Source organism: Macaca mulatta, chromosome 6, assembly GCF_049350105.2.
Source record: "Macaca mulatta isolate MMU2019108-1 chromosome 6, T2T-MMU8v2.0, whole genome shotgun sequence".
NCBI classification, from domain to species: domain Eukaryota; kingdom Metazoa; phylum Chordata; class Mammalia; order Primates; family Cercopithecidae; genus Macaca; species Macaca mulatta.
Genome location: NC_133411.1, coordinates 106,622,976 through 106,767,154, shown reverse-complemented (window position 1 = coordinate 106,767,154; position 144,179 = coordinate 106,622,976). Strand labels below are relative to the sequence as shown.

General features: G+C 36.0%; 1 long non-coding RNA gene across 1 annotated transcript; it reads right to left on the bottom strand.

Annotated features, from left to right (window-relative positions):
* Positions 1-39,131: 39,131 nt before the first annotated feature.
* On the bottom strand, positions 39,132-121,119 carry LOC114678700 (uncharacterized). Its single transcript, XR_003730162.2, has 3 exons — positions 120,877-121,119; positions 80,331-80,468; positions 39,132-40,483 (listed from the first exon to the last, which is right to left on the bottom strand). It is a non-coding gene; the product is annotated as an uncharacterized LOC114678700 (long non-coding RNA).
* Positions 121,120-144,179: the final 23,060 nt, after the last annotated feature.

The window sequence follows — 144,179 nt, the reverse complement described above, 5'->3', positions numbered from 1 at the left end:
ATTATAATTGGCTGCTCATCATTTTATTAAGCCAAAAAAGAATAGTTAGTATACACGTTTGTTGGCTCTGTTTCAGGAATTTGAAATTTCCACCAATCAGAATATTGAACAGGGATCTTTTTACTGTATGACTGCCTTTGCATATACCATGAACTCATGTGTTCACCTGTATCTGCATCAAATCAGAAATTGCACTTCCAAAAAAAAAAAAGAAAGAAAAGTAAAATAAAAACTACACAGAAAGAAGAAGGAAATTTTAAACTAAATGTGTGGTATCAAATTAAAGTACTTTAAGTAGAATTGGGCAAAGAAAGAGACCTGTTAGAATGCATAATTGAGATTGGATTGTTTTAAATCATTTTCTTCAAGTAAGACAAGAAATACATAAATGCATACATATGCATACATATAAGGATTATGGCCATGTATTTCAGATGTTCTGAATATCAGAGAGCCAAACAATGGAGTTCTATTGCATTTCCATCTCAGGTGAGATGAGCCATAGAGGATAAAGGCTGACATCTGAAACAAAACTAAGAGTCATACCCACTTGGAATGGGTATGGAAGACATACCCACTTACACACCATTCATCTATAGAACTGTGGAGAGATTTTACCAGCACCTAGGTGGGCAGAGAGGGAAAAAGGCAATGTGCAAACTAGCATGTGACAATCTGTAAATTCAGGATAGATTTCACTTGAATGCTTTTTGAGATACTGGAAAACAGGACAGTTCAAGGAAGTTTCTAATTAAACTCAGAAAAAAAATGATCTCTAAAAAGATCTAAAAAGTTTTGGAAAAACAACTTTTATCTTAATACGATGCTAAATGTTATAATCTCTAGGTAACATGAGCAGATATGCCTAATGCATAGGTAGAGATAAAAGACTTTCTTTTAAGATGAAAACAGTGATACTGGAAAAAATTACAGGGAAATTAAAAGCAAAATGCTGCATTGAAAGTCATGAAAACAAAACAGATTGTAGGAGATTGAATCAAATACATGAAAGCCAAGCAAGCTCTCTTTAAAGGTAAGGAGAAAATTATTGACTATCAAATGATTAGATTGAAATAATAGAAATATGGGCTAGATAATTTATGCCAAAATTATAGGTATTTCTGAAAATGAGACTGGAACAATGGAATAGAAACAATAAGATGTTTAATAGAGAAAACTCTTAGTGATAATTAGAGATCTAAATATACAGATTCAAATAATTCATAAAGTTTCAGAAAATATCAAAGGAAAAGCATGCATATCAATATACATCTTGACAATTTTTAAAATATAAGAATAAATTAAAAAGGTAATTTCCAACAAAATAATATTGAAGTTTTTCACAGACTTCTCTGCAACTCTAGATTTTATACAAAAATGGTACCAGATTTACAGTGTTTAAAGTAAAAGGATGAAATTAGATTGGATACTTCAAAATAGCAACACTGAGAAAAAGAATTGAGTGTAAGTAGTTTATTTGGGAGACAATCCCAAAAACAACAACAATAAGTAGTAGAGAATTGAGATGGAAAGGTGGTGTTTGCCTTATCAAGCAAACTTTCTCCGCAGGTTATTATAGGCCAGTCGTTCCAGGGTATACTGAAGTGGTGTAAAACATGCACTTCACAGGTGTACCACTTTATTAGTCCATTCTCACACTGCTATAAAGAACTACTTGAGTCTGGGGAACTTATGAAGAAAAGTGGTATAATTGACTCACAGTTCTGCAAGTTGAACAGGAGGAACAGCCGGGGAGGCCTCTGGAAACTTATAATCATGGTAGAAGGTGAAGGAGAAGCAAGGCACAAATTTACATGGCCAGCAGGAGAGAGAGAGAGAAAGAGAGAGAGAGAGAGCAAAGGGGGAAGTGTTAGTAAAGGGGTTACAGGCCCCATGCAAGTCCAAAATCCCAGCAGGGCAGTCATTAAATTGTAAAGCTCCAAAATAATCTCCTTTGACTCTGTCTTGCATCCAGGTCACATTGATACAAAGGGTGGGCTCCCAAGGCCTTGGGCAGCTCTACCCCTGTGTCTCTGCAGGGTACAGCCCCTTCCCAGCTTCTTTCATGGGCTGGTGTTGAGTGCCTGTGACTCTTATGGGCACATAGTGCAAGCTGTCAGTGGATCCACCATTTTGGGTTCTGGAAGACAGTGGCCCTCTTCTCACAACTCCACTAGGCAGTGCTCCAGTGGGGACTCGTGTGAGGGCTCAAACCCCACATTTCCCCTCTGCATTTCCCTAGTAGATGTTTTCTATTAGGGCTCTGCCCCTGCAGCAGAGGGGATATCCTTGGCATTTCCTGCCTGGATATCCAGGCGTTTCCATACATTCTCTCAAATCTAGGTGGAGGCTTCCAAACCTAAACTCTTGCCTTCTACATACCCATAGGCTGAACACCACATGGAAATGGCCAAGGCTTATGGCTTGCACCGTCTGGAACAGTGGCCTGAGATGTATCCGGGGCCCTTTTAGCCATGACTAGACCTGGAGTGGCTGGGATACAGGGCACCATGTCCTCAGGCTACATAGAGGAGCAGGGCCTTAGGTCAGCCCACAGAACCAATTTTCCCTCCTAGACCTTCAGGCCTATGATGGGAGAGGCTGTTACAAAGATCTCTGAAATGCCTTGGGCAGATTTTCCCCATTAACTTGGCTGTTAACAGTCAGCTCCTCCTTACTTATGCATATTTCCATAGACAGCTCGAATTCCTTCCTAGAAAATGGCTTTTTCTATTCTACCACATCTCTAGTCTGCAAATTTTCTAAATTTTTATGCTACATTTCCCTGTTAAATATAAGTTCTAGTTTCATGTCATTTCTTTGTCTATGTAGGTGAGCATAGGCAGCCAGGCCACATTTTGAATGCTTTGCTGCTTAGAAATTTCTTCTGCCAGATACCTTAAATCATCATGCTCGAGTTCAAAGTTCCACAGATCTCTTGGGCAAGGGCACAATGTGGTTAGTCTCTCAGAGTGACCCTTACTTCAGTTTCCAATAAGTTTCTCATCTCCATCTGAGAACACCTCAGCCTGGACTTCATTGTCCATATCACTATCAGCATTTCGGTGACAACCATTTAAGAAGTCTTTAGGAAGTTTCGAAATTTCCCTCATCCTCCTGTCTTCTGAGCCCTCCAAACTACTCCAACCTCTGCCCTTTACCCAGTTTCAAGGTTGCTTCCACATTTTTCAGGTATCTTTATAGCAATGCTTCACTTATCTGGTACCAATAATTTTCTGTATTAGTTCATTGTCACACTGCTATAAAGGCATAACTGTGACTGGGTAATTTAAGAAGAGAAGAGGTTTAATTGACTCACAGTTCTATAGACTATACAGGAGACATGGCTAGGGAGGCATCGGGAAATTTACAATAATGGCAGCAGTTGAAGGGGAAACAAGGCACATCTTCACCTGGCCAGCAGGAGACACACACAGAGAGAGAGAGAGAGAGAGAGAGAGAGAGAGAGAGAATGAAGGGGAAAGTGCTACAAACTTTCAAACAACCAGATCTTGTGAGAATTCTGTCATGAGACAGCACTACAGGGATGGTGCCTAAGCCATTAGAAACCACCCCATAATCCAATCACCTTCCAACAGGCTCCACTTCCAACACTTGGGATCACAATTCAACATGAGCTTTGGGTGGGGGCACACAGCTAAACCATATCACCTGCCTAAGAGAAAAGGAGACTGAGGTAGATAAAACCAACTCCTAGCACTCATTGGTGGAGGGTTGCTTCTGTGCAGTGTTACTTTCAAAGAACTTCCCACTTGTTACATACACTGGCATAGTGAGCACGGTGAGCTCTCACAACCAGAGAAGTTCCTCATGCAAAGAGCTGCAGATGCTGACAGCTACAATCCTGGTTGATGTGCCAGAAATGTAATTGCTGAAGGGATATGGGTGGGCATCAACAGCAGCTAATGCAAAGTCAAGAATATTAGAGTCACTGAAATTGTCTCTTATATTTAAAGATCGCAGGACATGTCCAAATAGTCAAAAGTTCAGAAAACACATCTTTTAATACAGTACTTGAAGGACTTTGTGGTATAAAGAACCGCAATACTGTCCCTTGAAGCTTTCAACAAGTAGTTCTTCTACCTTATTCACAGAAGGAACATTTCTAAACCTTTCCTGTTTTTCTAAATAATACTAATGAAGTTTCAATAAACTTCAATAAACTTTTGGCCTGTGTTAGACTGTTCTAAGCACTTGACATTTATGATCTCATTTCATTCGCTGAACAACTCTTTGAAGCAAACACTATTATTATCCATATTTCATAGATGATGAAAGCAAAGCAAAGTATAGGTAAGTAAGTTTCCGTGTTCTCTCATTAGTAAATAGTAGAGATAGGGTATACAGTCTTTGTACCTTGAAATGTGCTCGTTTCAAAATAATGGCCTGTTCAATTCTAAGAGCAAATAAATTTCATCAGGATGCAGTGTCATCAAAGCAGGCACCATGTCTCTCGAGTTCACTGTTACTTCCTCAAGGTCTGGCAGAAAGCCTGGCATAGATTAGAACCTTCATATGTATTTGTCAAAAATCGATTTTCATTGTAACCTGTATTTCCCACCAATACAAAGAATACTATTGGAAATAAGAAATTCTTCCAGAAAAGACTTTTGTTTTCAGACGGTATACCACCACATTGCAAGTTCTAATTAATGTTAAAAGACTATACTAAAAGGAAAGTAAAATAAAACTATGTGAGAAAACAAATCTAGAAAAAAAAGAAAAAAAAAAACAACTAAGTCTTAGTGTTGGTGAAATACAGTAACTTTGTAATTTAATTGTGTTTTCCTCAGTGGGTGTCAGAGAGGATTCTGTGCACAATAGAACTGAGAAATTCAGAGGTTCTTTGCAGAGCAATGAAAAAAACTGGTGATCTAACTGTCTTTGATTTAGACTTTTGAATTACAATTAGGTGTACCTGTTGTAGTTTTGGATCCTAGAGGCCGCAGCTCATAACAACAAATCCAGAAAGCCAAAGCAAAGTATAACTGAGTATCTTTGTGTGCACCTGCAGTGGCAAACAAAATCCAAATTTTGGGGGTTTACCATTATTGGGTATCCAGGATATTTGATTTAAATAATCTTGTTTGGGTTTAGTCAGTATTTATTGTTTTTAGAATGTGAATAGTGCCAATACCAAATTTGTTTAAAGGATTTACGTAAGTCTTTCTCAAAGTATCTTTCCTCCTTATATATTGATTCTTAGCTGGCCTGGAACTGAACTTCATTGCACTGAACTGAGGATTGGTTTCACTTGGCCTCCAAGAAGAATGCCAGCATGTAAATCATCTTTTGTATTTAATAAAGTCTATAACTCCCATAATGCTAGAAATTACAATTTTAGCACTAATCCTTAGTTATCAACACTAATATGACTGATACGATATTTTTACATTGTAATGATCCTTTTAGGTGGTATCAGAGAGAAGGTAATTAGACAGTTTCATTCCCATTGCCGACCTCTCCAGGAATCATGATGTTTGTCCTCAAGGTAATGGGTCATCAAAATTACACAAGCTGCAAGTTGTTCTGTGTGTGTTTTTACATCCATCTTTGTAGGGGGGAACTTTTTACCAAATTTAAATGTGAATTAGCATAATTCATGCTGTCTGAGACTATACTAATAAAAATTACCATAAATTGTAAATGTGATCATCCTATGAACTTTACATCACCAAAGAGATATGAACAAATGGAGACAAAACAAAATAATATGATAATTGGAAATGAAACACATGAGAAACAACGGAAAGCAGTATCAATCAGAGACCAGATGTATTATTTCCAGAAGAAAAAAATTTACAGAATGAAAAATTATTCTAACATTTTAATAGTGATAGGACTAAAGGGAAGTCAAAAAGAGTAAATCACTGTAAATATTAAAGAAAGATTTAGACATAAACAGACACTTTTCAAAAGAAAACATATATGTGGCTGACAACGATATTTAAAAAGCTCAATATCACTGATCACTAGAGAAATGCAAATCAAAACCACAATGAGACACCATCTCACACCAGTCAGAGTGACTACTATTAAAAAGTCAAAAAATAACATACTGTTGAAGTTGTGGAGAACAGAGAACCCTTACAAACATTCCCTGTTCATGGGAGTGTAAATTTGTTCAACCATTGTGAAAAACAATGACAATTCCTCCAAAAGCTAAAAACGAAACTACCATTCCACCCAGTATTCCCATTACTGAGTATATATCCAAAATAACATAAATCATTCTACTATAAAGAAACATGCACACCTATGTTCACTGCAGAACTATTCACAATAGGAAAGATGTGATATCAACCTAAATGCCCATCATCAGTAGACTAGATAAAGAAAATGTAGTACTTATACACCATGGAATACTATGCAGTCATAAAAAAGAACAAGATCATGTCCTTTGCAGGAACATGGATGGAGCTGAAGGCCATCTTCATTAGCAAACTGATGCAGGAACAAAAACTAAATAGGACATGTTCTCACTTACAAGTGGGAGCTAAATGATGAGAACACATACACACAATGAGGGAAACAACAAACACTGGGACTTAGCAGAACGTGGAGGGTGGGAGAAGGGAGAGGATCAGAAAAAAATAACTGTTGGTTAACAGGCTTAGTGCTTGGGTGATAAAATAATGTGTACAGCAAATCCCCATGACACAATTTTACCTATGTAGCAAATCTGCACATGTACCCTTGAACCTAATAGAGAAGAGAAGAGGAGAGGAGAGGAGAGGAGAGGAGAGGAGAGGAGAGGAGAGGAGAGGAGAGGAGGGGAGAGAAGGGAAGAGAAGAGAAAAGAAGAGAGCTCTAATTCCTGTCCCTGGTTCTATTACAAACGTGGTGAAACCTTGCCATGGTTCAATTCTTTTTTTTTTTTTTGAAAGGGGTGTGTATATGGTGAGGAGCTTTTGTTTATTACTCTACTAGAAAGTAAAGACTTTCACTACATTTATTAGAAAGTTAATGATCATTGCCTGCAATAGAATTGTCATTTTCTCTCTTAAGTTACATTCCCATCCACCGTTCTGGAGAGCTGAAACAGCGGAGGATCCACTCTCAGCTTTTTGAGGTCCCACCCTTCTTCCCCCAGCACCCCTTCTACACCACCCTGTGGTGATGAGATCAGGTGTTCTGGGACCTGTCAAACTTAGCTCTTTCTCTTAATCTTTCAAGACCCAAACTTCTAAAATTTCTATTTTTTTCCTCACTTTGAATACTTTTTACTATGCAACAAGGCAGGATGAGCATGGAGATGCTTTTCTTAAGAACTTTTACACATTCTTGACAAATATGGAGTGGAAAGCCTACATTAGTTCTGACCTAGATATTTGAACAAGCTTCTTTTTTTCTGTTTTTCTAGTTGGGTGGTATGATAAGATCTTAGGCTTTTCTGTGAGCTTTCCACATAGAAAAGGACAGAATAAGCCATTTGGCCTATATTTGTATTAGGGTTACGGCTGTTTCTAGCAATTTAAAAGATTTTTTGCCTGAGATTAGGCCTCTCTCCTTGGGTTCCACATAATCGTTTGGAAACAAGCCATTGTCCTCTGTACATCTGGTTTTTTTTTTTTTTTCAGCTCTACTACCTTGCTGAATGAACTGGCAACAAAATTGAGGTATTTCTTAGACCTTTACTCAATAGAATCTTTAAAATTTTTTTTTACTTTTTATAGGTACATAGTAGGTGTATATTTCAATAACATCTTAAAGTCATCTTTTTGTTATGTAACAGTATTTCAGCAAATTAAGCAAGAATAATGCACAGAAAGCATTCAAAGACAAAATCCCGAGTGGAAAGCCAATTTCCAACATTGGGAGAAATATCTAGAGTTTCTGTTAACAAATGACAGGCCCAGTGAACCCCATTTACAGTCTATGGGAACAAGCTCTCATTGGCTAAAATAAGGCTATGTTTGGAGATGAGGGCACAAGGAAGATTCAAATAGCAAGAAGGCAAAGCCTACAGAATGGGAGAAAATTTTTGCAATCTACCCATCTGACAAAAGGCTAATATCCAGAATCTACAGAGAACTCAAACAAATTTACAAGAAAAAAACAAAACAACCCCATCAAAATGTGGGCAAAGGATATGAACAGGCACTTCTCAAAAGAAGACATCTATGCGGCCAACAGACACATGAAAAAATGCTCATCATCACTGATCATCAGAGAAATGCAAATCAAAACCACAATGAGATAACATATCATTCCAGTTAGAATGGCAATCATTAAACAGTCAGGAACCAACAGATGCTGGAGAGGATGTGGAGAAATAGGAATGCTTTTACACTGTCCATAGGAGTGTAAATTAGTTCAATCATTGTGGAAGACAGTGTGGCGATTTCTCAAGGATCTACAACTAGAATTACCATTTGATCCAGCAATCCCATTACTGGGTATGTACCCAAAGGATTATAAATCATTCTACTATAAAGACACATGCACACATATGTTTATTGTTGCACTATTCACAACAGCAAAGACTTGGAGCCAACACAAACGTCCATCAATGATAGACTGGATTAAGAAAATGTGGCACATATACACCATGGAACACTATGCAGTCATTAAAAAGGATGAGTTCATGTCCTTTGCAGGGACATGGATGAAGCTGGAAACCATCATTCTCAGAAAACTATCACAAGGACAGAAAATCAAACACCGCATATTCTCACTCACAGGTGAGAACTGAACAACAAGATCACTTGGACACAGGGCAGGGAACATCACACAACAGGGCCTGTCGGGGGGGTTAGGGGGCTAGGGGAGGGATAGCATTAGGAGATACGCCTAATGTAAATGATGAATTGAGTTGATGGGTGCAGCAAATCAACATGGCACATGTACATCGATGTATCCAACTTGCACATTGTGGACATGTACCCTAGCACATGTACTGTAGAACTTACAGTATAATAATAATAATAATAATAATGATAATAATAATAATAAAAGAAAGCAAAGTTTAAATCAAGCAGAGCTTCAGAGGCTTAATTTGATTTTTAGTTTATTGGTGTCAAGCATTGGCAGATGGTACTACATTGGCTGCTCTGATATTCCTCACTGTTAACTTATTTTGAACAACTGCATCTAGGTTAAGAAAGTCCACCAACCTGGGCAGCATATTAGACCCCGTCTCTATAAAAAATTTAAAAATTAATCACGCATTGTGGTGTGTGCCTCTGGTTTCTGTTACTCAGGAAGCTGAGATGAGAGGATCAATTGAGCCTAGAAATTCCAGGCTGAACTGAGCTATGATCATGCCCACTACACTCCAGTCTGGGTGACAGAGTGAGATCTTGTGTCTAAGGAAAAGAAAAGAAAAGAAGAGGGGAGGGGGGAGGGAAGGGAAGGGAAGTGAAGGAAACAAAGGGACGGGGAAGGGGAAGGGAAGAAAAATTCGTGATAGGGTTGTTCTCTGAGGGCTAATATGTTTTGTTTCAAGTCTTTCTGTGGTGTTCCCTCCAGGTGCTCTTAAGTTTGCTGTGAATTCTTCACTGCATGTCTTGGTCTGTGAAAATTTGACCCTTCAAGATTTTCTTATACTTCATTAAAATAGTCTCTACTTTTGAAATACCTGACTCAGTGTACAACATTTCATCAGATGTGTTCATCAGATGGGGGAGGGAGACAGATACTGGGAAATGCACGAGAAATAAAAAGTAAAATCTGTAAGCCTCAAGGACTTGTCTCTGAAGCAGGAAACCTCTGTTCTCCAGGCACTTTCAGTAAAGCTTTCTAATTATCACCAAATAGCAATATTCCTCTATACTTAAAAACGCTACTGTATTATATTTTGAAATTCAGTCTCAGAGTCACTGGGAGAGATAAAAATGTAAGGCTTCCCTGTGGTATGCTCAGGAAATATGGGTCGTGTTCTGCCAGGTGACCATCTCTTTTTTTTTTTTTTAACTCACTCTGTTCTCTGCTCTTGTAGGTGAACAATGTGGTAAAGTAGGAAATAAAAACTAAAAAATATCACTGGATCAATTCTAAGGGATCTAGAATACAATTGAGGCTGCCAGTAAATAGCCATCTAAACTTGGAGCATTTGCAATACCCATAAGCCAAAGTTTGTTTAATCTACAAAACAAGACTAAGTACTTGTAAAAATCGAATCGAAAAACATAATAATTTAAGCATTTGTAAAATATCTGTATATTAAAAGTGATAAAAGAGTCACACAGTTCTTCTGATTTAAGAAATTACAATCAGGTTATTTTAGTGGACATATTTATCCATGACTATAAAATTTTAATCTATTTACTGGTTTGGTTTATAAGGATTGAGAAAATATGGCCATGCTTAGGAAAATAAATGTGTTGATATGTTACAACCCATTTTATCTTGCAGTAATATATTCAAGGTCAGCCAACAGCTATATGCAGGGGGGTTTTGTTTGTTTTACTTATATCAATAAATAAATATCCATGAGGAAAAATATTATCAAATATTAATAAGTATGGATGTTGAATAATATTCAGCATTTTAAAAAAGGTTATAGGCAAAAGAACAATGTCAAGGCTAATTATTTGTGGCTGACACAAAAGGATTAGAGTATAAAAGTAATGCCTGTAAAGAAGCCTAAAATATTCATTCAGTTACTCAAAAGAAACATGATGTTGGAACAGGAAGAGGTTAAATTCATTCATTTAATGAAGTATAAGATTAATGGCTCAAGAATTAAATAAATATAATAATCTAAAAATATGACATTATATTTAAAAGCACATTAAAAATGTAAGATTAACCACATAGTTACTTCTGCTTCCTTCTAAAATCTCACAAAATGACACTAGAATGATTATTTAAAGAGGCAAATTAAAAGAAAAAAGAACAAGCTAGGATGTGACATAAGTAAAAGTTTGAAACCTATAAAGCACAAGGCAAAAGCGGCAACTGACTTGATGAACTGGAGGAAAAACAAAGCTAAGTTCACAGGATTCAGGTATGAAGGTGAAAATCAGCATAGTAGTTACCCCTGTGCAGAGCTGATTGACAAGCAAGGGATGAAAGAACTTTCTAGAGTATGAATATATTCTATATTTTACAGTAATGGTTATATAAATGTTTGGGTTTTTCAAAACTAACTTGACTGTTTAAAATCTATGTATTTTCTTAACTATAAATTTTATTGCAATGAAAAAAAAACTATATCTTGTACTGCTTGCCTTTTTCTCTCATCTCTAAAACAACCTGGAATAAAGCATTGTGCATTCAAAAAAGAGAATTGATAATTACTTTTCTGCAAAATTTTCATCACAATTTTATTGAAAATCTACAAGTAATAGCCTCAGAGAGTCTATTACACATTCGGCATCAAGAATAGGATATTCTAATGCTGTAAAATGTAGCATGCAAAAAGAAAAGGTGTTCTTGAAAACTACATATGATAAAATTAAAAGTAAGCAAATAAATCTTAAGGAGGTAATTTATCAAATAAATAATTAAAGAGTATACAGAAAATAATTAATGGAAAATAAATAGCTTAAACTCAACCTTGAAGTATTGGAAAATATAACTAGTACATACTGTGTACTTTCTACATATCAAAAACATAATTAGGTGTCACCCATGTTATATTATTTAATTATAGCAATGACCCAATAAGAGAAAGAATATAAAAATAGGCCTGCATAAGTCACATTGCAAGTAAGCTGGTAAAGTGAAGAAGGTAGTACAGCTGAATAATTCTACTAAAATTTATCATTCCAAATTCAGCCTTTTACCAATATTAAAAGTTATTTTAGGTGATACCATCTCCTACCCAGAGAAAACCCTGAGCTCTTCTAGATGAGGAAAGGAATCTCAGATGAAAGTTGAGGACACTTTTTTTTTTTTTTTTTTTTTTTTTGATAAGTATAGGAGGGAACACTTGATCTGAAAAACTTCAGCTCTGTCAGTATGACCTTATTTTGGAATCACAAGCTGTTGAGACACTGTGAGCTGTATAGCATATATGGAAAATAAAGTGACCAGATTGTAGAGATGCCTAAATACCAGACTAAGGGAAGCATTATCCTATAGTTACTTTAAAGTTACTTAAATAATCAAATTCTAATGCACACCAAAACTTTTCAAATTACCAAATATTTTGTAAATGTGAATGTTTGAGAACAGATATTTTTTAATGGCTCACCTTTGAAATCAATTGATACAAACGAGTTACTGAATAATGTACAACCAAGTTCTCACAAGAGGTTAAATTTTAAGTAATCAATACAAATTCACTAGGATAGATTTTTAAAATAAAAGCTTTAAAACTACCAAAAGCAAGTGACTCCAATTATCCAGGAATGTAATTTGGTGGTCTTTTCTGAGGATTTTTTGAAAATATGTAGTATATCTTAACATATCATAAGCAATAAGCTAGCAACTTCGAGTGTAGGAAATACTAAACCAAATAAAGATGTATAAATATGTGCACCAATAAACATGTACAAAAATGTTCATAGTGGTATTGTTAATAGTAATGTGATACCAGAACAATCTAAAGGTGAATAATAATAGAAAAAAAAACACATTGTAGTATATTTATATAATGAAATGCTATAAAGTAATGAAAATAATCAAACTAATGCCACATTTTATATGGAAGAGTGTCACTGAAATAATGTTGAATGAAAGAAGCCAGACATAACAGTGAATGCTACGAAATGGAGATTCATTGTAAAAATTCACATTCTATAAAAAGACACCTGGTACTTTGGCCTTTGATTAAAGACAAACAAATATTATAAACAGGCACAAATGAGGTGATATGCCCAACATCTTTCAAATTGTATAATATATTGTGAGCAATTTCCTGTGTGATGTAGTCAAGGCCTAAAAAAATAAATGAGAGAGTCTACAAAATGCAGTGATAGAGCAAATTCTTACAAGCAGTTAGATTCTCTCATAACCTGAAATTGATTAATACAACATAGGCATTATCTTAGGTCATAGTTTGGAAGAAATAGCTTTCCCATTGAGCTCACAAAGTAAAATCTACACATCCATACATTTTATCAAATGAATTACATATCAGTTCAAAATATCTGGTCACCAATAATGTACCTACTTTATGCTACTTTTGGATATCCACAATCTATACCAATATTTTTGGAAGTTTATATTATATCCATTCTAGAAACATATTTTCAAAAAAAATGCTGCTCATAAACAATTCTTCAATTCATCTACCTTTTAGATTAACTATTGCTGAAATAGTCATAACTTAGGAAATAATAAATAATGTGGTCTATGTAGTAAGTAAATATCATAAAGCTTAAAAACTGAATTAATTTGAAAAGAGTAAGAGTAACATCTCCCTTTCCTCTCAGTTACAAGCAAATGCAACTCAGGGGAAAAAAAAAACTCATGAGGTTCTTGAATAGGTAAAAAAAAAAAAAATACTTAATTTTGTTGTGGAAATATTTTCTTTTATCCCTCAACTTTTGGAAAAAATGCAGAACTTATTCATTTTTCAAATTATTGACATTGAACCCAACCTTAAACAAACATTTTAGAGAAACATAAAATGAAAAATAAATATTATTACTTCACCCATGATTTAATCTGAATAAAAGGAAGTAATGAGATATCTTGTCTCTCACATAAATTATCAATAATAAAAAAGCATACAGAAATCCCACCTAGGTCACAGGAGATGGGAACATTAATACACTTATAGTGAGGGTGTAAGTTGGTAACATCTTTTTGAAAAGGATATTGCCAGTATGTATTATTTTCTAAAAAAGTATGTTGTCAGAATCAAGGACTTGGTGATTTTGGTTCTGATAATGTTTCCTGAAGTTATACAATGAATACAATTGTCAGAATACTCATCATGGGTTGCAAATAGAATACAGAAAGGCAATCTATGTATGTACTTAACAGTAGAAATTGGTTATGTTAGCCGTGGAACACTATGTAGCCATTAAGTAATGGGGTAGAAATGTAGAAACTATAGAAAGCTTTAGCACATAATTAAAAGAGAAAAAATAGGAAAGAAATATATGTGATATAATAATACTACAATGTAAAAAAATAAAATTATACATGTATTATCAATTTATTTACTAATTATTGAATAATAGACTACTAGGTATATATGATTTATTTATCAGTCAATTAGAAATAATGTTTATTGACTAACATTGATCATATGAATATAGACAATTTTATCTTCACTTTTTAAATTTATCCTGTTCTTCTATAAATGCAACTATTATATAATAAAAAATAAAATTATATTTCAAAAGAAATTAATCAAAGAATGATGCTTTTTTCATTCATATAGAGGATATGTATTTGTACAATAAAGTGTCTTGAAAGTGTAGATTCATGTATTATGCCAAAATAAATGCATTTCTATAGACATAGAAATAAGAATGTTCCCTATAATAGTCCATTATTTTACTTTTAAATATTGCTCCTTTTCTGCATTCAAAATGTTTTATACATGTTCTCATTAATCATCTTATTATTCCTTTCTGGTAAGTAGGTGGTAAAAGCTATTTAAAATCACTCACTGCAGAATAGGATAATTAGGACATGTATGAACATGAACTATAGATTAGGATAAGGAAATACAAGTGCTACAAAGCACGGTGACCAATTACTGACTTTTTATGAATTGCAAGTCTATTAGTAAAACATTGTTAGCTGCAAATATAAATAAATTTCCTTGTTTTTTTCACCAATATGATCAACTTGAGGGTTTATTAACAGCTGCCTGCAATGTGCAGAAAGTGGGAGGGGAAACTTTAGCCCATTTCTTTTAAAATAATTATACTCCCAATGATTACAATATAATGTTGACTCACTATAATCTAACACACACACTCTGCCTCTCTTACCTTTCAAATCATCCACATAAGACAAAAAGCATCGGCCGGGCGCGGTGGCTCAAGCCTGTAATCCCAGCACTTTGGGAGGCCGAGACGGGCGGATCACGAGGTCAGGAGATCGAGACCATCCTGGCTAACACAGTGAAACCCCGTCTCTACTAAAAATACAAAAACTTAGTCGGGCGAGGTGGCGGGCGCCTGTAGTCCCAGCTACTCGGGAGGCTGAGGCAGGAGAATGGCGTGAACCCGGGAGGCGGAGCTTGCAGTGAGCTGAGATCCGGCCACTGCACTCCAGCCTGGGTGACAGAGCGAGACTCCGTCTCAAAAAAAAAAAAAAAAAAAAAAAAAAAAAGACAAAAAGCATCAAATTAAAGGAAAGTAAAAGGAACTCTGCCCTTTGAATGTAGTTTGCGATAATTTTCTATGGTGGCCTCTCACAAATAAAATAGTATTGAATGTCTATGTCTGTCTCTGTTTTTGTGTCTGTCTCTCTCCCTTTTTTGTTCTACTTCTTTCACTTTCTTGTTTGCAAAAGTAAAAACAAACATATACTGATGATAAATTATAAAATGTTACTTTTAGATGAATACTGGAGTTTCTCAGTGTGCCCAAAAAGAGTGAGAGTTAACATCTTCGTGTAAGTTGTATCTTTAGTCAAGATCTAGGAGAGTGACTTTTTTTAAGTGACAATATTTGCTTCATTTCTCAATAACGTTGTTCTAAATAAAAAGTGCCTAGAATAATTAAAATCTATATTAAGAATTTGATCTTTTAAAAATTAAATTTAAAGAACTTAGAGAAAACGTATACCACAAGTGATACATGGATATTTGCATAAAATCTTTCTGTAGGAAGGGGTGGTGCAGACCTCAGATTTTACGTATTTAGTGTTTAAGTCTGTTTAAATTGAAAAGCTACCATAAATTATATTGCCCTCAGAGTGTTTTTTCCTTTCTTTTCTTTTCTTTCTTTTTTTTTTTTTTTTTTTTTTTTTAGAGGGAGTTTAGCTCTTGTTGCCCAGGCTGGAATGTAATGATGTGACCTCAGCTCATTGCAACCTCAGCCTCCCAAGTTCAAGCGATTTTCCTGCCTCAGCCTCCCGAGTAGCTGGGATTACAGGTGTGCACCACCATGCCCAGCTAATTTTGTACTTTTTAGTAGAGATAGGTTTCTCCATGTTGGTCAGGCTGGTCTCAAACTCCCGACCTCAGGTGATCTACCCTCCTCAGCCTCCCAAAGTGCTGGGATTACAGGCGTAAGCCACCACACCTGGCCATCATGTTTTTAAAGTAGAATAAATTATCCTTCACAAAGCCTTCCAAAAGAGGGAAGAGGAAATACTTTCCTCAGCTCATTATATTATGAGACCAGTGTTACCTGGACACCAAAACCAGCAAAGGAATTACAAGAAAGCTATGCAGATGAAAATATCTTGTGAATATGGATACAAAAATCCTCAACAAAAGCTAACAAACTGAATCCAGCAACATAAAGAATCATTATACAATGGATCAAGGATAGGAATGCAAGGTCGATTTAATATTTAAAAAAATAAATCAATGTAATATACCATATTCATAGAATAAAAGATAAAAACTCATAATTTTTTTTCTCAGCAGATGCAGAAAAAATATTTGACAAAACCTAACATCGCTTCATGATAAAATATACAATAGGAACACAATGAAGCTTCCTCTACCTGATAAAGGACATCCTCAAACAACTACAATTAACATTAAAATTAATAGTGAAAATCTGAAAACTTTACCCTCATATTAGAAATAAGATAATAACGTCTATACTCATCACTTCTATTCAACAATATTGAAGGTTATAGCCAGGGCAATTAGACAAGAAAAAGACAGAAAACACATCCAGATGGGAAAGAAATACGTAAAACTACCTCCATTTTCAGATAACATGATCTTGTATATATAAAAATCATAAGGAATATACAAAAGAAAAACTGCTAAAATGAATAATAAGTTTATCAAAGTTGTGAAATATAAAATTAACATATAGCTGGGTGCAGTGTCTCACACCTGTAATCCCAGCACTTTAGAAGACTGAGGTGGGAGGATAGCCTGAGCCCAGGAATTTGAGACCAGCCTAGGCAACACAGGGAAATTCCTATCTCTACAATAAACTAAGAATGAGCTGGGCAGGGTGGCACATACCTGTGGTCCCAGCTACTCAGGAGGCTGAGGTAGGAAGTTTGCTTGACTCCAGCAGGTCAAGGCTGCAGTGAGCTATGTTTGTGTCACTGCATTCCAGCCTGTGCAACAGAGTGAGACTCTGTCTCAAGAAAAAAAAATAAAAAAAGAAAAGAAAAAATAATTAACATACAAAAGCAATTGTATGTCAATATAGCAATAATGGACAACCCAAAAATGAAATACAGAAGAAAAAAATCAATTTATAATCACAACAAAGAGAACAAAATATTTAGACAGAAGTTTAGCAAAAGAAGCATAAAGTGTGCATCCAGAAAACTACAAAGCACTGTTGAAGAATTAAAATTAAAGAAAGATGTAAATAAATGGAAAGATGTCTCATTTTTATAGATTGTAACACTAAATATTAAGATAGCAACACTCCTAAAATTGATATATCGATAAAATAGGATCCATTACAAAATCCTAGCTGGCCTTTTTGCAGAAAGTTCCAACCTGCTCCTAAAATTCATATGTAATTGTAGGGGACCCAGAAAAAGCCAAAACAATGTTCAAGGAGAACAAAGTAAGAGGATCCACACTTTCTGATTTCAAAAACTACTTAAAAATGACAATGATCAAGGTATTGTGCTACTAGCCTAAGGACAGACATAGAGATCAAAGAAATAGAACTGACAGTCAAGAAGTATTTTCTTACATTTCTGTTCAGCTGACTTTTGACAAGGGTAAAAAGACAATTCAATGGAAAAAGAGTAGTCTTTCAATACATTGTGCTGGGTCAAGGGGATGTCCACAAGCAAAAAATTAACTTGGAATGCTACTTCATATCATATATAAAATCAAAATTGATCAAAGATCTAAAAGGAAGAGCTAAAACTATAATATAAAACTCTTCCACAAAAGCATTGGGGAAAATCTTCATAACCTTGGATTTGTCATTGAGTTCCTAGATATCACACCAAAAAACACATCAATGAAAGAAAAAATACATAGATTTGATTTCATTAAAATTTTTAAATTGTGCTTCAAAGAAAACCATAAAGAAAAAAGACAACCTAGAGTGGGGAGAAAATATATGATTTCATGTAATACTGAATATATGGTAAGAACTTGTATCCAAAATATATAACCCAATAATAAAAGAGACAATGACACAATTTAATAATAGGCAAAAAAATCTGAGTAGAAGTGTCTTCAGAGAAGATATATGGATGGCTAACAAATATTAAAAATGTTCAACCAACATCACTCATTATAGAAACACTAAAAATGAAAACCCCAGTAAGGTATAACCCCACACTCACTCAAATGGCTAAAATAAAAAAGACAAGTGTTGGAGAGGATGTGGAGAAATTGGAACCTTCATATATCACTGGCAAAATTGTCAAATAGTGCAGCCACTTTGGAAAGTAGTTCAGTAGCTCCTCAAAATGTTAATAATAAAGTTGTCATATTACCCTGTAATTCCACTCAAAGGTTTTCACTGAAGAAAATTTGTATTATCCCATTCTCACAATGCTATAAAGAACTATCTCAGGTTGGGTAATTTATAAAGAACAGAGGTTTAATAAACTCACAGTTATGTAGGCTGTCCAAGGAGTCACCACCAGGGGAGCCTCAGGAAACTTACAACCATGGAGGAAGGTAAAGGGGAAGCCAGCACATCTTACATGGTGGGAGCAGGAGGAATAGAGCAAATGAGGAAGTGTTGCACATTTTTAAACAACCAGATCTCATTAGAACTCAGTCACTGTCAAGAGAACAGCAAGGGAGAAGTCCATCCCCATCAGCCAATCACCTCCCACCAGACTCCTTCTCTGACACTGAGGACTACGATTCAACATGAGATCTGGGTGGGCACACAGATCCAAACCATATCATTCCACCCAAGGGCCTCCCAAATCTCATGTCATTCTCATATTTCAAAACACAGTCATGTCTTTCCAACAGTATCTCAAAGTCTTAATTCATTCTAGCATTAACTCAAAATTCCAAGTCCAAAATCTCATCTGAGACAAGGCCAGATCCTTCTGCCTATGAACCTATAATATCGAAATCAAGTTAGTGACTTCCAAGATGTAGTGGTGGTACAGACATTTGGTAAATGCTCCCATTCCAAAAGAGGAAAATTGGCCAAAACAAAGGGGCTACAGGCCCCATGCAATCCAAAACCTAGCAGGGTGATCATTAAGTCTTAAAGCTCCAAAATAATCTCCTTTGACTCCATGTCTCACATCCAGGACATGCTGATGCAAGAGGTGGTCTCTCAAGGCTCTGCCCCTGTGACTTTGTAGGGTACAGTCCCCTTGGCTGCTTTACTGGGCTGACATTGAGTACCTGTGGCTTTTCCCAGTGCATGGTGCAAGCTGTCAGTGGATCTACCATACCACGATCTGGAAGAGGTGGCTATCTTCTCATAGTTCCACTAGGTAGTGCCACAGTGGGGAACTCTGTGTGGGGGATCCAATCCAACATTTCTTTTCTGCACTTCCCTAGCAGAGGTTCTCCATGAAGGCTCCACCCCTGTAGCAGTTTTCCTCCTGGACAGCCAGGTATTTCCATACATCCTCCGAAATCTTGGCAGAGGCTCCCAAGTCTCAACTCTGACCCTTTGCCCACCTGCAGGCTTAACACTATATGGAAGCTGCCGAGGCTTGTGGCTTGCACTCTCTGGAGCAGTGGCCTCAGATATATTTGAGGCTCTTTTTGTCACAGTTAAAGCTGGAATGGCTGGAATGCAGGACACCATGTCCTGAGGCTGTACAGAGCAGTAGGGCCCTGGACCTGGCCCATGAAACCAGTTTTTCCTCCTGGGCTTCCAGGTCTAAGGTGGGAGGGCCTGCTGCAAAGGTCTCTGCAATGCCTTGGAGGCACTTTCCCATTGTCTTGGTTATTCACATTCAGCTTCTCTTTACTTATGTACATTTCTGTAATTGGCTTGAATTCCTCCAGAGAAAAATGGACTTTTCTTTTCTACCACATGATAAGGCTGGAAATTTTCTAAACTTTTATGCTCTGCTTCCCTTTTAAATGTAAGTTCCAGTTTTAGGTCATTTCTTTGTTTATGCAGATGAGCATAGATTTTTAGAAGCAGCCAGGTAAAATCTTAAATGTTTGGCTACTTAGAAATTTCTTCTGCCAGTACCTTAAATCATCACTCTGAAGTTCAAAGTTCCACAGATCTCTTGGGTAGGGGCAAAATGCCGCCAGTCTCTTTGCTAAAGCATAGTCAGAGTGACCTTTGCTCCAGCTCCCAGTACATTCCTCATCTCCATCTGAGACCACCTCAGTCTGGACTTTCTTGCCCATATCACTATCAGCATTTTGGTTACAACCATTCAATAAGTGTCTAGGAAGTTTCATACTTTTCCTCATCTTCTTGGCTTTTTCTGAGCCTTCCAAATTGTTCCAACCTCTGCCCATTACCCTGCTCCCAAGTTGCTTTCATATTTTCAGGTATCTTTATAGCAACGTCCCATTTCTCTGGTACCAACTTTTTGTATTAGTTCATTGTCACACTGCTACAAAGATATACGTGAGACTGGGTAATTTATGAAGAAAAGAAGTTTAATTTACTCACAGTTCTGTAGGCTGTACAGGCAACATGGCTGAGGAGGTCTGGAAACTTACAATCATGACAGAATGTGAAGGAGAATCCAGCCTGTTCTAAATGGTGGGAATAGGAAATAGAGATGAAAGACGGATGTGCTACAAACTTTTAAACAACCAGATCTCGTGAGAACTTACTCACTATCATGAGAACAGCAGGAAGAAAGTTTGCATCTGTGATCCAATTACCTCCCACGAGGCTCCTCCTTCATCACTAAGGATTACAATTCAACATGAGATTTGGGTAGAGACACAGAGCCAAACCATATCACAACTGAAAACATATGTCCACACAAAAACTTATAAATATTCATAACAACATTATTCGTAATGTTCATAGTAGCCAAAAAGTGAAGGAACCCAAATTCCATTATCTGATAAATGGATAAACAATGTGTGGTCTACCGATACAATGGAATATTATCTGAGAAAAAAGAAAATGAAGTACTGATATATGAAATATAAACATTATACTAAGTGAAATAAAACAGTAACAAAAGACCACATATTTTATGATTCCAAGAGTATGATATGTCCATAATATGCAAATATATACAGACGGAAAACAGATTAGTGATTTCTAGCACTAATTAGTATTAGTGATAATGGTACTATGTCCTAACAGTACTACAGGAAAGGAAGAATGGGAAGTGACTGCTAATTAGTGTGGGGAATCTTTGGGGATGATAAAACTTTTCTAAAATTAGGTAGTGATGATGCTAGTACACTTCTGTGAATATTAAACATAACTGAACTGTACACTTTAAAATGATGATTTCAACATATGTGAATTACAGGTGACATTTGAATAACATATTATTAGGGTTAGGGGCACTGAACCCCTACACATTTTGAAAATCCTTGTATAACTTTTGACTTCCCCAAAATTAATTACTAATGGTCTACTGTTGACCAGAAGCCTTATCAATGATATAAATAATCAATTAACTCATGTTTTATGTATGTACTATATACTTTATTCTTACAATAAAATAAGCTAGAGAAAAGAAAATGCTATTAAGATAATTATATAAGGAAGAAAAATGTGTTTACTATTCATTAGATGGAAGTAGATTTTCATAAAGACCGTCCTCCTCATCCTACATTGAGTAGACTGAAGACGAGGAGTCAGTCTTACTGTCTTAGGGGTGGCAGAGGTGAGAGAAAATTCACACATAAGTGGACCTGCACAGTTCAAACCCACGTTGTTCAAGGATCAAATGTATGTCTCAATTAAAAATAATTTTTTCTAGTCCTTTATTTAAACTGACCCTATTTTTGTCTAATTTTATTACTTTGGGGGGGGGATATTAGGTCATGATGTCTCTATGCAGACACCATTGAAAGATTATTTCTTTTACTTCAGGAAAATCAGATTGTCTCAAGTCCAGGCTCCCCATCTATGACATAACATTCAAATTATAATAATAAAGGCATCTCACCATGGTCACTCTCTTATATAGCTGGTTTCTTTCTCCCCTTATGTGCTCCAGTGAAATCAAATTACTCAGTTTTTCTCAAATGTACCCACTATATTTCCGTTTGAGTGCATTGATTCACCATGTTTTCTCATGAGGAAGGGTTTCTTTCCTTCTTATCTTTTCTGTTGAAATTCTATTTTCAAGACCTAGTTGAAGTGTCATCTTCTCAATGTAGCTTTTTTCATTTCACCAAACATAATTGTTTTCAAATCCACACTATTATAAACACTTAGTACCACTCATTACACTCAGCAGATTCTGACTTTATTATCATGAGATACTCCGTAAATTTTGAATTAAATGGTAATATTTCTTATGAACACTTAAGAAGAAACTTAAGCAATTTTTAACCCTCTCACCTCAAAATAGAAAAAATACATATTTAAAAGAACACTGCTAACTTTTCTTCATCATGTTCTCACAGTTCCTAAGTGCTTAGGGAAGAAAGGCAGGTCAATTTTATAGCCACATTGACTGAACAATCATGTTTTTCTTCAGTGATAGCCAAGGCAGAGTTTGAGTGTAATTGTTCAGGGACTGTGTGACTGTTGTATTGGGTCAGTCATCTGTCTAAGAAATGAACTGGACAACCTTCAAATGGCAATGACTTCAATTCCTTTGAGATTTGAATTGGCCATAAAACTAACAATAAATTGTCGTGTATGTAGTGATTTCCTGTTGGCAAGTTTCATGTACTTTACAAATATGTCTCAACTTAGATGGAAAAGGTCGTTGTTACTGTTCAAAGATGGAGAAACTCTAACACCAAGCCATTAAATGTATCGAGCAAGGTCAGAGACTGAAAATGAGAATATCTCAGAGGTTCCAAGTTTTGGTCTACCTGCCAAAAGACATAATTCCTTGGTAAAAGTTTATTGCTGTACCCCAGTGTTCTGAGAGCCACAGGCAAGCTCTTTCAAAATGATGTTATGTGCCTAAAGTAAGAAGCTTGAAATTAATCTATAATATACCGGTATAATATTTTTATAAAAGTTACTCTCTAGCAACCAAAACTTACTGGAGCACTTCTGAGAAACCAAAAAAGCATCAGAAAATTAATACACTGAAGTTCAAACCCTACTTAAAAGGAATCGCTCAAACTATCATTCAGTATCCATTTTAGATAGTTCCAACCATCTGATAATCTTAATGTAATAATCCACAGAGAAGTAGTAGAAAAATTGAAAGTGAAAACTTATGCTTTTATCACCAGTTTCTGTCAGTTTTGCCTCCAAAATTTATACTTAACACATCTTGTCCTTCTCATTGCTAGACTAATATAATTTCTTATCCCTAGACTAATGCAATCCCTTCCTGACTGCTCTCTTTCTTCCCACTGTTACTTCTCTACATTACATTCTCCACAAGGCAACCAGGCTTATCTTTTTAAAGTATAAAAGTAATTATGTTATTTCCATGCTTACAGCAGTTTGATGCTTTTTAATTGCAATTGGAATAATATTTATCTCTTTATGGCAGCCTACAAGGTCTGTATGATATGTGTCATGACTAACTCTGTGTGTTCAGTTCTCATCACCCCATACTGCTTTATCAAGCCACATTAGTCATCTCTTAAATCTTCAGACTTAGCTAACTTTCTTCCTCCTCACCATCTTTCCAGTGATCAGTTTCTGTTTCTGTTTTGCTCCCATAAACTTTGAATATAGTCAATGAAGTCATTAGAATATTTGAGCTGTAATTATAGAATCCAACTAAATATGGCTCCTACAATAGGGTTAATTATCTCCCACAAGTTTATTGGCAGGAGGATGTTTCAGTTTGGTTGGGGAAATGTTAGGAATCTGGATCTGCTTTTCTGTAATTCTCTTATTCTTAGTATGAGGTGGCTTCCAAACCTAATATGCTCCTCCAACCATACCCAAAGGCAAAATGGAAGAGTAAGTGGCTGACGTATGGGTGAGCAGTAGTGCCTGCCACACATAGCATTGAAATTTCTGTTGATGTGTCAATCTTTCTCACTCTTTTTGAAACTCTTAAAGACATATTTCTCATGCCTCTAACTATTATATCCTATGTGTTCAATAAATGTTAATCAAACAGATGTAAAACAACACTGCCTTACTGGAAGTGCTGGTGATATCTATTAGTTTCCTAGGGCTCTCATAACAAAGTACCACAAACTGGGTGACTTAAAACAACTGAAATTTGGCCAAGGGTGGTAGCTCATGTCTGTAATCCCAGCATTTTGGGAGGCAAGGAGTGGGGATTGCTTGATGCCAGGAGTTCGAAACCAGCCTGGGCAACATGGGGAAACCCTATCTCTTTTATATATATATATATATATATATATATATATTTTAGAGATATATATCTATATATTTATATCTATATCTATCTATATATCTATATATCTCTCTCTATATATATATATGTATGTATAGAGAGAGAGAGAGAGGGAGAGAAGAGAGAGAGAGAGAGAGAGAGAGAGAGAGAGAAATTAGCCAGGTGTGATGGTGTGTACTTGTAGTTGCAACTACTCAGGAGATTGAGGTGAGAGGATCATTTGACCCTGGGAGATGGAGGTTGCAGTGAGCCATGATCCTATTACTTTATTCCAGCCTGAACAGAGCAAGACCCTGTCTCAAGAAACAGAACCCCAGAAATCTATTGTTTCATTATTCTGAAGGCTGGAAGTCTGAAATCAATGTGTCAGCAAAGCCATGCACCCTCTAAAGGCTTCAAGGTAGAATCCTTTCTTGCATCTTATAGCTTCTGATGACTGCTAGCAACATTTGGCATTACCTAGCTTTCAGATGTATCACTCCAATCCATTCATCTATCTTCACATGGACAGATCTGCTGTGGGTCTATATCCCTGTTTCCAAATGTCTCTTTTTCTATTATAAAGACACTAGTCATAAAGGATTTAAAGATCACACAAATCCAGTATGACCTTATTCTTATTTGATTATATATGCAAATAACCTATTTCAAATAAGTCACATTCGCAGGTTTCACATCCACATGAAATTTTGCAGGGGCAACATTCAACCCAGTATATCATCCATGGACCTAGTTATTAAGGCACTTGAGGGTTGGTTAGCTCATAGTTTCTCTGTGCATCTATATATATTTTCATGTTAAATCAAAAAAAGAATCCTTGGATCATATGCAGAGCAATTTTCTTTATTTGATCTGGAATTTCTGTGTGAGTTCAAATAATTTTGCATTTGATCAAAGTCATGATTTCCATATCATATATAAATAATAATCAGAGCAGATTCTATAGGAGCTAAAGACTTGAAAGAAGCTTCAGGATTCCAAAGTGGTATGGTTAAGCACATTGGTTTATTATTAAAGAGACTAGGACTAGTCATTTTTAGTTTACTTATATTAACGCTATTGAACATAATAGCTATCTAAAATTCTGCTGGATGACCATAAATGAAGAGGAACAAGATAGGGAGAAGAATGAAAATGAAGAAAAGGCATATACATTCAACACAGCCTGAATAAGAATTATGAAGTATTTATAGGCATCTACCAAGTGTTAAGTGATCTCAGAGAAAGTGACCGAAAGGGAATTTTGTTTGGGAAAGAAAAGTGGGGGAGACTACCCCAAGCCAAATAAACGGCATATATAAAGTTTTGGTATGCACTGGAACAAAGGAGGAGCATGTGGGTGCAGAATAGAGAGAAGAATATTGAGAAAGAAAGCATTGTAGCAGATGATGCTTTAAAGTGAGGATGAAGCCACATTGAGCCATATATGTGAAAAGTAAATCCATGGCCATGATCAAATTTTTTCCCAATAAATTGAGAATTCCTAATTTTATTTTTTTGCTGAGATCTGGAAAATGGAATGTTTGTACAGATGGTCTCCAACGTTCACAGAGAAAGAGTTTTATCATGTGTCACAATAATAATTAGGATCTTTGGTTTCCACTCATTTCTCAAATACAATCTCATATTGTTTTTGCAAACAGTGTTCTTTCTTCAAAACAACCTGATGATAATCTATTTCTAGTAAAGTATTGAGCAACAATATAATAAACTTGGTAAGGTCAAATTCATTTTGTTTGTTCGTTTGTTTTTTGAAATGGAGTCTCACTCTGTTGCCAGGCTGGAGTGCAGTAGCACCATCTCAGCTCACTGCAACCTCCACCTCCTGCATTCAAGCAATTCTGCTGCCTCAGCTTTCCGAGTAGCTGGGACTACAGTACAGGCGCATGCCACCATACCGGGCTATTTTTTTTTTTTTTTTTTTTTTTGTATTTTAGTAGAGACAGGGTTTCACCGTGTTGCACAGGCTAGTCTCAAACTCCTGAGCTCAGGCAATCCACCCAACTCGGCCTCCTAAAGTGTTAGGATTACAGGTGTGAGCCACCGCACTTGGCCAATAATGTCAAATTTCAAGACATTTGAGTCCCAATTCCAACCACAACTAGAAAAAATTTACCTGTTTATTTTGTTTAATATCATAGTTATTTAACTAAAATCTATCTTCGGTATTTAAATGAAAATAAGTAGACCTGAGGTATTGGTGTCAAAACAAATCAAGCCACCCTTGAGTTAAAACTATGGTATTTACACTCTTTGGGTAACATAAGTATAAAATTTAAAAATACTCTATCACTTTAGAATTCTTCAAATTCTATTTTATGTCACTATGAAACTATATAATTTTGTTTTATTAGAAAGTAAGTATCTGCATCCCCTAAATGTTTAAAGAAATAAGCTACACAGTGTATGTACCTACTTTAATGAAAAGGATAAAATGGACAAAGTATTCTATAAGTCTTATTGCAATAATGCTGAGTAAAACTATTAGGTTATAACAAAACATGCTTTTTGCAATCAGAACAAATAATAACATGTCTCATGTAACTTCTGGCAAAGTAAGAAAAGAAAGAAAAATATGGGGAATCAGTTAAATGATTTATCTTTAGTTTAGAACAACATATTTTCTCTCGCTTGTGGAAACAAAATATATATTATTAGTTTTGGTTAAAAGCTAGAAAGTGATGAGAGTTAATTATTAAATTTAAATCTCTTCATGTAGTGAAATCGAACACATAAAGGAAGTAAATCTAGCCAGTTTAAAAGTGAAAATAAAAATGTACAATTCTTACTTTAAAATTATTTTAAGGAAGGATTTGCAATGAACAATTTTCCCATAAGCATACTTGTTATTTTCTGCAATTCAAAAGGCCTGACCCTTTCTCCATAATACCCTCTCTGCTTTTAAATTATATTGAGTCTCTCTCCATTATAGCAATCCAGATTGCTATTTGAGTTGCAAGCATGGGAGGCTTAAATGGCTTGCTCCTCATTTACTACAAAAATATGCTTGGAATTTTTCTTCAAGAAAGCAACAATATAAAAAAATTAATTTGGCATAGAAGAACAATCTATGATCTCTTACCAACACAATACAAAGTAATCATCTTTCTTATAAAGGCTTGAGTTCTTCTTTTAACACACTAAATTACCTAAATGTCATGGGGATTAGAATTTCTCATGCACCTTGGATGAATTTGATGCAACTGACTCATTGGCGTGTTAATGCAAAAGGAGGTCCTGAGAGCATAATATACTCAAGTGAATAGCAATTCCTTACCAACTCTGGGACAGCTGATTGAAGACTTTAAATAATATACATAGGGTCCAATTTACTCCTATGCACCTGTACACTGTGCATTGTCAATTCTCTTTTGAAAAAGCCATTTTTCATAAATGTGTTCTTGTTTCAATTCAAAACCAATATGTGATTTTGAAAAAAAATATATAATTGGCTTCTGGACATACAGATAATCATCACCTACTAGAAGGGACTATTCCATACACATTTTTTAACTTTAAAAAATTGGAAATACATTTTTCTTTTGTGATGAAAAATTAAATAGCACATTATTTCTTCCCAAAAATAAATTTGGAATGAAGCAGCAGAGAAATATAAAAGAAAAATAACGTACTGAGGCAGAGATAGGGAAAGGTGTTTGTAAAACAAAGACGATAAACATATTAATTGTGTGAATTTCCAACACAGGATAAAAGCCTGAAATTATTTTCAATTCAGTATGTCCTAGTAAAAGATAGCATGATTACTTTTTTCAATAGAAAAGCCTAGAATCTTACTTGTCATTAGAAAACTCTTTTCAAATACCTTGGGCATATATAATTATATATAAACATCTCTATGCTTTAGAAAATTAATCTGCACGTGAAATTGATTTAATAAGTGAATAGTTGGCATGCAAGGCTTCGAGTTCTCCAAAAGCATTTTTTTCTTATACTTCAAAGAAGCTTTAGTGATATTTTCTTGAAATTAACTTTCCCAATGGGGAGTTGTAACTGTGAAGTATGCAAACTCATTACATTATAGCTATTGTTTATACATACCAGCCTCATTCTCATCCAAGATTCTTTTAATTTTCTTTGTTTTCTAAAAGAAAATTGTAGAAAATTTTCCTTCTCCCCCTTTCAGTGTTTAATGAAGTGTCACTTTTCCAGTGTAGCCTTCCTTGGTCACTCTAGTTAGCATTTTTTACCTTACCTCCACACTCCCTATCACCCCTACCTGCTTTATCTGTGTTATTAGCATTTATCATTAATATGCCATATATTCTTTATATGTATCTATTTATCTTTCTATCTGAGGTTTTTCTCTCTTTTCCCATTAGAAGGCACATATATTTATCTCTTTTTTACAGTAGAACCTAAAACAATAGCTGGTGGAGTGGACTCACTAAATATTAGTGGCATGAACAGATAGGTCCCCTACTAACTCTGAAAGCACATCTGAGCCCTGGGGCCTCTTGAGCGATTCAAGATATCTTCTTGTGCACTGTTCTACTTAGAAATAGCAAAGTGATACACAAGTGCTTGAATAGTATAGTCACTAAATTTAACATTTCATCGTGCTCCTTATATATAAGGAATTTTTCAATTCTTGGCTTGTATAATTCTCAAAATATTCTTTTAAGGTAATGAACATACATTTTACAAATGAGATAATGAAAAGAGATAAAATAACTTGTGTAAAAGAGTAGTGGTGGAGTATGAATTTGATCTTTGACCTTCAAAATTCAAAAGCCAGTGCCACGTAATGACAATATTCTATTTACAGCTACTATATGACTGATCCAGAATTTGAGCCCCACTTTGGGTTCACAGTCTATGGTTTTTCAATTATACTGTACCACCCACCTAAGAAATGTTTACACATTGAAACTTGTTATAATATTTGTATTTACTTTGCTGGGGTTCTACAGAGTTCAGGAGTCCTCAAGACCTCCATCACTTTTGATACCAACTACAAGCTTGGAGGTCCCCCAAACTAGTTACTTCTGATATCAACTAGAAGTCTGGGCATGCCCAAGACTGCCCTCACCTGCCCTCACTGCTAGCACCTGCTGAAGATTCAGAAGTCTGCCCAACCATCTTGGGTCTGATACTTCACTACAAGAACTCACAGAACTCACTCAAAGCAGTTTTCCTTACAGAAATGGTTTACTACAATAAAGGAATACAAATTCAATGTATTAGCCAAAGAGGAGGCATACAGGCATACAGAGGAGGGTGCAGGAGTTTCTGACATGGAGTTTCCCATTGTCTTCTCCTAGCGGAGTTGAGTAGAGAGCATTTACTTCTCTAGAAATGATGTGTGACAATAAACACAGAGTATTGCCAGCCAGCGATGCTTACTGGAGCCTTGGTGTTTAGACTTTATGGTGGGACTCAGTTATCCAAATGTAGTTGACCACCTGCATGTCTGATCTTAGTCTCCAGCTTCCCCAAGGTCAAATTGATATCACATGATTCAAGGTCTCCTATCATAAATTACATTGTTAGCATAGACTATCTGGCATGTCCCGATGCTCCCAGGTAAACAGACACTTTTATTAAGTAGGACACACCAAGGGCTTAGAAGTTATCTCCCAGGAGTCGAGAGAAAGGGCCAAATCTCTCTTTGGGCAAAATTGTCTTTGTTGAACAGGCCTAGACTTCTGAAATCACTATTCCCAAGATCTGACTCACATTCCAGTAGGAAGATTTTCATGTCAAGTCATCATGAGCTGCTAACTGTTATCACCAGGAGGAATATCTACAATTGCATTATTTATTCTTCATTTGGAGTTTTTATAATATATACATTTGCTATTCTTCTATGGCATTCAGAGGCATGTTTTATAATTCAAATTTTAGAAAATTTTATTTTTCTTAGACCTAAAGACGGTCACAAATTTTGGAACAATTGAAAATTGTTCATATATTTTACAAAAATTCCTCATATATTTTACTATATTTATTATCTTGTATGATATGGCTAAAATAATATTAAGTAGTAAAATTAGGCCAGAATGTATTTTACTATCATTAACCTCTAGAGAGTATATATAACCTGCAGAATATGAGCCCTGAAATAATTAAATATGAAGTGATATAGTTTGAATATATGTCCCCACCAAATCTCATGTAGAATTGTAGTCTGCAGTGTTGAAGGTGGGACCTGGAAGGAAGTGTTTGAGTCATAGGGGTGAATCCTTCATGTTCTTCATGATAGTGAGTGAGTTCTCAGGAGACCTGGCTGTTTAAAAGTGAAACTCAGAGTCCATTAAACCTCTTTTCTTTATAAATTACCCAGTCTCAGACACGTCTTTATTAGAAACATGAGAACAGATTAATACACCCTCCCTTTGTTCCTGCTTTCACCATGTGAATTGCCTGCTCCTATTTTGTCTTCCACCATGAGTAAAATCTCCTTGAGCCCTCCCTAGAAGCCAAGCAGATGCAGGCACCATGCTTCCTATACAGCCTTCAGAACCATGATCCAATTAAACCTCTTTTCTTTATAAATTACCCAATCTCGAGTATTTGTAGTGATGCTAGAATGGCCTAACACAGAAAATTGGTAGTGAGGAATGGGTATTACTATAAAGATACCTGAAAATTTGGAAGACTTTTGGAGCTTTGTAATGGGAAGAGGTTGGAGAACTTTGCAGGGCTCAGAAGAAGACATGAAGATGAGGGAAAGTTTGGGACTTCTTAGAGACTGGTTAAATGATTGTGACCAAAATGCTAATAATGATACGGGCAGTAAAGTTCAGGCTGCCAAGGTCTCAGATGGAAACAAGAAACATATTGAGAACTGGAGCAAAAGTAGTGCACATTATGTCTTAGCAAAGAGCTTGGTTGTGTTCTTTTTATGCCCTAGGGATTTGTGGAAGGTTGAACTTCAAAGTGATGACTTAGGTGGCTGGGCACAGTGGCTCATGCCTGTAATCCCAGCACTTTGGGAAGCCAAGGTGGGTGGATCACTTGAGGGCAGGAGTTTGAGATCAGCCGGGGCAACTTCATGAATCCCATCTCTACCAAAAATACAAAAATTAACCAGGCATGGTGGCATGCACCTGTGGTCCCAGGTACCTGGGAGGCTGATGTGGGAGGATCACTGGAAGGCAGAAGTTGCAGTGAGCTGAGATCATGCCACTGCACTGCAGCTTGGGCAACAGAGTAAGACCCATCTCAAAAAGAAAAAAGTAGTGATGATTTCAGGTATCTCTTTTAAGAAACTTCTGAGAAACAAAGCATTCAGGATGTAGCCTGGCTGCTTCTAACAGCCTATACTCAGATGCAGGAGCAAGAAAATGACTTAAAGTTGGAAGCTATATTTAAATAAGAAGCTGAGTATAAAAATTAGAAAAGGTTGCAGGCTGGGTATGTGGTATAAAAGAAAAGCCCAACTCTGGGGAAGGAATTTAGGCAGGCTACTGAGCAATCAATTGCTAGAGGAATTTGCATAACTAAAAAGGAGTCAAATACTAATAGCCAAGACAATGGGAAAAAGGCCTAGAAGGCATTTTTAAGATCTAAGATGAAGGCTTTCCCATCACAGACTCTGAAGCCTAGGACAAAAGAATGGTTTCAGGGGCCAGGGCCCAGCTGCCCTGCACTACTGCCCACATTCAGGATGCTTCAGCTCTAGCCTCAGCACAGAGGACTCCAGATATAGCTTGGGCCACAGCTCTGGAGGCCACAAACCTTGAGACTTGGCAGCTTCCATGGGGTGTGAAACCTGCAGGTGCATAGAATGCAAGAGTTAAGGAGATGGGGCAGAATTTCAGATATTCAAATTTCAGAGGATATATGAAACAGCCTTGATGTCCAGTCAGGAGCCTGCTACAGGGGTAGAGCCCTCACAGAGAACCTCCACTAGTGCAGTTCAGAGAGGAAATGTGGGGTCAGAACCGACAGATTCATAGGTAGAAGGAACTTCCCTTGTCTCAGATGACACTTTGAACTTTTGAGTTAATGCTGAAATGAGTCAAGATTTTGGGAGATGATTGGGAAGACATGATTTTATTTTGCAATGTGAGAAAGATATGAGATTTGGGGGTCAGGGTTGGAATGATTTGAATAGTTTGAATAGATGTCACTGCCAAATCTCATATTGAATTGTAATCCCTATGTTGAAGGTAGGGCATGGTGGGAGGTGCTTGGGTCATGGTGGTAGATATCTCATAGCTTGGTGCTATTCTCGTGATAGTGAGCGAGTTCTCAGGAGATCTGTTCATTTAAAAGTGTATGGCACCTCCCGCCTGTCTTACTCCTGCTTTCACCATGTGAAATGCCTGCTCCTTCTTTGCCTTCCACCATGACCAAAAGCTCCTTGAGTCCTCCCTAGAAGCTGAGAAGAGGCTGGTATGAGGCTTCCTGTACATCCTGCAGAACATGAGTCAAGTAAACCTCTTTTCTTTATACATTACCCAATCTCAAGTACTTCTTTATAGCAATAGAAGAAAGGCCTAACACAGAACACCCTTAAAGACTTCACAAGGAGGATTAGTGTTGGTACTACTCAGAAAGTACCCTGGTATCCATACTTCTACTTGCTTTAGATCAATTTCAAGTCCTATCCTAACCAGAAATGTTCTTAGCTTACCGAAAGCTGAGATGGAAATATCCCACCTTTTTTTTCAGCACAGTGATAGAGAACATCATTATATAATACTAAGCTCTTAGAGAGAAAACTTCAGGGTCCTATACACAAAGAGGAAGCTGGTCTCAGCTAAAGCATATTTAAGAGTGGATAACTAGAGGTTTTGCTGAAAGTTAAAATATTTAATAAGCAAAATAAAGATGTGAAAATTTGTCTTGGAATTATTAAAAATAACTTGATAAAAGAAAGCAGCATCATAAACAAGTAAAGAAGAGAATTTGACAGTGGTGTAGCTGAGTAGGTACAGGTGAGATAGAAGAGGAGTAGCTGAGGTGAGATAATACAAGAAAAAAGTGTGCCTCTCTGAACCTATCCTGCCATATCCAGGGGCTTCTTCACTAAAAAATGAATAAATAAACAAATGACATTTGTTTGAGTAGAAGAGAGACAATTCTCTTGGCCATGCCTAGAGAAAGATTTCACAACTTCTTTTATAATGCATCATCTGGAAGCATACTTTAGCTAACCATAGAGAAATGCATGTATATATTCTTGTTGTTAGTATGGCTTACTCATTTACAGTTAATAGGCTAATGGGCCTAGATATTTTATATATATATACATACACACACACACATACATATACATATGTGTGTGTATATACACACATAAATATGTATGTATGTATTCAGTAGTATATGTATATATGTAAATATATACAAATATGAACATATACATATATATACATATATAACTATACACATATATAATATGTACACACATATGTAGATATACATGTACATACATAATATACACACACATTTGTGTATATATTATATAAACATATATTAGTGTGTGTATATATGTATATACTATTGAATCACCTCAGGTACGTCAAAGATGAATTTATTCTGACAGGCTAGTTCTTCCAAGATGTTGTGCAGAGAGGGAAAACAATGTGGAGCACTTATCGAATGTTAATTTAGGTGATATATGTCTATAACAGAGTTCTTGAAATACAATAAGTAATGCACATGTGGTGCATATTACCACTACTCAAAATTTAAAATAGAGAATTATGTTTTTCTACCAAAGAATATCTAATAATAGCTAACATTTGTTTAATCAACAAATAGTTTCGAACATGTATTATTGTTGGATTTTTTTTTTTTTTTTTTTTTTTTTTTTTTTGGCCAGGCAGGGTGGGAAGGGAGTTATTTCACTTCCCTTTCCTGCACAAGTTTTATATATTCAAATATTTTAAAGAGTGCTGCTTTACTGTGATCACTGTTGCACCTACTGCTTTCTATGAATTATCTCAGGTAATTATTCCACAATGCTAAGGTGTGGGCTTGAATCCAGACGAAAAAAATTGAACAGATGTCAAAATTATGTATTGTTAGTGGCAGAATTGAGATAAGAAGAATGGATTCCCTAACTTAAGAGCCCAAGCTTCTAACCAAGGAATCAGTGATTACTTCCTCTTTACAATGCCACTTCAGGCAGAAAAAGAGACCTGTAATAACTTTGGGTTCCATGGCATATCAATTACAGGAAAATACTATGTATATGGAAGCTCCCTGCAAAAGTTTGTAGCCCATTACTGATACACACTAATATTTTCACATTAATTTGTTGAATTAATCAAATCCATAAAGGCATAAAGAGACATACATACATTTTCCATGACTAAATAATTTTCTGAACAAGCGAAATCCTTATTCATGTGTTAACAGGTATAAACCAAAATCTGTTTGGTGTGGATAATTTGTAAAGACTTTTTTAGTATTGTTTCTCCATGAAGGCATGGTTTTATGAACCTAGATGCTGCTTTCTGCAAACTCCTCAGTGTAAAAAAGCAATTCAGAAGACCAGATCACAACTTTGAAGCATAAGAATGACAAATTCATTGTTAAATGAATGAGTAATCAGTCTCTTCTTGTTCTGAGCTAAATTGTGCCCTCTCCAAGTTTCTATACTGAAGCCCTAACTGCAGTACCTCAGAATGTGAATATGGAGATAGGCCCTTTAAAGAGATGAGTAAGTTAGAATTAGGTCTATAGGGTGAGTTCTAATATAAACTCACTGCTGTCTTTATAAGAAAAAGAAAATCAGACGTGCAAAGAGACACCAGGGAGATGTACGCATAGAGAAAAGTCCATATGGGGACACAGCCAGGAAGTGGCCAAACTGCAAGTCAAGGAGAGAGGCTTCAGAAACAAACAACCCTGCTGACACCATGCTCTTAGACTTCCAGCTTCTAGAATTCTAAAATAAATTTCTGTTGTTTAAGCCTGCAAGTCTCTGGTATTTTGTTGTGGGGGTCCTAGCAGATGAATATACTTCTTTGCTGTCATTAACCAAAATTAAAATTCCTTATATCTGTACATTTAAAAAAATGGATTGATTAATTAGGAAAAGGTAAAGTGAGGGAGGACATGGTGGAAAAGCCATTGCACTAATTCCATACCATATATGTCAAAAGAATCATTTCCTAGCTAATTGTTTCTCTTTTTTCAACTGGCTTTATTAACCTTTAAAATTGAATCCAGGGAATGTTATTTTGTTTAAAAAATACAAATCTTATACAAACAAAATTTGATAAATCCAGGCTCTGTGAGTGACCAAGTAGGCGAGATATCTCTGCACAATTTTATTAAAATCTCTCAACCGAGCCCTTTAAGGTCATCAGAAACACAACTCTAACAGTTAACTCGATTTTGATTTTTTAACTCTGTTAAAAGCAAAACTTCAGCTGAATTAAATTTAAGGGAGTTGAATTGAGCAATAAACAATTCACAAATCAGGCAGACCCCAGAATCACAGCAGATTCAGAGAGACTCCAGGGGTCCCTTGTGCTCAGAACAAGTTTATAGAAAAGTAAAGTGATGTACAGAAATTGGAAGTGAAGTACAAAAACATCTGGATTAACTACAGCTCGGCATTTGCTTTATTTGAACACAGTTTGAGCATTCAACAGTGTATGACTGGTTGAAGTATGGCTCTTGGGATTCACCCAGACTCAGTCACTGTTACAGGCACATACTTCTAAATTAAATTTTCAATTTTATCTACCTATTATGTTAGGTTGCAGTTCATCCACAAGAACTCAAATATAGAAGTATGGAGTCCTTCTGAGGCCATATTTAATTTGCTTTAACAACTCCTACTGTAAATACAGAAGAGCATGGCACATTAGAACAACCACTACGGAAAACAGTATGGAGATTCCTTAAAAAACTGAAAGTAGAAACTGCCATTTAATCCAGCAAGCCTACTACTGGGTAGAGCTACCCAAAGTAACTGAGGAATGGAAAACCAAATATATGTTATCACTTACAAGTGGGAACTCAACTATGAGATGCAAAGGCATAAGAATAATGTCAAAGACTTTGGGGACCCAGGGGAGAATGTTGGGGGCATGAGGGATTAAAAAACTACATGTTGGGTATGGTGTACACTGCTCAGGTGCACTAAAATCTCAGAAATCACCACGAAAGAACTTATCGACATAACCAAAAACCAACTGCATTCCCAAAAGCATGGAAATAAAAATTTTTAAAAATCAGCCGATGTAATTTTGACATAAATTATCACGTTCTCCTGGCAAGTTTTTTTAAGGCTTCTTTTCATAAATTTGTCAAATGAAAATGTAATGTGATTAGAAGAAACCCTTCTAACTGCAACTAAAATAAGTAAAACATTGTTGCTGCTGTAATAAGGTAAGCCAAAGGGTGATGTGAAAAAACATGTACTCATAATACCCTACGTAGAGAATTAGATATGTATTAGAATTAGATAATGAGAATTAAAATGCTCATTAAACTTATATGTTTGGAAGAATTTTCAGGATTTCTGGGAATGAAGGAGTATTCCAGTGAGTAACAAACAGCCGCCTAAAATATGGTGATGAAACCAATATGAGTAATTGAGGCATAATAAATCTTAAATCATCAAGGTTTATTGAACCAGCCTGAGGGTGCACCTGGGAAAAACTCAAGTCACAGGCACATGTGACTGTTTTGTCCAAAGAGTTTCTCCAGAGGTTTAGTATTTGTACATTTTATTTTAAAAGAGGGGAGGAGGGCAGCAGTTAAAGGAATAAAAACATACGTGTGAGACTTTAGCTGGTGTTTGCTAAATCTACGTTTTGCATAAGATAAAGTGAACATTTGAAGAAAAGGAAATAGAGGAAGTGGACATCTCAGGGAGGGATGAAGGAAGAATGAATCTAGTTTTGTCTTTGTTCTATACCTGGTAAGACTCTTGAAAGAGCTGGTTTCTGTTTAGCCCTGAGGGAAGAAAGCCTAATGACAGGTAGCAAGGGAGTGGGGATATAACGCATGTCTGCTCCCCCATCCCACCATGGTCATGAACTCAGCTTCCAAGGTTTCCATGAGGTTCCCCTTGACAAAGAGAGGCTTGTTTTCATCATCTGGAGGCTTAGAATTTTATTTTTGTTTCTCAGTGGGAAATTTGAAAAGACAAAAAATTGTATTATGTCAAATTTTCTTTCTGGGTGACTTTGAATTCAACAATGTCAAAGCAAAGTCTCTTTTCAAATATTTCTCTATTTTTCAACCGACCTAGGACTTTTATTAGTAAGACTAATTAGATGAATATCTCTGTTTTAATATGCAAGTTTCTCTTCTTTCATTATGTTAAAAGCTGAATAACATTTGGATTTTAGTGTATCAGAATTAAAAATAAATGTTAAATAGGGATTTTAGTCAGTTTTCAAGCAGATTAGACAATGAATATTACTCATCTAGAAATGCAACAAAGTAAAATACTAGAATTAGGCTTTCTGAAAAAGGATATTTTCAGATAACAGACAGCAGTTACAGGATATACACATGAAGGGTCAAAGCAAGTGGAAATTGAGAACCAGGTACAAAAGGTATCTAAGAAAACTTTGTGATCACAACATAGAAGAATTAGTTCAAAAGTTCAACTGTGTGGCAAACACCATTACACGAGCAGAGGTTCCAAAATACAGGCCACACAAGGAACACCACTTACAAAAACCAGAGCAGAGCCGTTAAGAATATAGAGGTGAGGTAGCAAAAAAGATGCAGTTGCCTGAGGGCTGAGAGATAATCTTGCAGAAAATTTCTCTATCAATTAGCTAGTGTCTTTTTTAGGTAAATGACAAACGTAGTTTCAGAATTTCCATAAATCAGTATATGGTGCGGTTAGGTAAATCTTGAGCACAAGGACTGTGTCATATGTTCTATTTAATCCCCAGGGTGTATTTAGCAAGGTGCCTATTACATAGGTAGTGCTCAATAAATGCTTGTTAAATAAGTGACACCAACCATGAACTTCTTGATGTCATAGTCCGTGTTATATGCCACTGTGCTATTCACAGCCCCAAGCACTGTGCTTGTCACAGCTCAGTGAATATTTGTTGAAGGGATGACAGTGGTGGCAGTCTTCAAATATTGTCATGAAAGATTAATTTTGCAAGGTTTTCAGGGTGTCAAGCTGCCCTAGCCTGCTCTGAAATTATTCACAAGGTTTGTAAATCCCACCCATTCTTATAGTGAGTTTTCAGTTCTTAATCTCCTATTGAAAAGCTGCTTGTCAAAAATATATTTATCTTTAATGGGCTTTTTAACACTTGGGCTTATTAGCCATGCTGTTTATCAAATAAGAAAATTAAATTTTACATTAACTCTTTTCTACCAGTAAATTTTATTTTCTAATCCACCTGTAATTGCCTTATACTTAGGATTTTTTGGATTCTAAAAGTTGTATTGATTGCAAATTATTTCTTGGATTAGAGAGTAATGCCACTCAGAGCTATATTCAACCACCTTAGACCAAAGTCCAATTTAAAGGCAGTTCTACAAAGCTGAGGTTATGAGTCTTGGGCTCAATTTTCACTTTAACCAGCTAGTTTCACACTCCACCCTTCAACTCAGGCATCTTTTTTAGCAGCTATGTATTGTTTATCATCAACGACTTAAGGTATAAAGTGTGAATGTCAGTAGTGAACATCCATTTTCAGTAAGGAAAAAAATCAAATTGAATGTCCCACTGATGTTAGAGCAATAGCTTCATTTAAATAAATGAAGTGCTGCACAATGTCTTAAAAGCACATTTATTCTGTTTGCACTGAGCTTATCAGTTTATTGATAGACCTTGGTACAATATGAAATACGGGAGGACTCAGCAGATGGGCAAAATAATTAATGAAAAATGTTTTCTTTTACATAAGTAAATAATGCTATAAATCTTCACAGTAAATTGGAAGCACTTTCTCTTTTATATGAAGAAATGAGTAAACCTTGGAAAAGTCATTTTATAAAACTGTTTTCTTTGGTGCTGTTTGTTTTACATTCCATAAAACAGTGCATTTTGCTAGCTAAAGAATTACTAACACTTCCTTGTTTTTCAAAGATTCTAATATTCTCCTAAGTACATATTCAACTCACGTGTATGATTATATCCTGCCCAAAGTCTCTAATTAAGATGCTCAACATTATTCCAGTTCCATTATCCTTTAATTCTATATATCATTCTGATTCTTTTCCCTGTGTCAGGACCTATGAGCAGATCTGACAGTGAGATGGCAAAGGCAGGCTGGCTGTACTTAAATAAGTCAGCTTGTCTATGCTGAGAGCATCCTTTGCCAACCTGCACAAGCATGGTTTGGTGAGCGTTGGACAATCGCTTGTCAGGCATTACTTTCAGTGTGCAATGAGGCAGAGATGAGCCACTTTGTAATATAAAAACAAATGATTAACTGGCAAATAAGCCCAGAAAATGAAATAAACCAAACCTGACAATACAGTGTAAGTGGATCAGGTAGGAAAGACAGCATGGCATGTCATATTATTGATTTTAATTAGCAGATAGAGTGGACTGAAAAGAAACAAAAGGAACTTTCTTCATAAACAAAAGGTTTTGCTACAATGATTGGTTAAGATTTGCTCCCATTTTGTAAGGCCAACATCTAGGGCACATAATCTATGTTGTCTTTCTTCTTTCTCTCTTTCTTCCCCCTCTAACTTTTCTTTCCCTTGTACTTTTTCAAATATAGCTAATTGGAGGATGAAGTAGTGGGCACGGTCACAGGGGGCTTCGAAGAAAAAGACTGTGCTATGTATCTGGGTGTTGTGGGTTGGTCTTATTCTGTCTCCCTGCCCCTCACAAAATTCATGTATTGACGCATTATTCTTGAATAGTTGAGAATGTGATGGTATTTGGAGATAAGGTCTTTAAAGAGGTAATCAAGTTAAAATGAGGTTATTAGGGTGGTCCCTTTTTCAATATGACTACTGTCCTTATAAGAAGAATACATTTGGAAACAAATACACAGAGAAGACATGAGAAGACACAGAGAGAATACGGCCATTGGCAAGCCAAAGGGAAAGTTCTGGAACAGATTCTTCCTCAAGGTCCTCAGGAACCAATCCTGCCAACATCTTGATCTTGGATTGTTAGCCTCCAGAACTGTGAGAAAATACATTTCTGTTAGTTAAGCCGCTGAGTCTGTGACACCTTTTTTATGGCAGCCCTAGCAAACTCATATACTGTTTTGGTTTTTTTTTACAGAATTATTTATCCATCGTCAGTGAAGCTCTATAGTTTTTTCAAGTGAGATTATCTCCATCTGAGAGTCAAAGTATGTGCTTCCAATGCAAAAAGCACTTTACCCTCTGCTGCCTATATTGAACTGCTGAAGGCATTTTACAAGTGAGGCCTGTGTTAAATTTCTGAATATTAGTTATACCCTCATCCTGGTTGAATATCTCTTTGGAAAAAAATCTGGTCATTTAAACTTGCCAGTAACAAAAATGGAGAAGGTATCCACATAGACAACAAAATCTAAACAATTCTTCTGCCTCTAGGAAAGTAACTAAACCAGGAGTGGTTACTGTGGCAGGTTAAAGATGGTTGCAAATTCTTGACCATCCCTACCACCCAGAGATGGAGATTGCTTGTGTACTTACCAAATCCGGCTGAGCAAATAAAATATGATGGAAGTGACCTTATGCCATTTCCAGCCCAGTCTTTTGGAGGACTGGAGGCTTCCACTTCCTCCTTCTTGAACGGCAGTCACCATGTAAGAAATCCAACTCCCCTGAGACTGCCATGTGGTGGGAAGCCCACCCTAGCTTCACAGGGTGACAGAAGGGCACATGGACAAGCCTGAGTTGCCACATATGTGAGAGAAATCTTTGTGGTTCTTCCTGCCATCACAGTCATTATCCAAGGTCAGGGGAGTGACAGATTGTAGCCAACAGCACAAACTGAGGTCACACATATGGCCCTGCCTTTGTCAGTTCAGGCTACTATAATGAAAGACCTTACACTGGGTGGATTATAAAACAAACATTAATTTCTCACAATTCTGGAGACTGAGAAGTCCAAGACCAAACTGCTGACAGATTCAGGGTCCAGTGAGGGCCCACTTCTCAGTTCATACTAATTACCTCCCAAGAGCCCTGCCTCCAAATTCCATCACAATGGGAATATGATTTCAATATATAAATTTTGAAAAGACACAAACATTCAGTCCATAACAGGCCCCAAGTAAACATTTTAGTCAATCCACAACTGTATGACTCACCCCAACTGACCTCACTTGACTCTATGAGGCAGAGGTGAGCTACTCTCCATGTTTCTGACCCTCAGACTTGGGGGGGAGTACTTTGGTACGCAGAAAAAAGGTAATTGAAACAACTTAAGCTATTGAGGCTTTATAAAGATGTATTTAGAAACAATTTTTATGCCATGCATCTTGAATATAAATAGTTTTGTATCAGAGAAAAAGAAAGCATCTGTGAAACCAGATACATGTTGACAGATTAGGAGCTCTCAAGTAAGTGCGAATTTTTATTTGATTCAGTTTCACTCTTGGGGTTCTACAGTGTTAAATAGAACTTTCTATAGCATTATAGTTCTGTCACTAACTTGGGAACCTCTCCAGAGGGGAAGTTCATTATGGATCCCTTTGGTCATGACCACAGTCCTTTGGACCAGGTGGGCAGCTTGGAGATTAGCTAGCTCAATTTTTTTATTTTATCCAGCATAAAGGAAGGCTCAGAGAGTTTAAGTGACTTGCCTAATGTCATAGGACCTATAGTGGACCTGGGCAGAGCACAGAATCTGCAATACGATTTTAATGAAACTTCTAAATTATTAAAGATGATCCTTTTAGTAATTCCCATATTTTAAAAATTCTACAAAATTCAGCATTAGGATCCGCCAAGATCTTCATCTTTGTCCAGCATCTTACTGCCACTATATGTGTGCATACATACACATACACATATATTTCAACATATACTTGCTCCTAGTTTAACTTTTGCTTGTACATATATAAACATACGAATTGTTCCAATAATATGAACATGTTTTCTGTGCATAATGTATTAGTGTCATGAAGTAGGGTACAAACCTTGGAGAATTTCTGGAAAGAGTTCAATACAATGGAGATTGGTAAGCTATTAATATAATAAAGTCCACTTGTATCAGGCATTACTGAATGGGAAAGACCTGCCCCATCAGTTTAAACCCAGTCTTCAGAGGCTGCCAGCCATGTGCAACCAGAGATGATATGTTCCACTGTGTGGCTGGAGCTCTGCCGATACTGTGATGGGAGTCAGTCGGGACCTCTGTGCAGACAGACTGAAATTACTTCCACATTACAGTGAACACAAAAGAACAAACCTTATTAAACACAGATTTAGCTCATTATTGTATAAATCTCTCACTGAAAACGAAGCTAATCCTTTGTGCCTGAATATTGAACACAGCACTGATATTACAGTGAAGATAGAGATAATACCCTCCTCTATGTCTTGGCTCACCTCTGTCATATCAGTGAGGAAAACATGTAATTGCTGTGGCTAGTGCCTATGAATAAGAGGGACCGCCCACTAGATCTGGAGTCAGATTCCTCTATCTGGTTAGCTACACCCTCTTTCCTGAAAAATCTTTCCAGACTAATCTTCACTCAAAAGGCCTTCAGTGCAAGTTAATCTGGGGTTTCAAGTTGCAAAGGTCTTGGATGGCAAACGTTATGTTTGTGTTCTTCAGTAATTATATTTGACTGAAAACACATTTGCAACTGGCTCTGCACTCAGATTAGGAACTCCCCAGGGCCAGTGTCAACACCTCAGCAAGGCCCCTCAATTCACACAGGATTGGGGAGTAGCTTAGATCTGTGCACATCTGCCTTTTTCCCAATAAATGCATTTGTTCGTGGATATAACAGAATCTTCTCTATTTTTGATGTTATGTGCTTAAACTTTTGTTAAGTACTATTTTTCCCTTTTAGAGACTTGAGCTGTCCAGTAAAACTTAGGACCTGGGTCTCTTCCCAGACAAAGTTGAAAATGGAAAAAGTATAATTCTCATAATAATTAGTAATTGCCTTCATCCCTTAAATATAAAAACAAAATTTTTGATTGATAGTTTGTATAAGTGGTGGAGAGAAAGGAAAATTAATAACAATCAAGAGATAGAGAAAGAGAGCAACAACAAAAAGGAAACAAGATAGAATTAACGAATAAGGGCTAGAAAACCAAGATGTTCTTAAACTCTAACTATGCTTGTTTTCCTGTTGTCAGCTGCTTTATTACTGCCAAACATTTTCTCCATCTGATTTTTTCCATAAAATATAATTGGTAACACAACACAATAGGACCGGACAGATGAGGCTGATTTTATTCCCTTATCTAAATTCATACTCAATGTTCTAACAGCTGGGCTCATACAAGTTAATCAAACAAATAATGGCTCCAAATTTTATTTATTTATTTTTTCAGATTTGAGATGGAAGGCAGCTTGCTAGAAACCAATCATGGATATTGAAATCACATGTCAGAGTGGGCGAAAATTCCAAGTGTTTTTACTAATGTTGCCTCTTTACCTATCAACCAATATAGATATAAAAGTAAATTCTCCTTATCAGGCTATTGCCATTTTCACAGAAGAATTTTCATTTTATGTTGAATTATGTCCTCTATTTTTTGATACTTATTTAGGAAGAAGGTGACTTCAGTGAAAACTGCTGGTATTTCTACATTTTCCAGTCTCAAGGTTACTGTGCTTTTAGACAAGTGAGATCAAGTAAAGTGGGAAGAGAAAGGCCTCAGTCTGTATGTTCAGTGACACTGCACATGGAGTAGCTATACTCATTCATTCAGTTATCAGTTTCTTCCTGTTCATCTAGTTGGGGCAGATACCTGTGCCATTTTCCCATGTATATATTACCTTTCCCAACTACCTATCTTCCTCTTCTCAGCTACTGTCAGTTTATAAACATCTTATCAGTTTTGAAGGACTATTTTAAAAATAACCTTTTCATTTAATTATGAAAGACTTTTTTTAATCATCTGGATTCTTATAATACGCAATAAAAATCATTTTTAAATTTTTAAAAAAATTCTTAAATGTTGCAAATGATATACCAAAACAATTCAAATAAAATAAAAATGTCAAAAAGCATATCAAATCCAGAAGCTAAAAATCAATAAATTAAAATGTAAAAAGACATAGAAGTTCTCTCTGGAAAGTATATCACGTATCACAAAGTTTCACTTTATTTTTTCTATTGATGTTGTAAAAGTTACTGAGAAACTTGAATAATTCAATATACAACTATGCAAAAGTATGAAAAACTAGTTAACAAAAAAGGAATTTGTGTAATGAACAAAATATAAATATTACTTTACCTATGAAAAAAGACCTAACCCAAATTGACCTATTGTTTTCATTTGCCGTATTAGTCAAAATCCAAAAGTTGATAGTATATACTCTTTCCTGCACTGTTAAGCACTATGTTGGGGTGGTTAACACCATACAGCTGAACTGTTTGTGTTCATAGTGTAGCTTCATTATTTATCAGCCACATGACTTTGGCTAAGTGATTTAGCCACTCTACCGTGTTTCAGATCCTTCTGTTTAAAATATGGAACTGGGCGTGGTGGTTCACGTCTGTAATCCCACCACTTTGGGAGGCCGAGACAGGAGGATCACCTGAGGTCAGGAGTTCAAGACCAGCCTGGGCACCATGGTGAAACCCCGTCTCTACTAAAAATACAAAGAAATTAGCCTGGTGTGATGGCACATGCCTGTAATCCTAGCTACTTGGGAGGCTGAGGCAGGAGAATCCCTTGACCCTGGTGGGCGGAGGTTGCAGTGAGCTGAGATCGCACCATTGCACTCCAGCCTAGGCAACAGAATGAGACTCTGTCTCACAATAAATAAATAAATACAAATTTAAAAAATAAAAATAAAAAATAAAATAAATATGGGTAGTGATATAGTGTCTAATGCAGCATGAGGATTAAATGAGTTAACAAATGTCAAATGTCAAGTATAATAAGTTGTAAGTGTTTAGCAGTGACCACTCTGGAAAGTTAGCTAATGCTGTCCACTTTGGGGGACAAATTTTATACAGCATATGTACAAAAATATTAGCCATGTTCATAAACATTTTATATGACAACACTCCCATACCTAAGAACTAAACTTCTGAAAACTTACCACATACATTTGATAGAAAAACAAAAAATGAGATCAGAAAAGATAGATTGCAGCTTTCTCATTGTACAATATAAATCCAGTATTATAGCAAATAAATGAGATGAAATGTTTTGTTTAAATAAGTTGAGACTTTTATGTAATGGAAAACTATGCAGACTGAAGCTTTCAAAAAATGTGATAGAACCATTTATAAGATATGAAAAGAATCCCCAAAGTGTCATTAAGAATAGATGTATAAGACATGTGCATGATCTCTTTTGTGTAAATAGAAGGACACATATTATACATCGTGGTATGTGCCTGTTTTAATTTGGAAGAATAAACAGCAAATTAATCCTAGTTAGCTTTGCAGACAAGTACTAAGAAGGTGACAAAGATTTTCTTTTCATAATTTTATACTTTTCCTAAGTTTTTGAATTCTCCAATCAGTAAAAGTTCACACTTCAACTTAAAATCAACAGAGTTTATCTGGTAGGTGAGATTATAGTCTACTTTTATTTATCATTTTCATATTAAAATATATTTGAAGGCAAAAAGAAATCTACCTAAACAACTTAAAAATTCTAAAAATGTGTTACGTGACAGTACCACATTTATTATTCACTTTAGAAACATTATTCAGTCTTTTCAGTTTAAATTTTTATAAACTAAGAATATTATGTAATGTTATATGCAAAAAAGCAATATATAAAGTTACATGTAGACTGATTACAACTAAATGGAATATTCATGTTAAAAAATGAATACTTGTTTAAAAATCATCTTAAGAAATATATAAATATATGAAGAAGTTATATGCAGAGTAAAAATTTATTACATTGGAGTAATAAAATATTTTTTTATTTTTAAAAATAAGTATTTTTAAAATAATTATTGCCACACAAATATGAAAAAAATGTAGTTATATGTTCATATAATTTTATTGGTATGTCTAAATTTAAGCCAATTCCTAATTAGAAAATCAATTAGTAAGAATAATGAGGCTATTTTGATAACAAAATTTGAAATCAGACATTATTTGATGACAGATAAGATCTCATATCAACTTCAGCATTTATGAAATGTATGCAAAACATTGGTGGTTTAAGCCGAACTTTGATTTAACTTTCATGGAATTGTTGTGTTTTATAAAACCGACTTTAACAATATTTAGTTTGTACTCTTCAGATGGGCTTTTGGTCAATATCACAGTCATCACAGTCAGGATATTTGCATGTTCACTTCTTCCACTGGCTCATACGCTCCTTGAAGAGAGCAGAACAGAATAAATGCAAACATGAACTTTGGAGCCATAGCCAGGTTTGTATCCTGGTTCCTTCCTTTTCTGGAAGGGGTGCGACCATGACCGGATTGTTAACCTCTCTTAGCCTCTCATGGAGGGACATTAAGCCTTTCTCACAGGATTTTCTAAATACTAAATGAAATGATATGTTAGTAGAAAAGCAATTAGTTCAAAATAAAGTACATACCCCCAAAATCTCAAAACCTTTTTCCCTTTAAATATGTTGACATTGTCCCAAAGTCTTTTTAAATTATTAAACATAGTAGGTATTTAATTCATATTCTCCACATGATAGAATTAAGGGATTCTGTAGAGCTTATATCTCCTTTATATTCAAGAAGCATAAAGTTACCTTGGATCAATGGCAAACAGTAAACTAATTTTTTAAAACAAAACACCTATTCCAAAAATTGCTTGGCAATTTGATAAGCTGGCTGAAGAAGAGATGGATTGGATGAGAAAAAAGGAAACTTTCTGCAAATTTGAAGAGAAATCCAGATGCTCTAGCCAGTGAAACTGTTGTCAATGATTTTGCCATTCATACTCCACCCCTTTAATGCATACCATAAAATGACAAAATGGTGAATGTTGTTTTCTTGAAAGTAATTAACTGTAAGTCTTGCATTGATGTTTATATTAGATTCCCCAGACGCTAACAGAGGTAATACTGGAGTGGGGAAGGTAAAGAATGTGTAGACATGCTAAGCGTCAGTAGTGATAGCCACATTTTCAGTAATGATCGTCTCAGTTCCTGCATTCACTGAAGCCAAAGCAAAGGAGTATGTGGGATGGAAATCACTGGACACAGTCGAAGTCTCTTTATTGATTGTTTTCTCAAAAGAGTCTCAGCTTTTGGTAATTTTTATAACAATAAAAGAAGTTAAAGAGCGTTAATGAACACAACCAAAAATGCAGTTCATTGCATTGTCTTAAGCACAGAAACTAGAGCCTAGAGACTTCACTAAATAGATTTTCTCAACTAAAAACACCGCATGCATAGATATTTTTTAAATAAAGATTAGTATCCTTCCTTCCTTCCTTCCTTTTTCTTTCTTTGTTTCTCTTCTTTCTTTCTTTTTAAGAAAGGTTTCTCAGAGCATGGGTGTAGACTTTTATTGTGTTTAATCTCCATATTCAGAACTAATATGCTTGTATTGCTATTTTGGATTTACATCTATACTCTGTCACCCATGCTGGAGTGGCACAATCATAGCTCACTGCAGTCTTGAATTTCTGGGCTCAACTGACCCTCCTGCTTCAGCCTCTGGAGTAGCTGGCACTATAGGTGCACACTGTCACACCCAGCTAATTTTTTTTAATTTTTGTAGAGACAGGGTCTCACTTTGTTGCCCAGGCTTAATTTCTGTTTTCCAAGCCAAAAAACAAATTTTTATTCTCACTGAAATATCAACTTAAATGTTCTGAAATTATAATTCTGAGTGATTATCTTTCATTAAAATATACAAAATGTGAGACTAAGAAGCAGGAGGCCAAATTGCTGTATTAAAGATTACTCTCTTAATGTTTTTATGATTGAATGTTTAGGCATAGAAGCTGTCTCTTAACTTATCAAAATAGATATTATAGTGATCATTCTGTTTGGAGCTTCATTTACTCTCTTCTCTAGTAGATTGCTATGCATAAATTATTTTATCATTAAATTGTAGAATTTAAATGTTTGAAGGTAACCTGAAGATCATCTATTAAAGGACTCAATTTCAGAAGGAAGAAACTGAGCTCCAAAGTAGGTAACGTTTTAGAACTGTCGGTGGTGTGGCAGGACAAACACCAGGATCACCTCTCTCTTACTTTTATATTATATCTTTCCTCAATGCATTATTTTATTTAATTCTTTGAGACAGTCCTTTCAACTCTTTAAAAAGCCCGACTATAGGCCAGGCATGGTAGCTCACGCCTATAATCCCAGCACTTTGGGAAGCCGAGGCAGGTGGATCATCTGAGGTCAGGAGTTCGAGATCAGCCTGGCCAGCATGGCAAAACCCTGTCTTTACTAAAAATACAAAAATTAGTCAGGCATGGTGGCACATGCCTGTAGTCCCATCTACTCAGGAGGCTGAAGTGGGAGGATCGCTTGAACCCAGGAGGTGGAGGTTGCAGTGAGCTGAGATCACACCACTGCACTCCAGTCTGGGTGATAGAGCAAGACTCCATTAAAAAAAAAAAAAAAAAACAAAAAAAAAAAACCTGATTATAGTTTAGAAAACAGGTTTTATGTGATTCCAACAGAAAGCCCTCTATGGCTATGGATGCTGAGTAAATTAAAGCCTGCCATTAACTTTTCCCTTGTTGAAGTTTGAGAACATAAGGCGACATTTTTGATGAGAGAAGCTCGGTTTGGATCAACCTCACTACATGTAGATGTCTAAGCTAGCCTCCACCTGCAGGCTTAGAAGAATTCCTCCATAAATTTGGACAGAGCCACACTGTTAGCTAGCTTTCACCTCAGGTCATCAAATACATGTTTTAGGCAGAAAACTCTTAAGGAGGTTTTTTAAAAAGAGGAATTTTTAGTCAATATTTTGGGATTTGTTTTCACAGCATTGAGAGTTAGAAAGATACTATGCAGCCATAAAAAAGGATGAGTTTGTGTCCTTTGTAGGGACATGGATGCAGCTGGAAACCGTCATTCTCAGCAAACTATTGCAAGAACAGAAAACCAAACACTGCATATTCTCACTCATAGGTGGGAATTGAATAATGAGATCACTTGGACCCAGGAAGGGGAACATCACACATCGGGTCCCATTGTGGGGTGGTGGAAGCGGGGAGGGATAGCATTAGGAGATATACCTAATGTAAATGAGGCATTAACGAGTGCAGCACACCAACATGGCACATGTATACATATGTAACAAACCTGCACGTTGTGCACATGTACCCTAGAACTTAAAGTATAATAATAATAATAATGATAAAAGAAAGAATCAAGGAAAATCTTTCTATCTTTTCAGGCTGTTGAAAAAAAATTAGAGAGTGAATTATTGCTTCTTACCTCCCGAATGTCGCTAACCCTTCAGGTTGCTCCATTTATATCACCACGTGATCTCATGGATGAGTCAGACTTGGGCTGTAAGCAAAAATTGAAAAAGACAAAACAGTCAAAAAAGCACTGCCTAGCCAAATTACAACAGTAAGTATTTCTCAATGTAAGTATCAAATAGAAAAGAAAAACTACAAAAAAAAAAGGTCACAGAGATATAGAATACCAATATTCTGACTGAAGAAAATTTGGATGTAAGCCTGATTGCATTCACACAATATAAATACATCTTTGGAGATTTAAACTTTGGAAAACAAATTTTTAACAAAATACATTTAACACTGTTAAACCAGGCCATCCATATAGCTATTAAAATTTAATTAATGCAAGAAAAGCTTTAAAGTAATAACAAATATTTAAATATATTTCTCTAGAATTGTTTGATGCAATTTCTACACTAATAGCTCCCTCTTATACAGTACAAAACAAAATTGTTCTCTAAAAAAAGTCGTTAGGTAGCCTAATTTGTCTCAGAGACACTTGTGGTATCTGAGAGTTCATTGTTGACTTTTTCTTAGAAATTTCTTTTTAAACTAGGGTTAGGGTATTATAGAGTATTAAGAAAAATGTACTCATAACGTAAGACTATGTGCTCGGTATTCCTAAGACACAAGTAGTAGGTAGGCACTGTCCAAATGTTTAGGATTCTAGATGTTGCCCCTTGCTTTCATTAGATTACAGTCTAGCAGGAAGCCTGACGTGTAAATAATGAATTCAGTGAAGTCTCATGTCAGAAGTATGCCCAATGGACAATTATGTCTAAAATTAGAGAACAGTTGAATATATCTGTCTTTTAACTTCTCTCAGTTCAATTTTCCTCAACTATAAAATAAGATTAGATTCCATCAATGCTTGACTCTAACCTCAACTCTAGTATCTGCTAGTTTTATGAGTAAGTATTTCCAGTTTTACATAAAATTAGTCCAAATAAAATATAGCTCTTTATACATTAGACATGTCCCTGTGCAGACCAATTTATCATCAGAATAGTTCAGAAACCTAATATTATCTTCTTGAAAGAGAATGCTTCCTCCATCTATGACTATATAACTTTATTTATTACATATCAGGGCTAATACAGACAAGGTCACAGGTATGTTCTCCACCTTTAAGCCAGTCAGTTTCATTTGGTTCACAATTATAAACCTTTTGTTATCAGCCAACTGACTTACATATGCATGCCCATAGTGTTATAAAAATGACCTTTCAGGGAAATGAAGATGGATTAATGTCACTCTCTTCCCATTTTCAGCAAAAGCACTGTAAGTCATGTCTCTACTTCCAGACAAGTGGAAAGTTCTCCCTGTTGTTGATGTTTTTGTTTGTTCTATTATACATGAAAATGGTACAGAAGAAAAAACTTTGGTGTACATAATTGCCATGATTCTGTTTAGTCTAGAAATTATTTGAGAAACAAGTCATTATGTTAGTCAGTGGAATTCTGTTTCTCCTATGAGTGTACTTTAGAGCAGGCAAATATGCTCTCTAAAATTGATAAGTCCAAAATAGCAATATAAGCATATTACTTCAGAATATGGTGGTTAAACATCATAAAAATCTAGACAGTTGAAATTTGTTTAATCTGTGGGGAGTAACTGGGGCTAAATTAAGGTAGAACAATGAAGTTTTGCATTTAAATATGAGACTTCAGTATTATTTTATTTTAATTGTGTGTTATAATGTAATACAAATTACATTATGACATTGTATGTGCAAATCCACATACACTATCAAGTAAAGAAGTAGAATTTGACCAATAAAGATAGAAAATAAGAAAATACTTGGTCTTGCATAAAAATAACAGAGGTTAATCCTTCCTAAATTAGAAAAAAAAAAAGGGGGGGTGCTGTGTGAGGGAATTTAACCTAAACCCCAATAGAAATTGTTTAAAGGCAGGCACTTAAAATATAAATAAGCAGATGAGAATAGCCCACTGTAAACCAGCTTGAGCTATATGAAGGGGAGAAAAACACTTTTATTGATTGTAATGTAATAGGCTATCTCATAATACTGAGAATGATATCAAATCAAGTTTAAGGGACTAAATGATGAGGGAACTACTAGAAATCTCTACAGTAGAAATTTGTGGATCTTCATTTTACAACAAGCTTGTCTATCCCACGTCCCTTGGCCGGCACGTGGCCCAGGATGGCTTTAAATGCGGACCATCACACATTACTAAACTTTCTTCTAACATTATGAGATTTTTTTGTGTATGACTTTCTTTTTTTTAGCTTATCAGCTATCATTAATGTTCATGTATTTTATGTGTGGCCCAACACAATTCTTCTTCCAATGTGTCCTAGGGAAGCCAAAAGATTGGACACTGCTGCTCTGCAGCCTTGCCTTTACTTTGGTTTAGGTACAAACAAGAGTTGTTGTGAAAGACAACCAGAGAAAGAATGAGAGAACACAGAATGAACAATGGCCCAAACTTTTACTCAAACCTGCTTAGGACCCAGATTGAAGCAAAGCAATTCAAAAAGATAGACTGAAAAAAATGAGAAAATTTTTAATGCTATCTAATATTAGATAATATCAACAAATAATTTCTTATTTATTTATTTATTTGTTTATTTTTTATTATACTTTAAGTTCTAGGGTACATGTGCACAACATGCAAGTTTGTTACATATGCATACATGTGCCACACTGGTGTGCTGCACCCATTAACTAGTCATTTACATTAGGTATATCTCCTAATGCTATCCCTCTCCCTACCCCCACCCCACAACAGGGACTAAATGTCCAGTGTGTGATGTTCCCCTTCCTGTGTCCAAGTGTTCTCATTCTTCAATTCCCACCTATGAGTGAGAACATGTAGTGTTTGGTTTTCTGTTCTTTCAATAGTTTGCTGAGAATGATGGTTTCCAGCTGCATCCATGTCCCTAAAAAGGACATGAACTCATCCTTTTTAATGACTGCATAGTATTCCATGGTGTATATGTTTCACATTTTCTTAATCCAGTCTGTCACTGATGGACATTTGGGTTGGTTCCAAGTAGTTGCTATTGTGAATAGTGCTGCAATAAACATATGTGTGCATGTGTCTTTATAGCAGCATGATTTACAACCCTTTGGGTAAATATCCAGTAATGGGATGGCTGGGTCCAATGGTATTTCTAGTTCTAGATCCTTGAGGGATTGCCACACTCTTCCACAATGGTTGAACTAGTTTATAGTACCACCAACAGTAAAAAAGTGTTCCTATTTCTCCACATCCTATCCAGCACCTGTTGTTTCCTGACTTTTTAATGATCGCCATTCTAACAGGTGTGAGATTGTATCTCATTGAGGTTTTGATTTGCATTTCCCTGATGGCTAGTGATGATGAGCATTTTTTCATGTGTCTGATGGCTGCATAAATGTCTTCTTTTGAGAAGTGTCTGTTCATATCCTTTGCCCACTTTTTGATGGGATTGTTTTTTTTCTTGTAAATTTGTTTGAGTTCTTTGTAGGTTCTGGATAATAGCCCTTTGTCAATTTTCTCCCCTTCTGTGGGTTGCCTATTCACTCTCACAGTAGTTTCTTTTGCTGTGCAGAAGCTCTTTAGTTTAATTAGATCCCATTTGTCAATTTTGGCTTTTGTTGCCATTGCTTTTGCTGTTTTAGACATGAAGTCCTTGCCCCTGCCTATGTCTTGAATGGTATTGCCTAGGTTTTCTTCTAGGGTTTTTATGGTTTTAGGTCTAACATTTAAGTCTCTAATCCATCTCGAATTAATTTTTGCATAAGATGTAAGGAAGGGATCCAGTTTCGGCTTTCTACTTATGGCTAGCCAGTTTTCCCAGCACTGTTTATTAAATAGGGAATCCTTTCCTCATTTCTTGTTTTTCTCAGGTTTGTCAAAGATCAGATGGTTGTAGATGTGTGGTATTATTTCTGAGGGTTCTGTTCTGTTCCATTGGTCCATATCTCTGTTTTGGTACCAGTACCATGCTGTTTTGGTTACTGTAACCTTGCAGTATAGTTTGAAGTCAGGTAGCATGATGCCTCCAGCTTTGTTCTTTTGACTTAGGACTGTCTTGGCAATGAGGACTATTTTATGATTCCATATGAACTTTAAAGTAGTTTTTTCCAATTCTGTGAAGAAAGTCATTGTTAGCTTAATGAGGATGGCATTGAATCTATAAATTACCTTGGGCAGTATGGCCATTTTCATGATATTGATTCTTCCTATCCGTGAGTATGGAATGTTCTTCCATTTGTTTGTGTCCTCTTTTATTTCATTGAGCAGTGGTTTGTAGTTCTCCTTGAAGAGGTCCTTCACATCCCTTGTAAGTTGGATTCCTAGGTACTTTATTCTCTTTGAAGTAATTGTGAATGGTAGTTCACTCATGATTTGGCCCTCTGTTTGTCTGTTACTGGTGTATAAGAATGCTAGTGACTTTTGCACATTGATTTTGTATCCTGAGACTTTGCTGAAGTTGCTTATCACCTTAAGGAGATTTGGGGCTGAGACGATGTGGTTTTCTAAATATACAATCATGTCATCTGCAAACAGGGATAATTTGACTTTCTCTTTTCCTGATTGAATACCCTTTATATCTTTCTCCTGCCTGATTGCCCTGGCCAGAACTTCCAACGCTATGTTGAATAAGAGTGGTGAGAGAGGGCATCCTCTCTGTCTTGTGCCAGTTTTCAAGGGGAATACTTCCAGTTTTTGCCCATTCAGTATGATATTGGCTGTGGGTTTGTCATAAATAGCTCTTATTATTTTGAGATATATTCCCTCAATATTGAATTTATTGAGAGTTTTTATCATGAAGGGCTGTTGAATTTTGTCAAAGACCTTTTCTGCATCGATTGAGATAATCATGTGGTTTTTGTCTTTTGTTCTGTTTATATGCTGGATTACATTGATTGACTTGTGTATGTTGAACCAGCCTTGCATCCCAGGGATGAAGTCCACTTGATCATAGTGGATAAGCTTTTTGATGTGCTGCTGGATTCGGTTTGCCAGTATTTTATTGAGGATTTTTGCATCGATATTCATCAGGGATATTGGTCTAAAATTCTCTTTTTTTGTTGTGTCTCTGCCAGGCTTTGGTATCAGGATGATGATGACTTCATAAAATGAGTTAGGGAGGATTCCCTCTTTTTCTATTGATTGGAATAATTTCAGAAGGAATGGTACCATCTCCTGTTTGTACCTCTGGTAGAATTGGGCTGTGAATCCATCTGGTCCTGGACTTTTTTTGGTTGGTAGGCTATTAATTATTGCCTCAATTTCAGAGCCTGCTATTGGTCTATTCAGGGATTCAACTTCTTCCTGGTTTAGTCTTGGGAGAGTGTAAGTGTCCAGGAAATTATCCATTTCTTGTAGATTTTCTAGTTTATTTGCTTAGAGGTGTTTATAGTATTCTCTGTTGGTAGTTTGCATTTCTGTGGGGTCAGTGGTGATATCCCCTTTATCAATTTTTATTGCGTCTATTTGATTCTTCTCTCTTTTCTTATTAGTCTTGTTAGCGGTCTATCAATTTTGTTGATCTTTTCAAAAAACCAGTTCCTGGATTCATTGATTTTTTGAAGGGTTTTTGTGTCTCTATCTCCTTCAGTTCTGCTCTGATCTTAGTTATTTCTTGCCTTCTGCTAGCTTTTGAATGTGTTTGCTCTTGCTTCTCTAGTTCTTTTAATTGTGATATTAGGGTGTCAATTTTAGATCTTTCCTGCTTTCTCTTGTGGGCATTTAGTGCTATAAATTTCCCTCTATACACTGCTTTAAATGTATCCCAAAGATTCTGGTATGTTGTATCTTTTTTCTCATTGGTTTCAAAGAACATCCTTGTTTCTGCCTTTGTTTCGTTATGTACCCAGGAGTCTTTCAGGAGCAGGTTGTTCAGTTTCCATGTAGTTGAGGCGGTTGAGTTTCTTAATCCTGAGTTCTAGTTTGATTGCACTGTGGTCTGAGAGACAGTTTGTTGTGATTTCTTTTCTTTTACATTTGCTGAGGAGTGCTTTACTTCCAACTATGTGGTCAATTTTGGAATAAGTGTGTTGTGGTGCTGAGAAGAATGCATATTCCGTTGATTTGGGGTGGAGAGTTCAGTAGATGTCTATTAGGTCTGCTTGGTGCAGCGATGAGTTCAATTCCTGGATATCCTTGTTAACTTTCTGTCTCATTGATCTGTCTAATGTTGACAGTGGGGTGTTGAAGTCTCCCATTATTATTGTGTGGGAGACTAAGTCTCTTTGTAAGTCTCTAAGGATTTGCTTTATGAATCTAGGTGCTTCTGTATTGGGTGCATATATATTTAGGATAGTTAGCTCTTCTTGTTGAATTGATCCCTTTACTATAATGTAGTGGCCTTCTTTGTCTCTTGTGATCTTTGTTGGTTTAAAGTCTGTTTTATCAGAGACTAGAATTGTAACCCCTGCTTTTTTTTGTTTTCCATTTGCTTGGTGGATCTTCCTCCATCCCTTTATTTTGAGCTTATGTGAGTCTCTGCACTGATGGGTCCCCTGGATACAGCAAATTGATGGGTCTTGACTCTTTATCCAATTTGCCAGCCTGTGTCTTTTAATTGGAGCATTTAGACCATTTACATTTAAGGTTAATATTGTTATGGGTGAACTTGATCCTGCCATGATGATGTTAACTGGTTATTTTGCTCATTTGTTGATGCAGTTTCTTCCTAGCATTGATGGTCTTTACATTTTGTCATGTTTTTGTAGTGACTGGTACCAGTTGTTCCATGTTTAGTGCTTCCTTCAGGATCTCTTGTAGGGCAGGCCTGGTTGTGACAAAATTTCTCAGCATTTCCTTGTCTGTAAAGGATTTTATTTCTCCTTCACTTATGAAACTTAGTTTGGCTGGATATGAAATTCTGGGTTGAAAATTCTTTTCTTTAAGAATGTTGAATATTGGCCCCTACTCTCTTCTGGCTTGGAGAGTTTCTGCCGAGAGATCTGCTGTTAGTCTGATGGGCTTCCCTTTGTGGGTAACCCGACCTTTCTCTCTGGCTGCCCTTAACATTTTTTCCTTCATTTCAACTTTGGTGAATCTGACAATTATGTGTCTTGGAGTTGCTCTTCTCGAGGAGTATCTTTGTGGCATTCTCTGTATTTCCTGAAGTTGAATGTTGGCCTGCCTTGCTAGGTTGTGGAAGTTCTCCTGGATAATATCCTGCAGAGTGTTTTCCACCTTGGTTCCATTCTCCCTGTCACTTTCAGGTACACCAATCAGACGTAGATTTGGTCTTTTCACCTAGTCCTATATTTCTTGGAGGCTTTATTCATTTATTTTTACTCTTTTTTCTCTAAACTTATCTTCTTGCTTCATTTCATTCATTTAATCTTCAATCACTGATACCCTTTCTTTCAGTTGATCGAGTCGGTTACTGAAGCTTGTGCATTTGTCACATGGTTCTCGTGCCATGGTTTTCATCTCTATCAGGTTGCTTAAGGACTTCTCTGCATTGGTTATTCTAGTTAGTCATTCATCAAATCTTTTTTCAAGGTTTTTACTTTCTTTGCACTCTGTTCGTAATTCCTCCTTTAGTTCAGAGAAGTTTGATTGTCTGAAGTCTTCTCTCAACTCGTCAAAGTCTGTCTCTGTCCAGTTTTGTTCCATTGCTGGCGAGGAGCTGTGTTCCTTTGGAGGGGGAGAGTCGCTCTGATTTTTAGCTTTTCTGTACTGCTTTTTCCCCGTCTTTGTGGTTTTATCTACCTTTGGTCTTTGATGATGGTGACGTACAGATGGAGTTTTGGTGTGGATGTCCTTTGTGTTTGTTATTTTTCCTTCTAATAGTCAGGACCGTCAGCTGCAGGTCTGTTGGAGTTTGCTTGAGGTCCACTCCAGACCCTGTTTGCCTGGGTATCAGCAGCAGAGGCTGCGGAAGACTGAATACTGCTGAACAGCAAATGTTGCTGTCTGATCATTCTTCTGGAAGCTTTGTCTCAGCAGTGTACCCGGCTGTGTGAGGTGTGAGGTGTCAGTCTTCCCCTAGTGGGGGATGTCTCCCAGTTAGGCTACTCGGGAGTCAGGGACCCCCTTGAGCAGACAGTCTGTTCGTTCTCAGGTCTCAAACTCTGTGCTGGGAAAACTACTACTCTTTTTAAAGCTGTCAGACAGGGACATTTACATCTGCAGAGGTTTCTGCTGCCTTTTGTTTGGTTATGCCTTGTCCCCAGAGGTGGAGTCTACAGAGGCAGGCAGGCCTCCTTGAGCTGTGATGGGCTCCACCCAGTTTGAGTTTCCTGGCCGCTTGGTTTACATACTTAAGCCTCAACAATGGCAGGCAATCTTCCTCCAGCCTCGCTGCCGCCTTGCAGTTAGATCTCAGACTGCTGTGCTAGCAATGAGGGAGGCTCTGTGGGCGTGGGACCCTCCGAGTCAGGCACGGGATATAATCTCCTGGTGTGCCATTTGCTAAGACCCTTGGTAAAGCACAGTATTAGGGTGGGAGCGACCTGATTTTCCAGGTGTTGTGTGTCATGCTTTCCCTTGGCTAGAAAAGGGAATTCCCTTCCCCCTTGCATTTCCCGGGTGAGGTGATGCCTTGCTCTGCTTGGGCTCTCGCTCCTTGGGCTGAACCCACTGTCCTGCACCCACTGTCCAACACACGTCAGTGAGATGAACCTGGTACCTCAGTTGGAAATGCAGAAATCACCCGTCTTCTGTGTGGCTCACGCTCAGAACTGGAGGCTGGAGCTGTTCCTATTCGGCCATCTTGGTGCAGATCAACAAATAATTTCTTCAATTTTACAAGATGTTAATAATGTCATAGTGGTTATGGTAGAAAAGGTTTTTTTTTTTTTTTTTTTTTTTTTTTGGAGATACATACTGAATTATATATGGATATGTCATGATATCTGGTATGTGCTTTAAAATACTCTAGCCCAAATGGAGAAACTAAAAAATCATAATAATAGAGAAGAAAAAATAAACTTTAAAAACGTGGAAAAAATGTGATGGTTGAATGTAGGTGAGTTGTATATAAGGATTATACTATTTTTGTCTATGTTTGCATATTTTAAATTATTTATAATACAGCATTTTTAAAATCTCACTGAAAATGAGCCCAGATACTAAATCAATAATTCAGAAAGATTGAATGCTAATAAATATCTCACCAAAATCACAAATAAATAGCCTTCATAAAACTGGCTCTAAAGCAAAAGGAGTAAGAAACATGATCGGAATTGGTGAATATGAAAAATCATTTTTAAAAACTTTTGGAAATAAAATTAAATCACAAAATCAGTAAGCAGGATAAATTCTAGGCTGTAGACTACATAACACAAAGAAGTAAAATAAATTACAAGAGAGTATGAAAGAATTAATTTTGTAGGAATTCCAGAGAAATTAAAGTTTCAAGAGCAGTTAAGAGACAAGAATAAAATGGGAGGATTTTAAAATTAGACCAAAAAAAAAAGATCCAACAGAATAAAATGGACAAAATGGCAGAAAAACAGTGTTTGAGAATACAAGCTTAAGAACCATTATAGAAAAGCTAGAGTGAGGACTCACATTGAAACATGACTCAGAATCAAATGATATAAATAAAATGACATATAGTGAGAAGCTGCAACCATCAAAGATAAAGAGAAAGAAAAATCCTTAAAGTTAGCATACTGCAAATGTATATTCCTGATTGTATCAGTTAATCATTATTGAATGCATTTTTTTATTTTTGTTGTTTTTTCTAAAATAGTGACTCTATCAAATAAGGCTTTAAAAAATCATTTATTTCAGTAGGAATGAGATATATAGAAGTAGGCAGTACAGGTCTAAATAGAGTGGGTTCACAATGCCATTAAGTATCTAGCCTCCTTAAGTATGATTTTAAAAAGAAAACAATAAAGGGTATTTTGAGAAAATATGCAGTACCATTAATAAATTAAATAATTATGTAGAAGTGTCAGAGGCATTGGAACGAGAGCATGTGACTCTATTTTTAATAGGGGCTGGGTAAAATGAGGCTGAGACTTGCTGGGCTGCATTCCCAGCAGGTTAGGTATTCTTAGTCATAGGATGAGTTAAGAGGCCTGCACAAGATACAAGTCCCAAAAACCCTGCTGATAAAACAGGATGCCATAAAGATACCAACCCAAAACCTGCAAAACCAAGATGGCAATGAAAGTGATCTCTGGTCATTCTCACTTCTCATTACATGCTAGTTATAATGCATTAGTCTGCTAAAAGAGACTCCCACAAGCACCATGAAAGTTTACAAATGCCATGGCAACATCCAGAAGTTACCCTATATGGTCTAAAATTGGGAGGAACACTCAGTTCCGTTTCTCACCTCTTTCCAGAAAAACTTATGAATAACCTACCTCTTGTTTAGCATTTAATCAAGAAATAACAAAAACAATAGCCAACCAGCAGCACTCAGAGTTACTATGTCTATGGAGTAGCCATTGTTTTATTCCTTTACCTTAATAAACTTGCTTTCACTTTACTCTGTGGACTTGCACAAAATTCTTTCTTGTGTGAGATCCAAGAACCCACTCGTGGGTTCTGGATCAGGACCCCTTTCCAGTAACAGAAGCGAATATCATGTTTGGAAAATAATAGTACTAAAAATATAGTAATAATTATTCAGTAGGTGCCTACTGGAGTGTCTGACATATAGTTAGCTGTTTAATACATTGCAAAAATTGTTATAATGTTCTTCTCCAAATATTTAAAAAGACCATAAATAAACTACATTATTTATAAAATTTGGCAAATAATTTTCTTAAAAGAAATCATTAAGAAGAGTTGCTTGGCCAGGCAAGGTGGCTCATGCCTGTAATCCCAGCACTTTGGGAGGCCGAGATAAGTGGATCACTTGAAGTCAGGAGTTTGAGATCAGCCTGGCCAACATGGTGAAACCCAATCTCCACTAAAAATACAATAAAAATTAGTCGGGCGTGGTTGGGTGCACCTTTAATCCCAGCTATTCAGGAAACTGAGGCCGAAGAATTGTTTGAACCCAGGAGGCAGAGGTTGCAGTGAGCCGAGATCATGCCACTGCACTCCAAACTGGGGGACAGAGTGAGACTTCGTCTCAAAAACAAACAAACAAACAAAAAAAACCAAAAAAAAAAAACAAAAAAAAAACCAGGAATTGCTCAAAGCCATGTATTTGCTATCAGAATAGATATTAAAGGAGAAAGTTTTGATTGTGGTAGAGTCTTCTTAACTAAGGCCCAAATTCCATTTTTTCATCTCACATCATTCCAGTAACCAGCATGGCTTTCTGCTAATAGTATATAATGTATCATAGCTACACACTATGGTACGGACAATAAGTCTACGTTTATTTCAGAGGAATTTAAAGATAAGCATCATTCTTGTTTTTTTATTTTTTTCATTCTTCCTTAACTTTAAGCAAGCATTGAATTGAAAGAATGCTGCAAACCCTAAGATTGTAAAAGAACATTGACAAGCAAAGCTTGCCAAAGTTGGTTTTCTTCAATGAATCAGTTTCATTGTGCATTTTTTTCTTTTGATTTCTAAAATTTAAAACTGGAGTTATCTGAGTGTTAGCAGTGAGAAATCACTGTCGGCCTGCGGCAACTTGATTCTTACCTCCTCAGAGGAAAGAATTTGACTGAGGGGCATAAGGCAGAGTGAGAGACTGAGACAAGTTTAAGAGCAGGAGTGAAAGTTTATTGAAAAGTTTTAGAGCAGGAATGAAAGGAAGTAAAGTATACTTGGAAGAAGGCCAAGAGGGCAACTTGAGAGATCCAAAGGCACTGTTCAGCCCTTGACTTGGGGTTTTATACATTGGCATGGTTCTGGGGTTTCTGTTTTTCTTCCCTTGATTATTTTCTTGAGGCAGGCTGTCTGCATATGCAGTGACATGCCAGCACTTGGGTGGGGCCACATGCACTGTGTGTTTACTGAAGTTGTGTGCATGCTCATTTGAGGCATTTGTCCCTTACCAGTTGAGCATTGCTAGAGGAAGGTCATATACTGGTTAAATTCCCCCATTTTGCCTCTCAGTGTGCATGCTTGAACCCTCTTGCCCAACTCCTGAGATCTTTTCAGGAAGCTGCTGATCACCAGCTTCAGGTGTTTTCTGTCTATTGGGAGACTGCCTTTCCTTGGTGCTGGCTGTGACCAAATACTACTTTTAAGAGACAGTATAACAACTCCCTGACCATTACCTGATGGTCAGCAGATATTCTGGGAGGATGGGGGACATCGCCTGCCCTGCTCATATCTGCTTAGTTTCCTACTGTAATAAGAGATTTCTTTTGTTATCGTTGCTGCTGTTGTTCTGATTACTACTATTGATTTACATTATAAAAGTTTCTTGTGCCACTTTAGACATTATTTTGTAACCTAACACAAACCTTAATCAATAATTGAAACATTTAACTAAGCCATATCTCTAACTCCATTTTTACTAGATTTTTAAAATTTATGTTTGCAAAATCTATTATGATAATAATGTCAGAGCTCCTTGTTCATATTTGATTATATGAGATAAAAGTTTGAATATTTCATGCTTCACGTAATCTCTTATGCTGACAGGTTCATGAAGCCCCAGTTTGCAGGCCAAATAAATAGTAATCCAATCAGAGGTTTTAAACAGATGCTTCCAATCTCAGACTATCTGATTTTTATATATATGCAAATTACTATGTTTTAATGATACTACAGTGTACTAATATAATACATTAGTCTTTTTTTATTGGCATATTGCTTTCCAGAGCTCATAGGATAGGGAAATTTTTACCTATTTATTATGGAAAATAAAAATGAGAGTGATAAACGGAATATACTTCAGTTTTAAGTTTACCTTACAAAATACTAGCAATATATTCTTAGAAGCTATAATTTAGTTCTAACATAGGAAATAATCCATACATTAAAACTAAAACATAAAATATTTAATCTTTTCAGATTTTTGACATTAGAACAGTAACTGTAACAAAAATATAGCCTATTAAGAAAACAGTATATGACTTTCAGTTTCAGCTCTAACATATGACTTGGAAGTCGTCACTCCTGTTCTTAAGCAGGAACAAATTGGATAAACTGAAAATCAATGAGTTTTCTTGAACCTATCAAAGAACTGAGATTTCAGTGTGGCTTCTTCAAACATCTAGAGAGACAGAAGCATCCAGAGAGTTATAACAGAAGCCACTTCTAAAGCCATAAACTGGTAGGAAAACAGAAATAGCAATTGTGATAAATTTCTGCAGACTAAGTGTGGACAAGAATGAGAGTGAGAAACTCTTGGGGTTGTAGTTGGAAAGGCCCCCCCATACTTCTGTGGGCTTTACTTCTAGTAACTTCACTGATTTCTTATAGAATTAAAATCCCCTCATGGCTTTGGTTAGGTGAGGGGATAATAAAGTAGTTAAAAAATGTACCAACAGCTTCTCCATAACAAAGGACTACTCTTTGGAGAAAAATACTTTGCCAGAGCCTTATCTCAGCTGGGAAAGGGAAGTCATCAGGTTTAAGTCTCCCTGAACTTTCCTTCTCCATCTAGGGAAAAAAACACCACTATAATCAACAGACATTAGGGCTTCAAGGAAAAAGATTAAGAAGGTTGCAGCCAGCCAAGAAAGTAAGAAACAGGAGAAGATAAAGCGATACTACTGCAGAAACACTTATGAAGTTCACAGCTCCAAGACGCAAGGTTCACATAAAGACTGAGATTTAATCAGAATATTACAAAACATTCTCCTATTTCTTGCCTTACCATAGCACTAACAAAGTTCCACTATTATAATAGCTTATTATAGCTGAAAGAGCTTCTAGCACAAGCTCTACTTTGAGAATACAACTTAGGGAAACCTAAGTCAAGATGCAGGAGAAAAACAAGAACGCTAAGTAATTTGAAGTATCTGACAACTATAGCTACAACACATTTAACTGTTCAACCAACAGCCAGATTGACAACTGCTATTTAACTCAGTTTTTATTACTTGATACAGTATGCCCTGCTCTCAGTAAAAAAATTATAATTCATGCCAAAGGTAAGAAAAATCACAGCTTAAAGACACAGAGCAATAATCAGAACCAGAATAATATGACACAGATATTAAAATTACTAGACAAGGAATTTTCAATAACTGTCATTAACATAGTGAGTGCCCTAAATAAAATAGTAGACATCATGTAAGAATAAATGGGTAATGTAAGCACAAAAAATGATACTCTAAGAAAGAATCAAAAGAAAATTATAAATTATTAGGGGTCCTTTGTGGCTCCATTCAAATTTTAGGATTTTCTTTTATATTTGTGTGAAGAATGTCATTGGTATTTTGATAGAAATTTCATTGAATCTACAGATTTATTTGGGTAGTATGGCTATTTTAACAAGGTTAATTCTCTCAATATATGCATGAGATATCTTTTCATATTTGTTATTAGTATTATCTTCAATTTCCTTATCAGTATCTTATAGTTTTTATTGTAAAAGTTATTCATTTTCTTGGTTAAATTTATTCTCAGGTTTTTTTTTTTGTAGCTATTGTAAATGAGATTGCTTTCTTGATATCTTTTTCAGATAGTTTATTACTGGCATGCAGAAATGCTACTGACTTTTGTAGCATTTTATATCCTGCAATTCTACTGAATTCTTTTATTTGTTCTTTTTCAGTGGAATTTTTAAGGTTTTCTACATATAAGATAATGTTAGCTGCAAATAAGGACAGTTTGATTTTCCCATTTCCAATGTAGATGTCCTTTATTTATTTATCTTGCTTAATTGCTCTGGCTAGGACTTTGAGTACTGTGTTAAATAAAAGTAGTTCAAGTGGGTGTCCTTGTCTTGTTTCACATCTTAGAGAAAAACTTTCAACTTTTTTCTGTTCAATATGAAGTTAGTTGTGGGTTTGTCATAATGGTCTTTATTCTGTTGAGGTATGATTCTTCTATACCTAGAGTTTTGAAAGTTTTTATCACCAAGTCATGTTGAATTTTATCAAATGCTTTTTCTGCCTCTATCGAAATGATCGTATAATTTTTTGCTTGATTATGTTAATGTGATGTGTCACATTTATTGATGTGTGTACAGTGAACCATCCTTGCATCCCTGGGATGAATCTCATTTGATCACAGTGAATAGTTTGTTTAATGCACTGGTAAATTTGGTTTGTTTATAGTTTTTTGAATGTGTCAACTCCCAGAAAGAGCTTGCTGGCCATGAGAAATCAATGCCCACAGCTAAAGTTGATTTTGCTCTGTCTCTTCTCTATGTGAGCAAAGCATTATTCTATTCAGTGCTTGGCTGCATTGTGTTTGTCTTGGCAACTCTGATACCAAGATGTAGTAGGTAGAAGTATGCAGACTTCTATTTGAGGTACTTCTATTGAGAGGTACTCAGTGTGTGGGCACGCACACACAAACACACACAAAGATGTGCTTATGTTAAAATGACAAAAGAGGCAAATGAAAGAACTTCCAACAGCCAAAGCTGGATCAATTTGAACAACAAAATAAATGAGGTAATATTTATATAAAATAGTAATATTTATACAAAATATACTAATATACAAAATATATATGATTCATACTGATATAAGTATCATTCAATGAATAAATAAAGGAGATAAGACAAAACTCCCATGTAGAAGAATTTTTGAATAATTTATGGAGACACATTGTCCTCAACTCCTTAAGTGTGTGCTGCACATAATGCCTTCTTTTCAAATAAGTATAGAAATGAGAGAGGAAAGAGTAATTTTTCATTGGAGAAACCTGACAAACACTACCACAGCCAGGTGATCAACATTAACATCAACAGTGGTGAATCATGTGGATAGTATGTAACTTTGATATGATGTGATAATAATGGCACTTTACCTCTGTGGTCTTTTCCCCCAATACCCATAACCCCAGTCTATTCATGAAAATAATATTAAACAAATTGCAATCGAGGGACATTCTACAAAATACCTGATCAGTACTTCTCACGTTGCTAAGGTCATCAAAAACTAAGAAAGTCTAAGAAACTGTCATAGTCAAGAATATCCCAAATATAATGTTTGATATTCTGAATCGAGTCTTGAAACATAAAAAATAACCATATGTAAAAACAAAGAAAAATATGAATAAAGTATCAATAATGGTTCTTTACTTGTGAGAAATGTATCATACTAATGTAAGATATTAATAATAGGGAACACTATGTGTCTGGTATGTGGGAACTCTCTGAATTATCTTTGCAACTTTTCTGTATATCTAAAACTACTCCAAAATAAAAACTTGACTTTAAAAATACTATATGTACAAAATACATTGAGAATGTGCTTAAATTATGTAATGTATTTGACAAACTAAAGAAAATTTTTCCTGAAGTTAAAAATTCTGAAATATAAAATATATTTAAATGTAGAAATATAGTAATTGACTTCATTAACTTGTAACTTATTCTAATTGAATGGTATTATGTCTGTAGAAACTAGCGTTAGCAGATAGAATTTTTTTTTAATTGTCAGTTTTAGTACTCAGATAATATTGACCAGTTTTTCTTGAATTATGGTATCAAAAATGTTTGATATGAGTTGCAATGGGAGTAATTATTTCATCCCTTTTTTGTGTGTTTCTCGACATAAAATACAGTGTTGCTTCTTTCTGACATTAATGATAGTTTTATTTCTTTGTGCCACAAGTAGGGTTGCCTTCCCTTAACTTGCTTAAATGCCCTACAGAAGAGAAGACAGACAGAAATGTATCCAATACAAGCATTGATGATTGTGATAAAATAAAATTTATTTAAGTAAGCCTTACTGGGAATGAGTCACTTTGAAAATATCTATATTATTTGCTTCATCTAGGTATCTGTTTAACCAAATAATTGAATGCACAAACCTTTTTTTCAAGACTTAGAGTAAACTTGAAGTTTTAAAATTAAACAATAACTAATTATACATATCGATTATATTAATCATTAGGAAAATATTACTGCTGTAAAATAATACATTAATTTATAAAAGCACTTTACCCTTTATTGCAAGATTTTGCTTTAAACTTTACCTAAGAGAAAATGCTTAAAATAAACATATACGGATCTCTGAAAAAATTTTCATGAGAGTGTCTACCTATTTCAGTGTAACATAAAGACAAGAGCAATTCTCATATTACTGTATTACTGTAGATTAATTCATGAAACCTTGCATAATGCCACAGAGCCTGTAAGCATTAGAGCTGAGATGTGAAACCAGGCAGTCTGGCTCCAGAGTCTGTGCTTTCAACCACTCTACTCTCTCCAGGACACAAACTGATTGCTGTTAAGTCTTAAAGTCTTGTTAATTAAGAGAGATGACAAACAAAAGACAGGAAGAAACATAAAGCTCATATTTTAGGGGTCCTTCTGGGTATGTCCTGGGGTTGATAATGTATGATTAAGGCATCCAAATGTTCTTTCCTTGGAAACCCATTCTCAGTGTTTCTTGAAGTGATTCTTAGGGTTTGACGGAAAGTAGGGGGTATTCCATTAAGGCTAAAATAATCAGGACATTTCAGAGCCTGACTGAAAAATGACAAAATTCTATTGATTATAAAGAATCAGAATGAGTTGTCAGCATGAGACATGTGATATATGTAACAAAGAGTGCACATGCTGTCATCCTCACTTGGGTTACAGCAGGAAGTACTGACAACCTTGCCAACATGAGGTGTACTTCATGTTATTCTTTTGTTATCAAGTATCAGGGGAAAATCTCTGGATAGCAACATCATTTATCAGCTGAAGTTTTCTAAGTGTGAGGGAACATCTCAGGCCTAAATTAACATGTAAGCTCCCTCTAGTCTGACCCTCTTGTATTCCCTTGATGCTATAGGTTAAATGTTTGTGTCCCCTCAAAAAATCCAGATGTTGGAATCCAAATCTCAAGTTGATGGTGTTAGAAAGTGGGACCTGTTGGTGGTATTTGAGTTATGAGGGTGGAACCATCATAATTGGGATTAGTGTCTTCATAGAAAAAGAGAGACCACAGAAAGCTAGCTCACCTCTTCCAATGTGTGAGGACACAGATAAAAGAATGAGAAAGGGCACCTTCACCAGAAATTGAATCTGCTTACACTTTGATCTTGAGTTCACAGATTCCAGAACTGTGAGACAACAATTTTTTGTTGGTTATAAGGGACCCAGTTGATGGTATTTTGTTATAGCAGCCTGAATAGACTAAAATATTTCATGTTTATGGCAACACCTCAGTCCTTTTTGGTCTCTTGAATTTCTTCAATTTCTATACTGTTCAAAAGGCATTTTAATCACTTTGACTTCATTTCTTTTTCTCCAGTTAAAATGGAGTTTTCATTCCTATACACCAATAACAGACAAACAGAGAGCCAAATCATGAGTGAACTCCCATTCACAATTGCCACAAAGGGAATAAAATACCTAGGAATGCACCTGGCAAGGGATATGAAGGTCCTTTTCAAGGAGAACTACAAACCACTGCTCAAGGAAATGAGAGAGGATACAAAAAAATGGAAAAACATTTCATGTTCATGGATAGGATGAATCAATATTGTGAAAATGGACATACTGCCCAAAGTAATTTATAGATTCAATGCTATCCCCATCAAGCTACTATTGACTTTCTTTAGGGAATTAGAAAAAGCTACTTTAAATTTCATATGGAACCAAAAAAGAGCCCACATAGTCAAAACAATTCTAAGCAAAAAGAACAGAGCTGGAGGTATCACGCTACCTGACTTCAAACTATACAACAAGGATACAGTAACCAAAACTGCATGGTACTAGTACCTAAACAGATATTTAGACCAATGGAACAGAACAGAGCCTTCAGAAATAATACCACACATCTACAACCATCTGATCTTTGACAAACCTGACAAAAACAAGCAACGGGGAATGGATTCCCTATTGAATAAATGGTGTTGGGAAAACTGGCCAGCCATATGCAGAAAACTGACCTCTTCCTTACACCTTATACAAAAATTAACTCAATATGGATGAAAGACTTAAAAAAAGACCTAAAACCATAAAAGCCCTAGAAGAAAATCAGGCAATACCATTCAGGATATAGGCATGGGAAAAGACTTCATGACGAAAAGACCAAAAGCAATGGCAACAAAAGCCAAAATTGACAAATGGGATCTATTTAAACTAAAGAGCTTCTGCACAGCAAAAGAAACATCTTCAGAGTGAACAGGTAACCAAAGAATGGAAAAAAATTTTTGCAATCTATCCATCTGACAAAGGGCTAATGTCAAGAATCTACAAAGAAACAAATTTACAAGGAACAAAGCAACCCTGTCAAAAAGTGTGTGAAGGATATGAATAGACACTTCTCAAAAGAAGATATTTATGCAGCCAACAAACATGTTTAAAAAAAGGCTCTGGTCATTAGAGAAATGCAAATCAAAACCACAGTTAGATACCATCTCACACCAGTTAGAATGGCGATCATTAAAAAGTCAGGAAACAACAGATGCTGGACAGGATGTGGAGAAATAGAAATGCTTTTACCCTGTTGGTGGGAGTGTAAATTAGTTAAACCTTTGTGGAAGACAGCGTGGTGATTCCTTAATGATCTAGAACCAGAAATACCACTTAACCCAGCAATCCCATTATTGGATATATACCCAAAGGATTACAAATCATTCTTCTATAAGGACACATGCACACATATGCTTATTGCAGCACTGTTCACAATAGCAAAGACTTGTAACCAACCCAAATGCCCATCAATGATAGACTGGATAAAGTAAAGGTGGCACATATACATCATGGAATACTATGCAGCCATAAAAAAGGATGAGTTCGTGTCTTTTGCAGTGACATGAAGCTGGAAACCATCATTTTCAGCAAACTAACACAAGAACAGAAAACCAAACACCACATGTTCTCACTCATAAGTGGGAGTTGAACAATGAGAACATAAGGATACAGAGAGGAGAACATCACACACCAGGGCCTGTCTGGGGGTGGGGGGCTAGGGAATGGATAGCATTAGGAGAAATATCTAATGTAGATGACGGGTTGATGGGTAAAGCAAACCACCATGGCACGTGTATACCTATGTAACAAACCTACATGTTCTGCACATGTATCCCAGAACTTAAAATTAAAAAAAAAAAATTTTTAAATCGAGTTTTGTTTTTTTTTGTTTGTTTGGTTGTGTTTGTTTGTTTTGTTACCCAGGCTGGAGTGCAGTAGCGTGATCTCAGTTTACTTCAATCTCTGCCTCCCGGGTTCAAGCAATTCTCCTGCCTCAGCACACACTAGTAACTGGGTTTACAGGCATCTGTCACCACACCTGGCTAATTTTTGTATTTTTAGTAGAGACAATGTTTCACCATGTTGGCCAGGGTGGTCTTGAACTCCTGACCTAGGTGATCCATCCGCCTCAGCCTCCCAAAGTGCTGGGATTACAGGAGTGAGCCATGCGCCCAGCCAAGAATGATTCTTTGTATTTTCCACAGAGCCTAGCCTAGTGATTGGCACATAGCAGATCTTAATAAAAAAGCCTGTATAGCAAGGTAATGAAGCAAATTCTGAATGACAATTTTGCTATTCAAACAATTGCACACAAATAGCTCTTAAATGAATTACTATTATAAAAACATATAGAAAGTAAAACCAGCAGTTGTTTGATTTTCATCAAAATGCTTTTTCTGTATTTCTGTAAAAAACTCAAATATTTTCTTTGAGTTGAGTTCTTATTTTGGTGTTAAGATTACTCTAGATGAATAAATATTGAATTAGATGAAGTATAACATCAGAATAGCTGCATTAAGAGCATAGCTTGTATCAGTTTTATAATTCATCTTCCCAGAACCCTGATGAAGGGCTAAATAGCCAATTCCGTTAGTCCTGGCAGTCATAGCCAAAGTACAATACTATCTGTCCCTGACAAGGAGCACATTATCAAACTAGGTAATAAACAAAACAAAAGGCACTGGCTCCTGGACTTTCAACAAATCTATTGTTAATCTTGTTAAGATTTTAATAATTTCCCCATGCCAAACTGGCCTGGTTAATTACCTTTGATTTTGCTGTCAGTTCCATTTCTAACAAATGTTAGTCTCATTTGCCATTTGATTATTGTTGCTTTGATGGAAAATATTTAAGTTCCCTTGGGAAGATTACGTTGGCAGGAAAGATAAAAGCATTGAAAAAATAATGATTAGTACTAGAAATCCGTTAATATTGAGAATATTGAGTCAAAATGAATCAAAATAACAGCAATTAAAAATTTTAGTAAAACATAATCAGCTTTTTACATGAGCTTTGGAAAGCAGTGACTGTTTCTGAGAGTAAATATACAACCAGGCAACAGGAGGAAACACAATGGTACATGCTTCAGTTGAAGCAAGGTTTTAAACCCTTCAAAATAGAGGCGATGTCAGAGACTTGTCTGTCTAAAACTGCCCTTGGTTCAACCCTCCTCCTGGGATCCACTAAATGCTTGCTCAGTGCTACAAAGTGAATAATTCATTCCCTGGGCTTCCCCTCACAGTCAACATGGAAGTGGAAAGGTCTTTGAAAGTTCACTGGTTAGTGAATAATGACACTACTTACAAGTGCACCAGTGAATAAAATACATCTGAGACACCAGCAAGTGATGGACTAACTCAGGACTGTCCAATAGAAATACAACGCAAGCCACATACAGAATTTTAAATTTTCTAGTAGACACATTAAAAATTACAAAGAAACAGATGACATTAATTTTAAGAATAAAATATTTAATTCAACGTATACAAAAGATTATTTCAACATGTAATCAATTTGAAAACTATTGATTACTGATTCAATCTCCTTATTCTTTATTAATCAGTTTAGATTTTTCTATTTCATTATAATTCAGTCTTGGTACATTGTAGTTTCTAGGAATGTATCCATTTATTCTAGCTTATCCAATTTGTGAAACATAATTGTTGATATTACTTTCATATGATCCTTTTTATATCTGCAGTATCAATTGTAAGGTACATAGCAGATCTTAATAAAAGCCTGTCTAGCGACGTAATGAAGCAAATTGTGAACGACAATTTTGCTATTCAAAGAATTGTACACAAATAGCTCTTAAATGAATTGCTATTATAAAAACATATAGAAAGTAACACCAGTAGTTGTTTGATTTTCATAAAAATACTTTTTCTGGCTGATATTTTCTCTCTTTTATTTATAATTTTATTCATTTGAGTTCTCTCTTGTTTTTACTTGATTAGTCTAGGTAAAGGTTGTCCATTTTGCCTATCTTTTGCATAAAACCTACCCAATTTGGTTTATATTTTCTATTATTTTTCTATTCTATTATTTATTTCTGCTGCAGTCTTTAGTATGTCTTTCCCTCAGCTAATCAGGGGCTTGGTTTATTCTTTTTCTAGTTCCTGAAGGTGCAATATTAAGGTTTTTCTTTCTTTTTTATTTTTACTTATTTTAAATTCAGGGGAACATTTGCAGGTTTGTTATATAAACACTTGTCTAGGGTGTCTGTCATGCACAAATTCTTTTGTCACATGGGTATTCGGCATTTGTAGCTATAAATTTCCCTCTCAGGACTGCTTTTGCTACATCCTACAAGGTTTTATGTGTTGTACTTTTATTTTTTAAAATATTTTTTGTTTTTCTTTTGATTTCTTTTAACACATAGGTTGTTCAAGACTGTACTATTTCCACATTTTTGTGAATTTTCTAATTTTCCTCTTATATTGATTTCTAATTTTACACCACTGTTGTTGGAAATAATACTTGACATGATTTCAAAGTTTTTAATTTGTTGAAATGTATTTTGTAGCTTAATATGTGATTTATTATGTAGAAATGTTCTGCGCATGCTTGAGAAGATGGTATATTTTGTTGTTGTCAAGGATAAAGTTCTGTATATATGTTAGGTCCATTTGGTCTATAGTGTTGTCCAAATCCATGGTTTACCTTTTGGTGTTTTCACTCTTTATTATATACCTATTGTTGAGAGAGGGTATTAACATCCCTTACTACTATTGTTTTGCTGTTTATTTATCCTTCCAGTTCTGATAGTATTTCCTTTATATATTTAGGTGCTCTGATGTTCAGTGTATAACTATTTACAATTGTTATATTTGCTAGGTAAATTTACCACTCTTCATCATGCAAGGATCCTCTTTGTCTCTTGTTACTATTTCTCACCTAAAGTGTATCTTATCTGATATAAATATAGCCATCTGTGCTCTCTTTTGGTTACTATTTTCATGGAATATCTTTTTCCATTCTATAGTTTTAACTTACATGTGTTCTTAAGTCTAAAAAAATCTCTTGTAGCAGCATATCAGTGGATCTTGCTTTTTAATCCATTCAAATACACTATGTCTTTTGATTGGATAATTTAATCCATTAACATTTAAAGTAAATATTGAGAGATAAGGACTATTGCCATTTTTAGAATTGTTTTCTGAATATTTTATACTTTAATTGTTCCTTTATTCCTTTTACTATCTTTCTTTGTGATTTGATGATTCTTTTAAATTTTTATTTTATTTTTGGTGGTATGCTTTTATTCCTTTTTCTTAATCTTTTGTGTATCTACTACAGATATTTACTTGTGGTCACAATAAGGATTACATAATCATCTTACCATTTGAACATTCTATTTTAAATTGGTAACAACTTAACTTTGATTGAATGCAAAACATCTATACTTTTACTTCCTCTCTCATATTTTATATTATTAATGCTGCAGTTTACATCTTTTTATTATTTTGTTTTTCCATTAAAATTATTATAGTTATTCTTAATATGTATGTTTTTAACTTTTATATAAGAAATGAAAGTGGCACCACCACTACAATATTACAGAATTTTGAATTTAACTATATGTTTACCTGTACAGTGAGTTTTATACCTTCATAGGATTTTATGTTGTTAATTAGAGTCATTTCACTTGATCTGAAGAAATCCCTTTGGCATTTCTTGTAAGACAGGCCTAGTGATAATGAACTCCCATCACCTTTTGAGTTTTTATATTTATTTCATTATTGAAGGACAGCTTAGCCAGATATAATATTCTGGTTGCCAGTTTTTTCTTTCACTGTCTTAAATATATTATCCCACTCTCTCCTAGCCTCCAAGGTTTCTGCTGAGAAATACATTGGTAGTCTAATTGAAATACATTGGTACTTTGGGCTGGGCTTGGTGGCTCCCATCTATAGTCTCAGCACTTTGGAGGCCGAGGTGGGTGGATCAGGAGGTGAGGATTTGGAGACCAGCTTGGCCAACATCATGAAGTCCCGTCTCTACTAAAAATACAAAAAAAATTAGCCAGGCATGGTGCTGGGCACCTGTAATCCCAGTTACTTTTGAGGCTGAGGCAGGAGAATCACTTGAACCTGGGAGGTAGAGGTTGCAGTGAGCCGAGATCATGCCACTGCACTGCAGCCCGGGTGACAGTGTGACTCTGTCTCAAAAAAATAAAAAATAATAAATACACTGGTACTCTGGTGGTCCTTTGCATATCTTTTTTGATGCTTTCAAGATTTTCTTTGTCCCTGACTTTGTTAATTTAATTATAGTATTTCTTGGTGTAGGCCTTTTCAGATTCAAGCTATGTTGGGACATTTTGTCCTCATAAATCTGCATATCCATTTTCCTCCTCAAATTTGAAACACTTTTAGACATTATTTCTTTAAACTATATTTTTGTGCCATTTTCTTTCTTCTCCTTTTGGGATTTCATATGCAGATATTGTTTCACTTGAGCATTTCCCATAAGTCCCAGACCTTTCCCCACTTTTTTAGTTCTTTTATTCTCTTCGCTCTCTTGACAGATAATTTCAAATGACCTGTCTTCCAGGTTGCTGATTATTTCTTCTTGATAAAGTCTGAAACTGTCCTTTGAGTTTCTTAGTCCAGGCGTTGTATTTTTATTCTCTAGGTTTCTGTTTGAGGTTTTTTTTTTATTATTTCTATTTCTTTGTTGAACTACTCATTTTATAGATACATTACTTTCCTAATTTCATGTAGTTATCTATTATGCTCACTTGTAGTTCACTGAACTTCTTTAAAATAATTAGTCTGAATCATTTGTCAGTCAGTTTGTAGATTTCCATTTCTTCAGATTCCATTATTGGAGCTTTATTAGTTTACTTTGGTGATGTCATATTTCCCTGACTCTTTATTATCCTTGTATCTTTGTGTTGTTATCTACACATCTGAGGAAATGGCCATTTCTTCCAGCCTTTACAGGTTTGCTTTGGCGGGGAAAGACTTTTGCCAGTTAGTCCAGCCTAAAGTTCTGAATAAGTTAGCTAGTAGTATCTGTAGGTAGGCAAAATTACTATCAGAGTATCTAGTTGGGCATAGTCACTGTGCTATGAAATCAGGAGTAAAGTCTGAAATCCATAGTTGGGTGGTCTGCTAGCTGTGCTTCAGATTTAGGCTGTGCTCTTGTGGCCAGCTGGGGTCACTACTGGGCTTCCAGTTTAGGAGGGGCTGTAAGTTGTGCCCTGCATTTGTAGGGGGCTATAGCCTGGGCTCCTGAATCAAGCAGAACAACAGGCTATCCTCTGTATTTGAGTGGAATCACTGGCTGTGCTTTGTGCCTGGGCTGTGCTCTGTAATTAGGCAGGGCCTTAATTTGGGCTCCACAGGGAGGAGACTGGGCTTTGCAGCAAGGCAGGGCTTTGCTCCATGGCCAGGAAGGTTGCTTACCAGGTGTATCAGTCCATTTTCATACTGCTATAAAGAACTGCCTGAGACTGTGTAATTTATAAAGGGAAAAGGTTTAATTGACTCACAGTTCACAGTTCAGCATGGCTGGGGAGTCCTCAGGAAACTTACAATCAAGGTAGAATGTGAAGGGGAAGTAAGTCACCTTCTTCACAGGGCAGCAGGGAGGAGAAGTGGCAAGTGAAAGGGGAAGAGCCCCTTATAAAACCATCGGATCTTGTGAGAATTCACTCACTATCACGAGAACAGCATGGGAGAAACCAGCCCCATAATTCAATTACTTCCACCTGGTCTCTCCCTTGACATGTGGAGATTATGGGGATTACAATTCAAGATGAGATTTGGTTGGGGACACAGCCAAACCATATCACCAGGCTTTCTTATTAGGTGCATCTGCAGGCTATGCTCCTCGATTGAACAGGGCTTCTGACTTGGCTTCCTGCCAATCCAGAACCACACTCTGGGCTCTGAAAATGGGCAGAATTTCTCCTTGGGTTCCTTGGTCAGGCAGGACTACAGTCTATATTCTGCAGTTGTATAGGGTTGCTGAATGGGCTACCTGCTCAAGAAAAGCCAGTAGCAATGCTCCAAGGTTGGGTTGGACCATTGACTACGGACCCCAGCTGGGTAGTACTGAGCCACTGAATCAACTCTGAGGGTAGGCGGAGCTATTGGTTGCATTCTGGCTACATCACCTTGCCTGCAGGGATACAATACCTCTGCCAAGATCCTTGTGCTGACTGCTGTAAACCCACCCCCTTTCTTTGTTCCTACGTGACTGCAAGTATTCTAGTTTCCCCAGTGCTCTCTGTGAAGGATAGAAGTGGCCTTTCCGGAAGGTATGTCAATATGCTTGGAAAACTGTATATTATTCTTGGGCTTTCCTTTCCCCACTGGACAAACTCTAGGCCTAAGGAAATCTCTCAGTGTGGGCTGTGCCAGACTGGGGCAGGGAAAACACAGTGAAGGGGGAAGTATTCCTCTCACTTTTCTAATGTGGCTTTATGGGGCTTTTTGCAGTTTTAATGATGCCTCACCCTCAGATTCTGGGATTTTCACAAAGGCATTATTGTCAGTGACTAGTTTCTGGTTGGTATTTCTATGAGGAGAATTAGAGGTAGGACCTTCTATCCCACCATCTTGCTGATGTCACTCTCTAATGGTTACCTCCTAAAAAGTGGTTATGCTCATGAAGCATTTGATAAAATAATAATCCAAGAGATTTTCTGGAATATGTTTATCATATGCTTCTACTTTTTAAAATTAGTCTATATGAGGCCTTAAATTACACCCAATTTTTAAATATGGGAAATTGAGAACAATTAGCATAGAAATATTGGCAAAAATACACCATGTGAGTGTAAAGTAAGACACAGTGTGCTAACCAACTCTTGCTCACAGGCAAATGGAAGTAATTATAAGCCACTTAATCAAGACCTAAATCCAACTTTAAGCTGGGGAGAACAGAGACTCAGAACCAGGGATACAGCACAAAATATTATTACTAGAGTTGTCTTATGAGCAAGGATAATGCCTTAACTATAATATTCATGAGTTTTAAAGGGCCATCTGGTGGAATTAATTAATCCAGAGCTTCCATCTGACAACAATTAAAAATCACAAGCTAAGGAGATAGAAGTTGAAATTCAACTATTATAAAGAGGAACAAAAGAAAGGGGAAAAATGGCAGTTAACTGGAGAGAAGATCAATTTTAAAAGTCTCATTCTTCCTGAAGAATTTAAAATTTCAGAGCTTGAGCAGGTTTTTTAACACAGAGACCAAAAATTGACTCCAAGCAATCAAGGAAGGCAGGAACCAAAGTTGAAGATGGTTCGTTCTTTCTTTCTTTCTTTCTTTCTTTCTTTCTTTCTTTCTTTCTTTCTTTCTTTCTTTCTTTCTTTCTTTCTTTCTTTCTTTTCTTTCTTTCTTTCTCTTTCTTTTCTCTTTCTCTCTTTCTTTCTTTCTTTTCTTTCTTTCTTCTTTCTTTTTCTCCTTCCTTCCTTCCTTCCTCCCTCCCTCCCTCCCTCCCGTCCTTCCTTCCTTCTTTCTCTCTTTCTCTTTTTTTTTTTTTTTTTTTTGAGACAGAGTTTTGCTCTTGTTGCCCAGGCTGGAGTGCAATGACATGATCTTGGCTCACTGCAACCTCCATCTCCTGGGTTCAAGTGATTCTCCTACCTCGGCCTCCCAAGTAGCTGGGATTACAGGCATGCACCACCACAACTGGCTAATTTTGTATTGCTAGCAGAGACGGAGTTTTGCCATTTTGGTCAGGCTGGTCTCAATCTCCTGACCTCAGGTGATTCACCCACCCTGGCCTCCCAAAGTGCTGGGATTACAGGTGTGAGCCATCATGCCCAGCCAATGAAGGTGTTTTCTCAAGCTACGGATCTGACTGGTTCAATAATTTGTTGTACTGTGAATAAGAACACCCCATGCATTTGGGAAATTAGAAATATAATGTCTAAGATGAATAAAATAGTTCCAATTAGTAAAATGACACCTCTATTGAGAAAATAGAGAAAGAGAGCAGGAGAATAGACAAGAGAGAGAGGTCCCATTACTGAGATTTTGCATTTCATTTAGTATTTTTAGTTTCTCAACAATCTGAAAAGTTATATACTTTGCTTGTTTTAATGACAAGGAAACAGAAGCTTAGAAAAGGTAAGTGAATTTCTCAAAGGTAGATAGCAGATCTGCCTAATGCTAGACTCTGTGCAACCTTGTGAATGTATTACATAGTAAAACCACAAAGTCTTGCTCTAGCAGAGTGAAAAGAAATCTTTATCGTTTATAGAGATTGGCATGTGGCAGAACTGTTAAGAATTTGAGAAATGAAATAAATAAATATCAAAGCTTCTGACATTTATTAATGCTGAAGGGTGAGCACCTAAAATAAATAATTGTTTGCTTAACAGAGCAGCTTCATTATTTTGGGGTAGTATAAAATCAGATCCTGAGCTTAGAGTTGGTGAAGTGAAGAAGTGCGTAACTCTGCATAAGAAAGAAATGGGGGCCGGTTGTGGTGGCTCACGTCTGTAATCCCAGCACTTTGTGATGCCAAGATGGGTGGATCACCTGAGGTCAGGAGTTCAAGACCAGTCTGGCCAACATGGTGAAACTCCATCTGTACTAAAATTATAAACATTAGCCAGGTGTTGTGGCACACACTTGTAATCCTAGCTGCTCAGGAAGCTGAGGCAGGAGGATCCCTTGAACCCGGGGAGGTGGAGGTTGCAGTGAGCCGAGATAGCATCATTGCACTCCAGCCTGGGCGACAAGAGCAAAACTCCATCTCAAAAAATAAATAAATAAAATAAAATAATAAAAAGGGGATTTTAGCACTTGGAGGAGGGATTCCTGGAGAGAAAGATATTTAGCAACTTAAGAAAATGTAAGTAAGAGTTACGGCTTAAGAGTAGAAATCTTGAGAAGTTTTGGATTGCATTTTAGGGTGGTAATGTTTAATATTCCACTGCATATTATTGCTTGTAATCCTCTTCTGTTGCTTTTCTCTTCCTACCTTTAGGAAAAGTTCATTAAAAAAAACTTTGTATCAGTAAAACTTTGTGAGAATAAAAGAGCCTGAAGAACATTCTGACTGATTTGAAAAAACACGTGAAACAATTAGCATCTTAAGGGGCAGAAGTAATAACAGGTAGGAAGCAAGTCAGACTAGACTGACCCGGTAGAGATGACACCCTAGGAAACACTAAAATATTAGATGAGACTTTCTACAGCATGAGACTGGGAGATACAAGGCAACATCTTAGAACACTAAAGCAAAGAGCAACCTCAGAAGGCTGAAGGATACAGAGATATTTGAGCTACACAAGAAAAGGTGCTGCCACCCTAAGGTAATTGTCTAAGTGTTGGAAATGAATTTTTGAAAGATAGGATCAATATTACCTAGTTCTGGGCAATAGCCCAGTTAATGAGGGGCTGATGCTGTTTCTGATGATGCCTCATTTGCCAGTCTGCAGAACTGAGATTATGAGCCTTTATGGCAAACCTCACCATCTCAAACATTTAAATTTTTCCAGTCATAAATTCATAGTATTCTAAGAATGTTTCACAATATATCATTTCAAAAATAGATGCAAAAGTGATAACATAGATGTAAATTTGTATCACTTCTTTTGTCAGAAAAAAAATGAATTCTTAAAAATACTGTCTATGAATATTTCTGAGTAATGCTCATGGAAGCCCTGAGGTAAATGAATTTTGGTTTAGAAACCAAAAACTCTTCTGTAATATGCTTTTTCAAAATCTGTGACTGTTAACTACATAGGAGAAATTATATTAAAAATGAAAAGGTTATTTAACAAGCTAGTGAGTGGTTTTTTTTTTTTTTTTTTTTTTTTTTTTTTTTTTTTTTTAACTGATGAAGTCTGTCTTTTGGTAACACTGCAGGGCAAACAAACTTCTGATTGATTAATGACTGATGCAATAAAATTAATACACTCCTGTAAGTTACATGAAGCACAGGTCCAAGGAACAGATGGTTGAATATATCTGCGGAGCCACACTGACAAACTGCAGATAAAGACTCAATGAAACTATTAAAATAAATTTATATATGTCAAATATCTGCTCTTTTACAGCTAGTACAATAAGTAACAGAACAGCAATGGAATCAATTTTGTCCCCAAAATAATTGTTGCATTGTTTAAATTTTGACATTGGACAGATGTTTAAAGGTGGTCTCTTGATTAACATATATAAATATATAGGATTATTCCTTTTTCAAAAACTTAAATAAATTAAAAGAATCAGAACAAAAGGTGGTAGCTAATTTTTCTCATCTGTGTATTTCTCAGATACTCAGTGCTATATTTTATACAAATTACTCACAAAGCAGTAACAGTTTTGTCTTCTTACCACATTAAAAACATTTCATCTTTTGCAGAACTGACTTTACCACTCTTTATGCTGTTGACTTGCAGGCATCAGTGTCTATTGGTGGATATCAAGTTCAGTCCATATGGTCAAAGATAGGTGATAGATTGTTTTAAAATTCTAAATGAATTCAAGAGAGATTTGTTGTCAAAGGGAAGATAAAAATTTACCGTAATTGTATGTTTTCACAGTGCTGTTACTTTTCACAATCTCTTTAAAAACTCCTATTAATTTATGTGAATTTTAAAGTATACTAAAAGAATATCTCACTAAATATGTTGATGAGTACAATTGAAATACATTATGGAATTTTATCCAAATGTATTACCATTTTCTATAATAATGTGAATTTGGTTAGGAAGAAGCAATTAGAGTATATTCAGAATATTTACAACATAGTTCATTATTTGTTTTTATACATTAGGTGATTAGTTATGCCTCGTGACACCTATTATATCTATTTTATCAAATTTTGAGGGGCAGATACTAAGTTGCCTAGCTACAGCCTTCATTAATATATTTTCTGGGATAGTTCAACCTAATTAGCATGATGCTAAGAGATTATCAAAAGCTTTTCTGTTTTGCTAATGACTAAAATTTAGCTAACTCTTTTCCACACTGCTAGTAAATTGAAAATGGCAAAATAATCTATACATTGTCCTATTAATGAGATACAATCACAAGCAACTGATTTCCAAAAGTGTCAAATTCTTTTTAATATTATTCCAACATATCTACAATTTACTAGAGTTAATTTTACAAAATAATATTTTGGAAGACAATTTTGATAGAGTTCTAAATAATTTAATAAACAAAAAATTTTAGAATATATAGGCAATTTTTTAAAAAGTGGTGTTTCTACTTTTCATACTGTTCTACAGAAAGAATGATAACTTTCTAAAACAGCCTAAGAGTATAGGCAACAATATTCAGTGTGAAAAATATGAAAGATATATTTTGATGACAAATCCACATCTCCCATTGCATTTGTTAGCCATATTTCAACACTACAAATGTCATACAAATACCATGAGACCACACTATACAACACATACATCAATAAATAAAGGAAATGTGGAGATTGATTTGATTTGTATTTTTAGTTTAATCTCCTCAAAAAATTTTCCTCTGAAATATGAGATAAAAATAAATAAATAAATCCAAAACTTTATCTTTTAACTGTTACTATAAACCTATATTTTTTAAAAATGGAGAAAAATTAGTAAGCTAATTTCTATGTAAAATAAATATTTAAATACCCTAAAAATTAAAACAGAGTAACTTTAAATTGGCATATTCTGTTATTTTTCAAGATACCATTTTTTTCTGGATTTTTAAAGAAAGAATAAATTGTGAATTACTTTAGAGTTATATCATATTATTGTACACGTTTTTAATGCAAATGAAGTATCTTTGTATAGTGTAACTAATATTAAAAGGCAATCATTTTAATTAAATTCTATATTCCTTTAAATTTCTAAACAGATATGGATTTTCTATATAATGAGAAACAAAATTTCAAAAAATATTTTCTTAGATTTTTCAATCTTATTAAAATACTTACTGTTATAAATTCACAAATAATACCTTAAAATAGCTTGCAATTTTAAAATATTCATTACCCTGTTAATGATCTGGAGCACATTGACTAGATTTAAAGATTATACATTGAAATAATGCTATTCTTCAATAGGGTAAAGGCACATTTTTGATGATTTAACCACATAAAAAAAGGAAACCAAGCAATTCAGAATTATAAATAACATTTTAGTGCTCTTTGCTCTGTATCTTTCTGTTTGTCTGATTAAACCTTTGTATAGCTAACCAACCATCTGAATAAACAAAATATGTATGACTAATGTCAATATGACAGTCATGAATAAAACAAAGCACCAGTAAATATATTCACTGAGCTATTATGAAGCTCATATAAGATAATGTACATGAAAGCACTTAGGAAACTGTGAAGCAGTACATAAACGTAAGGTGTTATTATCATTATTATATGCTTCTGACTGTACATGAGAAGAATAGCAGTCAAATCTATTGTAAAATTGCATTCTTAGAAGACAATGAACTTAATATTCTAAAGCTGATTCACAGGTGTACTTTTGTATTTGAAACACTAGACAGAATGAGCAATCCGAAAAAAAAAAAATTCTGATAAAACTCACAGACATCCCAGAAACTCTCTCTTATTGAAAAGAACATGTGTCTTTATTTTGTTACAGTATAATGGGAGTTTTACAGGTCTTTTTCAATGCTTTTATAAAGCTAAAAAAGAGTCCAAGACAGGGAACCAGAAATCTGAAATCTGGCCCCAATTTTACTCTAGTTTACTACATGATTACAAGGAGACTTAATCTCTCAGACTTCAGTTTTTACATTATAAATGTGTCTAAAATGGCTTTCTTAGAAGGTTTGATAAAATAAAACACTTGAACACCATCCACTGATCTGGTGTGTAATATGTTTTAAGTGTAAACATTTAAAATAATCTTTAAAAGTTTCCCCCTCCTTACCAGCCTCTTATGAACCATATTACCCACATATTAGCATGTATTCACCAAATATTTTGGGCACATTGTCTCCCACTTGCTCACACATGGCATCCCACCCTACAACATTTCTCCAAACTATTTCTGGAAATCTTTCCAGGCATCTTGTTTGGCAGCAGTGGAAATGCATAGATCTGACCACTCACGAGTTTTCAATAACCAGACATTTTTCTGTGTTCCTCTGGTCAGGACACTCTCTCGTACCTCACAGCATATTTTTCCGTGCTCCATTTTCTTAAGCAATTGAATCAATTACTTCCCATCTAACTTTTAGTAGATGACATTTTGTCTGACTTTGCAAAGAAAGTAGAGACAGAAGGAGGGTGAGTAAAGTTAACAATATTGCATGCTACACTTTAAAATAGCTACAAGAGAGGATTTTGTTCTTACCACAAAGAAATGAGTGTTTGCAATTTTAAAAATGTTTAATACCTGGATTTGATCATTACACAATATATATATGTATCAAAACATCTCACTTTGCTTCAAAATATTTATAATTATTATGTCTTTATTTAAAAAAAGAAAAAGGAAACTAATACTACTTTCTTTTTCTTGTACTGTCCTTTTCTCCTTCTTCTGGCTTAGAATGAAGTATTTGTTGCTGTTATGTGAGTGCAATCTTTCTACCTGCGCTTTAGAGCAGTGTTCCTCAAATTATCTTTAAAGAACCAAAATTTTAAAATTCTCAGTCAATACAAGCTGACATTTTTATTAGATTCAACTAATACAAAATGACTGTGTAAAATTAGTATAAACGTTTCTGAATGCTTATTTTCCATTTCTGTACCTCGCCTCACAAATCAGTAACAAACAGTTGATGAACCAAGACCAGTTCTGGGACCTGACTTGAGTAGCATTTATTAGTGTGCAGCACCTCCCATCTTTTTAGGGACATTGAAGTATGAATTATCCCCTCTCCTGCATCATTCTCCTCCTCTGTTGACTTCCTTGTTCACATTTAAGCATGCTCTTGTTTCTTCTCTCTTCAAGCTACCATTCTATAGCTCAGCTGTACTTTTCATCTAACAGTTTTAAAGAGTGATGTGCAGTAACCACAGGGCTGCACTCTTCTCTACCTCACTCCTAAGCTTACTGCTCTCTGGCTTCCATCTCAGTTGTGCCACTGGAACTACTCTTGCCAAACAAATAATCAGGAATTTTTTTTTTTCTCCCTGAGACATCTGGCAATGGCTGAAGCCATTTTGTCACAACCGAGGGATACTACTGGCATCTAGTGGGTAGAGGCCAAGGAAGCTGCTAAACATCCCACAATGGACAGAACAGTTCCTCAAAATCAAGAATTACTGTGTCCAAAATGTGCTGAGGTTGAGAAACTGATTTAAAAGCAAGTGCCACATTTCAATCCTAATATATCTTGACATCTTCCAGGATTTGACACTGTCAAATAATCTCTAATTCCAGATTCAGAAGCATCATCCAACTGGCTGAGTTCAAGTCATTCACCTGGGCTCTAGCTGATGAGCAACTAAGAGAAAGAATATCTGCTCCTCTTAGCTCCTGTGTTTTCTTTCCATCTAGAGATTCCCCTCTAATTTGTATTCAGATGATAGATAAACAAAATGATGAAGGTTGACTATAGTGTCCCAAACCAAATATGCATTTCCTCAAACTGTCCATGTTTAACTCATTGAAATGGCCCAAAATCAGAGTTGCCATACCAAACCTGATTCTTTTTTTTTTCTCTTCTTCCTCCCTACCATCTAAATACCAAGTCATGCTCACTCCGCTTGCTATTGTCTCAAATCTACTCATTCCTCTTCATCTCAATCTCCAATTTCATTGTCAATAGGAAGGCTGAAGAAACAAACTTCAAAAATGGGCAGAAACCAAGGGTCTCTGAATATGGAATGAGTGACCCAAAGAAGCAGGAGATGAGTTAGAAGTCATTCCATCACTGACAGTGGCAGCAGTGACTCCCTGCATCTTGTGTCAGTGATGCTGGGTTATCCAGTCTCAGTGAGACTCTTTGTGTTACATGAGTATTTATGGAACATCATTTTGCTCCTATACTCTCATTAAAGCAACCTGTATCCCGATTTCTTGCTCTTAACCTCCTCCCAAAACATTGTCAAAATTGCATTCGCAGTTGTCTGTCTAAAATACAAATCTAACCAATTCATCCCTCTGCATTAAAACAATTCAATGGCTTCTAATTCCCCTATGGATAAAGACAACCTCCTCATTAAGGTTTGTCGAGCTTTGTGATCCAGCACCTGACGGCTTCTCTGTTCTCATCTTTGATTCTTTAGATTCCACATATGTGTGAGATCATACAGTATTTATCTTTCTGTGCCTGCTTATTTCACATAGCATAATGCCTTCCAGGTTCATCCACGTTAATGCAAATGATAGGAATTCCTTCTTTTCAAAGGTTTAATAGTATTCCATTTTTATTCATTCATCTGTTGACAGACACTTAGATGGGTTCCATATCTTGGCTACTGTGAATAATGCTGCAGTGAACGTGGAAGTGCACATATCTTGAGATAGTGATGTCATTTGCTTTGGATACGTACCCAGGAGTGGGATTGCTGGATCATATAGTGGTTCTTTTTCTAATTTTTTGAAGAACCTTAATACTACTTTCCATAATGGCTGTACCAATTAATAGTCTCACAAACAGTGTATAAGGTTTCCCTTTTCTCCACATCCTTGCCAACACTACTTGCTCTCTTTTTATGTTATCAAAGAATACACAGTCCTTCTCTCTTCATACTATTACATTATATTGTATGTACACATTTTATTTATCTGTATTTTCTCCCTTTATGGAGAGATAAACCCTTTGAGAGCATACATTTAATCTGTTATATTCATTGCTTTATCTAGTGTCCCTAGTTTATCACTGGGCACATGGGAGGTGCTGAATAACTAGGTTTTGTGACAATAATGCCTGGATTCTGTTTCCTTCCAGTGCTGCTCCTTCTTTCCTGCCAAGGTCTATGTTTTCTTGTGCCTTGTCATGGTCTCCTTGCTTACCATGGATTCCCCAAGAATAACACTACCTTTCCCAGGGCATGCTTTGCCCATTTTTACCCAATGCAAAGCATGAAGGTTAGGAGTCAAAAGACTTTGCTACATTCCCTCAATTCTTCACTGAATCTGAGTCACACTGGCTCTTATGGAAATGGCGAAAATGCCTCTCTTCCTAGTATAATCAAACAAGTCCCTGAATCCAGGCTTGGACTACATGCTGTTCCTTCCATTTCTGTCTGTCTTCCACTCCCACCTTTTATTTTGCCTCAAACAATATCTTCAGAAAACATTCTTCTCACATGTCTATCCAATGCCCTCCATATAAATTATCTATGCAAATGAACACCATCTTACAGCTTACACCGAACCAGAACTATCTCTAAGAAAGAATACACAAAATTATATTCTTACTCATATTCTTTGATTGTTATAACATATCCTCAACGGGAAGAATCAGAAATACACCCCCAGTTGAGTAAAAGTTAAAATGTAGGTATAGCAGATACAAGAAATATTATTTTTCACATGTTTTGCACACACTAAACTTCCATTTCCATTTATAAGAATCACTTAAATTGGAAGAATGGACCATCAGTTGACTATAGGGGTCAAATGTAAAATTGTAATAGATGTGTTGGCTCTTGGAAATAATCAATGAAAGAACTTTTTGATAAAAATAAACAGCAAAGTTTCTAATAGTGTATACAATAAATAAAGCATTTTTATGATACTCTAAAGTATCCCTTCCATGTCACTCACTCCAGAATGTTCACTAATTCTGTATTCTTAAAGCAGAAGTAAAAAGCCGAGATGGGAGCCAGAATTTGTGATTGTTATCTACCATGTAACTTCATTATTTAATTTATAATATGAAGAACTCTAATTTTTCTATTATAAAAAGACATTTAGGCCGGGCGCGGTGGCTCAAGCCTGTAATCCCAGCACTTTGGGAGGCCGAGACGCGCGGATCACGAGGTCAGGAGATCGAGACCATCCTGGCTAACACAGTGAAATCCCGTCTCTACTAAAAATACAAAAACTTAGCCGGGCGAGGTGGCAGGCGCCTGTAGTCCCAGCTACTCGGGAGGCTGAGGCAGGAGAATGGCGTGAACCCGGGAGGCGGAGCTTGCAGTGAGCTGAGATCCGGCCACTGCACTCCAGCCTGGGTGACAGAGCTAGACTCCGTCTGAAAAAAAAAAAAAAAAAAAAGACATTTATAGAATTTCAGTCCTAAGTTTTCAGGAAAAAGAAATGATAGCTTTCAATATTTAATTGTTGTTATTTACAAAAATATCGCTCCCACTCATGGGTACTAGGAGGGAAAGTATTTCCATAAGAGATGTAAATTATCTGTAAATATATTTATCCATAATGGCATATCAAATCATGAGAGACTAGTAAATCATTTGTCAAGGCACATACAATAGTCATATTGAGGAAAAACTCTTCGATGTTCATACTTCATGCAAATTTATTCCCACACTCTGGTGAGATCTTTTATTTGTTCTTCTGCTTTCATGTGTTGCAGGATTGCTGTTCACCATCTACTTCTTTGTCTGTGTATAATTTTCACATTGTTCTAATTGTCCTGGAACTTACTGAACTATTGAATTTATAGTTTTGACTCATCTGTACAACTTGGGAAATTTTTTGAGGCAGAAGCCAATTCTCCGTGGATATGTTCCTTCTTCATTTTGCATACTACTCTTAGTTTCTCTTAATCTTTTTCCTGCTGAACCGTATCTTCCCTGATTACCATGCTATCTCAAAAGCAGAGGAGTATGTTTCAGATGTTTTTATGTAAATAGAGAGACTAGCATTCTTATCTATTAAAATTATTTTTGTTTATAAACCAAAATTGTTTTCCTCCCTCTCTCCCTTTCTTCCTTCCTTCCTTTCTCCCTCTCACTCTCCCTTCTTCCCTTCTTCTTTCTTGTGTGCATGTGTGTGTGTGTGTTGTGTGTCTTTCTTGTCTCTCTCTGTTTCTTTGTTTATTTTCAGTGTGGGAATTTGTTTTCTGATTGCATTGCCAATATGCACTTGCTCACTATATTAATTCTTTTGTACGCCTGTGATTAAATCCAACTCTACTGTTTATTTGTGATTTGCTGGTCTTTTCATTCATATGTGTGTGTATATATATATATACACACACACACACGCACACACACTCTCAATATATTATATATATACACTCATTCATTCATATATATATATATATATATAATCATGTATGGTCCTTTGAACTAGGTCTCAAAAACTACAGATACATGATTATATGCATATATATAATATATATTTTGGCCGGGTGCGGTGGCTCAAGCCTGTAATCCCAGCACTTTGGGAGGCTGAGGCAGGCAGATCACGAGGCCAGGAGATCGAGACCATCCTGGCTAACACGGTGAAACCCCGTCTCTACTAAAAATACAAAAATTAGCCGGGTGCGGTGGCGGGCGCCTGTAGTCCCAGCTACACGGGAGGCTGAGGCAGGAGAATGGTGTGAACTCGGGAGGCGGAGCTTGCAATGAGTGGAGATTGCGCCACCACACTCCAGACTGGGTGACAGAGCCAGACTCCGTCTCAAAAAAAAAAAAGAAAATTATATATATTTTATATATCCATGATGTATGTTGTCCTTTTCATTCATATATTATATATACATATTCATATATTATATATACATAAGTATATGCATATATTATATATATTGATGAATGTATATATGTACATATATAAAATCATGTATGGTCTTTTGGACTAGACTTTAAAAACTACAGATATCTGATTGCATTCTCCCAGTTAGCAGATGTCGATATGACATCTACAGCTATAGAATAAATGTTATTTTATAAACCAGGTTATTAGTTGAGAGTTGGAACTTTCTTTCTTTGTTTTTCAATTTTCTCCCAATCTAATCTTTACAAATATGTTCTTTTATTTGTTTTGAAGTCTCAATTTCAATTTAACAATTCAGGGTACAAACTATAAGAAAGTTTTATATGGTTGAAGTGTTTTTCATGTTATATAATTAGCATCTCCATCCCTTAATTTGTTCTTACAAATGATTGCTATGGTGTACCTATGTGTTTGGAAGAATTCAAGTTGCTTTGTATGATCCCCCAAGCACTTCAGTACTTGCATTTTTACCAGCATGGGTCTTCTTTTGTCATGCTTGCCTTATATTGAGAATTTGGCATGACTTCTTACTTGTTTTGACATTGGCAAACTTTTACATGTATTTATTTTAAGCTATAGTTTCCTCGTAGGCTCAAGACAAAAACCCTAAGCACCGTATTTGATTTCTCTTTTTCTTTCAGTCCACTCTTTACAATCCCTCAGAACTGTCTACTGAACCTTCAAAATACACTCCATGTCTTAAACTTACCTTTTACCTCCTCTAACTGCTCCCCAGTCCAATTCACTATCATATCACATTTGAATCACTACAGCAATTCAGTACAGGTCTCTCTGTTTTCCTTCTTGTTCTCCTGTGCCTATTCTCAACCCAGCAACCAGACAGATCTTGATAAACCTTCACTCCTGTGCTAAAACCTACGAAGGGCTTCTAACAACACCTATAATAAAACAGGAAGTCTTTATGAGGAGCAGAAGGCCCTATGCAATAGGACTTCTGGCTACCACCTTATCTTCAGCTTCCAGAATTTCCCTGTCATATTCTGCTCTGACTACACTAGCCATTTTGCTTATCCACAAACATGCCAAGTTCCTGCCTGCCTCAGAGCCTTTCCCATAATGTCTCTTTGGTCCGAAATGCTCCATCACCAGGTCCTCATATGGCTCCTCTTTGTATCATTCAGGCCACTATGGTCATACGTAAGTTCTATATCCTACTCCACATCATTCTTCCATCCCCTTATCTTGCCTTATTTCTCTTGTAGTTTTTATCATTTCCTGAAAATATATTGTTGGCTTATTTTTGCATTATGTATTGTCTGTTTTCTTCTTTAGAATGTAAGTTTCATTAGGGAAAGGACTTTTTCTGTCCCTCTCTGTGTCTCAAGCACCCAACAGCAACTGATATATGGTATACAAGGAATGGATATGAAATAAGTATCATGTGAAATAGGCATTCTTATTATTCTTATTTTAAAGCTATAGAATCCAAGGCTCAGAAAGGTAAAGCAACTTGTCTGGTGTTAGTTTGCTAGTAAGTGTCACAGGCCAGGTTAGAATCTGAGCACTCTGCAGTGTGGTTTGTTATTCAGAATGATAAATATATCCCCTTCCAGCCACTTAACCATTCTGCAGGCTCTGGTCATTATGTGCAGTTTATTCCCATTTGTAATATTAAAAAATAAAGAACTTAATCCTAACTCCTATGGCAGCCCATTCACTGGACACTGTGCATGATAAACACAGCCTTCTTTCTTGGTCTCAATATTGTACTGAACATTTTTCATGTCCTTGTCATCAAAGAATTACAGACTGTGTTCTAGATGTGATTAATTCATTAATCTTCACAAAACCTACTAAGCAAGGTTAGTAAAATTAATTATTCTTATTTTACACCCAAAGAATGGTGACCCACAAAAATTATTAGGTGTGCTTAAGGTTATATGGTAAGTTTAGGCCAAGAACTCACAGAGTTATTTCCACATGTTTATTAGAGAAGCTTTTAGTCTATGAGATGGCATAATATTTAAACTAAGAGCAGCAATTTTATTTACAAAAACACACTATGAGTTATTAACAATCAAACATAAGATTAAGTCATACCTTCCCTTTGATTAATCCCATGAAAGAGATGTGGAGTGGGAGCTGATATTTTCTATAGCCTCTTCTAAATCTATGTTTCCCAGATTTACTCTGAGTATTTGAAATGTGGGGCTAGTTGAATGGTGTTTTCATTTTTATTCCTGAATGTAATTTCAGTAAAATCCCAAAAGGATATTGACGTGAATTGCTATTAAAGTGCAATGATATTGGTGAGGCAATGCAGTGCAGGATTTGCAATTACCCAGTCCTGGGTTGATATCCTAGCTCTGTTATGCCTTACCTTTGTCCCTAGGTTAGTATTTAAATCTCTTAATCTGTTTCTTCATCTGGTAAGAGTGAATAGTAGTAATACTGATCAGAGAATACTTTGGAGTGTTCGTGACATAGTACACTTTCAGGACCTGGCACTCAGTCAGCTTCCAGTAATAAATGGCACTTACTATTATATTTATATTATATTTTATTTATGTTATTATTAGAAGAAAGGAGCTGTGATTATGTCATATAAACAGAACAAAAATTAACATTTTACTATGTGTGAATAATGTTTTGAAAAGCAACCACACTGGGAAAATGTGTGCAGAAGTGTTCAGCTTCCTCGTGAGTGAGCCTCTTTATAAATAAGCATCTATTTGCTTCCACTTGTATGTTTTGTATAGGACATGTATCTTTTAATGCAGCCAGCAGGACTTACTACTGGTAGCAATATTCACCATTAACTTCAGGTAACCATGGTAATGTCAAGGTATTAAACCCATTTTTATTGATATTATTTTTAAAACATTAAGTGATTATTTTCATCTATTTGGAACTCCTGAGAGTTTGCACTTTGGGTATCAGAGTTGGTCTTGAGAATAGTTTGGTTGCTGAACAGAAACTAGCTTAAAGCAGATTTGGGGTAAGGGTCTAAGAACATCTAAAAAGTCTCAACTGCCGTAGGTCATGTGAGATCTCACTGGAACTGATGCATTGTTAGGCAGCTACTCTCTCTCACATCTCATGGAATCTCATGCCTGCTCATGTGTTCATGACTATGCATATGTTTGTGTTTGTGGATTCCATTTGCCTCTGTGAACCCAGCTTCCTCAGCAAAAGATTCATTTTTTTTTTCAACTTTTATTTTAGGTTCAGTGGGTACATGTGCATGTTTGCTACCTGGGCATATTGCATAATGCTGAAGTTGTGTGATCCCACAACCCAGATACTGAGCATAGTACTCAATAGTTAGTTTACCAACCGTTGCTTCCCTCTCTCGCTCTCCCTTTTATTGGTCCTGCATTTCTATTTTTACCATGTTTATGTCCATGAGTATCCAATGTTAAGCTCCCACTTATAAGTGAGAACAAGTGGTATTTGGTTGTCTGTTCCTGTGTTCACTTGCTAGAATCATGGCCTCCAACTGCATCGATGTTGCTGCAAAGGACACGATTTTGTTCTTTTTTATGGCTGCATAATATTCTATGATGTTTATTCACAATAGAAAAGATATAGAATCAATCTAGGTGCCCATCAACAGTGGATTGGATAAAGCACTTATTTTTTGCTTCCCCATTACTTTTCAAGTGACTCTGTGTTGCCAGGTCATCTAATCTGGCCTGACCTCACTATGATCTCTCAGTCTCAGCACCTAACCCCATTGAACTGATTCAGTACCTGGAGGTTACTTTCAAATTTCTTGGAGACTGCCGTGGACTTCTGTGTCCTCCCAGAAATCCATATACTGAAGTCCTAATGCCCAATGTGACGGTATTAGGAGGTGGGGACTTTGGGAGTTAATTAGACTTAGATGACATCATGAGGGTGGCACCCCATACTGAGATTAGTGCCCTTATAAGGAGATTGAGGGACTAGAACTATTTCTCTCCATGTGAGGATACAGCAAGAACCAGAAGGAAGGCTTTCACCAAGGAACCAACTATACTGGCAACCTTATCTTGGGCTTTTAGCCTCCAAAACCATGAGAAATGACTGTTTGCTGTTTAAGTCACTCAGTCTATGCTATTCCATTACAGCAGCTCAAACTGAGGCAGATATATAATCTGATTGACCCAGAAATGCTCAGTTTCTCTCTGCTAGTGTAATTATCCACATCAGTAATGAGGTATCATCTCTAAAATGGTGTAGCAGGGAGGAAATGATGAGCATCTCTACTAATGATATATAAGATAACAACTTCACAAATGAAATTGACTTGGTGGTTTGGCTATTTTTCACCTATATTTTTATAGGACCATTGTTTACTTCTTTCATAAATATCTGGTTTCTCCAGTATCTGCAATTTGAAAAAAGATCATCTGATGAATTGATATCAATCCTGCAACTACACACTGGCAAATTTTATGTGTCACATTCTGCACAGTCCTATGCAGAAACAGGGATTTTAAAAATACTGCTAGTTATCTAGGTTATGCAGTAGAAACTGGATGAAATGTAAATAAGTGATTTATAAGTCAGATGTTTTTATGCAAATAGATCATTGATTTTGCTTAATCATTGAAAAAGCCTTGGATTGCTCAAATGACTGATGAAAAATAAAGTATCCCAAGATAAAATCATTTTGAATTGAGGATAGGCCCTGAGTCCAATGACTGGTGTCTTCATAACAGAAAGGAATAGGAAGTTTGAGACACTGAGTCACACAATGGGAAATACCATATAAAGACCGAGGCAGAAATTGGAGTTCTATAGCCACAAACCAAGGAACACCATCAGATGCAAAGAAAGATTCCCTTTTAGAGTCTTTGAAGCAAGTGTGGCCCTGATGACACCTTGAATTTGGACTTCTGGCCTCCAAAACATTTACTCATGTAACATCCAAGACACCTCTCTCACAGAACTGTGAGAGAATAAATTTCTTGTTAAGTCACCAATTTTGTGATAATTTGTTGTGGCCATTAGAATTATCCCACATTGTGGTTAGAAAACAATCAGCAAGATAAATACACCTAAAGTTATATAAAGTAATGTATTATTTTAATTACACATGCATGTATATGTGTAAAAAGTTATATAAAGATATGCACATGCAATATGTGATGATTGATTTAATAAATAAAAGTAATAACAAAATGATCCCCAAATGTTTAGGCTATTGGCATTATGTATATCAGTATTTCACAAACCCAACTGTGCAGTTACTTGTGGAGCTTTTTAACAATACAAGCTCTTTGGGCTCCAGCCCAGAGCTATTAAATAAGATTTTCTAAGGATTGAGTTTAGGCATAGATATTTTAAATCTCCACAAGTAAGAAATAAAAAACCATGCCAAACCTCCTATGACAATGTTCTGAAAGTGCTGAGCAGCATTTATACATATCTTATAAAATGCATATTATTGTCCAGAAACAAAAGATTAATGAAAGCAGCTCATAACATTAAGTTTTCAAAGAAAACATTCAGAGAATAGGCACTCTTTTAAAGACTTGATTTATATTTTTAAAAAATGCTTTCACTGGTACGTTTCTGAAGCAAGGTTACCAGAAACATCTAACTATTACTTGTTAAATAACTGACTTGCAATTACAAATTACAGGTCAGGATGTACTCTCCAAAAAAAAAAAGTCATATTTTGTTTAACACTTGCTAGATTCAAAATCATCCAGATTGCCTACTTCTATTTCTGTCTCAATTAGAAGTGTCATCCCCCAAGTAGTTTCTTATCTTTTCAAATATCCGTAGCCAAGTAGAAGGCAGACAAGTAAAAAGAAAAACAAAACAAAACAAAAAAAACTCAATTTTAAAGATGGAAGAGAGATATGTAAAATTCTAACCCCTGTATGGTTAAAAGTAACTTTTCCAGATCATTTTAAAAAATCCCCCGAAAGACAGGAGAATTGCTTGAGCCCAGGAAGAGGCAGTTTCAGTGAGCCAAGATCGTACCATTGCACTCCAGCCTGGGCAACAAATGCGAGACTCTGTCTCAAAAAAAAAAGAATAAAAGAAAAAAAAATCATTTATTTTTGTTGAATAGGACCACTAATTGTAAGAATACATAAAAAGAAAAAAAAAAGAATAAAGCAAAGAATAATCGTGGACAGACAACTGAAGTCTGTTAACTTGGAGCACATAGCCAAATAGTTGCATACTAGATAGGGAGGATTTGGATATGAATTCTAAGATAATTCTACCAAAATTCATGGTGTTTTCAAATTTTAATTAAGGAAATGAAATTTCAGCTCAAATATGTGGACATTGGAGTAGAATTACTAACATTCTTCAGGAATTTAATATAACTTGACTTATTCTTTCCTCTGATGTATCCATATTTGCTCATGTAACACCTAAGACAATATGGACGAAAATGAAGAGTAACCTAAATTCTCAGTCTGTGAAGTATACTAGACTGATAATCAGCAAGATTAAATTGGGTGTTCTGAGCTGGATAATACTTAACTATACCCAAGTAATCTTTGCATCATGACTACTATATATAAAATAACAGAAAAACTATTATCAAACATTTTTATTTGTTAATAATTGCCTTCAATTTATGTTAACTTTTATTTTCCTTTTGGTTTTCTATGTCTTCTACAGCTTTCCATTTTACCAGGCTCACCCTAACTTGTTTTATGTTTAAGATCAGATAACATTTTCCTTAAAACTCTAAGTATATGTTTCAAATTGAATGAAAATTCTTCAGAGAGATAAATAAAATTAAACAATAGGACAAAATCAAATGCACTTTCCCCACCTCTCCTTCATCTTAAAGATATGTTTGTGAGGGCACTCTGATGCAATCAATTTCTCATTGAATCCAGTGATCTCTGGAACTATTAAAAGACAGATAAAAGATATCTAAAAGATAAACAAAAATAAATTAATAAATTACATAAAATAAAAAATTTAGATACTAGTAGATATCTAAAAGGCAGAAAACTAGAGAGGAAAGGTGATGGCACTGATAAACAAAGGTGAAGTTAGTTAACACTTGCCGAAGTCACGGACAATTTTGGGGAAGTTAATAATTTTAAAGTATATTTCCAAGGCTCCATTTGGACCTAGCATCTATTCTGTCTGTTAATATCACCGACACCATCACTATCACTCTTTCGTTGATAGTATAAAGATCTTCCATTTTATGTTTAAGTAATGTTAATTCCATACCTGGATAATTGTAAGCACTATTTAATGCAATCGTATTTCAGGAGAAAAAAAAAATTGATTTTTAAAACAATGCCTCCAGCTCACTGCCCTTAACTAATCAGAAAGGTTAGATTAACTAGCTACCAATAATTGAAGTACAAAATACACAGCTTTACAATTTGTGTAAGAGATATTGATGAGATGTTTTAAATTAATTTTCCTTTTCACTTCTGAAGCACCTATCATCGATCTCCTCCATGACATGACAACCTTAAACAACAAAAATATGACCCAAGGAAGAATAGGGTGTGAAAATGCCTGACCGTGGCTCCTACATAAATTCAGTAGAGAAAATAAACCTTGGAAAATGCATTTGCAGGTAAATGTTAGGTGTCATCAATACTAAATAATAGAATAAATATTTACTTATCTAATGAAAAAGTGTGAGTTTCATGGTTGAAATTTTTATTTTATTTTATTTTATTTTATTTTATTTTATTTTATTTCTTTTTTGAGACGGAGTCTCACTCTGTCACCCAGGCTGTAGTGCAGTGACTCGATCTCGGCTCACTGCAAGCTCCGCCTCCTGGGTTCACGCCATTCTCCTGCCTCAGTCTCTCGAATAGCTGGGACTACAGGCACCCTCCACCATGCCTGGCTAATTTTTTTGTATTTTTAGTAGAGACGGGGTTTCACCATGTTAGCCAGGATGGTCTCCATCTCCTGACCTCGTGATCCGCCCGCCTCAGCCTCCCAAAGTGCTGGGATTACAGGCGTGAGCCACCGTGCCTGGCCCCAAAAGAGTTAATTTTATATATAATTTTACTTCAGGGTTTTTCAAAGGAATGCAGCATATAGCAATGTCAACTTTGGGCAATTTATGCATAGAAAATAAATTTTCTGAGTGATCTTGGAAAATCTTTTACTTTTTATAAAAGATATGTCAGTCCAAAATAAAAACACGAAAATTCAAATATTACCATTTAAATAAATTACATATTTAATTATTTTATTTTATTTTATTTTATTTTATTTTATTTTATTTTATTTTTTGAGACGCAGTCTACCTCTGTTGCCCAGGCTGGAGTGCAGTGGTGCAATCTAGGCTCACTGAAAGCTCCGCCTCCTGGGTTCATGCCATTCTCCTCCATCAGCCTCCCGAGCAGCTGGGACTACAGGCGCCTGCCACTGTGCCCAGCTAATTTTGTTTTTGTAATTTTGGTAGACACGGGGTTTCACCGTGTAAGCCAGGATGGTCTCGATCATCTGACCTCGTGATCCACCCACCTCGGCCTCCCAAAGTGCTGGGATTACAGGCGTGAGCCACCAGGTCCGATCCCACATACTTATTTTTCTAATTTTTCTCCCAATCCTGTGCATTTGTATTCATTCTCATATGTAGTTGTAACATCATTCTTTGAAGAATGTTTGTAATTGATTACCTAGTCTTTACAATTCAACTAAGTTGGCATAACATTATTTATATTACCACATCCCAATGTTTGGGCATTTACTCTTATGACAACTTTTTGGACAAGGTTGGCCTTACCAATAATTGCCTTGCCAATAATTTTATATTCCAGGGAGAAACAATAGTAAGTTTAATGTATTCCTGTGAAAATAATAAAATCATGATTAGTAGAGAACAATGCATTGACATAATGGGATTCCTGAGCATATCTAACTATGGACACTGTTTTGTGCTATACTCTTTAAAAAGTTCTGAATTATCTTCTGTCTTAAATAACATATGTCTTGTTCTAACAGCAGAAATTGTCAACACTTAACTAGATTTAAACAAGCACAATCTTTTATATAAACCAGACTGTATTTCAAACACTGAAAGGCATTTATGCCTAGAGAGTATTTGCAAAATCACATCAGGATTTAAGTCTTCAGTTACAATATTATAAAAGGCCACAGTATTGATCCTTTTATTTCATGAGGTTATTTTTCTCTGTCTGTGTTTCTTTCATTCTCTCATTCAACAAGCATGTGCTGAGTTTCTAATGTGCATCAGGCACTGAGCTAAACCCACTGTGTGTGTGTGTGGATCATTCACTGTCTTCTGTTTCCTTCCTTCTATAAAATGGTTTAAGTATGTGTGTTTCTGTTTCTCTGCTTCCAACTTATCTCAGAATCTTCCATCCACTTTACATGCTTTTCTATCCACCCATTTTCTATTTTCCTTCCTTGCTTTTTATTCATCTGACATTCTTTTTTATCTAGCCATTCCTTAATTCAAAGATGTGTTTGGTCTTTGTATTTAGTGAATAGTTTTGTAGTTTCCATTCTTAATTTTCAAGAATGATGTTGGATATTTCACACAGTTCATTTTTTAAGGTAAATGGAACATATACATTTATTTAATGCAATTAATCATATAATGGCAATCTAAAATAACTATTATATAAGATAAATAATATCTAATAACAAGTAAAAATTTACTGAATTTTTAAGTAATTAATAACATAGTCTATAATGTGAATTTTATTATAAACCAAAAGTCTGTACAATATTGGACTACATAATTATACCATCTTATTTTTTGTTTAAATAATCTATTTTAAAAGATAGGCTTTACCAAAATATGTGTATATTATTTTGTATTCAAATGACATTTCAATATTTCTAATTGAGATTGTAAAATTTATTTAAAGCAGGCTATTTCCTATCCTGCTTAGTGCAGAGATATACTGGTCCTCTTTTTTCCACATATAACAACATTAATATTAGAAAGAAAATAGATAGTAGCACAAAGTAAATGCTATAAACATAACTTGGGGAGCATAGAAGAGGTCTAGGTCTTCTCGAAAAAGATGAGCATTTCACAGCTTAAAAGAAAGGAAGAGAAAAAAGCTGCAGGTGATGGAAGCCAGAGGTTAGTAAGAAAAAAATAAATAAACAAGGTGCCGCCTCCAATCTGGTCCACTCCATCCACTGACTTTGCCAGAGTCTCAGGATCTGAAACAGAATCCACAGCATCAGCTACCACTGACCATGCATTGATAGAGGCAAAGAGCCATTTCAGACTTGATTCAGGTGTCCTATGGTAAAAACTTCTCACTTTGCCGACTCTCCCTCAGGAGTGTCTCCTGTCTCTGCCCAAAGCTTATCTCGGCCCCATCCAAATTATTCTGGACTACTTTTCAATAGCCCAAGATACTCATAATCCTCTTAAATGGAGGGTGGGGCCCTAGACACTGAGGCAGGTAGCAAGACTATGGAAGGGGAGCCTCCGTGTGCCTTAAGAGGACAGAACAAACTTAATTTTCCCAGAGCTAGGACAAAGATGGAGGAGGGGCATTCAGTATAGAGGTGTAAGTGGCATAAAAGACAGAAACAAAAAACCAGGTTCTCATTTCTACTTCGAGGGACTTAAATCTAGTCCTCTGGATTTTTCCTTTCTCTTGTCTCTCTTTTCACTCCTTCTCCTTAGTTGGAAGCACATTGGCAGAGTAATCAAAATCAATGTTGGTTTTTTTTTCCCCCAAGTATTTCAAGGTTTCTACACAGGTGATCGATATAGAAAATACTGCAAACTTCAACTGTAGATTTCTCAAGGATAAATTTCTGACAGATGTCAATCAAGTGGTGGGGATTTGAATTCAGTACAACAAAAATTTCCAAGAGTGCTAGATAAAAATGGCATTTTGTAGCAATTAGCATCTCTCACTGAAAGAGCTCAAGTACTCACTAGAAGATAATTACTATCTCATATTCAAATCCCCACTGGTGTGAAGATGAAAATGATTTCATGATTGGGCAACTGATTGTTTTGTTTTGTCTTGGGAAATAAAAAAGTGTGTTACTTTCTGAGATCTAACACAGAACACCTGTTTCCTACCAAGCAGAGACTGGTAAAAAGTGCCTTCTGTAAGAACTTGGCACTTTTATTTCATAATCTAAAATGTATATTGACAAATAAAAGAATAAACATTTTATATTTAATATTATTATTCTGCCAATCTTGAAAAATTTGAATCTTTATAAAGAAATAGGCATATAGGAACTGGAATATTTTTATTCCATAATTTTAATTTTTTACTCAAGAAATACAAAAAATATGTAATTACAGATATTAGCATATTTCTCTACCTAAATGCTCAGACACTTCTTTGTATCACATACAAATACATCCACACCAATACATACATAGTTATCTATTCAATTTTTTTTTTTAATTCCATTATACTACATGCCTAAAACTAGTCTAGGCACTGGGAATACTGTGAACAACCCAAAAAAATTCCTGATAACACAAATTTTATGTATTTTTAAGTAAATACTCATGAAGCTTTGTACATTATTCTATTAAACAAACAATAAACTTCAAGAATGACAATAAAGATGTTTCTTCTGTTGATATAAATTTTCTTTAAATTGGTATATTTATAGCAATTGTTATACTATAACAATTATAGTTGTGCTCATATTTAATGGTATACATAGTCATGGTCCTAATGGGATTTAAGCATATATAGGAGGTAGCTTACTCAAAAGGCTGAGATGAATATTTACTTTGTACACAAAAGTAATACCTAGTGTTCTCATTTGGGTCATTCACTATTTAAACTTCAAATTTTCAGTGACCCCATATATTTGCATACTCTTTAAGTTTCATTATAATGTATACACCACACACAAAAGCATGCACGCACACACACACATATACACAGATTTCCTGATCTTTCTTACCAGTGTAGTTTGAGTGTAGGAAGGCTCCTATTATTTCCTTTAATATATGCCTCTTTATAAATTTAGTAGAGAGTTTTGGCAGCACCTACTAATCCTGAGCTCTGTTTCCCTGGTTGTTGAAATGCATCAAACCACAGATCACTGAGCTATGACTGGCTTTCTCTTTTTTAATTTTTATTTCAATATTTTTGGTGGTACGTGTGGTTTTTGGTTACATGGATATGTCATTTTTGTTAACTTTTAAGTTCAGGAGTAAAAGTGCAAATTTGTTACCTAGGTAAATGTGTGTCATGGGGTTTGTTGTACAGATTATTTCATCACCCATATATTAAGCCTGGTACCCATTAATTGTTATACCTGATCCTCTCCCTCCTCCCACTTTCCATCCTTTCAAAAGGCCCCAGTGGGTGTTGTTCTCTTCTATGTGTCCATGTGTTCTCATCATTTAGCTCCCACTTTCAAGTGACAGCAAGAAGTATTTGGTTTTCTGTTTCCACATTACTTTGCTAAAGATAATGGCCTCCAGCTCCATGCATGACCCTGCAAAGGGCATGATCTCATTCTTTTTTATGGTGAAATAATATTCCATGGTGTATATGTACCACATTTTCTTTATCCAGTCTACTATCGATGGACATTCAAGTTGATTCCATGTCCTTGCTATTGTGAGTAGTGCAGCAATGGACATATGCCTACATGTCCTACATAAAAAATTATATTCCTCTGGGTATATATGCAGCAATGGAATTGCTGGGTCAAACGGTATTTCTGTCTTTAGGACTTTGAGGAATCGCCACACTGTCTTCCACAATGGTTCAACTAATTTACACTTCCACCAACAGTATAGAAGCATTCCTTTTCCTCTACAATCTCACCAGTATCTGTTGTTTTTTGACTTTTTAACAGTAGCCATTCTGACTGATGTGAGATGGTATCTCACTGTAGTTTTGATTTGCATTTTTCTAACGATCAGTGATGTTGAGCTTTTTTTCATATGATTGTTGGTCGCATATATGTCTTCTTTTGACAAATGCCTGTTCATATCATTTGCTCACTTTGTAATTAGACTGTTTTTTTCTTGAAAATTTGTTTAAGTTCCTTATAGATGCTGGATATTAGACCTTTGTCGGATGCATAGTTTGCAAAAAATGTTCTTCCATTTTGTAGGTTGTCTGTTTACTCTGTTGATAGTTTCTTTCGCTGTGTAGAAGCTCTTTAGTGTAATTAGATTCTAATTGTCAATTTTTGTTTTTGTTGCAATTGCTTTTGGTGTCTTTTCATGAAATCTTTGCCCCTGCCCATGTCTTGAATGACATTGGCTAGGTTGTCTTCTAGGATTTTTATAGTTTTTGGTTTTACATGTAAGTATTTAATCCATCTTGAGTTAATTTCTGTGTAAGGTGTAGGAAGGGATCCAGTTTCAATCTTCTGCATATGGCTAGCCAGTTCTCCCAGCCACGTTTGTTGAATAGGGAATCCTTTCCCCAATGCTTGTTTTTGTCAGCTTTGTTGATGATCAGGTAATTGTAGGTGTGTTGTTTTGTTTCTGAGTTCTCTATTCTGTTGCATTGGTCTGTGTGTCTGTTCTAGTACTAGTACCATGCTGTTTTGGTAACTGTAGCCCTATAATATAGTTTGAAGTCAGGTAGTGTGATGCCTACAGCTGTATTAATTTTGCTTAGGATTACTTTGGCTATTTGGTCTCTATTTGGGTTCCACATGAATTTTAAAATATTTTTTTCAGTTCTGTAAATAACGTCAATGATAGTGTAATGGGAATAGCATTGAAGCTATAAATTGCTTTGGGCAATATGGTCATTTTACCAATATTGATTATTCCTATGCATCAGCATGACATGTCTTTCCATTAGTTTGTGTTATCTCCAAATTTTTAGGTAGCGGTTTGTAGTTCTCTTTGTGGAGATTTTTTACCTCCCCAGTTGGCTGTAATCCTAGGTATTTTATTCTTTCTGTGGCAATTATAAATGGGAGTTCGTTCGTGACTTGGCTTTGGCTAGACTGTTGTTGGTGTGTAGAAATGTTAGTGATTTTTGAACATTGATTTTGTATGCTGAGACTTCACTGAAGTTTTTTTATCAGCTTAAGAAGCTTTTGGGCTAAGATGATGGGGTTTTCTAGATATAGGATCACATCATCTGCAAACAGGTATAGTTTGATTTCCTCTCTTTTTATGTGAATGACTTTTATTTCTTTATCTTGCTGGATTTCCCCAGCTAGGACTTCCAGTATTATGTTGAAAAAAGGGGATGAGAGAGGGCATACATGTCTTATGCTGGTTGTCAAGGGAAATACTTCCAGCTTTTGCCTATTCAGTATGATGTTGGCTGTGGGTTTGCCATAGGTGGGTCTTACTATTTTGAGGTATGTTCCTTCAATACCTAGTTTATTGAGAGTTTTTTTTAACATGAAGTAATGTTGAATTTTATTGAAAGCCTTTTCTGTGTCTCTCGACAGAATATGTGGTTTTTGTCTTTAGTCTATTTATGTATGAATCACATTTATTGAGCTGTGCATGTTGAACCAAACTTGTATCTCAGGGATGAAGCCTACTTGATCACGGTGGATTAGTTTTTTGGTGTGCTTCTGAATTTGGTTTGTCAGTATTTTGTTAAGGATTTTTGCATGGATGTTCATCAAGGACATTGGTCTAAAGTTTTCTTTTTTGTTTGTGTCTCTGCCAGGTTTTGGTATCAGGATGATGCTGGCCTCATAAAATGAATTAGGGAGTAGTCCTTCCTTTTCAATTTTTTAGAATAATTTCAGTAGGAATGGTACTAGCTCTTCTTTGTATATCTGGTAGAATTCAGCTGTGAATCTGTCTGGTCCTCGGGTTTTTTTTTTTTTTTTTTGGTCAGTAGGTTATTTATTATGGCCTCAATTTCAGAACTTAATATTGGTCTATTAAGGGAATCAGTTTCTTCCTGATTTAGTCTTGGGAGGGTGTATGTGTCTAGGAATTTATGTATTTCTTCTAGATTTTCTAGCTTATGGGCACAGAGTTGCTCATAATATTCTCTGGTGGTTATTTGTATTTCTGTGGGGTTACAGGTAATATCCTCCTTATCATTTCTGATTTTGTATATTTGAATATTCTCTCTTTTCTTTATTTCTCTAGCTTGTGTTCCATCTATTTTATTAATTTTTTTCAAAAAACCAGCTCCTGGGCTTGTTGATCTTTTGAATGGTTTCTCGTGTCTCTATATACTTCAGTTCAGCTCTGATTTCGGTTATTTCATGTCTTCTGCTAGCTTTGAATTTGTTTGCTTTTGGTTCTTTAGTTCTTTTAGTTGTGATGTTAGGTTGTTAGCTTGAGATCTTTCTAATTTTTTATTTGGGCATTTAGAGCTATACATTTCCTTCTTATCACTGCCTTAGCTGTGTCCCAGAAATTTTGGTATCTTGTATCTTTCTATTAGTTTCAAAGAACTTGTTGATTTCTGCCTTAATTTCATTATATACCAAAAAGTCATTCAGGAGCAGGTTTTCAATTTCCATGCAATTGTATCATTTTGAGTGAATTTCTTAGTCTTGAGTTCTAATTTGATTGCTCTGTGTTCTGAGAGACTGTTTTTATTTCAGTTCTTTGGTATTTGCTGATAAGTGTTTTACTTCTGACTATATGATTGATTTTAGAGTAAATTCCATGTGGCTATAAGAAGAATGTATATTCTGTTGTTTGGGGGTGGAGTGTTCTGTAGATGTCTATCAGGTCCATTTGATCCAGTGCTGAGTTCAGGTCCTAAATATCTTTGTTAATTTTTTATCTCAATGGTCTAATATTGTCAGTGTGGTATTAAAGTCTCCCACTATTATTGTGTGGGAGTCTAAGTCTCTTTCAAGTCTCTAAGAACTTGCTTTATGAATATGAGTGCTCCTGTGTTGGGTGCAAGTATATTTAGGATAATGAGATCTTGTTGAATTGAACACTTTACCATTACGTAATTCCCTTCTTTGTCTTATTTTTTTTTTTTTTTATCTTTGTTGGTTTAAAGTCCGTTTTTTTCAGAAACTAGGATTGAAACCCTTGTGTTTTTCTGTTTTCCATCTGCTCAGTAGATTTTCCTCCATTTCTTTATTTTGAGCCTATGTGTGTCACTGCATGTGAGATGGGTCTCTTGAAGACATATACCAGTATGTCTTGGTTCTTTATCCAGTTTCTCACTCTGTGTCTTTTAATTGGGACATTTAGCCCATTTACATTTAAGATTAGTATTGATATGTGTGGATATAATCCTGTCATTATGATGTGAGCTGGTTAGTTTACAGACTTGTTTATGTGATTGGTTTATACTGTCACTGGTCCGTGTGCTTCATTGTGTTTTTGTAGTGGTTGGTAATGGTCTTCCTTTTCATATTTAGTGGTTCCTTCTGGAGCTCTTGTAAGACAGGCCAGGTGGCAACAAATTCCCTCAGCATTTGCTTCTCTGAAAATGATCTTATTTCGTCTTTGCTTATGAAGCTTAACTTGGTCAGATATGAAATTCTGGGTTGGAATTTGTTTTCTTAAAGAATGTTGAATATTGGTCCACAGTCTTTTCTGGCTTGCAGGGTTTCTGTTCAGAGATCCACTGTTAGTCTGATGGGCTTCTCTTTGTGGGTGACCTGACCTTTCTCTCTAGCTGCCTTTAACATTTCTTCTTTCATATCAACCTTGGAGAATCTGAGGATTATGTGTCTTGGGCATGAGCTTCTTGTGAAATATCCACTGTGATTCTCTGCATTTCCTGAATTTGAACGTTGGCCTTTCTGGGTAGGCTGAGGAAGTTCTCATAAATGGTATCTTGAAATATGTTTTCCAAATTTGTTCCATTCTCCCATGTCTTTCAGGTACATCAGTCATTCATAGATTCAGTTTCTTTATGTAATCCCATATTTCTCAGAGGTTTTGTTCATTCGTTTTCAATATTTTTTCTCTATTCTTGTATGCCTGTCTTATTTCAGAAAGGCAGTCTTCAAGCTCTGAGAATCTTTCCTTTGCTTGATCTATTCTGCTATTAATACTTGTGATTACAATATAAAATTCTCATAGTTGTTTTCAGCTCTATCAGTTTGACTTCATTCTTCTTTATACTGGCTATTTTCTCTGTCAGCTCCTGAAATGTTTTATCGTGCTATTTAGTTTCTTTGCACTGGGTTACAATGGACCTCTTTAACTCAGTGACTCAGTGATCATGAATTCCACTTCTGTCATTTCAACCATCTCAACCTCAGCCCAGTTCTGAACCCTTGCTGGAGAGATGATGTGGTCATTTGGAGGAAAGAGGGCACTCTTGCTTTGAGTTTTCAGCATTCTTGCGCTGATTCTTTCTCATCTTTGTGGGCTTATCTACCTTCAAACTTTAAGGTTGCTGGCCTTTGGGTGGGTTTGTTTGTTTGTTTGTTTGTTTGTTTGTTTTAAACTGGCCACTTTCCCACAGGGCTTCTGTGTTTTGTGTGGGTCTGCTCTAGTCCCTAGTAACCTCAGATATTCCAGTACATGAAGGTATTGCCAGTGAAGGCTATGAAACAGCAAAAATGGCAGCCTGCCCTTTCCTCGGGGAGCTCCATCCCAGGGAGGTACAGACTTGTTACTGGCCTGAACGCAGGCCCATAGCAGGTGGCTGGAAACCCCAGCTGGGAGGTCTCACTCAGTCAGGAGGCACAGGACCGGGGGATCTACTTAAATAATCAGTCTGGCCATGTTTTTGTACAGCAGCCGTGTTGTGCTGGGGTACTGCTTCTGCTCCTGGTCAGCTTGGGCTCCCCAAAGCCTGGAGGCTGGAATGGCTGAGTCACCCAAGCAGCACAGATGGTGGTCCACCTCTCCCTCTGGGTGCTCTGTCACCGAAAGTTTTCAATTCTCTGTTGGCCAGAGAAAACTGGCAGGGTTGGCAGGAAGCCCCAGTTGGAAACTTTCACTAAGTAAGGAGGAATGAAATAGAGGACCCACATAAAGAGGCAGTCTAGTTATGCTTTCATAGAGCAGCTGTGCTGTGCTGGAGTGCCGCTTCTGTCCTGGTTGGCTTGGGGTCTCTGAAGCCCGCAGGCTGGAACATCTAAGCAGATTCCTTCCTCTAGGAACTCTGTCAGGAGAGAATTCAAGTCTCTGATCAGCCAGAGAACACCAGTGGGGGTGTCTGGAGGCCACGGTTGGGAGATTTTGCCCAGTAAGGAGGAACTGATCAGGAATGTGCTTACAGAAGCAGTCTGGCCACATTTTGGTAGAGCAGCTGTGCTGTGCTGGGGGGCCCTTCTGCCCCCATTTAGTCTGGACTCTCCAAAGCTCACAGACTGGAATGGCTGAGTCATCCAAATAGCAAAGATGGCAGCTTATCCCTCCTCCTGAGAACTCTTTCTCAGGGAGGCACAATACTGTTGCCAGTGGCTGGCTGGAATTCCAAGCCAGTGGGTCTTATCCTGTAAGGTGCCATGGATGTGGGGCCTGCAGACCATTGCTGCTTGGCCCCTAAGAGTCAGTCTCTTTCCTAGGGGTATGTAAAAAGGTCCAACCTCCCATCTTGCCAAAGTTGCAGCTACTTTTGCTGGGAAGCTCAGAGCCAGAGTATGTAAAGCTCCTGGAACTCTGCATATGCCTGAGTGGCTGCTCTGCCAAGACTCCACATAGCTTTGTATGTTAGACTGAACGCCCCGGTGAAGTGGGTTCTTGAGGGGATCTCCTGACCTGAGGGGCTGCAAAGATCCATGGAAGAAGCCTGCTTTCCCAGGGATGCACATTCACTCACCACTTCCCTGGGAGGGGGAGGTTCCCTTGGCTCTGTGTCCCTCCCAGGAGGGCTATCATTTTGACTTGCTTTTCTTCATTCTCTTTGGGTTGAGTTGTTTCCTTTAATAGTCCCAATGCAAGTACCTGGATGTTTCAGTTGAAGGTGCTATATTAACTCACCGCTTTCATTCCTTTCTCTGAGAGACATGCACCATAACTGCTTCTAGTTGGCCATCTTGGCCACTCGCAATAAATACTTGAATGGTGATTTCTGACAGTTTAGTCCACCTGCCACCCAAGAAGTGTACACTGTACCCAATGTACAGTCTTTTATCCCTCACCCTCTCCCAACATTTCCCCTCAAGTCCCCAAAGTCCAGTATATTATTCTTATGCCTTTGTTTCCTCATAGCTTAGTTCCTACTTACAAGTGAGTACATACAATACTTGTTTCTCCATTCTAAGTTACTTCACTTAGAATAATGGCCTCCAGCTGCATCCAAGTTGCTGCAAAAGACATTATTGTATTCATTTTTATGGCTGAGTAGTATTCCATGGTGACTATATAGCACATTTTCTTTATCCATTTGTTAGTTGATGGGCACTTAAGTGGGTTCCATATCTTTGCAATTGCAAATTGTGCTGCTAAAAACATGTGTGTGCATGCATCTTTTTCATAAAATGACTTCTTTTTCTTTGGGTAAATACCTAATAGTGGGATTGCTGGATTGAATGCTAATTCTTTTAATTCTTTAAGGAATCTCCATACTGTTTTCTATAGCTGTTGTACTACAATTTACATTCCCATCAGCAACGTAAAGTGTTCTCTTTTCACTAAATCCATGCCAACATCGATCATTTTTTGACTTTTTAAATTATAGCAATTCTTCCAGGAGTGAGGTGTATCTCATTATATCATTATGGCTTTAATTTGTATTTCCCTGATGATTAGTGATATTGAGAATTTTTTCACATGATTGTTGGTCACTTGTATATCTTCTTTTGAGATTTCTTCTATTCATGTCCTTTGCCTGCTTTTTCATGAGATTATTTGTTTTTTACTTGCTGATTTAAGTTCCTTGTAGATTCTGGATATTAGTCCTTTGTCGGATGCATACTTTGCAAATATTTTCTCTCATTCTGTGGGTTTTGTGTTTACTATGCTGATTACTTCCTTTGCTATGCATAAGCTTTTGAGTTTAATTAGGTCTCATGCACTTTTTTTGTTGTTTTTGCATTTGCTTTGGGGGTCTTAGTCATGAAATCCTTGCCAAGTCAATGTCTAGAAAAGTTTTTCCAATGTTATCTTCTAGAATTTTTATGGCTTCAGGCCTTAGATTTAAGTCTTTGATCCATCTTTATTTGATTTTTGTATGGGTGAGAGATTACAATACAGTTTTCTTCTTCTACATGTGGCTTGCTAATTTTCCCAACACTATTTATTGAATAGGGCATCCTTTCTCCAATTTACATTTTTGTTTGCTTTGTCAAAGATCAGTTGACTGGAAACATTTGGCTTTATTTCTGGACTTTGTATTCTGTTCCATTGGTCTATGTGCCTACTTTTAATGCTAGTGACATGCTGTTTGTGTAACTATGGCCTTGTAGTACAATTTGAAGTCAGGTAATGTGATGCCTTCAGATTTGTTCTTTTTACTTAGTATTGCTATGCAGACTCTGTTTTGGTTCCATATGAATTTTAGGATTGTTTTTCCTAGTTCTGTGAAGAATGCTGATGGTATTTTGATGAGAATTGCATTGAATCTGTAGGTTGCTTTAGGCAGTGTGGTCATTTTATACAATATTGATTCTCTCTATCAATGAGCATCGATGTTTTCATTTGTTTGTGTCATTTATGATTTCTTTTAGCAGTGTTTTGTAGTTTTCCTTGTAGAGATCTTTCACCTCCTTGATTAAGTATATTCCTCAGTATTTTATTGATTGATTGATTTTTGGAGCTGTCGTAAAGGGATTGAGTTCTTTATTTGATTTTCAGTTCTGTTGTTGTTCACATATAGCAGTGCTACTGATTTGTGTACATTGACTGTGTATGCTGAGACTTTATTTTATTTGTTTATCAGATCTAGGATCTTTTTGGATGAGTCTTCAGGTTACACAATCATATCATCTGCGAATAGTGACAGTTTGACTTCATCTTTTCCTGTTTAGATGCCCTTTCTTTCTTTCCTTTGTCTGATTTCTCTATCTAGGACTTCCAGTACTATGTTAAATAGAAGTGGTGAAAGTGGACATCCCTGTCTTCTTCCAGTTCTCAGGGAGAATGCTTTCAACTTTTCCCCATTCAGTATGATGTTGGCTTTTAAATAATAAAAGTCATACATGGCTTTTATTACTTTGAGGTAAGTCCCTTCTATGCCTATTTTGTTTAGGGTTTTATCATAAAGGGATACTGGGGTTTATCAAATAATATTTTTGTATCAATTGAGATGGTCATATGGTTTTTGTTTTTGATTCTATTTTTGTGATGTATCACAGGTATTGACTTGTGTGTGTTAAACCATCCCTGCATCCCTCGTATGAAACCCACTTGATCACGATGTATTTTCTTTCTGGTATACTGTTGGATTCAGCAAGCTGGTGTTTTGAGAATTTTCACATCAATCTTCATCAGGAATATTGGTCTGTAGTTTTCTTTTTTTGTTATGTCCTTTCCTGGTTTTGGTATTAGGTTGATACTGGCTTCGTAGAATGATTTTAGGGAGGATTTTCTCTTTCTCTATCTTTTGAAATAGTTTCAACAGAATTGGTAGCAATTCTTCTTGGAATGTCAGATATAATTCAGCTGTGAATCCTTCTGGTCCTAGGCTTTTCCTTTTTAGGCATTTTTAAAAATTACTGATTCAATATTACTACTTGTTATTGCTCTGCTCCAGGTTTCTATTTCTTCCTGATTTAATCTAGGGAGATTTGTATATTTTCAGGAACTTAACCATTTTCTCTAGATTTTCTAGTTTGTGCACATAAAGGTGTTCATAGTAGCCTTGAATGATCTTTTGTGTTTCTGTGGTATTGGTTGTAATATCTCCAGTTTAGTTTCTAATTGAGCTTAGTTAGATCTTCTCTCTTCTTTTCTTGGTTAATCTCACTAATGGTCTGTCAATTCTGTTTATCTTTTCAAAGAACCAGCTTTTTGTCTCATATGGCTGGCTTTCATTAGCTGGCATTGGCACTATGGGGAGTGTGGTAAAAGACCTCTGGATCTCCAGCTGTGTGACATTAAGGGCAAAGGATAGGAAAGACAGGAAAGATTAAGATTAAAAGATAGGAAAGAGAAAGGAAGAGAATTCGGACAGTTCAATGGTTCTAAGTGGCTGTCTAATATTTTCCTTCTAAGAGCCAAAATGAATAATGCAAATTTGTCTTCAAGGCTTTTCATTCACATGACTTTGAACACTAAAAGAAGTCTTCTTAGCTGAGAGCTGCTGCCACACCTGTTTGACAGGATCTGAAATTCCTTCAGTGCCGTTTTCATAGATGCCAATGTCCACAAGGCCAGGTGGGAAATGCAAGTAAGAGCAGCGGGGTTGGAGAAACGAAAGAGCAAGACCAGCACTTCACCAATAAAAACATATTATTGGAAGAAAGCAAAAAGAGGGCTTAAGACAGCTGTCTTAGGTGTATGGCCCTTCCTGCAAATTACTAGTTTTGGCTGATCACTTTTAGAATTAAAACAAAACAAAACAATACAGCTATGTAATATCACACTAATTACATTAAAGTATTTTAAATTACAGACATTTTACCAAGGAAGAAATTTATATAGTTTGTCGGCCAGGTGTGGTGGCTCAAGCCTATAATACCAGTATTTTAGGAGGTCTAGGCAGGCAGATCACTTGAGGTCAGGAGTTTGAGACCAGCCTGGACAACATAGTGAAACTCTGTCTCTACTAAAAATACAAAAATTAGCTGGGCATGGTGGTATGTTCCTGTAATCCCAACTACTCGGGAGACTGAGGCAGGGGAATTACTTGAAGCAGTGAGGTGGAGGTTGCAGCAAGCTGAGATCACACCACTGCACTCTAACCTGGGCAATAGAGCAAGACCCTGTCTCAGAAAAAAAACAAAACAAAACAAAACAACAACAACAACAACAACAAAATATATATATATATATAGTTTGTATAAAATATCTTCATTTTTAAATATTGGCACGTAATTCAAATTACATTTAAACCATTATGTACCAATATCAAAGGATACAAAAGTTAAGTTAGATAAGAAGAGTAAGTTCAAGAGATCTATTGTACAACATAGTGACTGTAGTTAATAACAATGTATTGTATTTTTGAAAAATGATGAGAATAGATTTTAAGCGTTCTCACTACAGAATTGCTACATAAGGTAATGCATACATTAATTTACTTGATTTAGCCATTCCACAATGTATATATATTTCAAAACATCATGTTGTACACAATAAATATATACAATGTTGTCAGTTAAAAAATATGTTAAACAATAAAAATACATAAATATAGAAAATGATCAAGTAAGTTCAGTAAAAAAGATATTGTTTACCAAATATGACGCATGTTCGTATGGCAAGTTGCTGTTTTATGGTCCCTGCTTTAATAATAGCTTTTAAAAAGTTATTTTAGTCAGCATTAAGTAGCTAGAAAGTGCTAAGAGATTTAATAGAGGAGAATTAATGTGTTTCACTCTGAATATAAATGACTACCAGTCCTTTTCTCCATGAGGACATATACTTAAAGAATGAGAAGGGAATGGAGAGGATATTATTATATAGAAGAAAGGGTTACAGAGAACTGTTGAAGACTACAATAACTAATCGGTAGCTTTCACAATTCTGCAGCCAGTTCTTCGACCCTTCCTCAACTCTGTGTGGAGCAAGGAGTAAGAGCTGGTCCAGAGTGAGGTTACTTTTGTGTAGGGTGCACCCTATCATCTTAACAGAAAGAGGTCTCACTGTATAATTACTTCATGGCATATTTTGTGTCTATAAATATTCCTGATACCAAAATATTTCACTCTGCTTTCCAACATCCAATTACATTTAAAAGAAGTTCCACCTAAAAATAACTGAAGCATGATCTTTGAGAGTTTATCTAGTCACAAGTATTTTTAAATGTTCCACAGACAACTATGAATCTCACTAAAGTTGGAAAATTATTGCCCCATAACTTCACAAAATTAAACAATGTAAAGCTCACGGGGTATAATGCAGTTGTTCCTGCTATAAAGGACTCATGAAATGGGGAAGATAGAGGTGACTGGGAAAAACAAGGTGGGAAGGAGTCCCTGGGTGCGAAGAAGGACACAATGTGAAGGATCAAAGTACTTTCCCTTCTGCCACCTGCCTTCAGGTCTCCTATATGTATATATGGTCTTTTTCACAGAGTCCAAATTTCCAACCTTTATCATTGACACTGTGTTCTTTTAGCCAACCTCCTTGATTTGACACTTCAGCCTTATTTTCTCATGGTCTTTCTCACTGTAGTCAACTTCCTCTAATTAACCACCTCAATCATTCCCAACTCATCATTTTTCTAAAAAATTTAGAAACAAACATCCCATTTTAATATTCCATATCTTTATCATAGTGGTGGCTGTACAACTCTGTGTGTCTGTCAAAACTCATAGAACTATATATCTAAAAGGTAAATTTTACAATATGTTTAGTATACCTAAATATACCTGACTTTAAAAATAAAGCATATTTTTAAATGTTCTATTTTCAGTCCCAGTCATTTCTTTCAGACTATATAAATAAAAGGGAGAAGAGAAGAAATATAAAAGAAGTGGGCACAAATTTGGGAAGGCTTATGGAAATAGCATACTATATGTGTGCTGTGGTATACCTTTACCAAGTTGAGTAGTTAATGTAGCTTTTATTTTAATCTCAAATTAGGACTGTTGGCACAACCAGTAGAGTATGGCTAATAAAGCATAAATTAGGGAAAAAGTGGTAAGGATACCTTTTTACTATTTTACAGTTTGAGGTTCAAGTTTTTCCTGGATAGAAAGAAAAAAATAATCTTTTTATCATTGCCAACTTTTCCAGTGGATAAAAATTACTCTTTTTAAGTAGAGATCAACTGGAGTATGCCTTTGACAGTAGACCTTCCCTTAAGGTCTCATCAGTAGAGCTCTTAGATGGTCAAAGGATAATACAATTAGCAAAGTTTGATAAACATGCTTCCTCCTCAGAACTGTTTCATTAAGTGCTTTTCTCACTAGAATTATAATGAGAGCTGTAGAACTATAGTAACAGAGATTGGGGGTAATGATTCATCAGGTTATGGAGCTCTTACAGAAGCCCAATCCCATAAATTTTCTTTAGTACACTCTCTTGGCTGAGTTTTAATTATAATAGGTCATGTTAACTTGATCAATGTTTCTAAGTCCATGGAGATACAGAGCTAAGGTATCGCCTGGAAATATTAGTTTAAATCTCATTTGTGTCCACATACTCTTATGATAAATTGCTAATGAGATTTCTTAATATTATAATTATTTCTGTTGAACACTTGATAGATTTGTTTCAGTGCTTGCCACCTCTTTTCCCTCTGTGTAAGTCAATATTTTAAATCTATATTGTGCTTTTATTTCTCTTGTGCCCACATCTAATAGCAACCTTATTTATAGGTTTTCTGTCAACTGCCTTTATCTCCCAATAGCATGGCATCTATCAGAAGAGAGAAGTGATAACACTCTCACTGACTCTTAATCAAGAATTTTCCCTGTTTGGTTTCTCTTCATAATTAGTAACTTCACTCATCTATGTTTCACAATTGCATTTCAGATGGTCTGGGCTAGGGTAATAGAAATACAAGGAAATGTGGCTACCCAGCTACCCAGCTAAATGGTGGCTTTGTAAACTGGAAAGTAGATAGTTTCTGATATCATGCAATTTTCAAATTCTGGAAAGACTCTTCTTTCCAAACTGGCTCCTTATTTATGAAATTTCTTTCACTGGTCACCTAACTTCATGGAACTTCAAGCTAATCCTCTTTCAACTCTTGAATACTTTCCTGCACTTCTGTGCTTTAAGATGCTCCAGAAACTATAACTTCAACATTTCAGATATTTGTTGAAAAAGTTTTTAAAATCAAATAACTTTAAGGAGAAATACCATTCATTGATGCCTTAATGTGAATGAGTTTTACATTTGAAGGTAGAGTGGAATGAGGGGTAGAGAAATAGAAGATTATTTTACAGTTCAGAAAGGTTGATTTTCATCTAGGATATAAAGGCTCAGGTTAACCAGAGGTCTATTTATCTCACACTCAATCTTAACTTTAAGATTTCTATTTCTTTACTGAAAAAAGCATTTATACATAAACAACAGATAAAACCTGCAGGCTAAAGGGAAGAAGGTCCTCATGTAAGAGGCCTGGTGTAAGAAAATGGGGAGCATATGTTAACCATTCAGAAAGTTTTTGAGCGATGAAATAGTGTATGGCATAAAGATCCAGAAACAACAAACAGGATAGAATTCTTATTAAGATTGTGAATCCAATGGGTTTCCTTTTCAGATAATTCAGGTACTGTTTGAAATAAAGTTTTCAAAACTGTCCATAAAGGTTAACAAATTAGTTTTGATTTGAAATATCACAAACATTTTTTCTTGCTTTCTTGAGATTAAGGCTGAAAGAGTTTCATTGCATTTTTATTAGAAATGAGCTCTTTCAGTGTGCTCTTTTAAATGCTATTAAGGGCTACCTATGGTCTGAATAATCTATTTTTATGAGAAAAAAATAATATATGGGTAAGTTACCAGATAATGGATTTTCAGATCTTCATTAACAGCCATCTGCCAAGATTTCATGTTACTACTTTAGTGTCTATGTTTAGGACACTGTTTAGTGAATCAGACTAAGAGGCAGCTCAGTTTCACAATCTAGGTCATGTGATCACAGCGGTGGAAGAGAGAAGTGGGCATCTGACCCATAGAGAGGTCCTTTGCCACCATTTCCCTAATTACATTATACATAAACTGTCTCAATTGAAAAGCTCTGATGCAGGTTTTTTTGAAATACTTGTTTGTTTCCACCTACTTTCATTGGAAGCAGCTAAATAGGAGCCCTCAAGCTGGAAATCTGAAAATTCTCTTTGATTTTCATCTATTTCTCATCTTTCACTTCCTAACAATTGCCAAGTCAATATAATTTCATCATTACTTTCTTCTCATATTTTATCACTACTGTGTTTAAGAAACTTCCCAGTATCAATGAAAAAAAGAAATATTTTTATGTATATATTTTCTTATAAATTATATATATGTTACTATCATTTCTACTACTTTTGGAGTCAGATAGGTTACTTCATCCCTCCACATATCCAGCACCCCAGACATGCTAGGAGACTCTCTGGTACCATTGTTGGTTCTTTCAAATCTTAATTCCTGCTTTTCCCTGGGCATGAAAATTCATCTCATCTTGTCTGGTTATTGACGTCATACTCATGCTTCAAGATTCAAGACTTTTCATTAAACATTTCAATGAACAACTCTGTTTCACATTCCTACTTGAGCACATTAGGCTGCGTGCCAAGTGCTGGGTGCTCACATGCGTGCTTCTCTGTCAAGTCATCTCCACACTTCTACATCAGAAATAAGAGTGACTCATAAGTGGAGTTGAACAATGAGAACACATGGACACAGGGAAGGGAACATCATACACTGGGGCATGTCACGGGGGTGGAGGGACTAGGGGAGGGATAGCAGTAGGAGAAATACATAATGTAGATGACAGGTTGATGGGTGCAGCAAACCACCATGGCACGTGTAGACCTATGTAACAAACCTGCACATTCTGCACGTGTATCCCAGAACTTAAAGTATAATAATAATAATAATAATAATAATAATAATAAAGAGTGACATTGTCTGCTCCCTTCCAGCTCTCATTTCACCTCAACTTGTGTTAGAGTTACCTGTTCAAATGCTTGTCTTCTTCACTGTATTGGAAGCTCTTAACAGAATATTTTTTAGAACTACTATGATCCTTTATGTATGAAGATTCTTTTGTTGAAATAATAAAGAAATTAATGAATAATGATTAGAATGTAGGTGAATGGACTACCAATATCCAAATATAGATTAGACACTCAAGTTTACTCTGCCTACGTCCCACCAAACACTGAATGATTGTAAAGTTATTAAATTAAGAATAAATTCGTTAAAACTCTGAGAATAGAAGGAAGAAGAAAATCGAACTAAGATTAAGGCACATTTCAGGAAAAAGAAACATTCCCATCAGAGAAAAATGCAGCAGAGGAAGGAAGTTTTTGTGTGTGTGTGTGTGTGTGTGTGTGTGTGTGTGTGTGTGTATTTTAATTTTATTTGGTTTTTGTTTGTTTGTTTCTCATGACGAAATTCGTGGTGTTGATAAATATAACAAGTCAGAATAGGAGACAAAGCACAAAATGAGATGGTTGATCAAGAACTGCAATTGCATAAGCTACACAAATCAGTGTCCTGAACAAATGCAGTAGCCATATTTACCCCCTGGGCTAACACAAGAAACATACTAAGGAAATTGAGCAATTGATACGGGTGAAGCTAGAACGTTCTAAGACTGGAGAGTTATCCCTGTTTCAGTTATCTATTACTGCATGATAAAATGTTCCAAAAGTTAGCAGTTTAGCTCATAAATATATGGACCAGGATTGGGGGCACTGAGAGTTTTCCGCTGCACAAGGGTTATTCAGTCAGCTGCAGCTGGCTTGCAGCTAGGCTGGACTAGAAGGTCTGAGAAAGCTTAACTCACATTGCTTCCTCAGTGCGCCTCCATGTGGCAGCCCTCTCTATACATGGCTAGCTTGGGCTTCTCGATAGCATGATGGCCTTGAAACAGTGGCTCTTTTCAGAAGGCCATTGGCTTCCAAGTGGTAAAGGCAGAGACCATAGATTTTTTAAGGCCCAGACTGGGAAGTTTTACACAGTCACTTCTGCTATATTCTGTTGGAAAAACAGATAACAAGGAAAGCTCAGATTCCAGCAGAGGGGAAATAGACTTCATAATTAATGAGGTCAAGGTAAAGTCACACTGCAAAATAGCCTATGGGATAACAAGTATTTTGGGAACCAATTTTGGAAACACACCTTCTGCCTTCAGTCCACAAAAAATTTCCTCTCTCATGAAAAACACACTCGTCACTTTCCCCCCAAATTTCATTCTATTACATCAGACCTAGGCTTGAGGACAATTTCTTTATCTAAATTGGGTCCAGGTGCAGATAAGTCTCTTCAGGTGTTATTCTTTGGGCACAGCATCTTATCTTCAGAGATGAATGGATAAAAAATTAAAAGACATTTTTCTTGACCCACACCCAATGTATATGGGGAAAATAGAGACAGAATAACTGCAACAGCCCCTGTCATTCAAAAAAGGAGGAAAACAGGAAACTACACAGTAGTCAGTCATCCACAGCAATTTTGAAATCCACCTAGCATATGTCGTCAACCCCTGCTGCTCTGGGGAAAATAAATGTACATAATTAAAGTCCAGCTCTGCTCTCCAGAAGCGGGTCTCCTGGCAGTGTAGCTATACCATGTTGCTGTACCATGTTGTAAAAGACATTGCCCATATTTGCAGCTGAGTGATTTTCTCAATTTGTTTCCTATGTGTGAAAGTTTGGGGGCCCATAGGCCTCACTTCATTTTGAAATCTCTTGTCCATTTCAGTCCAAACTGGTACAGTTTCTATCAAAGATATGTATCTTTCCTATACGTTGAATTATAACCCCACTCCTTAGACAAAAGACATGTATGTGCCCCTCTGCTTCAGTTTGTGAATCAGGGTGTCATGGGACAAATCATTTCATATCCTTAGGTGCCCTTTATTCAAGCAGAGATCAAAGCAATATACCACTAATTTTTTTTTTTTTTTAATTTCTTCACAAAGCATCTTCCAGGAAGATCTTTGACTTAATATTGACCCCAAAGCCACATTTTACAGGCAGCGTCTTGGATTTAATTTTGGCTCTGCATCCATTTCCTAATTTGGAGACTATGCCAGCTGGAGGAGCTGGGAATGAGACATAGTTTTATTTTCTAACCTGGCACATCCTAAGTTAAAAATAGTTCCTGTAAATTCTGCTTGAATATGAAACAGCTCCTTTTTTGGTTGATTTCTCTCACTTTATAATGGACAATTAAAAGAGGTCAGTTAAAGTTTCCAACATTCTCCCTGGAAACTTCATTAGCCATATTCACTCAAAGGCTAGGCTTCTTGTGGGCTGCTCATAGCCACTATCTGAGTGTGGTAGGGATACTAAGGTAGGCCCCTCCATACAGTAACAAGTACATCTAAAATTAAAGAGTTGAAACTACAACCACTGTATTTTGTTTATGATTCTTTGGATTGGGATTTGGGGCAGAGCAGTGCTTCTGCTCCATGTATTTTGGTCTGGGATCAATCTCTCAGCTGGTAACTGGGCTGGGCAAAAAGATCCAAAAAGGCTTTGTCTGCATGTTTGTCATCACCATGCTTCTTCATGTAGATTTTCTTTCTTTATGTGGCTGAAGTGATTTTCTTCATGGTCATCTCAGGGTATTTAGACTTCTTTCATGGCATCTCATTTCCAAAAAAAAAAAGCCTTATTAGCAAACGATATGGAAAGAAATTGCATGATCTAAACCTCAGTCTCCTGTGTTATGCGTAGTCATTTTTGTTGCATTCTCGTGACCGAAGCAGGTAACACGGCCAGCACAGATTTCTGCAGAGCGGAAATAAACTCCACATTTGATGGAGGCATGTGTGGCAAACATAAAAGTGAATTGCTCAGCTCTTCAGCAACAGGGAGAGTGATTGGTTGACATCTCCAGCTGTTGCACTCTGACTGTACCACCATAGTACACTCAAAGACCACACTTCCTGCTCTCTCAGCCAATGACTGAGAGTGGCAAGAACGCAGAGGCAGGCTCAACTTACAAGATGCAGAAATTCTTTAACTTGCTACTTTGTCCTGAGAGCTTCCCAAGAGCCTGGCATAATATTTCTAGGAACTATGCTGCCATCTGAGATGACCTATTCTGCCTTCCTTCCTTCCCTGTCTTCACAGAGGTCAGGCTTGTTTCATGGTCAGAAAACTCTTTGCATCTTATCTTCCTTCTTATCATTCCTGTTCCTCTAATGGGTGTTTTCCCCAATTAATGTTTTGCACCTCTAATCTTGGTATCTCCTTCTCAGGGGACCCAGACTAACCCAGCCTGAAAAGGTCACAAGAGAGCATGTGGGATGAGACCCTGTTGTGGCTTGCACACTAAGAGAACCAAAGGGTTTACCTGAAACCTCACAGTCAGCATGCCCTGCCAATACAGAGAGCGGACTATCAGAGAAGAAATCAATAACAGCAGAAAAGACCCATTAATCTACCTAATTTTTCATTCATAAACATGAATAAACAGCCAAACCCCACCAGACACTTGAAGTAGATCAGCATCAGAAAGGCAAGGTCTATGATAAACAAGATAAAGATGAGAATTTTCATCAGAATTTTTCTTTCCTGTGTATTGTTTTTGAAAACAATTAAGGATATACTTCTATAAACTGAAAAATGAATGAAGAGAAGCAGGGATAACTATTTTGGGGGAAAAAGGTCTAGATCCCTTAAGGTGGCCTAGAAGGCCTTCTGCAGGCAGGGCCTGGATTCACTTTCCAGTCCTCAACCTCAGGGCTGGTCTCCATACATCCTGGTGCATGACCCTCATTAAGAGCTTACAGTTTTCTCCAAGATCAGGGCTGTTCTGAGTCTCAATGTCTCAGCTCCTCTCTCATGGTACATGTGCTCAGACACATATGTCTTGAAGTTGGAATTAGACAGTAAACACTACACTCACTCAACTCTGTTTCTTCTTCTTCATCTTTTCCTCTCTTCTGGATATTGTAGAAATTTCTATACAAACCAGAATTCAGGAGACCACAGTATTCATTTATATTATATAACATTTTGTCTGAGACTTTAAAAATTGAATGTCATGATAAATGTATTCTCATGAACTCAAACTGTGAAGATTCAGTCTCTTCATCAGTAATATTGGTTTTATTTTATGTGTAAAAAAGCAGATCAATGTGGCTTCACAGATATTCAGCACTTGGGTTATATTATCTTTTGTTTTTAACATTTTCTTATACTTCTTATCTCTATGGCATAAAAGTTGCCCTCCTGAATCAAGTTCCATCTACCATTTCCAGAATAGTTAATTTTTTTTCTGGTTCTTAGTAATACATTGGTTAGTTGGTTTATATTCCTAATGTTGGAAGGGAAACAATGTAAGCTTTTTATTTCTTTGACTACAAAAGGAAGTTAACTAGAGAAATGGAAATGGACAAATTATTCTAAGTCAAAAATAGGACAGTGGCTTATATTATTAGTATGACTTTAAGTCCTGTCAAATGAAAGTCTTCTCTAGGTATGTATTGTAAAATGATGGACATAACATGAGGAAGTTTCAGAGTGATAAGCTGGACAGCTAGAAGTATTTGAGTATTATTACTTTCCCCTTAAAAACTGGAAAAGTACCAAGACAGGCCATTAAAACAGGCAGAGTGAGAAAGAAATAAACCATTGTCTTTATAGAAATGCACATATTACTTTTATGAATATTATTTTTAAAGTTGAAAGTAAAGAATATCAAAGAAAATGAGTAAAGACCAGCTGGACTTGGCAGAAGCCTAGGGATGTGCCTTCCTTCCATCTGAGATGAGGTTCCATTCTCCAGGAACGATGGCTATCAATCTTACCTTTCTGGCTCTTTGTGTCCATCTTTCATATGGGGTTGAGACTATAAAATCGCCCAGAATCCTTGCAGTCCACAGTTTAAGAACATTATGAAAACTCCAGTTGGGCTGGATCTTTTCCTTTCATTTATTTCAAAGCTATAGTTAGATTCATGTAGGTGCCAGTCAAAAATGCAGTCTATTCAACCCATACATATGAAATCAGCAGAGTGCCTCTAGCAACCACACTGCGGTAACCATACTGTCCACAATCTCAATTCAAATTCCAATGTTATGCTCAGACAAAAAGTGCTCTTCTTTTTTGCACTTAAATATAAGAGCAAACCGGTAGAGTGGGAAAGAACATGTTTATAAGCCTAAAAAATCCTCTTATTGTTCTAATTAGCATATATACATAAACATGAATTCATCTCAATGTGTGACACCTAATTTATGAGTAAAAATGCTATGTGAAAGTTCCAAATACTTATTCAAGTGAAATGTTTTACATATTGATACATTTTATTGTTTTTTACTTATTCATGTATAAGTGATTTGGAAAATGATTTGGAAAACATTCAGCATCTTAATGGAAATAAATACCAGAGTTTTGCCTACAGGGATGATTTTATATTGACAGAGAAAGAGAGAGGAAGGAAAGGAGAGAGGAGGAGGAAGGATGTGAGATGAGGCAAGGAAATGGAAGGCAAAACTGCAGTGCCTGAAGCAAGTCTGTCATGATTCTTATTCCCACATAATTTTAAAAAGCACTAACAGTTGTGCTTTGTTATTCAATAACATAATTACTTTACAATTACCTGTATTCTAATTTTACCTCGAAAGAGTGTGTAACTAAAAGAAACAAGGGTGGCATTGGTGAAAATAACACACAAATATACATTTTAAAAATATTAGATACATTTGAAATCAAAGAAGTGAAAATGCTTAAGAAATCTGTTTATGCACCAAAATCTATGTGCATGAGAGCACATGTGAAAAATCAGGCTGTGATTCCAAGTTGTGGTTTAACATCCAGAATTTTATAAGGTTATTAAGTTGTACCACAGTATCTATTAATTACTGACCTTTGCCACAGAAACTTGGCATGAACTGTTCTCTTCAGCAAATGGATACAGCAAGAGACCCTCTGGTTTCTGTTAGATTTATACAGAATATCGAGCTGATCAAGTCATGTTTATGGTAACTGTCCAAATAAAGACTATAGAAAAATATGATAAATTGGCCTTAAAGTGGAAAGTCTGAGTGATATTGATTAAGTGGCCTGAAAATTTAATTTCAATTAAACCATTCTTAATGAACTTCCTGGCTATTAGGCAGTTCTTTGCTTTGTTTACCCTATTAGTGTAAGAAAACTAGGAAAATGCCATAATGATACAGGAAATGCCAAACATACCATAATAGAAGACATAGACTCTGGATGAGATTTTTTATATGGTATCATTTTTCTGCTTTACATTTTTCAACAGTAAACTTGGCATCTGTCCAATACTTATGATGTTTTATGTATGTGCAAAATCATTCCATTCTCAAAAGTATCCGATGAGCCTGCCAGCATTATTATCCCTATCTTTTATATAAAAACATTGTGGTATGGAGAGGTAAACAACTTGTCACTAGTCACACAGCCTCCCAGTAGCTTTGTCCGAAATATCTTTCATAACACACAAGGCCCATTCTGATGTGGTCTCTGGTATATATATAATTTTTCTGGTACATATATGTGGCCTCTGGTCTCCTCAAGAGCCAGGCTTCCCTTCTTTTAAAACCCTGCCGGTCACCATGCTAAATTTCTTCAGTTCTTTGAACAAGTGATACCCTATTGGAGAATAATAAATTATTTCTGCCTTCATCTTGCAATGGTTATAATAATATTGAATAATTGTTCGCTATGAAATAATACCAGATGGATTTGTCTTTCTATATAGCAACTTTCAATTAATAGGTCAGTATTATTATGTGGTCCCCTCCTTACCATGCTGAGATATAATAGTATAAAATTAATTAAGTAGACATATTTAGAAAAAATATAGAAAAAGGAACATTTCCATTTTCTTGAGTGAGTTGCAAATAACTCTACCAATCCAAAGTGTGAAAGAAAGCATTAACTGATATTTATCAAGCCTCTAGACATCAAAAGAAAGTTTAATGTATGGAAGAAGAATTAAAAGACTAACTAGATCTCTGGAAGCAAAATATATCCTAGCAATTCCCAGACATAATTTATCATGAGTATCATGCATGACTTACAGAAATGTTAATAGAATAAACTGATTTCTGATTGCACCAGCAAGCCTACTTATAGAATCAGATACCTTTAAATGTTTTAATATCTATGGCTGATGTATGTCAACTTCCTAGAAACAATTTCAAGTTAACAAGTATTTGTATGAAAGACCTCTATATTCTAGGATAATATGTCCAAAAAAGGTGGCCAGTACTCCGAGAAACACAATATTCAAGAATAGCTGCACATAATAATAAGTCATCACCAATATGCTACATCAATTATTTTGGCTTAACTGAGTCATCTTCCTCTATCTCCCGAAAATGAAGAGATATTGGCAGTGACTAGAATGACTCATAACCACAATAACAAATTTCACAAACATTCTCAAGAGCTTGAGCCACAATTCATAAGATAACAGCTATTAACATGTAAACCAACAGTCCCTTATAACAGAGAAGCCAGATTGTAAAAAGAAGCTGAATTATACAACATTCTACTGGTCAATACATAAATGTTTACAAGTATCACTTTGGCTGTTTAGTTAATCATTGCTTTAGTTTCAAGACGAGTCTTTCACTTTTCAATCTCGAATTAGGAAATCCTTTCATTCTCTTTTATTGTTTTCTGAAATATCCTTTTAAAATGGTTTTCCTAGTTTTTAAAATTCTGATATTTTATATATTTCTTGGGTTTGCAGTCTTAAATATTTGAAGACATTACTCTACACTTGGTCTAAGAATTTTCCGCCTAAGAAGGGACATATTTATTTCAATTTAAAATAATTCTTTAGAATCCAAAGACATAATTGAAATTATTTCACATGGGAGGAAACAAAACCTCTGTCTAATATATTAAATCTATATTCACCATATTTTCTTCAAAACATCTAAATTATTATGTATTTTAAAACATTTAAAATCAAGGAAATCTGTAGTGAATTAAAAATTTTTCCCATTTTTTTCTGGATCTAAGAAGTTTTTATTTGATAAAATAACACTGCAATAAACCAAATCAAATGTGGGCACTTCTATACAATATCACATTTTAAATTTTTAAAATCAAACTTTTAATTTTTTAAAATGTATACTTTTGTATATACATAGTATTAAAATAATCAAAGTTATAAATGAAAAAGTCTGTTCAGATTAAAAATGGGTAGGATAGAACCAATATACAACCTAGTAATAATATTAATTCCTACATATGGGCTTCCCTACATATAGTCCATTTCTCCTTCCAAATCCAAATCCTTCCAAATCTATCAAGCATGTATCCTGGGAAGCTGATTGACATAGATGACACAAATGGTTTTCTTTACCCCATGGCTTCCTCAGTAGTAGGCACTGGCAGGAGAATAGTGGAGGGTAACTATGATAATTTGAATGATGTCCCCTCAAAAATATCCATATTCAAATCCTCAGAATATATGAATGTTACCTTACATGGCAAAGCAGACTTCGTAGCTATGATTAAGTTAATGGTTTTTGATATGGAGAAATTATTCTGCATTACCTAGTGGGCACAATCTAGTCATAAGTTTCCTTGCAAGAGGGAGGTAGGAGGATCAGAGTCAGAGAGAGAGTGAGAAAGAAGGTGTTGTGAGGATGGAAGCAGAAGTCACAGTCAGGGAGAGACATGAAGATGCTACACTTCTGGCTTTGGAGATAGAGAAAGGGAGCATAAGCCTAAGAATGCAGGTGTCCTCTAGAAGCTGGAAAAGGAAAGGAAGCAGATTGGCTCCTGGAGTCTCCAGAAGGAGCACAGCCCAGCCCTGTAACACCCTGACTTTTAGCCCACTGAGACCCATGGGGGAGTTTTGACCATCAAGAACTGTAAAGTAATAAATGTTTGTTGCTGTCAGCCACTAAGTTTGTGAATACTTATTACAGCAATACCAGGAAACTAATACATAGAGTAAACACAGGGCAGTCCTTCCCTCAGCCCCTTGTCTGCAGATTAACCATGAGCTGAACAAGTTCTTCTACTGAAGGCCAGCTCTGGTCAAGTGGCCCTCTCCATGCAGATAGCTTCTCTGGGATCTGCAATCGCTCTATCCCTCCATTTTTAGGTGTCAGGGCCACCTGCACTTGTTAGTTTCTAATTAATCCCTTGTTAGTTTCATTAATACCTGCCCAAACCAATGTAAGTAAGCAAACTGTCTAATTACCTGAATTTCAGTGTGAGATGTTTCCTGCTGAGACTCTGAGATCCTGCAACATGCAACCAAGCCTTGAATAGAAACTCACTCAGAGTTAGTCCCGCCAAGTATTCCTCTATGTACTTTATTTATGTGTGCATTATGTCACATTTTTCATGGGATTCCATATTCATCTGTTCAAATTCATTCATTTAACATGTATTTTGGATTGCCAACTATGTGCCAGCCTTCATGCTAGTTAGTGGACATACAATGTTGAGCAAAAGTAGGCAAGAAATTGCCCTAATACAGCTTACAACTGTATAGAGGAGGGCAGACATTAATGAATGAATCACAAAATAAATTAATATTGTATAAGTGCAATGAAAGAGAAGTGTTATAAGAACTTAGAAAGAATTTTCCTAGCCAGGAAAGCCAGGTAAGATTTATATGAGGAGGTAACATGTAATTGAAAAGCTTAGGATAAAGAGGAGGAGGAGGAGGAGGAAGGGCCACATCAGGCAAGGTGAAAATATGTGCCAGATCCCTATAGCAGGAAGGAACATGGTGAGTATCAGGTCACGAAAAACAGATTGCAGTGGATGGGACAGACAGTGAGACAGATATATGACCAGAAAATGTGAAGAGGCCAGACTATCAATGTTTATGTTAATGAGTTTTCTGGTAAGTGTATATGTAATGGGAGTGGGGCAGATGGGTAGCAGTTTGATATGTTTGATAAGGCCTGCTTCATGTTTTCAAAATATCATTCTGAAAGAAAAGTAGAAAACTCTTTGGAAGTAAATAGAGTACATTCATTTATACATTCATTTAGTCATCAACAAACATAATTGAGATTTTCTTAAGTAGTAAGCATTCTTGTAGTTATTGGTAATATAAGGAGGAACTGGGCTGTCAACGGTCCAGTCGTATAAAGCTGAAATTCTAACGAAGGAGACAGATACTTTGACAAGTATGTATTGAGTAGATACTATATACCAGTGAGTGCTCTAGGTACTCAGGATAAATCAGTGATCAACACAACAGAAAACCTGCCCTCACTGAGTGAACATTCTAGTAACAATAAAAGAATACAGGTTATCATATGATGTAATATTAGAATTCATGTACAGAGAAGTGATACAAAGGAAAAAAAGATATAAGGTGTACTTATAAGGGTGGACACAGAGGATGTGCTGGAGTAGAAAAGATAGCAGGCGATTACACCATCCAAATAAAATAGGGAGTACCTGGAACAATAGTTTGAATGACATGAACATAGAGTGAAGTAGTTTGATTCAATAAACATTTGGAGGAATTTTTGCTGAGTTGGCAGCAGCTCTGGTATGAGAGTCAATAAACAGGAGGTTTTGAATATGACTGCTAGATGTTTGGGGCGATGCCATTCACAAAGATAGAGAATACTGGAAAAAGGCTAGGTTTGCATGAGAACATTATGTGTTTATTTTTATATGTGTTTAATTTGCACAACCTAGTTGTATACACAGATTTATTGTTTGGAAAATAGATCTGGTCCAGAGAGATGAATTTGTGAATGTTCTCATCTAAGTAGTAAATGAATCCAGAAGAATAAAGATCATCAATGGAGAAGCTATACATTGAGATAGATTTTTATCTTGAGTAACTACACATTTAATTTTGAAATAAAGAAGGACAAATTTCCTAAGAAGCCAGGAAGGTACAGTCACAGAAGGAGAGAACAGTGTCATGAAATTCCTGAGAAGAAAGGGCTATAAATCTATCTGTCCTTCTGGGATCGTGGTTCATTGAAGATAAGTTTAGGTAATTCATTTTCATATCATTCCCCAGCTGCAGACACATGGCACAGGGGTATGCACATAGAAGATATTTTTTAAAAAATATTTAAATACACATGTCACTATGTCTATTTACTCTAACCGATTGGTGCCTATACAGGAACGCTTTCATTCTGGTGGTACCAACCAGGCATGCATGTGGCAGGCTCTCTCTCACTTCCTCTCTGCATTTTTCTATTATAGAGTGAAAAATAAAATAAATGTAAGCAACATTAAATATTTATAAAAATGAACATCCAGCAAGTCATTAAATGAAATAATCATTTTTGTTTTAAATAATTTGCTGCTTTCTAAGTCAGCATATGCAATGAACTGAATATTTGTGACCCCTCCAAAATGTATATACATATAAATTCTACCTCCCAATGTAATATATTAAGAGGTGAGGACTTTGGGAGGTAATTAGGACATGAGGGTGGAGCCCTCCTGGTACATCAATACTCTTATAAAAGAGACCACAGAGAGAGTTTGCACTCTCTTTCTACCAGATAAAAAGATACAACAAGAAGTCGGTAGCCTGTAACCAGAAAAGGACCTTTGCCAGAATTCAATTATGCTGACACTCTGATCTCGGGCTTATCAGCCTCCCTGCCTCCAGAACTATGAGAAATAAACTTCTGTTGTCTAAACCCACCGTGACTAAAACAGCAATACAGAGACACTTTAATAATAGTAAAGCAGCTTCCCCAATCACCATTCCAGAATTGCGAACAAGCTGAAATTTCAATAAAGGCAGACTGTCCTTATGGTTCTTAAACATATGCTTTAGAATTGCTCTAAATTCCAACCAAATTAGATAAAGGTCTACCTTAGAATGCTAATGTCATAACTACATCTCTGAATACTCTTTAAATCGAAATATCTATTTACCCATCTATGTTCATGAATTGTTACAAATAAAAAATAAATCTGTAATCTAGGCCAATGAATAACATACATTTTGTTCACATAGTTAAAAGGATGAAAAAGTAAACAAGGAAAGCAGCATGAATTCCTACATACAGAGGACAGAAAGGAGTGAGAATTTGGGCAGTAAATCTCCATTTGAATGAATTATTTGCTTAATTTACCCAGACATAAGTCAGTTAGATAGCTTTTTCAAAGAGCAGGGAAAAAAAATAGGTATAAGATTTCTGTCAAGTGCATCTTCAGTCAATTCCTGGATGTTTTCATGAGATATTTTGCAACCTACTTTCTTGTTTTAATTTTATTTTGTTGCTCAGAATCTCAGATCAGATTTAATCAAGATTTTTATGTCTTATTTAAGGAAAGAAAGGGTGAGCCAATTTTTATAAACATTCCATCAATAGCCAGCCTAAGTTACCCTAAGGACTGAGAAATATGAGATTTTTGTGTCCATATGGGGAACGGAATGGCCCTAATCAGAAATGGCTTCATCAGACTAAAATTTAAATTGGCTAGAAGGGATAAAATTGGTAAGGTCATAGACCAATACCACGCATTTTCAGTCCACATGTTTCAAACTGTAGTAAATAAATAGGTCTTTAAGCTGCTGCTTGCATCAAGTAAAGAGCAAGATGGTTAGTTAATTTAAAAAAATGCTGACTACTTATAACTCAGAGTGTTCTAAATACATAACGAGGATTCGTTTTGAGCAGGTATAGTAAGACACACAGACACAAAAACCATTGCCACGAAGGAAGAAGTTGTTATTACAGTCACAGTCTCCTAGAAACACGAGGCATGGCGCACCTGCAGAGCCACACAGGTAAGCACTGAAGGGAGATGAGCAAGTGAAGAGAGAAGGGGATTTTGTGGGACAAGCCTTTGTTGTGGTTCCTACTTTTCAAGGGAAGGAATGGACAGAGCAGACTAAACACATGTTAAAATTTACCATCAGTGACAGACTGGATTAAGAAGATGTGGCACATACACACTATGGAATACGATGCAGTCATAAAAAAGGATGAGTTCGTGTCCTTTATAGGGACATGGATGCAGCTGGAAACCATCATTCTCAGCAAACTATTACAAGAACAGAAAACCAAACACCGCATGTTCTCACTCATAGGTGGGAACTGAACAATGAGATCACTTGGACACAGGAAGGGGAACATCACACACCGGGGCCTATTGTGGGAAGGAGGGAGGGGGGAGGGATAGCATTAGGAGATATACTTAATGTAAATGACGAGTTAATGGGTGCAGCACACCAACATGGCACATGTATACATATGTAACAAATCTGCACGTTGTGCACATGTACCCTAGAACTTAAAGTATAATAATTAAAAAAAAAATTAAGATTGGATGACTTAAATGATTTCTGTAGAAGTCTGAGAAAAGGAGATGGATGGGGATGTGAATTCAGGGTGGATTGGCTTGCATATCAAAGGTACATTGGCAGGCAAGTTGTTTGTTATCTCTAGGAAGCAGTTAATCCTGGGAGAGGCAATTTTCTGTGTTCGCCAGGCTTCAAATGCCAGAGCACCAGGGATACTGAAAATGAGAAAATATACTTAAGACACAGAGATAAGAAAGAAAAGGAAGATCCTCTTTGCTCCATACCCAAGAAAATATACTTTGGCATAAAATCCAAAAATTGAGATGAAGAATAAGGGCACATCAGAATGTCTATATCTGGCCATTTGTGGTGGCACACGCCTATAATCCCAGCACTTTGGGAGGCTGATGCGGGAGAATCACTTGAACCCAGGAGTTCAAGACCAGCCTGGCCAACATGGTGAAACCTCCCCACATCTACAAAAAAATCCAAAAATTAGCCAGTTATGGGTGGCATGCACCTGTAGTCCCAGCCACTTGGGAGACTGAGGTGGGAGGATTACTTGAGCCCAGGGAGGTGGAGGTTGCAGTAAGCCGAGATTACGCCACTGTACTCCAACCTGTCCAACCTGGGTGACACAGAGAGACCCTGTCTCAAAAAAAAAAAGAAAAAAAGAAAGAAAGAAAGAAAAGAAAGGAAAGGAAAAGAAAAGAAAAGAAAGGAAAGGAAAGGAAAAGAAAAGAAAAGAAAAGAAAAGAAAAGAAAAGAAAAGAAAAGAAAAGAAAGAAAAGAAAAGAAAAGAAAAGAAAAAGAAAATGCCCATATCTGAGAAAGCATTTTCTGTGGCTACCTTGTCTCCTAAATTTTGTTCCTTGATTTCCATCCATACTGGTGACCCCAAACTCTAATCTTTGTCTCTTCAGTCCAGCAAGAATGCACTGCCAAGCTTAAACATTGTCCCCCTTGCCCCCAGAAACTCTAAAATACTTTCAGGAGAAAAATCATAATAAATATGAAGCTCACCTAATGCACTTTAAACTCTTTGAAGGATTACAGCCCTGCTGTTCCGTTTTATTATCCTTTGAAGTCGAACAATTATTTTCTTTTGGTCTTATTTTCTTGTCCAGCTTTCATAATTTGCTATCATACATAAGTTAGTTCATTTTGACTTCTCATCTTCCTTTTTAAAAGACATTTTTCATTGGATATGATATTCTAGGTTATTTTCTTTCAATACTTTGCAGATATTATTCCAGCATTTTCTGCTTTCATTGTTTCATTGGAGTAGTCAGTTGTTGGGACAATTATTACTTCTTTGAAAATAGTTTTTTTTTTTTTTCTCTACTTCTTTTAACGTCTATTCTTTCTCTTTCCTCCCCAGGAGTTTTACTATGAAGTGCTAAGGTATGGATTTCTTTTTACTTGTATTTCTTCTGATCTTTTAGGTCTTCTTCAATCTGTATCTTGAAATCTTTCTTCATTTTTAGCAATTATCTTCTCAAATATTCATTCTATCATTTTCTCTCCTCTCCTCCTAGAACTCCATTTACGTGCACGTTAGACCTCTCTGCAACTTTTACTCTTTCTTTTCTCTATTTTCCATTATTTTGTCTCCCTGTACTTCATTCTATCAATTTTCCTCAGTTTTGTGTTTCAGCAATTTCTAACCTGTTATTAACTTTATCAGTTAAATTATTTCTTTTGGTTATTTCATTTCTTTTAGTTCTAGAATATGTATTTGTTTCACATTGCATTTTTTTTGTTCTCTACTGAAATTCTCAGATTTGTCTTTTAAGGCTTTTATCATATTAAGCTAGTTATTCTAAAGTCTGTAACTGATAATTATATTATCTGAATCCTCTGTGTCATTCTTTATGATTGTACTTGTTTCTCTTGATTTTCTCACATGATGGCTTCTTTCCTTACAGGCCTCATATTTTTTTTTTTTATTAAGTGCTTGATATTGCATACAATTAATTAGAAAAGTAATTTTTGAATCCCAGGTCAATGTTTTCTGCCTTCTTGAGAAGATTTATATTTGCATCTGACAGATGTTCAAGAGTCCTAGTAATCTGGAATCACACAATCGATTTCAAAAATCGAGATGGTTGAACTGTGAGATTTAGTGCTCATATGGGCTGGCATATTTCCACTTTTCCTCTAAATAATAGACATCTCAAAGGGAAAAGCTGTTTCAAATATTATGCTCATCTATCTATGCTTTGTTCTTCTCTAGACCTTAATTCTGTTGCCTTGCTGGATTTCTTATGCTTCAAGCAGCTATTTTAAATATGTTTTATTTAGTTTTTATAGTTGTTCTCTGTGACTGGACTAGTTTGATTTGCCAAGTAATAACTGGAATTATGGGGTATGTTCATTTCTCATGGCGTCCTCAGAGCCAAGTACTGATCATTTCCCTGGTACACAATGTATATTTGAAATGGCTATATTTAGAAGCTGGCAAAATCCTCACAAGGCAAAATCTTGACCTGCTGGGTAAGAGCCATGTAAAAAGCCCTGAAATGCCTTCCCTCTGGTAAGGTAGTGATACAATAATGTGTCATGGAGGAATGCTGGTATTAATGCTCTTCTCAAAGACTTTAATATAGCAGTAGTAGCCCCATTCAATTTACCAGCCTGGTCAGTCCAAAAATTTAATGAATCATGGTGGATAATAGTAACCTACTGCAAACTTAACCAATTGGTAGCCCCAGCAGCCACTGCTGTGTTAGATGTGGTATCTCTTCTAGAACAAATTAATACAATTTTGTTTACTTAGTATGTGGCTATTGATCTAATGAGTACTTTCTTTCCTATAACCATTAAAAGAAAAAAATCACAATCTTCTGCATTCACCTGGGAGAGATGACTACATATATTTCTGGTTTTCCTGAAGACTATATTATTTCTCTTGCTCTCTATTAGAATTTTGTATGAAGGAACAAGAACTATCTGGGCATCCAAATGAAAATAATCCATTCAGTAGATAATATATTAATCACTATATTGATGGTATTATGTAATTGGTCCTGATGAACAAGACATGGCAAGTCCTCTAAATACCTTGATAAGACACATGCATTCTAAAGAATGAGAGGTAAGCACTGCAAGAATTTACAACCCTGGTACATCAATGCAGCCGAAGCAAAAGATGTTTTGTGCCTTGCACCTCATGTAACTAAGAAGGAAGCAGAACACTCTGAGATTTGGAGACAGCATATATTGCAGTTGGAAATACTGCCCTAACCTGTTTGTTGGATGAGACAGAGGGTCCTGATTTTGTGTGGGTCCAGAACAGGGCTCTGCCATTTAGGGCATATGACTTGAAGGTCCCATGGTAATACATGTATCTGAGGTGGAAAAAGGACCATGTGGAGGCTCAGGCAAATCCTAATAGAAGATCTGCAATACAATCACTTGGATCCTGTAGCAAAACCATGCCATCCACAGTAGATAACTATACATTATTTTAAAAATAGCTTTTGTTTTGCTAATGATCTCTGATAGAAGTTGACTGATCAAAGGACATTGAGCAACTATGCAGCCGGGACTATTCATTATGAAGTAGGTATTATCAAACCCTCCAAGTCACAAGGTCAGGAATGGGGAGACACTGTGCAACAATCTATCATGATATGTAAATGATATATCTAGAATTATGATTAATTCTAGAGAGCTTAAGTAAGATGTAACACAGGAGGCCAGAACCCACCATGTTTTTACTACTCTTTTTTTTTTTTTTTTTTTTTTTTTTTTTTGAGACGGAGTCTGGCTCTGTCGCCCAGGCTGGAGTGCAGTGGCCGGATCTCAGCTCACTGCAAGCTCCGCCCCCCGGGTTCATGCCATTCTCCTGCCTCAGCCTCCCGAGTAGCTGGGAGTACAGGCGCCCGCCACCTCGCCCGGCTAATTTTTTTTTTTTTTTTTTTTTTTTTTTTTGTATTTTAGTAGAGACGAGGTTTCACCGTGTTAGCCAGGATGGTCTCGACTCGATCTCCTGACCTCGTGATCCGCCCGTCTCGGCCTCCCAAAGTGCTGGGATTACAGGCTTGAGCCACCGCGCCCGGCCGTTTTTACTACTCTTTCACTGATGCTTCTCTCACCTGGCGGCCCTAAGGGAGTTTCCCTCTGATGAGCTTACCGAGGAGGAAAGAGCCCAATCTTAGTTCATGGAAGGATCTGCTTGGCATGTGAGTGCAAGCCAAAAATGAACTGTTCCTGGACAAAACCCCCATTTAGGAGTGGCCTGAAGGACCACAGTGAAGAAAAGACCTTCCAAAGGGTTGAGTTTGGACAGTAAATCAGGTCATCCACTTTATTTGGAGAAAGAAGTGGCCAAGGTATACTCAGATTCATGAGCAATGGCAAATGCCTTAGACAGTTGACCAGAAACTTGGAAGGAATAATATTGAAAGACTGGGGAGAGACATGGATGGAACTATGGGAGTAGGTACAAAATGTGAGTGTTTTTCCATGAAAGACTATCATAAGAAGAAGAGTCACCAAACAAACAGGTTGATAGAATGAGTTTACCAGCCTTATGCCTCTCTTTACTCCTCTTTTTCTGAAGAGTAGAGAGAACTTAGACAATAAATTATGTCAATAAAAATCTTCACCTCACATTCTGACCTATGCCAGGGTAGATAAAACCACCCAACTGTCAAATAAAGATGAAAAACTACTTCTCTTGGACTAAAATTTGAGGAGTAAAATAATTCTCCAAGAATTTGGGGCCATCAGCCTTCCTTCATATGGGCTCAAAATTTATACACATATTATCTTTATATGGAAGAATCCCAAAATAAATATCAAAAAATTCATTGTATGTAATCCAGGTTGGTAATAGTTCCATGTGCCTCAGCCCTTTTAAATACAAAAACAAATTCTTTCTGCAACGATGTATGCTCAATCAAGGTCTAATATTTTTTCCACATTAAAAACCTGATGACTAGGAACTCATGATCTCCAATAATGAAACACATGAATAAACAAGCTGTCATGTGTGAGAAACAATAAGCGACGTAACTAGACATTCTAGGATATTATATATTTGAAGCACCTCATGCAAAATAATTAAACATAGATGTTTAAAATATTTAAATCAACTAAAGATGTAACACAAATAAGCAAAGAATACAAGACTATGAATAAATAATGAAGATTTAAAAATATACCTTCCCTCTCAAAACCAGGACTTTGGAATATCTCCATTTCTGTCACATTCGAAATCATTGGAATTAAAATAAAAATGAATGTGGATTTCAACAAACTGACCCTGATGTTTATATATAAAAGTAAAAGAAGCAGAATAGCCAGCGTACTACTGAAGAAGAACTAAGTCAGAAGATTGACACTATCCGACTTGCCTAACTTCCAGACTTGCTTACTAGAAAGCAATAGTAACAAGACAGTGTGGTAATGGCAAAAGAATATACAAATAGATCAATGAAACTGTTTAAAGGGCCTCAAAATAGACTCATACAAATATAGCCAACCAATCTTTGACAAAGGAGCAAAAGTCATCTAAGGGAGAAAGTCTTTCAGCATATGGTTCTGCAAAAACTGGACATCCACATGGAAAAATAATAAATAAATAAGAATCTAGACACTGACTTTACAACCTTCACAGAATTGACTTGAAACGAATCAATTACCACAATGTAAAATGCAAAATTAAAAAACCTTCTGAAAGATAACTTAGGAGGAAAACTAGATGATCTTGGGTTTGGCAGTGAGTTTTTAGATAAAACACCAAAAAACAGGATCTAGGAAAGAACAACGGATAAGTTGGATTTCATTAAAATTAAAAAATTCCGTTCAATAAAAGTCACATAAAGAAAACGAAAAGACAAGCCACGGACTGAGATAAATATTTACCAAACACTTACCTCATAAAGAACTTGTATTCAAAATATACAAAGAGCACTTAAAATTCAACAATAAGGAACCAAATGACCCAATTAAAAAGTGTTCAAATATCTGAACAGACCCCCATTAAGAAGATATGCTGATGGAAAATAAATATATAAAAAGATACTTCAACTCATATTATCAATGAATTTTAAATTAAAATAACAATGAGATACAACTACAAATCTATTAGAATAGCCAAAATTCTAAACATTGACACCAAAATTTAGTGAGGATGTGGAGCAACAGAAACTCTCATTTGTTGCTTTTGGAGATACAAAATGGTACACCCATTGTGGAAGACAATTTTACAGTTTCTTACAAAGCTAAATACAATCTTGCTATACAATCCAAAAATTGGGCTTCTTGGTATTTACCGAAAATATATTCACACGAAAAGCTGTGCATGAATGTTTAACACAGCTTTATTCATAACTGACAAAATGTGGAAGCAAACAAGATGTCCTTCAATAGGTGAGTGAATAAACAATCCACACAATTTACATCCACACAATGGAATATTAATTATTTAGTGACAAAAAGAGATGAGCTATCAAGCCATGAAACAACAAGGAGGAACCTTAAATACATATTGGCAAGCCAGTCAAACAAAATGCCATGTGTGATTATAAGACATTTTGTAAAAAGCAAAACTATAGAAACATTAGATCGGTGGCTGCCAAAGGTTTGGGGAGAGGGCAGTGAGGAATGGAGAAGGATAAATAGAGAAGAAAGATATTTTAGGGCAGTAAAATTATTCTGTCTGATTCTGTAACAGTGGACATATAACATTAGGAATTTGTCAAAATCCACAGAACTGTATAACATACAGAGTAAACCCCAATGTAAACTGTTGTTAGCCATTGTTGGTTCATCAATTGCAGCAAATATAACATATCAAGGCAAGATGTTAATAATAGGGGAAATTGTAGACAGAAGGAGAGGAAATCTATGGGAATTCTGTTTACTTTCTGCTCAATTATTCTATAAATTCCAAACTGTGCTAAAGATTATCTCTTAAATAAAAATTAGGTAATTAATTAATTTGAAATAATCTCAATGGACAATTAAATATCAGATTAGATATAGCTGAAAATAAAATTAGTGAACTACGAAATAGACCTTTAAAATTACACAGACCATAGCAGAAAGATATAACACTATAAAAATATTAAAATAGATGATTGAAGAGATAACATAGAATGATAAAATCTTCCATATGCACCCTCTTTAAGTGTAAGCAAAGAGAATAGTGATATTGCATTAGTTGCAATACTTGAAAATATGTTATCTAAGAAATTCCTAGAATTGATCAAATATATGAATCTAATGAATAAAACTTTAAAACTGCCTTTAATAAAGAAAAGAAATGATAATGATATTAGAGCAGCCTCATAATTATCAACAGTGCAGACCAGGAGGCCATCATGTAATGGCTTAAAAACTGAATTAATATAATTCTCAATATTAGAAAAAATATTAATGTATATTTGCCTATTAGAAAACTGATCAAGATTTTTATACACAAAAATTCCATGTAACATATATTTTAAAATATTGCTGACATAAATAAATAAGCAGTTCAACTGAAACTTGTAGCTAGTTAGCAAAATACCAGAAAATGCTAATAGTGGAAATAATGTTCCTTTTAATAATGAGGCATAACAAAATTAGAAAATTTAGAAAAGCTACTGTCAGTTTGAAAGAAAAAAATCTTAGAGTATATTTAGTGAGCTTAAATAACTTTAAGCAAAAAAATTGTACACCTCAAGATTTAGTCTAAAAACAGTTAAAACAATAAAATATATACTTGAATATTATTTAGTGTCACACAATATAGAAAATGAAACTGATTATTATAATAATCTTGAAACACTGTAAAGTTTTAAAAAACTTATGTGGAGAAATTTAACAATCAAGTAAAATCAAACTTGAAAAAGGACTAATGAAATTGATATAGCCTTATGTTAAATATATCTCTACCTAAGCAAAATAAATATTGGCTCTGCACTTTATTCTGTCATAAATTCTAATGGAAAACTGTGAATATATACACCATGACTAAAGGGAGCACAAACTTAGCACAGAAAGTGGGATGTGAGAAATAAGCAAAGTCTTACATAAAGGCGAGAGACTCTAACATAGGTTATAGTTATTAAAAATGTGTAGGAAATTTGAAAGGTGGGTAAAAAGATTTTATTTAGGGCTTTGAATCCAAAAGATCCCTTGAGGAAAATCATCATTACAGGAAAGAAATGAAAAAAATATATAAATAAATTATAGATCCATACTTTTCTATATTAAAAGAAAATTCAAATATATTATGTTAGGATTATAGATTTCTTCTTTTTTTATATTAATCTTATAAAATAGGATATAGTAAAAGTAGGGAAATGAAGAAAATGCAGCCTTCTCTGTGATTTGGAAATGTGAGCTCTGGGTAGGCAAGAACAAAAATCCAATGACTGCAAGTAACTCAATAATCCAGAGTTTGTGGAAATTTAAAGTAACAATAATTGTAGCAGTTGGCAATAAAGAATGATTGAGCTGTGTTATCATTTATGCTCTTCAGAAAATATTGTAGCAAAGTCAATAAAATATAAAGAAAACAAACTGCATTTTAAACAGATGTTGAAGGGAAGCATTTGACTGGGAATGAAATATATGGCAGACCAAACACTGGAGGATCTTTATCAAATCATTTATATGATGCGACAAGGGAGGAGAGTCTGTATTTTAAAAGGGAGGCTAAGATTTCTTAATAAATGCATCATTATGCCAGATACATTGGTTGATTTAATGTCAATATCAAAGACTTTAAAATATATGTATGTACATGCATATCTGTAATTAACTAGACAGAAAGATCTTTTAGAAAAAGCTCAAAATTAAAGAGCTGTTCTCATAGAATAAAAGTTGTCAATAGGTAATTTTATTAAAAATTTGCATGCAGGAGACACTTGGGACAGAATATGTTATTTGTAAAATATCTATTGTTCTAAATATTTAATATATATGTATGAGCTCAGGCTAGAAATAATAAAACTCCTTGTTTGTATATACATGAAAAAATGCAAAATACATAACTTCCTCCTTATAATCATAAAAGCTTATGATTTATGTTTTCAAAAGTAGAGATGGCGATTCGCAGCGGGAGTGTCATGGTGAAGAAAGTAGTCAAAGAAGTTTATGTTTAAAGAGACAGAACATCACAGGCTGGCTACAATTCCTCTCTAAAGGTAGGCGGTAGTCAGGGACAGCATGATACAACTTGGGGAGCAGGGAGAATATTCTATGTTACCCTTATAAGCAAGACTTCAGGAACAGCCAACAAAAGGCATACTTCAGCCTAGTATATAGCAAGAGGTCACCTAGAGGCATCAGTCCTGAAAAGCAATAAATTTCATTAAAAAATAATAATAAGCCACAGGCTGCTGACTGGGAGAAGAGAATATGGAAAAAAAAAAATGTAACTAGTAAAAAAAAAAAAAAAAGTAACTAGATCTTTTTAACAATAAATGATTAAGGAGCCCTAATAAACCTAAATAAATCTTGAAAGCAAAGATCATCTTGGAATTCGTGTATAAGCAAAGATAAACTCATATCTGGCTCATACTGAGAATCATGCAGTTCACAATATGCTAACAAAAGATAGTAGGTTTAAATTTTATGTAGCATGGGCCAGACACAGTGGCACACACCTGTAATCTCAGTACATTGGGTGATGGAGACAGGAGGATATCTTGAGGATAGGAATGCCAAACCAGCCCAGGCAATGAAGTGAGACACCTTGTCTTGAAAGAAAAAAAGAAAAGACAGGAAAGACAAGAAGAAAGAAAAAGAAGAGAAAGAAGAAAGAAAGAGAGAAAGAGAAGAAAGAAAGAGAGAAAGAGAAGAAAGAAAGAAAGAAAGAAAGAAAGAAAGAAAGAAAGAAAGAAAGAAAGAAAGAAAGAAAGAAAGAAAGAAAAAGGAAGGAAGGAAGGAAAGAAGGAAGGAAGGAAGGAAAGAAGGAAAGAAGGAAGGAAGGAAGGAAGGAAGGAAGGAAGGAAGGAAGGAAGGAAGGACGGAAGGAAGGAAGGAAGGAAGGAAGGAAGGAAGGAAGGAAGGAAGGAAGGAAGGAAAGGAAAGGAAAAGAAAAGAAAGAAGCAGGAAAGTGAGAACGTGAGAGAAAGAGGGAGGGAGGGAGGAAGGAAGGAAAAAAAGAAAAAAGAGAAGAAAGGAAAGAAGGAAGGAAGGAAGGAAGGAAGGAAGGAAGGAAGGAAGGAAGGAAAGATATTTTGTGTAAAATGGAAAGTGTACATTTTAAATAGTTAAACTGAAGAATTACCTAATATTAACTTAATGTGTGCACACACTGACACACACACAAACACCTCTCCCAAAATTTAAAATGTTCTTTCAGGAGTCATAGCAAGATGGTGGAATAAATGGCTACACCTTTTGTCCCCCTCACTGGAACACAAAATTGTAACAACTGTCGGCACACAGAAAAGCACCATCACCAAGAACCAAAGATCAGGTGAGCAATCACAGTACCTGGTTTTAACTTTATATTGTGGAAAGAGGTATTGAAGAGGACAGGAGAAGCAGTCTTGAATAACCAATGCCACCCCTTCCTCATCCCTCTGGCAGCATCTGTACGTCCCAAAGTGTCTGTGTACTTAGGGGAACGAGAGCCCAGTGCTGGGGATACTTTACATTGAACTCAGTGCTACACTGTCACAACAGAGAGAAAGCAAAGCCGTGCTGGACACAGCCAGCACTCATGCATGGAGGGAGTCTTTGGATCAGACCTAGCCATAGGAGAATCACCCATCCCAGTGGTTGGAATTGTAGTTTCTTGGCAAGTCTCATCATTGTGGGCCAAAGTGCTCTGGGGTTCTAGGTAAACTTGAAAGGCGGTCTAGGACACAAAGACTGCAATTCCTAGACGACTTCTATTGCTGGGCTGGGCTCAGAGCCAGAGGACTAGGGAGGCACTTGACCTAGAGAGACACCAGCTATGGTGGCTAAAAGAGTGCTTGCACCATCTCTCCTCCAGCCTCAGGCAATGCAGCTCATAGCAACAACAGTGACTCTTCCTTCTGCTTAAGGAAAGGAGAGTGAACAGTAAAGATGACTTTGTCTTGCATCTTGGATACCAGCTCAGCCACAATAGGAGTGGGCACTGGGCAGAGTCGTGAAGCCTCCATTCCAGGACCTAGCTCTCGAATGATATTTCTAGACACACCAAAGGCCAAAAGGTAACTCACTGCTTTAAAAGAAGGACTGAGTCCTGGCAGGATTAATCACCTGCTGACTAAAGCCTTTGGCTCCTCCAGTGATATCCAGGTAATACACCATGGGTCTTGGGTTTCAGGGGAGACCCAGCACATTCTCAGCTGTGGTGGCTGTGGTGAAAGGCACCTTTTTGAGAAAAAGCAGAGGGAAAAGTAAAGGAGACTTTGTCTTGCACCCTAGGTACCAGCTTGGCCATGATGGGGTACAGTGACAACCAGGCTCCTGGGGTCTCTGAGTCCAGGCCTAGACTCTTAGACAGCATTTCTGGACCTGGACCTGGGCCAGAGGGGTGCCCACTGCCCTGTGGGGTGAGTCCCAGGACTGGCATCACTCACCACAAGTTGACACCATAGCCCTTGGGCTTTAAGCAAACAACAGCGGAGGCCTGGCAGAACACCCCATGGACCAGTGGTGGTGGTGGCCACAGGGAGAGGCTCTTCTACCATGGAAAGGGTAGGGAAGAGCAGGAAGGTCTTTGTACTGTGGTTTGAGTGCCAACTTAGACACAGTAGAAGATAACAGGTAAGTTGCTAAGGTGTTTTACTCCAATCCCTGGCTCCCAGATAGCATCTCTGGACATGCCCAGGACCTAAGGGTACTTGCTACCCTGAAGGGAAGGGCCCTGAGCAAGGGTTCAGTGCTAGGCTGACTTCAGGTCTGACCCAGCACAGTCTCAGTGATAATGGCCAAAGGGGTGCTTGCATCACCATATCCCCAGTTCCAGATGGTCAGCACAAAGAGAGGATTCCATTTGTCCAGGAGAAAGCAAAAAGGAAAACAAAGAATCTCTGCCTCGTAATCCACAGATTTCTTCCAGATCTTTTCCAAGATCACCAACACAGTATCTCTGTGAATCTGCAAATGCCACAGTATTATTGGGCTTGAGACTCAATCCCTTGCGATACATGGAAAGCCCTCCCAAGAAGGACAGGCACAAAAAGCCCATACTGTGATGACTAGAATCAATACCTTACTCTTCAATGTCTGAACATTAAAGAACATTAAGCATCAATACCATCCAGAAAAACATGACCTCACCAAATGAATTAAATAAGGCACCAGGAACCAATCCTGAAGAAACAGAGACATATGATCTTTCAGACAGAGAATTCAAAATAGCTGTGTTGTGGAAATTCACAGAAATTCAAGACAGCACACAGAAGGAAAACAGAATTCTATTCAATAAATTTTAAAAAGAGACTAAAATAATTTAAAAGAATCAAGCAGAAATTCCAAGGTTGAAAAATGCAATTCGCACACTGAAGAATGCATCAGAGTCTCTTAACACTATAATTGATCAAGCAGAAGAAATAATTAGTGACCTTGAAGACAGTTTATTTCAAAATATACAGTCAGAGGAGACCAAAAAATGAATGAATAAATAAATAAACAACAATGAAGCACATCTACAGGATCTAGAAAATCACTTCAGAAGGACAAATCTAACAGTTGTTGGCATTAATAAGAAGGTAGAGAAAGAGATAGGGATGAAAAGTTTAACAGGGATAATAACAGAAAAGTACATAAACCTAGAAAAAGATATCAACATCCAAGTACAAGAAGGTGATAGAACACTAAGCAGATTTAACCCAAAGAAGACTACTTCAAGGCATTTAATAATTGAACTCCCAAAGGTCAAGGATAAAGAAAGGATACTAAAAGCAGCAAGAAATAAGATACAAATAAGGTACAATGGAGCTCTAATATGACTGGCAGTGGACTTTTCAATGAAAAGCTTTTAGGTCAGGAGAGAATGGCATTACATACTTAAAGAGCTGAAAGAAAAAAAAAAAAAAAACTTTTACCCTAGAACATTACATCTGGCAAAAATGTCCCTTAAATATGAAGAAGAAATAAAGACCTTCTAAGACAAATAAAAATGGAGTTATGTCATCAACACCAGACCTGTCCTACAAGAAATCTTAAAGGGTGCTCTTCAATGAAAAAGAAAAGGATATAAATGAGTGAGCGGAAATCATCTGAAGGTACAAAGCTCACGGGTAAGAGTAGGTACATGGAAAAACACAGAATAGTATAACACTGTAATTGTGATACGTAAACTTCTCTTGACTTAAATAGAAAGGCTCAATGATGAACCAATCAAAAATAATAACTACATCTTCTGAAGATATAGTATGATAAGACATAACAAGAAACAACAAAAAAGTTAAAAAGCAAGGGGTAAGTTAAAGTGTAGAGTTTTTACTAGTTTTCATTTAGAGTGCTTGTTTGTTTATACAATTACTGTAATGTTGTTATCAGACTAAAATAATGGGTTATAAGTTAGCATTTGCGAGCCTCATGGTAACTTCAAACTGAAAAACATACAATGGATACACAAAGCATAGAAAGCAAGAAATTAAAGCATAACAACAGAGAAAATAAAATAATTTTCACTAAAAGGAAGACTAGAAGGAAATAATGACAGAAGAGAAGACCACAAAACAACCAGGAAACAAATAACAAATAGTACCAAGCATCTTTTCTGACCACAATGGAATAAAACTAGAAACAAATAACAAGGAATTGTGGAAACTACCAAAACACATGTAAATTAAACAATATGCCCCTAAATGACCAGTGTGTCAGTGAAAACATTTAGAAGGAAATTGAAAAGTTTTTCAGAACAAACCATAATGGAAAAAACATACCAAAACCTATGGGATACAGTGAAAGAAGTACTAAGAGGACATTTATGGCTATAAGTGCCTATTTTGAAAAAGAAGAAAAACTTCAAATAAATAATCTAATGATGCATGTAAAAAAACTAGAAAAACAAGAGCAAACTGGATCCAAAATTAGTAGAATAAAAGAAATAATAAAGATCAGAAATCAATGAATATGAAATGAAGAAAACAATACAAAAGAGCAATGAAACAAAAAGTTGCTTTTTTGAAAAGATAAACAAAATTAACAAACCTTTATCCAGACTAAGAAATAAACAGAGAAGACACACATAAATAAAATCAGAGATGAAAAAGGAGACATTACAACTGATACCACAGAAAATCAAAGGATCATCCGTGGCTACTATAAGCAACTATCTGCAAAACAATTTGAAAACTGGAAAAAACAGTCAAATTCCTAGACATAATCCACCTACCAAGATTGAACCATGAAGATATCCAACATCTGAACAGATCAATAAAAAGTGACAAGATTGAAGCCATAATAAAAAGTCTCCCAGTAAAGTCTGGGACCCAATAGCTTCACCATTACATTGTACCAAATATTTAAAGGAAAACTAATGCCAATCCTACTTAAATTGTTCCAAAAAATAGAGAAAGAGGAAATACTTCCAAACTCATTTTACAAGGCCAGTATTCCCCTGACACCAAAACCAGACAAAGATACTTCAGCAAAAGAAAACTACAGGTCAATATCTATGATAAAAATTGATGCAAAAATCACCAACAAAATGTTAGCAAACCAAATTTAACAACACATTAAAAAGACTTAAGTGGGATTTGTCCTAAGGATGTAAGGTTGGTTCAACATATGCAATTTAATGTGATGTATCACATCAGCAGCATAACTAACAAAAACTGTATAATCATTTCAACTGATGCTGAAAAAGCAATGGATAAAATTCATCATTGCTTCATGATACAAACCCTGAAAAAAACTAGAGATAGAAGGAAGATACCTCAACACAATAAAAGCCATTTGCAA